The sequence below is a fragment of the Hypanus sabinus genome, chromosome X2, assembly GCF_030144855.1.
Source record: "Hypanus sabinus isolate sHypSab1 chromosome X2, sHypSab1.hap1, whole genome shotgun sequence".
Lineage (NCBI taxonomy): Eukaryota > Metazoa > Chordata > Chondrichthyes > Myliobatiformes > Dasyatidae > Hypanus > Hypanus sabinus.
In genome coordinates, this window is record NC_082739.1 from 42,364,333 (window position 1) to 42,508,511 (window position 144,179).

The window sequence follows — 144,179 nt, forward strand, 5'->3', positions numbered from 1 at the left end:
GAACTCTGAAGCTCAGACAGCATCAATGAAAATGAATAGATAATCAATGTTTCGGGCCAAGGCCATTCTTCAGGACTGAGAAGGAAGGGGCAAGACGCCAGAACGAAAAGGTGGGAGGAGGTGAAGGAAGCTAGCTGGAAGGTGATAGGTGAAGCCAGGTGGGTGGGAAGGTACAAGAGCTGGAAAAAAGGGAATCTGATAGGAGAGGAGAGTAGACCATAGAAGAATGGGAAGGAGGAGGGGTCCCAGAGAGATGTGATAAGCAGGTGAGAAGAGATGAAAAGAAAGATAGAAAGTCATGGTGGGGAATAGAGGAAGTGGGGGGGGGGTGGGTATGGAATTTGTTTACTAGAAGGAAAAATCGATACTCATGCCTTCAGGATGGAGGCTACCCAGATGGAACATAAGCTGTTGATGCTCCACCTTGAGGGTAGTCCCATCTTGGCACAAGAGGCGGCCATGGACCAACACATTAGAACAGGAGTAGGAATCAGAATTAAAATGTTTGGCCTCTGGGAAGTCCCACTTGTGGCAGATAGTGTGGAGAATATGACTATTCCACTACTGTATCTAAGTATGCAGCTGCAGTAATATTTTTTCTCTAGTTTACAATGTTTCATGCTAATATATATATATATATATATATATATATATATATAAAAAAAGTTCAAGGTACATTTTTTCAAACTTGAATAACATCCTGGTAGGGATTAAGAAGCCTGCAAGTTGTACTGGACAGAAGAAATCTGTGACAGAAATATTGTTGAATTTGGAAGGGCAGATGCAAAGCTTAGCCAATGAAGACAGTTTGGATAGGGAGGGGCATGGGTGAAAATTCAGTGTAGATGCAGGTGGCTATGAAGAACCACTAATCAGTGCCCTAAAAGAAATGAACAGAAGAATTAGTTCACCATATCTTCAGAAAATAGAAGCAACAATTATCTCAAAAAGGTTCATTTCAATTTAAATATTATTCAACATTTTTGCCACTAATGAAATAATTACTTGAAGCTGTCACACTTCTCGGTAATATTCTCACTGGTGCTTCCATTTATTTACTATACTCATACACTTGTTTAAAAATCAAATTGGGTTTTTAATTAACATTGCTCTTGTAGTATTTAAACAGCACGAAAGTGCATACATTGATGCCTTAAGAACTGCTCTGTGCATGCCCCTTTATTAAGTAAATGACTTGATCAAATCTGTTAATGACATCTCATTGGAGTCAGAACTGATTTCACTATGGCTGTAGTCACTTCTCTTGCTCAGAATGCAATTCTTCTTCTTTTTGTTTTTCACAAATTCCTTTGAGATACAGCCTAATCATCCAACCAGTCCAATTGCCTTCCAAATGCCTACCTTGATCCAAGACAGTTATTGGTAATAGCTTCTCAGAAGGCATCCTTTCGATGCTCTGTTGACATTGTTAGGATAAAAGGATTTTGATACTTATACAGAGATGTGCAAAACACATTTGACAGCCTAAGAAGAATCACGGTATCCCCAAGCAGAGAGGGTGTACGGTTGACAGTGAGTCTTATTGAAAAGTATAAACATAAATAGAAAAGACACTGAATGAATGGTTTGGGGTAAAACAGCCATCCAGACAAAGCAATTCGGCATTTCAGCTTCAGCAGGGGATCTGGTAATTTTCATTTAAGTGTGTTCTTGGATAAACTCTGTAATTGTTGCCAAACCAGTTTTTCACCTTGGGAGTCAGGAAAAGTCTGGAAAGCAATAAACATAAATAGAATTCGCAGAGACTTGGACACACGGATTGATTATAGAAGGCCAGCTTGGATTTGTTTAACATAATCCATGCTGAACTAGTTTGACAAAATTTTTCAATGAAGGACCGAGATGGTTGATTAGTCATGTATTGAAAGGCATTCAAAGGGCATTTCATAAGGAACCACATAATAGGGTTGGTCATTGCGATTGAAGTGGATGGAATGATGATAAAGATCAGCCAAGTCACAGGAAGGACTAGAAGGGTAAGATTATCCTTCTGACTGGAGGGAAGAGTACAGTGGATTTCCCTAGGATTGACACTAGAACTGTTGATTTTGTTGTCAGGATTTAGAAATTCAGGGCCCAATATGAAGAAAACACACAACTTGAAAACATCATGAACTAGGAAGAGAAAAGTGATAGACTTAAAGGTCACCATGATGTTTTGTGCTCTGTTGTCCGATGATGTGTTGAGTTCATTCCAATTTTGTTGGTTTCCTTCAGAACATTGATCAGTGATGGTTTGTAACCATCATCCTCCTCAAGAAATCTCCACCCAGCCACCTCACACCATCCAAACAAATAGAAGCATGTCTCCAATATCCATGTTTTGCATCTGCCCTTCCAAACTCAACTATTTTTGCAATGTTTTAGGAACAGCTTCTTCCCTTCCTCCAACAAATTTCTTAACGGTCCATAAACCCATGAACATTTCCACATTATCTTTTTTGTTGCACGATATATTTGTTTTGTAATTTATTGTCATTTTTGTTTGCTCTTTGCACTCTACTTCTGCTGTAAAACAGCGAATCTCACATCATTTCAAGTCAGTGATAATTAATCTGATTCTGATTCTGATGGTATAGGGATTGGTGGAATAGGCCGTTAATTAGCAGGTATAATTTAATATTGCAAAAAGCAATGTGTTAGTTTTTGATAAAAAGAATGAAAAGTACAAATATGGACTAAGTGGTGAAATTCTAAAAAGTACAAGAACAGGGAGGCTTGAGGGCAATGCAGTACTGTGCAAAGGTCTTAGACAAATACATATATAGCTAGGATGCCTAAAACTTTTCCACAGGACTGCATTTGTCACCATGGAGCAAAGATCATGTTTGTAAATCTGGCGGGAGCAAAGGATGTTGGGAAAGACAAGGGTGGAGCACTGTGGGAGGGGTGTAGGGTTGGTGGCAGAGAAGGAGTGCCAGGGCAAGAGTGCAGGCACACCCAGCTCTGAGATACCAGGCAAGGTCATTTGATTCCAAACAATTGGTTTATTGATTACAGAATGCCTCTCCGGTGCTCCCTCCCCTCTCCCTTCCCTTTTTCCCAACCACGATTCTTTATTCTCTGTCCCCTTCCCCCTCTCAGTCCACAATAGAGGCCCATATCAGAATCAGGTTTATCACCACTCACATTTGTCATGAAATCTGTTTTTTCTTTGCAGCAGCAGTACAGTGTAATACATAAAATTACTACAGTACAGTGCAAAACCCTTGGGCACCCTATCTATGTACTGTATATGTGCCTAAGACTTTTGCACAGTACTGTATATACCACAACACACCAGGAGCAGTACAGTAGTATAGCAGTTTGTATAATGCTATTATAGTGCCAGCAACCCTCGTTCAATTCCTCTGTTGCCTGGAAGAAGTAGTTTGTACGTTCTCTCCATGACCACATAGGTTTCTTCTGGGTTCTTTGGTTTCCACCCACATTCCAAAAACATATGGGGTAATGGGTTAATTGGGCGTTTGGTTGTAATTGGGCGGTGTTGGCTCATTGGGCTGTAAGGGCCTGTTACTGTGCTGTATCTTTAAAGATATTTGATATGGGCTGAAGAAGCTCAGCAGATCAGATCGCATCCATGGAGTAAAATGGACAGTTGACATTTTGGGTCAAGACCCTTCATCTGGAGAACATGGAGTTGTTCATTTGAAGGTGGCATGACAGAATAAAAAGATGATTAAATAACCCATGCAGGAGCTTGGGCTTTATACTTAGAGGAATGGAGTGCACGAACAAGAACATAAAGAGCTTTTGTAAGCACTGGTTTCACCACAACTAGAGTATTGCATCCAGTTCTGGTGCCATACTTTAACAAAGATATAAAGGTCATGGAGACTGTGCAGAAAAGATTCCACAAAAGAATTCTAGAGGTGAGAGGCTTAAATTGTGTGGATAGACTAGAAAAGTAGGAATCATTCTCCTTTGAATAGAAGATACAAGGGGATCTGATAGATTTGAACTTGTATAGACTGTCAAACAGATAGCTAGAAAGTGTTCCCATTTGTAGAAGAATACAAAGCCAGATGATATTGGATAAAATAATAAAGATTAACATGAAGGTTTTTTTTTTACACAGGGAGTGCTTAGGGTCTGGAATACAATCTCAGGACTATTAGTGGATATATATTTAGAAACATAGAAACATAGAAAATAGGTGCAGGAGTAGGCCATTCGGCCCTTTGAGCCTGCACCGCCATTCAGTATGATCATGGCTGATCATCCAACTCAGAACCCTGTACCTGCTTTCTCTCCATACCCCCTGATCCCTTTAGCCCCAAGGGCCATATCTAGGGGCTCTGGATCAGTTTTTTAAAGGGAAGAATATACGTGGTGAGGGAAGGACAGCCTGATATTGTCACACACTAGATTGCTCTTACAAAGAAACAGTAACATATCTGATAGGTTGAATGGCCTCATTACATGGAAGAATCATTCTGTAATAGTTGTAGTTCAGGAAAAGTAGATATCCAGACAACCACACGCTGAGAATATATCAGTGGATGTATTTCTGCAGAAGGGTTCTGACTTCCCAGATTGAAACTTAGAATGGAATATCTTTCTGTGCTCTGCACAGTTTAAAGTTCAGCAGACCCACCTCCAGGGGAAACAATAGCTTGTTTAATTGGCACCTGCATTGATCAAACTGCAGATTGAGGTGGACTGGAAGCTTAATCTTCAACTCTCTGTTCACCAAAAGGCCACAAAAAGAAGTAAGAGACACATGATAAGTCTTTTGGCAAGTTATTAGTGTCATATGTGAGGGAGGTTATTGAAAAGGGGCCAGTTGCAATGTTTATATTATTTATGAAGCAAGACTCAACACAAGTTGTAACAGAGAACTTTTCTGTGATGGTTACTCTCTATCTTGATTTGGAGAATGTAAGGCAAAACAGTTTAATGATTCATTTTTAGAACTCCTCACTGTTTTAGAACTGTTAATTGAACTTTCAGTGACTTCTAAATTCAGGTCTCTCTTATTAGTGAACTAATCAACAGCATCTGATAGGAGGAGGGTATACTATGGATCCAGACTGGAAGAGGAGTAATTGTTATGAACCTTCCTTCTGTGTTGTTGAGTTGATATTGAGTTTCAAAAGTAACTGTTTGATCAGAAATGACATGTAAACTGAGAGAATGTCTAAAGTAGTTGAGCCTTACAAGAAGAAAAACATGGATTGTTTCAGTCATAACTTGAATTTCAATAGCTCCCTCTTCATTTGAAGCCCTCTATTTATTCTTGAAATTACAGCCCATTTAACGAGGGATATATCGATTTTGCAATTACAAATTGGTGAGAAAGGAGATGGTAATAATGAGAAGAGACATTGGCAAGGGAAATCTGCTCTAATTGCAGGGATGACCATTGCTTCACCTTCCATTGTACCTTCAGGCCTGGAGTTCTGCTTTCTCACAATTAAAGAAAATATGTCTTCCAGTCATGGAACAAAACCTGAAGATTAGCTTGTGTAGTAACATCTTCACATACAACACCATCATGTATCGCTACTAATGTTAGAGACTTAGAATCTTTTGGCAAGTGATTATCTACAGAGCCTTTCCACCATCTACACCATGGTTGCAGTGCAAATCTTCTTCAAAACGTACTGTAGTTGCTCAGCTCACTTACTCTGATAGCACCTCCTACATTTGCAGCACTACCACCAGGGGCAGCTAACAAACTGGCACACCAACACTGCTGGTTCACCTCATACTCCAGCCCAACATGGTAATTTATTACTTCATTTTCACTGTGTCCAAACCTACAAATCCCTTTCCAACAGCATTTGGAGAGTAGCAGAACTGCAGAAGTTCAGGTGAATGGCTCACTGCCAACTTCTCAAGGGCAGGTAGGGAAGGACAATAAATACTGGCCTTGCTAACGATGCCTATATCCTGAGAAACAAAGTAATTAAGCACATTAGATACTTAATTTTGATCCTCGACCAATTTGATTTGTGCATATCCATGAAAATGCATGATTATTCATTGCACAGGATGTACTTTACTTAAATCCTTAACTTTTTGCAAATCCAAAGTTTAGGAGCATGTGATGTGTTTCCAATAAAGCTATTAAGCAGCAGTGAAGAAGCAAGGAATTATTAGCTGAAGAGTTAAGTTTTCATCTCTGTTAGATTCTTGCAATCTGCACTTCCCTCAGTCTGGAGAAGGTGGAATCTGGTTTCTCTGCATAATAGAGTATAATGTTTGCTGAAGTAGGTCACAGCTGTGTTGTCTAGCTCTGTATTATCTTAGGGAATCAACTACTTCAATGCTAAATACATCCATGTCGATTGTTTTTCATTTATACTGCAGCCAACAGGGGAGAATAAGTTATTTCAATTAAGAGCATGCTGTTTGCAGAGAAGCCAGAGGTATTTATGAGTGTATGGTAATGCAAAGGATTGTTTTTCTTCTCCATCTGGGTTATTTTGTTTTTTTTATTTTCCTGATTAGAATTTTCAAATGGCAGTATTCCTCCGATTGCTCAAAGTCCCAGAGAATTGCGTAAGGGAACATTAATTAATTCACCCTCTAATTAACCTGCTTGAAAATGTTTGCTTGGATTTTATAGTTAGTCACAAGCTTAATAAAAAAAAGCATGAGGCAAGTTTGATTTCTTTTAAAAAAGCACTTCCCATGAAGTTTGAGGAGATTTTGCTTTAATGTCATTTTGATTGCATTGGTCACGTTCTAGAGGGGTGGAAAACAAAAAGGATGATCAACCATCGGCACTGAATTAAAAATTAATTTAAGGCAAGGACAATGATGGAACTTTATGAGATTATGAGAGGCAAAGACAGGATAGATAGTCAATATCATTTTTTTTCTCCTGGTTGCAGAACCAAAAAGAAGAGTTTTAAGGTGAGAAGTAAGAAACTTAAAGGGGATTTTAGGGGTAAGATTTTTTTACACAGGATGGTTGTTGATATTCATGACACACTGCTAGAGTGTGTCATGAAATTGAATACAATTACGACATTAAGAGGCATTTAGATAGAGAGATAATGCAGATAAAGTTCTACAATGGGAAGTTTGAAATTTGGTCCACTGTGCAAATAGCATCAATTTAGTTGGACAAAGAGGTTGGCATGGAATTGGAGAACTAAAATGTCTGCTTCTGTTATATACAGATTTATTACTCTAAACTATAATTAACTAAGTGACTTGAAATGAAAATACAATATATTTTGTTTTTATTAAACATGAAGCTTAATTACTAATTTTAAACATCTGTGAAATTTAACTTGAAGAATGTGACTCCAGTCTTGTAAAGAGTTGAAGGCCACGGAAGATGTTGGCCAAAATTATAATTTAATAATAACTTAGTATAACTTGTTAGATTGTTCAATAAACACAATCTTTTCAGATTACTAACTTTTGTTTACCAGTTCTTACATTGAGAATAATGAACAGGAGTTGGAGTTTACTTCAGGAGCCAAAAGGTATCTATATATATCTATATATAGACTGCCGAGCGCATCATTGGAGCCTCCCTGCCCTCTATTGTGGACCTGTACTCTTCCAGGTTGAAGAAGAGGGCGGGGAACATCATAAAGGACTCCTTCCATCCTGCGCACGGACTGTTTGAACTGCTTCCGTCTGGTAGGCGCTTCAGATCCCTCCAGACTAAGACTAATAGGCACTGGAGAAGTTTTTTCCCTACTGCGGTCACTTTGCTGAACAGTTAACTGCCGGTTAACTGTCAGCTAACTATTACTTTGATTGCACTACTTGTATGTATAATCTATATTTTCATTTATATTTATCATTATTATTGTTATGAGCAGAGAGACACCCGCCGGAAGTAAATTCCTTGTATGTGCACAGGGACTTGGCGATTAAAGTCTGATTCTGATTCTGATATGCGTTCACAGCAGTGGGGCACTCACTCTGTACAGAATCAATGTGTTTCTCTGAGATTTAAATAGTAATCAATGATAGTCTTGTTGTTTCAACCTTCCTGAGGTCTGGATCAATGACTTTTGTTTACTCCTCAAATATATCCCTGTTCAACTTCTAAGGAATACAGTATATGTAATATATACCTGGAAATTCTGATTCATGGGCAAGTTTTTGCTTTGATGTTTATAAAGATTTTAAGACTGTTTAACAACGTCAAGTAGGTCAAATAAAACAGTTCAAATGGTTCAATTTAATATCAGACAATGTATACAGTGTACAACCTGAAATTCTTAATCTTCATAGACATCCACAAAACAAAAAACGCAATAGAATGGATGATAGAAACCTCAGAATCCCAAAGACACCCTCCCCCCTCCCACGTACAAGCAGCAACAGAAGCATTGTCCCCCCCATTTGCATCAGCGAAAGCACTGAACCTGCCCCCAACCCCTCACCACGCAAGCAACAGCAAAAGCCCCCTAGAGAGATTTTGATCTAGAGTCCATGAAATCTATAGTCCATAACCCAGAACTTTGGTATCCCAGACAGACTCTCTCTCTTCGTCTTGAGAGAGAGAGATCGTTCCTACAACAATGAGAGCAGAGACCAGCAACTTACTGTTCAGGTCTTACAGTTTTCCACATCACTTCTCCAAGCCTCCCATCTTGGGGTCCAACAGACTGTCACTCTCCATCGAAACAGAGACAGAGACAGGCATCACTCAAGTACAGAGACCTTCTTCCAAAAGCAGCACACACCGCCTGCTGTCTCAATGCTTCAGTCGGCGAAATATGCGAGGAACCAGGTCACCTATGGGGCTACTCCCCAAAGGCGCTCATCCTGCAGTCCATTCCTAGAAGTTGCGAAGTGCCAAGCGACACAGTCAGTCTGAAATTCACCACTTGCAAAGAACCGTGATTTGAACTGTAGATCATGGACTCTGACAGAACCCCAACCACCTTGAACAGAAAAGAAAGACATAAGAAAAGAATAAGCTGTTTCATGGATGAACTGGAAGAAGTCACCTGGGTCTGTAAAAACCACAGGTGCCATCTTTCCTAGCTCCTCCTCCTCAGTGTGAAAGATACAGAGTTAGTCATTCATTGTTATGGAAGAAGAGCTTAGTGCACATGGAGCCAACCTCCTTTATGGTTCAACTTCGCTGCAACATTAAGGTTGCAGCACACATTGCTTTCTAGCATGGCTGCAGGCTCTGTTCTGGGCTCCTTGCTGGCTCTATATGGTCCCAGTGTCAGCCCGAGCATAGATTATCCAAACAGAGTGACTATAGGCAAGTTTCTCCCAGTGTAAAAGCCAAAATTTTTGAGATCTTCATTTTCCTTGTAGCAGAAAAAAAACTGTGCTTTGACTCCCTCTGAGATTCTGAGTTGACCATAGTGAGAATTTTTGGCAGACACCTTGAGGTTTTCACTCCATGAATTTCATCCAATGAAGTCTGCAGCGTCTCATAGCCCCCAGACTGGTTCGCACAAGGATCTCACTCAGAGGATTTAGAATTCTCAGCTCTGAATGCATTAGAATACGTTATTACGTTATTTAGAATTCCACAGAAATATTAAAAGGTTGGTATGTTTTATTTAAGAGCATGTCAATGTGCCGAGCAATTAGGGTTTCTGTGAAGCAGCATTTTATTTTTATCTCACTTGTAATAAATACTATTACTGCTCAGTTGTGCTTTTTGTTAAATCAGCCAAACCAATCCAAAGGATTGTGGAATTTTCAGTGGAAATTATAGTTAGTACAATCAGAAATCTGTGTTCTTTTGTGTTAGTTTCTAAAGCATTGCTTTGGAAGATATCCCAATGCCAAGCAACAGATTAAACATTAAAAAAAATTGCATTGAAGATGTCGTTGGTTAATTGCAAGTTGAGTGATGTAGCCATTGAGGTATTTACAATAACTATTGAGAAAATTGATCTGTTTTTGTATTTACACAGGCATACGTGTTTATAGTCTTCTTCTGCCCCAATCTTTTCTATAACCAGAGGAACAGTAACTTGAATTATGTATCCCTGCCAATACTGAATCTCACCTTTTAGAACACTTCAAGGCATATTTTTCCCCAGAACGACCATAAACTGCATTTTCACTTAAACATGAAAAGTTGTGTGCAATATTATGATGGACCCTTCCATCAACCAGCAAAACATTCAAAAGCTTTTAACAGAAAATCTGTGAGAAGCATTACCTCTTCACACATCATTATTACTTTATCACTATTTTACATGTCTGTTTAGTTTGTTCTCAGATGCAATGCACTTTAGAAATACTTTCATTTGCACTTCTATTCAGTTGATGAATTTTGAATATTTACTCTCCGATCCATTTGAGAACTTTTAAAAAGAATGGATGTACCAACTTTAGGAAGTACATTTCAGATTCCCAATGTGGTGTTTTGTTTCCACCACTTGTTGATCTCTTATATTATTAAGCAGATGCACTTTTCAGGTGAAGTAGATAACATGTTCTACATACTAAAATCGCATCCTCTCTTCAGCAAATTGTGTATAGCCAACCATGTTTTTATGGTCTCATGGTCCAACTATTATACATCACTACATCCTGATGTCGATGTTATTTTATTTGTTTTGGGTATAGTTTGTGACAGTTGTCAATCAATGTCTGTATCATTTTGAAAAGAGTTGTCAGTCAGCACATTTTAAGAGTCAGGTACATTTTCTTCACTAGGTGACACAGGGAATGACAAGACTATATGTCCTCAGCATTATACTTATTTCCAAATTGATGGCATTAATTTCTAGGTTGATTCATACTGATACAGCACTTCCAACTCCAGATCACCCTTATGTTGAAAGTATGATTTGTGTGTCATTCAGGTAATGTCATTCTTCATGCATCACTGTTATTGAACTTTTCTCAGAAAATAAGGGTACATTTTCTGAGGCACATCCATCACTGGGCACTCAAAAACAAGTGAAATTGTAGAAGCATAACCTAAAGGGGCCCTATTGGTATAGATCATTGCCCTGTGCTGAGGACTGCCCCCTTTATTTTCATACCTTACATGATCTCCTTAGGCACACCATCTTACAGTGCTGTCCATATGAGCCCCTTCTATTGCACATGTCCTATTGGCTCCTTTATCAAGACTCCAAGCCTGATCTCTTAGTGTCCTTACTGCCTTTAGACACTGACCAGACCTAACCACATGCAAAATCAGTTTGCTGTTACCTCCCCACCAATTCTTGGTTCCTTTATGCCCCACCTCTAAATAAGGTATTACCTCAGCCCCAGGAGTGGCACAGTAGCATAGTGGTTAACACTAGTAACAATCCAGGTTCAATTCCCACTGTTGTCTATAAGGAGTTTGTACATTCTCTCTGTGACCACCTGGGTTTTTTCCGGGTGCTCAGGTTTCCACACACAGTCCAAAGACATACCAGTTGGTAGGTTAATTGGTCATTGTAAATTGTCCTGTGATTAGGCAAGGTTTAAATCAGAGGTTGCTGGGTGGCATGGCTCGAAGGGCTAGAAGGGCCTAGTCTGCATTGTATCTCAATAAATGAAAAACAAAAATACTTCAATTTTGCTTCCCTTTATCTTCCTAAGAATACAGTTCCCATTTCAGTGAATCTTTTAGCATGTTTTGTTATGTTAAGGTGGCTGTAAACTTCAAGCTCTTGATAACTTGCAAAGCTCTCCTTGTTAATGCTATCTGGTCAACTTCTGTTAACATTTCTTTAAGAAACCAAAGAAGATTTGCAAATCTTTTGTTTCAATACTACATTTTATCCTTCACTCTTCTCATTTTCTGGGTTATATTGATTTCCTTGACTCTTCCTTCGAGAAAGCTAATATCCAGTAAAAGGTGAATTGGCTAATGGAAAAGACACATGACTGTGAATCTGGAGTGATGGAGAAAAACAGGGAGGAGTTCAGTTGGTGAAGAAGCATCAGTAAAGGGAAATGAACAGTTGGCTGGTCTGATGAAAGGTCTTATCTGCAAGGCTAAAAGGACCCTTATGAGAGATATATACAGACCTCCAAATAGTACTTTGAACCTGAAATGTTGAATGTCTATTTCCGTCCACAGATGCTGCCTGACTTACTGAGTTCTTATGGCTTTTTGTGTGTTGATCATTGAAAGAATTAAAAGATTTAAAAGCTGCAGACAGTGAATAAGGAGTAATAACTGTTTGGCTCTGCAGTACATCACTATACAAACTATACATGAAAAAAAAATGGTTCAATCTTGTATATTATCATTCGATCATATGCATGTATACCGCCAAACAAAACAACATTCCTCCAAAGGAAGTTGCACAGCATATATAAATCACATATAACACATAAAGTAATATTATGACAAAGAAGTTAACAAATAAAATATATTCCAGAAGATTGACATTTAGCATAAGGTGCATTTACGACAGAAGTTAAGAGATCAGCAGTATAGCACTACTGGTGCTTCATACGTGTTGAGACCTGGGTGGTGGCAGGGAGTGCATTAGTCTCACAGCCTGAGGGAAGAAGCTGTTTCCCATCCTAACAATCCTCATCCTAATGTTAGGGGACCTCCTGCCCAATGGTAGGGGGTCAAAGAGATTCTGGGACAGATTCTATCAATTCTTTTATGCTTTGTCAAAGGAATTCAGCAGCCACCATATTAGTAAATATCTTGAAATTACACTTGGTGAAACTTGTGTTGTCACGAAACTGAAATTTAGGATATAAGTAGAAGTGGCAACTTGAATATGTATAAATAATTAAACTGTTCAGCCTCCCATGTTGCATTTTCCTAGTGAGCCTTTGCAAATTATCTCCCACGTCCTGTCAATTCAATATTTATTGAAGGCTTTCCAAAAATGAAAAAGAGAAGAGAAAAAAATGATGATAAAATTCACTCCCTCGGGTTTCCATCTGGTAAAAATGCAAAAACAAATATTTTATCCCAATAAAACCAGGACCAATTTGTGGTTTCAGTGTTTTTTAAAGAATGTACGTATTCATTTATTTGATTACTGGTCCTCACTGTCTCAGTGAACACTTATTACCTATCCTTAATTACCCTTTGTAGAATGGTGGTGAACCACTTTCTTGACTGGCAGCAGAACTCTCAGTGAAGATACTTCTAAAATGCCCCTGGGGAGAAAGTTCCAGGATTTAAACCGACATGAGTTTATATTTCCAAGTCAGTGGTATGTGTGACTTGGAGACCTAACATGTGGGTGGTTGTATTCTCATACGCTTGTTGCCCCTTGCCCTCCTCGGTGTTGACGTTTGCAGGTTTGGTTGTGTCATCCTCAGTAATTGTGGATGATAGACCAGCAGACACTATATAACAGTGGAGAAGAGAATCAATATTGAGGGTGCTGACTTTCAGGGTTATTTTGGAACTGTACTTACTCAGACAAGTGGAGAGTATTCCATCACACACTTAGCTGGTATCTTGGAGATGGTGGAAATACTTTTTGGTCTCAAGAGTTGAATCACTCACTGTTGGGCACCCAGCACCTGATTTATATTGTTTATTTGGCTGATACTATTGTGTTTTTATCCAAAAGCAACTTGATAGCGATAGTGCAGTTAAATGGTAAGGGTTCTCTTTGAGATGGCCACTGCCTGGGCTTTCCAAGGTGCAAACACTGTTGACTACCCATTAACACATTCTCAAACTTTGTCTAAGTCTTGCTGCATGCAGTCATGAATTGCTTAGTTTTTTGAGGAGCTGCAAATGAATGTTACACAATCATCAATGAACGTCCGCAATTTTGAACTTATGAGAAACATTGATGGAGCAGTTGGAGATGGCTGAGATATTGCCCAGAGGTCCTCTTGCAATGATGTCCTTGGATATCCCCTCACAACTACTGTCATCACACCAGTTGAAATGTTTTCCCCTTGTCTCATATAGACTTCAGTTTTAGCTGAGTTTCTTGAGTCTTTGCTTGATAAAATGCAGCCTTGAATTTCAGGGCATCACCTTCATATCAATATGTTCGGGCCAAGTTTGTGATGGGCTTCAGACTGAGTGTTCCAAGAAAAATCCAAAATTTGCATTGACAAGTGCATGCTACTTAATAATACTGCCTGAGGGACAGATTCAATGGAGGTGGGGGAATTACATTTGTATGTTTTAATGATTCTAGTTCTTGTGCAACTGAATGCCTAGTTTCAGTTCCAAATTCTAGCCTGCTTGGCTTCAAAATATATGTTTTCTTACAAAACAAATTGATTAGTTCCCAGCATTTTTCCCTCCTACTGTTAAAATTTCTCCAAGATCATTTGTTTCTGGTCTCAGAGAATAGATTAGATATTTCTACCAGTGTTCTGCAAATATCTGGAAAGAGAACTGTGACAGTGATTCTTCCCCAGGACAATTTTCCCTTTCTCTAGAAGGGTTTCTCTGGTTTCTGCTCAGTCATCCCAAAATGCCAACTATGTGTTCAGTAACATCAATCCACAGCACAATTCACCAAGACCTGTGCAAACTGTGTTATAGCTGCTCGACTACCTTTAAAATGTCCTTTTCAACTCTGTGAATATGAAGCTGCTTTTGCTACCTTGACTTTAAGGGATATCTGGTAAGCCTGCGGAAGTATTTGTCAGTCACGCACTACCTGCTGCAGGAACATTTTAGGCTGTGATATATTTAACAGGACCTCTGAGGGAATTGTTTCTTCAGAGAATGTTAACCATAAACTGATTTGCTTTTCACATGATTGTTAATTTGATTAATATCTAGAGTCAAGTTTCATGACAAATGGGATTTCTTTAGTGCAGCATGTTGGTTTCAAGTTCAAGGTGACATCAAAAAGAGACTTATTTAAAAAGATCTGCCTGACTTGAAAATTAGGGCTGAGAGTGAAATTATAAATCTTTCTTTCAGAAAAGGGTAGGGGAATCTGGAACTTTTACTCATAAAAGGCTGAGCATTGGGTCAGTGTCCAGGCTGAGTTAAACAGTTCCAGGAAGACAAAGGCATAAATGCAAATAGAACAAGGTAGGGTTTAATGAAGAGAAGGTATTGTTAGACACAGCCTAACTGAATGCTCAAGAGATTAAAGGAGTCATTGCTTTTAGTTAAATGTCCCAGCAGAGATTAGCATGGAAATACAGGCTAACACGACTGAGAGGGATTAATTGTCGGAAGTTTTATTCTTTAGATTTAGCATTGAACTTGGAGGATGTAAATGATGCCACAGTACAATTTAATGGAGCAGGAGTCAATGCTGATCAATATCTATACACAAAACATTACTAAGAAACAGATTAGTTGGTTATTTAACAAAGCTTCTAGAAGAAGCATACTGCGTACAAAATGCCTGTCTGCATTATATTTGTAGTGAAACTTCAAAAGTATTTCGTTGCTTATGCAGGCACCACGGTGGTGCCATAGTTAGCATGATGCTATTACAGCTTGGAGTGTTCCAGAGTTGTGAGTTCAGTTCCAGCGCCGTTCTGTAAGGAGTTTGTACATTCACCCCGTGGAATGTGTGGGTTCTTTTCAGGTGCTTTGGTTTCTTCTCACAGTCCAAAGGCATATCGATTGGTAGGTTAATTGGTCATTGTAAATTGTCACATGATTAGGTCAGGGTTAATCTGGTTTGTCGAGGTTTTGCAGGGGCTGCATGGCTCAAAGGGCTGGAAGGGCTTACTCCACGTTATATCACTAAATAAAATAAATTAATTATAACATGCTTAGGCTAATTCTGAAGAATATATAAAAGGCACAACATAAATACAAAGCTTTCTTAAATCCAATAAAAACAGTCATCTTGCTGGAGGAACTCAGCAGGTCAAGCAACATCTGTAGAGGGAAATGAGTAGTCCAGATGAAGGGTCTTGACCTGAAACATCAATTGTCCATTTCCCTCACTGAGGCAGCCTGACCGACTGAGTTCCTTCAGCAGCTCATATTTTGCTCCAGATTCCAGTACCTTAGGCCTCCTGTGTCTCCTTGCTTCTTTTTGTTACTGTACAGTATCTTCACGAGGCTTTCAAGTGCTCTGTTGGGTAGGAGAATTTGAAAGGAAGTCATTAACTCAAGAATTTCAGGTCAACACAGGGAAAGCATAATGGGTATTCCTTGACAGAGTAAATATACTGTTGCATCCTAGTATGTTCAATTGCCGCAAAATGGATAGAGTGAAAAATGGAGATGTCAGATGAGTGCAGTGAATGGAGCTTGTCTAAAGAAGGTTAAAGGCAAAGGCAGATCTACAAGCAAATGCTTGAAGTGTTTTCCCTACTTTGTACAGCAAAGAATGTGAGCGTTTCTTTGCAAATCATCAGTAATTTTGTTGTTTGGCCAGTTTGCTGTTTTTGCCCTTTTGTGTTAGAATAAGACTGAGCATTACGCCACATTAGAAAACCAAACTGGGTCAAGTATGTTAAGTTTGCTGTGCTCAGATCAATTCTGATTCCCATTTATTAGCCCACAGTTCTGTAATGTTCAAAAACCAAATCTATTATGAGTATTGGGGGATCTTGCAAAAACTGACTTGTTATTACTTCAGAAACATTTGCCATTTGTCAAATTTCTGTTTAGAGTAACAACTATATGAATTTGCCTCAAGCCAAACTAAATATCTGAAATTGCTTTTTACCATTTTTGTGTTAAGCTAAACATTAGTAAAACTTTATTCTGACCAGCATGAACAGATGTAAAATGTTGGATCAGTACAAATATGAAGTCATTACACTGTGCTTTGCTTCCCTAGTTATTGTTTGCTGTTCAGCCGAGGTGCCATATTCTTGGAGAAGTTGGTTTCCAGAATACCTCATTGACACGAGTATGACATACTGTTTTTGTATCTTTGTATTTATGTGTCAGAGAACCTTAAATCATAATATTTTCATTTAGTGGAGGTAATAATGTACTCTTTATTTATAGTTAAGGAGGAGATAACAATGTACACTCTAGTATGTTAGGTACATCAGCTCAGGGCTAACAACCCTGCCTGGTAAATCAAAATTGTTTTAGAATCCTTCTGCGGCTGAGTGCGATTGTGTTCCCCTGAGTCTCTACCCCGAACTTGCAAGACTAACAGTATTGAAAACCGCGAGGAAGCGACTGACACGATGAAGGAAACTCTGAACACCGCCAGAGATGGAGGACCTTCATTGCTGCCCTAAACGCCAGCAGCCTAACAGGAAGTACCTATATAGATACAAGTACTAACCCATTTCAGAACCTACCACATGGGGTGGGTCCAACAAGTAGAATTCAGTAGGGACAGGAGAGAAAGCTTACTTAGAATTTGTTGGATTTGGATTCAATTTAAAGCTAGAGAGAGACTTTGACCTATAATTACTGATGTTGGAAAATAATGCCTGCTACATTTTTCTCTATTCAAAGTCATAGATGGTATTTTGACATCACTTATCTGCAGAGTTCCTTTTTTTTAATTCCCAATAATTCCCAATATCCGAGGAGCACCACTTATTGCACTTATTTGACATGTTCATTGTATACACCATCCATTTTGTCTCACTCTCAGTAAGAGTGCCAATTAGTGTTGAATTATGGGGTAGTTTGTACGCTGGGCTCATGCCCCTAGGAGCTGGCAGCATTCCTAGATCTTGAAACACTGTTATTCATTCGGAATCCTATTAAATCCAGTTCCAGGCAAGATAATGACAAGACCTATTGATTTAATTTATTGTGCTGGAGAGATAAGCAGCTGTTGGAAAAGCCTTCTTCTCCAGAAAGTGGAAATAGGTTAGGAATATGCATTTGTTTCTTTGCTTATTGTTACTATAAATGCGGCCAAAAATGTTGATCACAAAGATATTAAAGTTTGCATGATTTTGGCATTTTATCAGTTCAGCAGGGCATATTATCAGTGAAGCAAACCAAGATAACCAGAAATGAATTGTGATGTTTAAAATAGGAGTTGGGATAAGATTAATAGTTCAAATGTTCATCCCTATCAGTACAAGTGCAGGGAGATGAATCATTTTATTCTGTATTAGGAAAGCTTGATTCTGTACTCTGTCAGAATCATCCCAATAAATGCATTCATTGAGAGCAATTATTCTTGGAATTTAAGGAATCCAAAGTCAAATAAATTTCAAATAGTTGGTCACATAAGAAAGCAAATAACTTACAGATGGCTGGTTTTGGTATCTTTAAGAGCTGCTTTTAAATTACTTCTGTTTAACGTTAGGGAAGGCTGGTTATTGTCTTCCAATACAGAACAGTCCACTATCCACAGTTGGAAGTCCCATAATAAAATTCCTTTGGAGTTGTTAAACAGATAGAGGTGCAGAATGGATGCTTCACACAAAGGGATCTTAAAGATGAAGTTCATTTTGAACAGAATGGCCATGGATGTGAAGGTGAGACAGAAAACAGCAAATCAGTGTAACCAGTGAAAAGAGTTAACATTTCCATTTGAAGATCCTTTCCTGGTTCTCTTTCCATAGTTGCTGTCTGATCTGCTGAATACTTGCAGTAGTTTCAGCTTTGATTTCAGATTTTCCACACCTGCACTGTTTTATTTCCTTTGACTGTGGAGCGGCCACTATGAGAATAAAATGTGGCATTACACTGTAGCTCTCTACAGACCACATACCACTGTACAAATGTGACCATTGTGGTGAGATTCTAGGGAAACTATATTTAAGAGAAATACATGGCAAAATTAGGTTATGTGTGTACTTGCAACTTAATATAAAATAATAGATTAGCATAATTCAAAGAAGTAAAAGATAAATACTGATGTTAAAGAAGCTCGGGCAAAAAAACCCATCAAACTGCTGCAGGAACTCAGTGAGTTGAGCAGCGACTGTGAGCGGAAAGGGATTGTTGACAACATCAGGACTGAGAGTGGAGAGGGGAGATGATATTTACTCCAGATTCCATCATATGTAGTCCCCTGGGCCTCTATTAAGGAAGCTGGGGTTGGGAAACCAGTGGCACGTCTTGCTTACGTCCATGCAAAACAAAGTGTTTAGCGAGTCAATGTGAGTGGAACATGTCATATAAAGGTTGTCAGTGAAATGGTACTCTGTCTCAGCACTGATTTTCTTGAGGTCTGACATTTCATTGCAGGCACAGTAGAGACATTTTGTACAAACAAGGTTTTGATTTTCGAATGGAATGACTCTGAAAAGGAAATTGGAACACGAAGTGAAACAAAAATTGCAAAGATTCAAGGGAAGAATCAGAGAAATATGACTAGTTGCTTCGTGCTTACAGAGTGCTGGAAAACACTTGGAAGGTCGGTGGCCTCTTTCTGTTGTCATTCTGAGTGTCCATGATAGAAGATAGAAATATAAAAAAAAGAAGCATCAGTGTCTAACAATAAAGCAATAATTTAGCAGGAGGCCAGTAGCAAACAAGATTTGTCACTAAACTGGGAGTCAGAAGTGACATATGTGGATAACAAATGGTATGAACGTGCTCGTCTTCAGCCAACTGTTCAAGTGAAAGTAGGAAAAATCATGAGCTTACATTATGAGGGATGGTCCAACCAACAGTGTTGTTACCAACGGAAACAACTGATATGGTTGCTGACAGAAAGAAGGATGAAAGAAGAAAGTAGAAACATTTCAGATGACATCAGAATAAAATAGAGCAAATTACTCTTTGGTGATCAGAATTAAAACATTTTGGATTAAGTATTACTTTTCCAGTTTATTGATGACATGTAATATATAATGGATATTCCTGACATTTGTTTTTGTTGGGGTGTACAATTTAACTCAGAAGGATTGGATTTACATGTCAATATCTGAATTCTTACAAATGCAGTGACACAGCATGACACCTCCTAACTAGTCTTGTTTAATTAGTGCCATTTTGGCCAGAACCACTTTGTTTCTGGTGAAGTACAGTCCAGATTGATGCTTGATGGAACCTATAGATGCTTCAGGTTAGCATATTAGTTAGTCATGTTGATTCAGCATCAAAATTCCTTGGGTGAAAAGACACTGTAAAGTTTTGGAGCAATCAGTACAGGAAGGCATCAAATCGCTCTCTTCTTGGGAGCAATGATGGATGAGTAATGTAAACACTGGCTTCGCAGGCAATGCCCACATCCTGCATTTAAAAAAAAGAAGAATCTTGAATCTGACAGTGTGAAGTGTTGTCATCAACACATGTGATACAGAATTCTAATACAGCACCAGTACAAGCAAATCTCTTGAAAATAATATTTCTTTCTGTTTTCACACATTACGTGCGGTGCTTAAGCACAATTTCACATATAGCTCAACTGTAATTACAGGGCAAAATGACAAAATGCACATACAAGTCTGTTAAACTGGTTTGTCAGTAACATGCAGGTGCAAATTGTCTTTTATATTGTAATTTCACCTGTCATCTGCAATACCAGAGCAGCACTTTGCAATTGCTTGGTAGAATCTGAAGAAACATTAAGGTAGATATTTGATGCAGCGTTAAATACCACACAGCTTTTCATCTTTCCACAGCAGTTCAGGACATTAAATGATACCGCCTCACTCTGGGTTTCTACAAAAAAGAAAGCATGAACTTCAGTCTTCAAATATTCAATTGCTATTAATGTTTTAAGAGGTTCAGTGCTTAATTTTTTAAATGGGGGAGGAGATTGTGCATTAGTTCTTCACTTCAGTAGTTTTCTATCCTGTGTTGTGGGTGATCAAAGAAAATGCTGAGCTTTGGTGTGTCCCTTGATATTTATTTTTATTTTATTTTATTTTAATTAAAAGAGATCCACCTCCACCATGCCAAGGAATTAGATGCACACAGCTCACTGTGAAGGAGCATTTAAGAAGCAGATGTCAACTGAAGGACATGGCCACAAGTAGCTGTTTTCAATTTTTCTCAGTGCGTATCGTTCCTTGCTATATAACAGGCAAAGGCCATTATTACCATTTTGTAATAATTTCAGTTGCTCTGTGCAAACTATTCTTCTTTTTCCACTTCCAAGAGAAGTCGATGCCCCTTCTTGACCAGAGCACAACTGGGAAATATTGCCCATGACCTGCTGAAGAGAGATTAAAAAACACAGAAGTATTCTGCAACAGGCCTGACTGAACTTGATTGGCTCTTCAGTATTTAGACTTTACTTTAAAACAGTGAAAAAGAAACAATTTCTCAATTTATATGTAAACAGTGATTTAAATGTTATTACAACAATTTAGTTACATACATGAGTATATTAATTAGAAAATGCATTTGCTGATTATTATTATAATGGGCAATCAATTGTGCATATCTCTAAGTCATGCTTCCAGATCTTCATTGTTGGCCTTGAATCATATCAGCAAATAATGAACATACGTGTTTTCTATATGTTCATTATTTGATGATGACTCAAGGCTATAATGCATTGAGAGATCCTGCATAGTATTTAGTATTTAGAGGTGTATGGAGGGATATGGGCCAGGTGCAGGTCAGTGGGACTTGGCAGAAAAATGGTTTGGCACAGCCAAGAAGGACCAAAAGGCCTGTTTCTGTGCTGTAATGTTCTATGGTTCTATTTCTGGTGTAAGTCAACTTCAAATTCGTTCATATTGTCCCAGGAAAATAAATTCTCAAAATCTGGGAATCAAGTCACACTGATATTTTTCATGGCACGACAAGATGCATGGTTCAATTTGCTCAGGTTGTTCATATCATAAACAATGTGTCCATAGAGCTCATTCTCTGCACACTTTCAACCCTTCTTCCTTGAAACAGTCATTAAAACCCACTTTGTCAGCCTTTGGTCATTTTTTTGCGTAGCGGGTCAATATTGCTGCACGGTGGGTTAAGGAAAGAGAAACACGAGAAAATCTGCAGATGCTGGAAATCCAAACCAACACACGCAAAATGCTGGAGGAACTCGGCAGGTCAGGCAGCATCCGTGGAAAAGAGTAAGCAGGCGAGGTTCTGGGCCCAGACACTTCATGAGGACTGGAAAGGAAGGGGAGAAGTCAGAGTGAGAAGGTTGGGGGTGTGGGATGGAAGGAAGAAGTACAAGTTGCCAAGTGATTGGTGAATCCAGGAAAGGGGGAGGGGGCAAAGTAAAGAGCTGGGAAGCTGACTGATGACAGAGATGAGGGGGTGGAGAGGGGGGAAACTAATAGGAGAGGACAGAAAACCATAGAAGAAAGGGAAGCAGGAGGAGCACCCAAAGGAGGTGGGTGATAAGTAGGTAAGGAAAATAAAGTGAGAAAGGGAAACAGGTGAAGGAGAGGGTGGGGAGGGGCAATTACCAGAAGTTTGAGAAATCAATGTTCATGCCATCAGATTGGAGGCTACCCAATAAGGTATTGCTCCACCAACCCGTGTGTGGCCTCATTGTGGCAGCAGATGAGGGAAATGCTTGTTACTAATTTCTCTGCACAATTAGAACACATATTATGAATAATATGTTATGCCCATTCATGGATAATCAGGTTAGTGGTGTCTAATGCCGTATTCTGCTGAAATATATGGGTACCATGGATAATTGTCCAAAATTGAACAAAAATTCACATTGTATTATCATCAATTTTTTTTTAAAAAGGAAACAAATTAGAAACCATCTTGGTTTAGATGTGATTTAGTAAATAAATAAGAGATTACTAAATGTATACTTGGATTGCATAATTTGGAAATGCTTTAATGTATGTAGATATTTGAAGTGAACTTGACAAACCTCATTATACAGTTACTGGTAATATAATGTTATTAGTAGAACAAAATTTGTATTTCTTGTGCTGAAGAGGACAGCAGAAGGTTCAAATTGAAAAATTGTTTTGAAGTGAACATGCCCATTCCTTTCTTCTGGTTATAGTTCAGGATGTTATGTAGGACATGTAACACATTAGGCAAGCACCTTGCCACAAGAGGTACCATACCATCATTTTAATTGCTTAACTTGATGCTGTTAATACTACAAATGCTAGCTTATCTTTTACCTCAGCACCTCACTCCTACACTATCCCATTTCTCTTTATTACCCCAATATATAGGAAAAAAACCCTCCATTTCTGCATTGTACATATGAAGCCTCTACAGCTCTGAGGCTCTGCAACACTTTGGGAAGCAATTTCATGTCACCAGATTTCTGAATGCAGACCTTTTATTCTGAACCCTGTTGTAGGCACTAGGCAGAAGATTTTTTATCCTTGTATCTATCCAGTGAAGCCACTTTTATACATTTCAATGAAGTCACCACATTCTTCTAAATTCCAGAGAATATAAACCCAGTTTGTTTAATCTCTCCCTGGGAATAATCAGGATTCAGTCTGGTGAATCTATGTTGCACTCCCACTTTTGCAAGTACTGTATGTGCTTCCTTAAGTATAAAGATCAAAACAATATTCTATATACTAGATGGGGTTTCATTCAGGGTCTACATAGCTGCAGTAAGACAAATCTGCACTTCTATATTAATACCCACACTCAACGGCTGAGAAACAACTTCCTTTCCTCCACTGTCAGCTTTCTGAAAGGTCCATAAACATGACCTCATTATTCTTTTTTGGCACTATTTATTTATTCTCAGTATTTATTATAATGTTGATGTCTTTGCTCTGTACCACTGCTGCAAAACCAACAGATTTCACAAAATATAGTGTCAGTGATGCACCATCAATAACTCACTCTGAGACATAAGGCGAGATATCGGCTTTTATTGACTGGAAGAAGGAACAAGCAGTGAGTAACCACCATACTACATCCTGGAGACTGAGAGGCCGGGCTCAGGCCTTGATCGCCTTTATACAGGGGTCTGTGGGAGGAGCTACAGGAGCAGTCAGCAGGGGGCGTGTCCAGACAGGTATATGTAGTTCACCACATTCACCCCCCCTTTGTTTTAAAAAGAGTCCCCATGTGGCGAATTTTTTTACAGGTTAAGTCTATCAGGTGGTCGAATCTGTCGCTGCGATCTACGTAGCACCGGCTATGATTGCACAGATGCCGGTGGTGGTGATTGCGCAGGATACGGAGGTTGTTCTGGTTCCGGCCTAACTTGAGGTGTCAGCCCACTAGGCGTCAGTGATCCCTCACGCATGTGCGAGGCGCCTGGTATATACGCATACGAAACGCCCGGTATATTTTGTTTGTTGTTGAACATCTGTAGTTCTGTTTTCTCTTTCCCTCATTTCACAAGTACTAGGATTACATTTTCTCCCTTTCAGTTTGTGGAAACTGTTCTCAAGTCTATGCAACTTTGGAAGATGACAGTTAATGCATCCACAGGTTCATCTTTTGTAACATTTGAAATTGAGAAAACTATTCATCTCAATATATGAAATCACACACAAAGCTGCAGAACCATGCTTGTTGCTTAAAGTTCACAGTGACTTAATATTTTTCTTGCCTGTTCACAATTCCCACACCACTTTAAATTGTTTTACACTTTGTTTGCCTGCGTGCTTTCAACTTCAAAGAAGCACTGAATCTCTCTGCAAAATATTTTATCCATCATTTGGATCCCCACTGCCAGCTTTCATATGTTTATCCATGTCTGAAGTCCAGGTCATGTATTCTGCCACATAACACTTTGATGTATTATGCAAAGCTTTCAACCTCCTCATCACTGAAAAATGTGGAACAAATTCATCCCTTATTTCATTTCTTCAAATGCAGGATGCTATTGTGTCTGTGCTGGTTCCCTGAAACTGGTGCCAGATGTAGTCATGCCTCCATTTTTTGTCCATAATCCATTGTCAAATAGCTGTCCAACTATCTTAAAATGATGACGTCTCTTCCTACTTCAAAAGTGGATCATTCCGGATTCTGACTCAGACTGAAGGTGCCATAGAGGCATAGTGGTTACCATGAAGCTAATGGAGTTTCGATTTAAATTCCGGCACCACCTGTAAGGATTTTGTATGTTCTCCCTGTGACGATGTGTGTTTCCTCCCACAATCCAAAGATGTACCTGTTAGTAGATCAATTGGTCATTGTAAATTGTCCTGTAATTAGGCTAGGGTTAAATAGGTGGGTCGTTGGGCCAGAAAGGCCTGTTCCGTGCTGTATCTCTAAATAAAAATTAAAATAATAGTTCTCCTTATGCCAACTGATTACTCAGAAAAGGTTAGTTTCCTCTTTGCAGATGCTTGACCAACTAAATCTTTTGTTGCATGCTTTGCTTTTGCACTTTTTAACTTCTTTCTATCAAAGTCTGTACCAGCTTGAAGACCTCCACTCACCTTCCAACTTTCCAATCGAAGGGGAATTGTCCTAACCTTAACAATCTTTTCTCAAATGGAGCTCCTCATCTCAAGTCAGTCAGTGTGTTGCTTTTTCACTAGGTCCTGTTGGAGTGACTTCAATAGCCATATGTTCCTCCGCTTGTCTGCAATGAACTTAGTCAGCAGGCAATCGTCAACAGTATGCCGTACCTCTTGCATTTTCAAACACTTGCAATGTGGGTTATCTTAAAGAATCACAGAGGTAGGGACTGTCTATTCACAAGCATTGCCTGATCCCGAACTCAATCAGCAAATCCCATTTACAAAGTCATAGGCTTATGTCGGGTGGGCAGTCTGAAGGACCTTTGACAATCACATTTGTTTGGTGGTCTTTCCTTCATACCAGAGGACCACCGATATGGCAGTGTTTTACATTGCGCTGGTCTTCATCCTCAGCACTTCTTGCCAGGCCTTACTTCCCTATGCAGTTACATTTTTATTGGATTACGATGGCCTAGATTGTCCACAAGGCTTCAGCTGATACCTAACCAGCATTTTGTAAAGATCTAGCCTGATTTCTTTGAATTTACAGCATATTATATGTTTGTTTTTATAATCCCAAACAATCCATCATGGGGAAGGTTTATACATGGTTTCCTTGCAGGAAATAAGCTATTCAGAGGAAATAGTGTGGAAATAATCACTGAATTCTATGAAGTATCACCTGCTAATCATGATATCAATGGAGCTAGATTTCTGAAAATGAATCTCATGTACAGCTTTGATGATATAAAGCATTTAGAAAATAAGTGTGAACTTCTAGGCAATGTTTTAAATGTTATTTATTTGGTCAGTTACGATGAGTAACCTTCTAAAGCTATACAGTCAGTGGGAGATTGTTATTAACTTGGTGAGTTATCATTGATGGAGTATAAATATTTTCAGTACTATGTACAGCACTGTTCTCTGGCACTTAATTCCAGATTCCACTGGTTCTGTTCTACCCCTTGAGGCACTTAAGAAACAATATGGATGAATAACTACTGAAATGTTTTCCTGTTAATCCACAATAATTGGAGTCTTATGTACACTTACAATAAACTAGTTACTGTGGTGAAAAAAACCCGAAGAAATCAATACCTCCGTTATGATTCTTGTGAACCCTTCTCTCAACATCTGATTAATGTTACTTGATGTACTTATATATCAAGGTAAAAGTTGTATGTTATGTAAAGTCAAACTCCACTGTGAACACAAACAAACTGTGCCTCTGATCCAAGTTTTCACATTTGCCGTGACAATACCCTTCAAATTAGTCCAGCCCAATCGTTTATAGAGATGAATATTTAGGTCTGAATCATTTACAATTTTAAGCCCAATGGCAATTAATCACTTAGACTTAATTAGTCAGAATGCATTAATTTAATGTTCCTGTTGTGAATGAAAATTTCATACTTCACTTGGGCAAGATTGACTCCAGGTTGGAAAAAAATGAAGGCATTGAGAGGGAAGAAAGAAAAAAAAACTGAAGACAAATTGAAGCAAAGACATTTTAGGGACTGAATAGAGAAATTCATTGTGACTGAACATTTAGACGCTTAGACTTGGAATGGAATGAAGAGTAAACTTGAATGGAGGACTTGTAATGAAGTAAATGATGAAAGAATATTGCTCCAGTGGTAGGAGTGGTCACAATCTTTACATTGACATATTGAGCATAGAGAGTGTTAATGAATTGGGGATAGAATGATGGGTATGTGTGACTTGCTGAAGATAAAGACTTGAGGTAACAATCTAGGATTAATTACTCTTTAATCATAAATGTTTGAAATCCAGTTTACATATATGAGCAATTAATACATAATAATGAAGGGAATGGGTAGCCCATGATAGGGAGCTCTAAGTGCATGGAAGGTTGCATTCTGGAAAATTGCAATGTCAGCCAGTTGAAATTAACTTGATTTTTTTTTCCCACTATTAAAAATAAGTCTCACAAGCTACCAAATGAATTATCGTTTCCTCACCATATCAACCAATAGGCCAGGCAATAAGGTTCCATGCTTTATTAATTACAAGCAGAATGAAGCTAACCACAAACTTTCCATGAATTAAATAGCTTCAAGTAGGCTTATTGCTATCTGAATGCTGAAATAACACAGGGATTACTGAAAATTCTCTGCCAGTTAGGCAGCATCTGTGGATGCTCTGTTTTTGGTCCACGTCTTTTCATCAGAGCTGCAGGTCATTTGATGATAGATCATTGAGCTGAAACACTGTGTTATTTCTCTCTCTACACAAATGCTTTCTGATTTTCTAGTTATTTCCTTTATTTTAATATTTCAGCTTTCCAGTATCTAAGGGCTTTAGTTTTAGCTGAAGTGCCCTGATGAAGTATCCTGGGAAGCTTTGCTTTGTCAAAGGTGCAAAACAACATGTGCTGCTAATCTCTTCGGAGTTTATTTTTAATATTCAAAATAAAATAGCTGCATTTTTGGGATTTCAGGGAAATCCTTGCAGTGTTTTCAATGCACATATATTGTAATTTTTTATTAAAATACCTAAAGTCAAATTTAGGTATTTGAGAGAAGTTTATCAAGAATTGGGATAGACTGCACCCATTAAAAGAGACACTCTCAAGAACTCTTCCATATAATTCCTAAACATAACTACTCTGAACTTCTTTCTACAGCAAACTCTTTGGCCCAGTCATGCACACCTAAGACCATAAGGCTAAATGTCATTTGAAAAACAGTAGGGTCTCAAGGGCAGATAGTATCCATACAGAAGCTCTAAGGCTTAGTGGAGAGGAATGTTGGACACAAATTTATAGAGCTTTGAAGGGCTATGGACATAATGCAGGCAGATGGAACTTGGTCTCTAGGCAACACAGTCAGCATAGACAATCACAAAAGTATGTTTCCATTGTGATTGACTCAAGTTCAAAGTAGACTTGTTTTGAATGGGTGACATTCAATGTACTTTTATGTTAAAGGAAGATAATGATTGACAGCTTTTTTATTTGTACATGGGAAGTGATGTCGCTGACAGGATTTTGTCACAACAAGACCAGAGGAACGATGATTATTTATCATGTTAGGATACCTGTCTTGGAGATGGTGGTATTAACTCATAATACAGGGACCATGTCAACCACCAAGTGAATGATGAAATATATTCATTCTAAATTTTATAAGTCAGGAATCCTTAAAACCTGCAAGAAACAGCATTTCTCAAAATGCCACAAGGAATAAAGAATCATTGATTATGTCATTTGAGTTGGATGCAGGTTGGTGTAAAGAATGCTTTATAAGGAGGTTCACAAAAAGAGATTAGCTTCAGGGTCATCTGATGAGGACAGATTGTATGAGTTGTATAATATTATGTATGTACCATTTCTGGATTACATGGTATGACCTCTTGCTCTTTGTACATTGCTTCAAATATTTCATTGTTCAATGAAGATAGTGGTAGAGAGGATATCTTCCTACATGGAAGTAAGTCATAACAAGAATGCTGTTCACCCACTCATAAGATTTTTTAAAAACTGTAATTTAATATTAATTTGAATCATTGGCCATCTTCCAATATCTGATTCTGAGATAAGATGTTGTGCAAAGCCTTGTCATTAGAGATGTGTGGATTGTAAGAAAAGAAAAAAATATGAGCAGTAGGCTTTGAAGCTTGCTTCACCATTTAGCAAGATCTCAATCTCAATCTCCAACAGAAATTTCATGCATAATTCCCATATCCCTTGTCATCCTTAATATCCACACTGTTCACCTTCTGTTTGGAATGCAACTGATCACTGAACCCCTGCTGCATTCTCTGGGAGAAAATTCCTATATTTATGTGAGGAAATCATTTTACATTTTACTTCAAAATGGCCTAACATTTATTTTCGAATCATATCCTTAGCCAGGGACAACGTTCTTCTGACAGCTACCTTGTCTATCCCTCTAAGCAAGTCCTCTCTGATTCTTCAAAATTCTCAGGAATGAGGAACAAGCCTACTCAGTTACTTCTCTTATGACAGAAAGGAACCATTCTGGTCTATCAGTAGTAAGTATAGTATATCCTTTTTTGGGATAAGGAGAACAAAATTATACATAAATGCGCTAGATGTGACATTGCTATATAATTGTTGTCAGGAATCCGTAATCTTGTATTCACTTGCAATGAAGACATTTACCTTCCAATTGCTTGCATCACCTGTATAAGGACACTGAAGCACTCACCCTTCAAAAAATACTCAGCATTTCTGTTTTGCCTTTTAAACTGGATATCATCATATTTTACAACATTATCTTTTCATTAGACTATAAATTATTTTGTTTAGATGAAAAAGGCAAGTGTTCGGCAGATGAAGTCACATTAATCATATTTTATTCAGAGAGCCACAGTCCACTTGAGGTTGACTGCTGCAGAATGGCCTTCTCTCTGTCCATACAGACTTCCACCCTGATACATTCTAGTTCTGTTTGTTTATTACTGATTTTGTTGGGTAAGAACTAAGGATGGTGGTTTTCATATATGAATGGTTCTTATAGTTTGACATTTGACCTTCAAAGTCTATTAGGCTGGCACAGATATGTCTTAATATATGTTTCACATAGACCCCTTAAAGGCCAACTTTTCTTAATTGCTGCTTTTTTTTCCGCAGTGGAAGCACTAGGGGTTTGTCAATTAAGAACATATAATTGCAGTTATTTTTAATTATTGATTTCCAGCAGAGTAATACACCTGTGAAGCCGCTGTGCTTGCAGTTCTTGCTATGAGTGGACTAACTACAGTTGGTTGTAGACTGCAGCTGCAATCCTGCTCCTTAAGGCAGATGTAATATTCCAAAATGGGCTGCAGCAAAAGCATTCCAGTTGATATTAGCTAAAAGTGCAAAGTGATAAAAAGGGTAGTTTTTCTGACCATTAAGATTATGCGAGGTTCACTCTATCAAGTTGAATAGTGCCTGCTTCAAAATTAATCAAATAAGTGGCAAACCATTTCAGCTTTAGGATGGCAATATAGCATTGTGTTTGGGGAATTCTTTGGAACAGGTGGGATTGCGATCAAAATTCACTTCCAAAAATACAGCAAATTTCCAATCTACAGTGACTCTTTGAGTAAAATGGGCCCCTGCAGATTAATGTAGAAGTGCATTATATCTCAAGAATGACTATCTCAAGAAAGAGGAATAGCTTCATTAATTGTTCCAATCTCTTGTGGAAAGGAATGATTAGTGAATTTGAGGAAGCTGACTATATTATTACTGATGAGGTTATTCTTATCATTGCAATAATGGATTGGGAAGACAGATTGCATCTCAAACCATCATTAACTCCTGTTCACTTTTGCCTGTTAAATGCCATTGAAACGATTGTCATCAATTTTAAAGGCATCATTTGGAAGATTAATTGACAAAGGTCCTCTGAAAGCTTATCTATTTAATCTTAGCAAATTTTTATTCTTCTCAAAATTCAAGGTTAAAGTATCTGATTAGCGTACTGAGGGCAGCCAAGGATGTGTAAATGCAGATTTTCCCAGCACGGCTCAGATGAATATCGGTTGTTTTCCTCTGAAGCTGAATACAGCTCTCCTCAGTGGATTGTGTTTGTGACAGTGATATTTCTCACGTCAGACATGCATCCAGTGAGATCACTCTCCATGCAGTGTGATTCCAGGTACATTCTTCCATGTCTGTCTGAAATACATCTGTCATTGGTCACTTTCAAGTCTTTAATGCCACTGGTAATTTGGAGGTGTTTAATTTAAAGGTGCCCTCTCTCAGCAGAACCCAGCCTGGTGATGTCAAATCAGGTGTGCTTCCTGCAAGTTATTTCATCTCCCAATCTCAGCACTCTTTGATCTCACAAGCCTGACCTCAACCCACACCACCCTTCTGAGCTGAATGACCTCCAAGGCCCCATTATACATCTTTGTTAAATTCCTGCATCCAGATTCAATGATCCAATCCCTGATCACTAGGCCTCTTTCCCCGAGACTCACTTTCCCCCAGGTGAGTTGTTATCTTCCTTCATGCATTCTCCAGTTTCACAGCACACAAAGGGAACTGTGCAGGTGCAACTGATTTTTTAAGCCATCAAGTCCACAACGGAGCAGATAAATTTCCAGGTCCAATAGCTTGAGGGTTTAAATTTAGGTAAGAGGAGCAGTGATAAAAAAATTTTGGCTGGCATGCATTTTCTAAATTCAAATAGTTTTTGAAGTAATTTGTACCAATTTTGCCCCATCTGATTTATCAATTTTAGTTTACATCTGAAGCCAAAGCATCTCAACTGTTGAGTATGGGAAAAGCTCTAACCTATCAGCGGAAGGCAAACTTAATTTCTGCTGTTTTTTATGCCTTGGAAATCCATTTAATCAGTTTCCTGTCCCTTTCCACAGTTTTACTTTGCATTCAGTCAGTCCAAGTTTCAAAGTTAGTTCAGATTTTTAGATGGTCTTTTTTCCTATGAATATCCATGGCTCATGGAAAAGCTGGGTGTGAAAAGTGTTCCTCAAAGCTTACTGAAAGCTCCCTTTGCCTTTTCTCTCCTCCTCTGGGCCATTATTGCTACCACATAACTCCCTGATCTAAACAGGTAGTCAAAGAAAGTACCACACTGTAGCGCCTCATTTCCTAGCGTATCCGAACCGACTCACAATTAGATAGCCTACGGGGGTTTGCGAGCACAGAGCTTTGGAGCCTCTTCGCCATGGGGGGCCGGTTGACAGAGGCTTAAAAGTGAGGCTGAAGTTTTCGAATAAAGTTTTTCCTTCGACTGCAGCTACCGACTCCGTGTCGTAATTTTAGCGCTGCTTGTAGCACGCCGCTACAATTGGTGACCCCGACGGTCCAAACGATTTTTGGACCAGAAATGACCGACGCCGCCTCTGTTCATGCGGTTTCGTTGAAACTGCCGGGTTTCTGGACACAGCGCCCGGACCTATGGTTCCAGCAAGCCGAAGCCCAATTCCACGTTCGCCGGATCACCTCAGAAGACACCCGCTACTACTACGTGGTGGGCTCCCTCGACCAGGACACAGCTGCCCAGGTCGCGGAGTTCGTACAGTCGCCCCCGGCAGACAGCAAGTACACGGAATTCAAAGCCCTGCTCCTCAGGACTTTCGGACTCTCACGGCGCGAGCGGGCTGCCCGTTTACTGCACCTGGACGGCTTGGGAGACAGACCTCCATCGGCTTTAATGAATGAGATGTTGTCTCTGGCCGAGGGACACACAGGCCTCATGTTTGAGCAGGCATTCCTGGAGCAGCTGCCCGAGGACATACGCCTGCTGCTGTCCGACGCGGATTTCAGTGACCCCCGGAAGGTGGCAGCCCGGGCGGACTTGCTGTGGAACGCCAAAAAGGTGAGCGGGGCGTCCGTCGCACAGATCTCCCAGCCACGCTCCCGGCAGCAAACCAGTCCAGGCCCGGCTGCAGAGCCCACTAACCCCCGGCCCAATGACCACTGGTGCTTCTACCACCAGCGGTGGGGCGCAGAAGCCCGCCGTTGCCGCCCGCCCTGCAAGTTCCCGGGAAACGCCAGGGCCAGCCGCCGCTGATGGCTACGGCGGCTGGCCATCGGGATAGCCTCCTGTATGTGTGGGATAGAAGGTCGGGACGCCGGTTTTTGGTCGATACTGGGGCTGAGATCAGCGTTTTACCTCCGACGAGTTACGACACCCGCAGCAGGGCACCGGGTCCCCCCCTGAGGGCCGCGAATGGCAGCACAGTAAGGACCTATGGCACCCGTCAGGTGCAGCTACTGTTCGGCCCCAGCCAGTTCACGTGGGACTTCACACTGGCCGCCGTAGCCCAACCGCTTCTGGGTGCGGATTTTTTGCGAGCTCACAGCCTGCTGGTTGACCTGCCCAGGAAGAGACTGGTACACGCCGAGACCTTTCAGACGTTCTCCCTGGGCGCGGCCCAGTTGCCAGCCCCTCACCTCGGCTCCCTCACGCTGTCCGACAACGACTTCACCAGGGTCCTGGCGGAGTTCCCATCGGTTCTGGCACCGCAGTTCACAGCAGCCATGCCCAGGCACGGCGTACAGCACCACATCCCGACACAGGGACCACCCCTCCATGCCCGTGCTCGGCGGCTTCCCCCGGACAAGCTCCGACTGGCGAAGGAGGAGTTCCAGAGAATGGAGGAATTGGGGATCATCCGGCGGTCCGACAGCCCCTGGGCTTCCCCCCTGCACATGGTGCCCAAAGCGACGGGGGGCTGGAGACCGTGCGGCGACTACCGCAGGCTGAACGAGGCTACCACACCGGACCGCTACCCTGTGCCGCACATTCAGGACTTTGCGGCAAACCTGCACGGCGCCCGGATCTTCTCCAAGGTCGACCTTGTCCGAGGGTACCATCAAATCCCGATGCATCCTGACGACGTCCCCAAAACGGCTCTCATCACCCCGTTTGGCCTCTTCGAGTTCCTCCGCATGCCGTTCGGCCTGAAGAATGCCGCACAGACGTTCCAGCGGTTAATGGACGCGGTGGGACGGGACCTGGACTTCGCGTTCATCTATTTGGATGACATCCTCATAGCCAGCGGCAGTCGTCAGGAGCATCTGTCCCACCTCCGTCAACTCTGCGCCCGACTGAGTGAGTACGGTCTTACAATCAACCCTGCCAAATGCCAGTTCGGACTTGATACCATTGACTTCCTGGGCCACAGGATTACTAAAGACGGGGCAGCCCCTCTGCCCGCTAAGGTAGATGCGGTCCGCCACTTCCCCCGACCCACCACGATCAAAGGCCTTCAGGAATTCGTAGGTATGGTCAATTTCTACCGCCGCTTCCTCCCTTCAGCTGCCCGGATCATGCGCCCCCTGTTCGCCCTGATGTCGGGTCCGAGCAAGGACATTACCTGGGACGAGGAGTCCGCCGCCGCTTTCGTTCAAACGAAGGAAGCTTTGGCTGACGCCGCAATGCTAGTACATCCCAGAATGGACACCCCTACCGCCCTCACAGTGGACGCATCAAACACGGCAGTCGGTGGGGTGCTGGAGCAGCTCATCGCAGGTCGCTGGCAACCCCTGGCGTTTTTCAGCAAACACCTGCGGCCACCCGAGCTCAAGTACAGTGCTTTTGACCGGGAACTGTTGGCGCTCTACCTGGCAATCCGGCATTTCAGGTACTTCCTAGAAGGTCGGCCCTTCACCGCGTTCACGGACCACAAACCGCTTACCTTTGCGTTTACGAAAGCATCCGACCCCTGGTCATCCCGCCAGCAACGCCACCTGTCCTACATCTCTGAATACACAACGGATGTCCGGCACGTCTCGGGTAAGGACAATGTCGTGGCGGATGCGCTCTCTCGCCCTACCGTTCATGCCCTTTCCCAAGGGGTAGACTTTGAGGCACTGGCAGAGGCACAGCAGGTAGATGAGGAGATTCCGAGTTACAGGACTGCAGTCTCTGGTTTGCAGCTCCAGGACCTCCCCGTGGGCCCAGGTGAGAGGACCCTACTCTGTGACGTCGCCACCGACCAGCCCCGTCCGGTCGTCCCCACAGCCTGGCGGCGACGTGTTTTCGACTCCATTCATAACTTGGCGCATCCCTCCATCCGGACAACTGTCCGGCTGGTTTCCAGCAGGTTCGTTTGGCACGGTCTCCGCAAACAGGTCAGTGAATGGGCCAGAACGTGCATGCACTGCCAGACGGCCAAGGTTCAGCGGCACACCAAAGCCCCACCGCAGCAGTTCCATCCCGCCCACCGGCGTTTTGACCACATTCATGTGGATATCGTGGGCCCCCTGCCAGTGTCGCGCGGAGCGCGTTACCTCCTGACTATCGTGGACCGGTTCACAAGATGGCCAGAGGCGGTCCCGCTCACCGACACCACCTCCGCATCTTGCGCCCGAGCCCTGCTCGCCACCTGGATATCCCGCTTTGGTGTACCAGCCCACATTACCTCCGACAGAGGCGCCCAGTTCACCTCCAGCCTGTGGTCAGCTATGGCCAGCCTTTTGGGGACTCAGCTGCACCACACCACTGCCTACCACCCACAGTCAAACGGGCTAGTGGAGCGTTTCCACCGTCACCTGAAGTCGGCCCTCATGGCCCGCCTGCGGGGAGCCAACTGGGCGGACGAGCTTCCCTGGGTCCTTCTCGGCATCCGCACAGCGCCCAAGGACGACCTGCACGCCTCGTCGGCCGAGTTGGTATACGGCGCGCCCCTGGCCGTCCCCGGGGAGTTCCTACCAGCCCCGAGGGGGCAAGAGGAAGAACCCGCTGCAGTCCTGGGCAGACTTCGCGAGAAGCTCGGTAACCTGGCCCCCATACCCACTTCACAGCATGGGCGGCACCCGACCTGCGTACCCAAAGACCTACGGAACTGTAAGTTTGTGTTTGTACGAAGGGGCGGGCATCGGCCACCGCTGCAGCGGCCATACGAGGGGCCGTTTACGGTGCTCCGGAACAACGGGTCCACGTTCGTGCTGGACGTTGGGGGGAAGGAGGAGGTTTTCACGGTGGACCGCCTCAAGCCGGCCCATGTGGACCTGGCGCAACCGGCCGAGTTTCCGGCGCCTCGGCGCAGAGGCCGACCTCCCAAGCAGGTTCTGGCCCAGGCTGTGGACATTGGGGGGTGTATCGCCGGTTCTGGGGGGGGGTTATGTAGCGCCTCATTTCCTAGCGTATCCGAACCGACTCACAATTAGATAGCCTACGGGGGTTTGCGAGCACAGAGCTTTGGAGCCTCTTCGCCATGGGGGGCCGGTTGACAGAGGCTTAAAAGTGAGGCTGAAGTTTTCAAATAAAGTTTTTCCTTCGACTGCAGCTACCGACTCCGTGTCGTAATTTTAGCGCTGCTTGTAGCACGCCGCTACAACACCTTCTATTCTGCAGCAATGGCGACATAATGACTGTAAACTATAATCCACCCTGACCTTATCTAAAAATCTATTTGTTTTACAGCCAGCACCTTTTATAAAGCCAAAACAACATTTTTGTTCATTAAAAAAGCAAATACTGAACCCCAAGTGTAATCAAAATGAAATATTAGTTGGATTAGTGGATGGAAGCAGTTGCATTTGTTTCAATTATTTTTCAGCTATTAAAATGGAAATGCCATTTTCAATGCACACCCTGAAAATGGCAGATAAGAGTTTCAGATTAATATAATGACCCTACTAATGTAACACACGTAGTTTTTTTGCACACTGGTTGTATGCCCAAGTTGTTGCAGTCTTTCATTGATTCTATTATGACTGTTATTCTATTATAGATTTATTGAGCATGCCCACAAGAAGATGAACCTCAGGGTTGTATATGTACTTTGATAATGAATTTACTTTGAATTTTGAACTTTGAAGTGCTTTAATTAACATGCGAGGGCCAATGCTCAGGAAAACAGGCCCTCAACAATCTCCAGAATTATGAGTCACAAGAAGATGTTTTTTCGCTCCGCATTTGCAGATCGCTTTCATTTTCCATCTCTGCTAGAAATGCAGTGCAAGTGGCCTTTTCCTGTTCCTATGGTTTTGTTGTTCTTATGCTCAGAATCAAAGTAGACAACTGTATTGCGTGCACCTCACACATACTGGCAGTCCTCGTCAGTGACTCCACACCATGTGTATTGTTGGTCCAACAAAAAAAAAGTGGAGAATTAACAACGAAAGTCAATGCTTTGCTGAACTTAAGCGTACATGTACTCTTGACAAGAATGACTGGCCTGCAGCCAGCTACAGATATAACTGGTGCTTTTTTTAATCTAGCCTGGACATGCTGATATTATTTATAGCATCCTATTACTGCCCAACAGAGCCTACTAGCGACAAAGGCCCTGCTCGTTTGTATGATTCTATGTCACTCCAGGTAGTTTCTTTACCACTAACCCATCAAGCAAACTAATTGTTACATTAAAATGGATTGAGTAATTGCTGAAGCGCAAGGGTTTGGGAAATTGTTCCACAGGCAGAAGTTTCTCTGCTGGTTATCAATAAAGACTTTATGAATTGATAGATAATGTGCAGCTGTAATAGGTCATGTGTTTCTGACAAAGAAATGACATGTTGGCTCAAGCACCAGAAATACATATGTTGCATCTCACTGGCTCCCATGTGACTATATATCGCCACCATATAAACTGATGATACTTCCTCCCTATCATTTGTGGTCTGTCTACATTGAGATTCATGAACAGTACGGTTAATGCTCAGAGAAGCTATATTATTATAGCATAAAGGCAAAGAAGTATATGGAATGAACATGATATGTATTGGATTTCGCTTGGAATTTTGTATTTTAGTCACTTCATTGTCAATAAATATTACTTATAATATCCATCACCAATTCGATGACATCAAGTGAAGCTTTGCCAGAGTTTTTCTTCTGGTTTCTTTCTTAAAGTGAAACACGTCAGAGCTGGAACTGATGAGCCTATGTGTTTTTTTTTGATGATCATGAGTGAGCGAGTCCTTCGTTGGTCAGGGTCAACCTTTGATGTTGCGTCCTAGCTGTCTAGATACAGCAGTGGTGGCCATGTAGCTACCCCTCTCCACACATCTGATGAACCCAAAGGAACAGCAAAGACCGATACAGTTTTGTACCAGCAGCATTGCAGGAGTTGCCAGTCTGCGTTGAACTCAACATAGGATTGCCTTAGGGACTCCAGCTCCAGGTTTCTTCCTGGGGGCTTACTCTTGAAGCCTTCCCCATGAGTGGGTATAGCCACAAGGCAGTGGAGGTTTGAGATCAGAGTTTTCCTTCTCCGAGATGAGCTGCTAACTACAGCTGATGAGCCCCGTCTACCCAAAGCGACTAGATTTAAGGCACCAGTAACTCACCTTTGCCCCTTCTCCTGTCAGCAGAAGTAGTTCTGCTGGGCTTAACAGCTAAGCCACATGTGAAGGCAGAGATTAGACTTGGTTGTCAGAGGCTATTTGAGGAGATTTAATAGGTAGTGGGAGCTTGTCCCCATTACCACCCCCAGCTATAACAACCTTAAGAAACTTCATGATTATTTTGAAGCTTCTTACATTGCATCTGTGTAATTTAAATTGATCTACCCAAGCTGATTCCTGATAGGCATGAAGAGATGAAGAGCTGATTCAGGCAAGTTCCCATTAAATTACTGTTGTACCAGCTATACTAAATGAATATATCTCACCAACAGCTCCCTCACATTTCACCCACAGTACTGCTCTGAGATGCCACTCCCATGCCTGATCCCTCCAGTCCATCATCTAACCTTTGCATTCATCAAACTATCAACTCCACCACTACACACAAACCTGTTTTATTGTGAATGTGAGTGTTCTAACACTCTATGCTTCAGGTGGTACCCACGCAATATTGCCACCCCTTCGCATTCCAATCACCTGGTGGTCCACCAATAGATAACTAAACTCCTCACTGCACCAGCAATGACATATTAACAATGCACCCATCATAAGCCAATGCCTAACCTCATATCCCACCATCCAATATTGAATCTCACTGGTGAATAGCAATCATCAGCATTCAGTCATTGCCCCGACCTCACCATCTCCTCACTCTTCCAATCTTGAACCCAGCATTTGCACTCCCAGCTACCCTCAGCTTCCATCCCATTGTATCGGCAACAGGGCTCACCTGTTTTCATTTAGGAAGTGGGATGGAGAAGAAGATCTTTTCCTGTTTTGAGGTCCAATAGCACTGGGCACTTTAGCCTTCGAATGTTCCTGAATTTCCCTACTTATGACCAAAACAATTGTTGATATATCACTAGCAGAAAATTATTGTATCTTTGGAGTTCCCAATAAATTTCATGACAAAATTCATTCAAACCTCTCAAGGGGATAAATCCACCAGAACTCTAGGAAGGATTCATTTATACCTAAACTGGTGTCCATTTATTTGTGACTCATTTACTATGGATTTTAAATTATCAACTTCTAAATCATCTCAATCCCATAGTGTCACTTTCCATTGTCTAATCCTGTTTATCATCAGTTAGAAAATGAAATGCAAAATCTTTTCTGTACATATGTATTTTCTGTATTCTGTGCCAAAGGAGTGAATGTTCCAAATAAAATCTTGGCAAACTTGTAGTGCCTGTCAGAACAAAATGTGACTGACTCATTTTACAAAGTAATGATCCCCAGCTTTTGATGATTGCAGTCAAATGAACACAGCTAAACTAATCATGGCTGGTCCCTGAATCTTATCTAGCCAACTGAGCAAACTCGATTTTCAGTTCCTTTTATAAATCATTCCAACATTTCGGAAGCAAAGCAGAGATGATTCTTCCATTTACAACACACTTTGTAATGCATAGCCAACAAATTTACTACGGGCAGTGTTCAAGATAGTTGCAGTACTGTTCGTCAATGTTTTGAAATGTGTGTGTGTATTTACCAAGGACGCTTTTTCATATTTTGCTTCAAATGATTATTTTAAATAAAGAAAAACTAAATTATTGGTGTTAAATGGGTTTATGGTCCATTAAATCCTAGTCATCATGTTTTAGTTTAAGAAAAGGAAACATGTATTCTTGTATACTTGATGTTTCCGTGTTCTTGTTAGAGAATGTGCTCAGTTGACCAGTTTGATAACTAGCAAGTAACAATCTCATTATTGGGATTGTTGGCAATGTGGTAACATTGATGTTAAATGGTGCAGTCCCAACAAAATTGCTTCTGTATGGAAATTGCATGATTTAATTGCCTCAGTTATGGTGGTGCTGTGAAGGTCCTGGTGGATTTAAAACATCAGTTGATTTGAGCATCTGTTTTTTTAGGAATTGATGCTATTTATAGCAGATATTATTTACCAATATGCCTGCAACAAATACTTGAAACAATTTATTAAAAGATCAATTTGTCTGATTGGAGTGTCATGTTTCTCTGTTTTTATTGAGTCATTCCTTATTGTTTAAGACACGAATACAATAGCTTAGTGGCCATGTAGAGCACAAGAGAGTTGAGAAAATCTGCTATAAAACAGAGGTGCAGATGTCCATTGGGATGTATAAACCTGTATTTGCACACTACCCAGCTTTACTAAATGCAAAATCCATAAATCTAATGGATTTTATTTGCTTCATATAGCAGAGCTAATAAAAGCAACGGTGAAAGATAGACAAGCTTTCACTGAAATATTTAGAATGGATGCCAATGCATTCTTCCTTGGCCTATCCTAATTGCAAACTAATTGAAGCAGGATGATGAAGCAAGTACAGACAGATCTGATTAATGACACTTATTTAAAGAAGCTGATGACATTATTGCTACAAATAATGCAAAGCAAAATTACATCAGCTAATTATCGATTGTGGAATTACTTTTAGGCAGTCAATGCTATTTATTATCAGAGAAATTGATTTCACTTAAAGGGGCTTTGCTTCCTTGCAAAATCAGATGGCATTGTCACACCGTTATGGCTCCATGCCACACATTGCTAAATTGATGGAACGGTGTTTCTCACAGGAACTGTGCTTTGAAAGCCAGTAAATTGCCCTGTTCCATTAACTCTGCATCACTCCCTCTGGGTCAGCTGCCAAACAAGAGGGAACTCTATGACTTGTGATTGCAGTTACAACATCTAGCAATCATGGCGGTGTGGACATTCCTGTGACCAATTCAATTGTTGTTGTGTTTTGGTTCAGGGGCACTTGGCAAAACTATAATGTCATCAAGTTGGTTAAACAGTGCACTACTTTGAAGAGCTTAGATCAAAATCATGTGGTAAGAAGGTTTAAGTTCTAAACTGATTTAACATTCTACAGAGCATGAAGAGTGAACATATACAGAAGATTGAAGCAGTTGCTGAAATATCACAAATAAATTAAACTTAAAATCATATTACATTTTAAAGCATTTGAGATATTTCAAACCAGACATTTAGCAAATAGGCTTTCAGTGCCACAGACTATGCTAAGTAGTAATTATCAATTACTACACCATTGAAAATTCACTTAAGCCTTATGCAACAAAGCATAAAACTTTCAAGGTACAGTACATTTCAGAGGGATTGATTTGTGAGAACAACCTGATATTCTCATCAATCCACTGATTTCTCACGGATACGCTCGACTAGGCTGCAAAGGAAGAGAGCCAATGAAGTCACGTTGAATCACTGACAGCAACTTTGGGATTTTCCTGTAGGACTGCACCAGCGCAGAAAACCACAAATTGCTGACAGTTTTACAATCATTATTACTGTAAAATCCCTAACAACTCTGCTGCTATTGTGCACTAGCTTACATTCCGTGGTTCTCAAAACCTTTCCACTTTAACACTGAGGCAAATATCCATGAAATGGAGGGCGTATCAATGTTTTAAATTGTCAACAGCACGTGTGGCAAATGCAGTTAAGAAATTGGAAGGTGCAAATAATCCTAATACTTGAGGTCCCAAATCTAAAAAAATGCCAGAAATAATAGATCAGGAATCTCTATAAATTGAGGTAGAATTTACATATCAAGTTGATGATCTTTTATCAGAACTAGGAAGCTATCATAGAGTACATTATAGGAAGAGGCTGTTAACCCACTGAATGCTCACCATCAAGCTCCCAGTTTAGCAATGATCCTAACCTAACCTATTTTATTTTTCTCATATCTGCGTCAACTACCCGCCCGCCCCATATTCTACCACTTATCTACGCAGAGGGGCAATTTACAGTGGGTAACTAACCTAGCAACTTGTCCTGCCCCTCTCTATGTAACACATTATAGGATGAACAAATATTATGTCTTCTCTCTACCAACCACCTATTATTTCATATTTCATGTTATATTTCCTTTCTTACTATGTCACAGAAGAAGACCATTTGGCCTGTCAACTGGTTCTAGTTGTTTACTGTCCCTGAGCAATGCCTTGTTTGTCCTACTCTGACAAACATGCTGTGTTACAAAACTCTCCGTATGTGTAGAGCTGAACTTCCACTATTCACCGGTGACAACAAGATCATAACCCGATTGCATAAGTTTCTTCAGATCTGAATCAATCCTTTCAAACTTGAAGAGAGTCATTTTGAAGATAATCGGGTAATAATTTGCTTCAGGCTATGAAACATAATGGATGGTATCAGATCTGAATGCAACTGTGCTGAATATTAGACTCTGTATATTTGCAGATACTTGCTCTGATAACATGTTTTTGTGCTACTAACAGAAGTATTCTGTTGCTGATTTTTTTCATAAGAGGCACTTTATTAATCTTAACTTTTTCTTGAAGGTACTGTGATGAAATATCAGAAACATACTCATGAACAAAAACATAAGGTGCTGAAAACAGCAGAAAGAGAAACAGAGTTAATGTCTCAGGTCAAAGACCTCTTGTCCAGCATTTTCTGTTTTTGTTTTCAGTAGGTCAGCATCTGTAATTTTTTCTTTTGTGGGGGTATTTTCCAGTGATTTCCATCCTGTTACTTTTTCCCCACTGACTTGCAGTCCTTTTTTCTTTCAAGTACTGAAATCCAATAACACGTAACAAGCCATGACTGTATCTTCACAACCCACACCTGAATGTTAACCATTGCAGTGTAAAAAAAAATTATGTTGTTTTTTGATTATTTTGCAAATCATCTTCATTCTCTATTTTTATCTTATTTAGGGATACAGCATGGAATAGGTCCTTCTTGCCCTTTGAGTCATGTCGCCCAGCAATCACCTGATTTAACCCTAGCCTTATCACAGGACAATTTGCGATGACCCATTAACCTACTAACCAGTCTAGCTTTGGACTGTGGGAGGAAACTGGAGCACCCAGTGAAAACCCACACATTCCACGGGGAGGACAAATAGATTCCTTACAGGGGATGTTGGAATTGAACTCTGAACTCTGACATCCCAAGCTGTAGTAGCGTCATGCTAACCACTACACTGCCCAGGCATTGTCCTCTGACTCTTGGTTAATAGAAATAGCTTGTCTGACTTAACACTTCAGCTATGCCATCTCAAGTCTTCGTAGTTGAAGTACAAAGGAGAAGAACTTTACCTTCTCCAGTATATCCACTGAACTTCTTTATCTCTGGAACCACTCTGGTAAATCACTTCTGCACTCTTACTAAAATCTCATACCTTTGCTTTAAGTGTGTTGCCAAAAACTTCACAGTACTTTTGTTGTAGCGCAATGATGCTTTATAAAGGTTTATCATGACTTGCTCTTGTACTCTATACATTCATTCGTAAAGCTCTGTGTGTATTTAAAATCCCAAGACACTTCCAGTGGTTCAAGCACATATATTCCCCCAACACTTGTTCTACCCATTCTGGAATTGTGCGCTCTCATTCATTTTCTCACTGTTCTTCTGACCAGAATCTAATTCCGCGTTTTCTTCAATAAATTTCGTCTGCCATGTGTGCAAACATTCCACTGCATGGTCTGTATCTTTTTAAATCTTCCAGGAATTCATGGCACTTCAGCATTAGTCATTCAAGTTTAGACCTTCCTATCTTGTCTGAAAATGAGTCACTCACCCAATGCCTGCATGAGATGCATCCTGGTTAAGCAAAAGCAATGAATGTACATTAGTTTGAGAAGCCATTAACAGTGTAGCCTATAAAGTTCCGCCTTGTTCTTCAGCTTGAAGACATTTTGCTCTGAGTTGAAAATGGGATGGCTGAGGCAATGGATAAGCTGGCATCGAAGCAAAGAATGAACCAAAAGTCTCTTTTGACAATGAAATTTAAGGAATCAGAATGAGATGAAAACCAACGGACAGATGTGTGAATTAGAGTTAAGAGGAAGAGGAAGGAAATGGAAAATATTGGAGAAGGAAAAATATAGAAAGAGAAATAAATGTTGCAAGTCTCTGAGAGCAATTTAATGAAGCGATGTAACTCTACACTTTACACAGTAACCTGACAGGACTGGAGAGGTTGAGTGGCACTGCAGCAACATAAATCTCTTAATTATAAAGGTGCTCATGGTTTTAATTACCAGTCCTAACTTTCTCCTGTGTTTAATTGGCCATGAATGCAGCAATTTCAGAACACTCATGGGGAAGTTGAGGCTGAACTGTTGCTTTAGGGAGAAAAAAAAATGGCAGAGCAAATGTCCTTGTAAATTTGTAATGATTCATAATTCATAGAACATTTCAGTCTCACCAATTAGGGATTACACATTATAATGGTGAGGATCGGAAACTCAACATTACATTATCACCAAGCATTAATCAAATATTTTAAAATACTGTTTTTATCAGTCCCATAGAACAATTGGTCTCACTCCCCCTTTCTTTATTTCCTTAGAAACATAGAAAACCTACAGCACAATACAGGCCCTTCGGCCCACAAAGTTGTGCCGAACATGTCCCTGCCTTAGAAATTACTAGACTTCCCCATAGCCCTCTATTTTTCTAAGCTCCATGTACCTATCTAAAAGTCTCTTAAAAGACCCTATCATTTCCGCCTCCACCACCGTTGCCGGCAGCCCATTCCACTCACTCACCACCCTCCAAGTGAATAAATTACCCCTGACATCTCCTCTGTACCTACTCCACAGTACATTAAGCCTGTGTCCTCTTGTGGCAACCATTTCAGCCCTGGGAAAAAGCCTCTTACTATCCACATGATCAATGCCTGTCATCATCTTATACACTTTGTACCCTGCCAATTTATTCTCCCTTGCACATACTCATCAACTCCCCCATCTATTCTTGCATTAATCTACCCTCAACAGTAATTCACAGGCAGCTCAAAAAGGTTTATGCTCTGACTTGCTGTTACAAAGTTTGAACAATTTGGGATTGAAAGGAGGAATGGAGACAGAAATTCAATGTCCTTTAGCCATGATAGGTAATGAAGAAGGTAGGAAGGAAATGAAGAAGCCATGGAGGAGATGTGTGAATGTAGGCAAGAAGAGTGACAAATTGTTACAGAGGTACTTCATATAAAGTTTTGACACTGGTGTTTCAGCTGATAATGCAATAAATATTATTTCAGCCTAAAGTGGACATGGGGGAATACTGCAGAAATTCATGTGCCCACTTTCCAAGTAGGTAGCACAGTCCAGGCAGCCCAGTGTGGATGTCAAAATACGAAATTTATTCACCACTTTAGCCTGAATAATGGAAACCTTCTACTTGTTTATTCACTGGGCCCAAATATGCCAAGCACGTTTGAGCTCTGAAACCACATGGAAGATGATGTTCTGTATTACATACAACATGTACCATGTTTGGTAATTGAAAAGGAAATTGATTATCTAAGGCTTAATAAGCTATGGAAGTTTTGACCAATGCATTTGTTATAGATGTCATCTGAAGAAAAAGACCCCATTATAACTTCGGTTTATAACAGAATCTGCAATAAAATGTACAGTGAAAAATTTAATATGTAGCAGCTCAGATAAAAAAAACCAGTAACTGTCATCCTTGTAGCTGATCCTCTATATTTAATGTCTTCTTTAAAGAAACACACACAGTGGGTAAACATTTGTAATTTTCTGTTAACTGTTTTCTTTATTAATCTTCAAACTGTGAGCGCTGCTGGCTATCATTGTTGGAATTAAATGGGTGGAGCTGCTGATCTGACCAGCTTGAAAGATTTCTACTGAGCACATAAAGTTGCTGTGCCAAGGTCAGTGAAGCACTCACAGCTAATGAGCATGAGTACTGATGTTAATACATTTTGTTACATTATAGGGTTCAACAATTATTCATAGTTAACTTGTACACCACCCACTCTCAGATAAATGAATAATTTTGATAATAAATATTCATAAATCAACAATAAAACACATTAAAACAGAGCATTAGTTTTATTCTGATTGCCAATTTCCTGTTAATTCCCTGGGATTCTTTCAGGAATACTTCCCCATTTAAGTACAGTATTAATTGCAACATCAACAAAAATTATCTAAAACAAAATGCATATTTTTCCCGCAGCTGAAATTAACAAAAAATAAAATGTTAGACAAGTATACAGTTAATCACTTATCCGAGCAATCTTAAAAGCTTGGTACCGACAAAAGGTCTTCAACCTGAAACATTAATTCTGTTTCTCATTCCATGGATGCTGCCCAATCTACCAAGTATTCGTTATTATTTCAGATTGCTGGAATGTGTTTGGGATTTTCATTAGCTGTTTGGTATCTTTAAATAATAGTGTCCTTTACAGCAACTGATTTATTATCTGAGTTGTGCTTAAGTTTTTTCAGTCTTACTTAAGCATCAGATGGAAAGCTGTGGTGGAAACCAGACAAGTGAAGGCAATAAGGAATTCGGCTCTCTGCGTTCAGACTTGTCAGTGGTATTGTCAGAGGCACATGGAGCTCTAAAGTAGAAAATCTAGACATCAAGTTCACAAGTAGAAATGTATTGAAAGATATTTGAATAATTAATGTTGACATCAATTGTAAAAATCCTTTTGTTTTACATTTGAGGAATGAATATTTAAGACAGATTTAATATGTTGGCAGTGGAGGCTGGGGGGAAAACTGACAGAAATTTATAAAATCATGAGCGGCATAGATAAAATTTGCAGCCATTATCTTTTCCCTAGGGTTGAAATGTTGAATACCAGATGGCATGTATTTAAGGTGAGAGAAGGAAAACTCAAGGGAGATGTACAAGAGAAATTACAGAGAGAGAGCTAGGTGCCTGGAATGAGCTGCCAGGAGTGGTTGTGGAGGCAGATATGATATAGGCATTTTAGGGGCTCTTAGAATGTTCAAAGGATGGAAGGATATGGACCATGTGCAGGCAAAAGGGATTAGGTATCATTCTCTTAAATAGTTCAGCACTTAATTAGTAGGCTGGAGGGCCTGTTCTTGCACAGTATTGTTCTAAATTCTATGTTTGTTCTATTAGAAAATAACATGATAAGGGCTGCTTACCATGGATCAAGTTTTACAAAGCCAAGCTCTATGCACCTCAAAGTTCAAGGTTCATTTCTCAGTTTGTTATAAATTTATTGATATTAGGAGAGGACTAAAGGGGATGTGGTATGAATTGTTAGCTAGGGCTTTCTGCTACAGTGTGCTCTTGTAGACATCAAGTAAGATCCTCCACTCTTTAACCAGTTATAATACTGGGATTAAACTGGATAACCTCACAACAGTTCTTGATAATTGTCTAAAAGCTCATCCATGTTCAGTAGCATTAATCATGCCCTATAGAAGCAACAACAGATTGTATTCTGACCTTGGGATATATTCCATTAATGTTGTGCACATACAAGAGTATTTTTAGAAGGAATATTGTACTTAACCTTTAGCACATCTTTTCTTGAAGTCAAGATCTTTTATCCCTGAGTATCCCTTGAAGCAAATTGTCAAGACATTACACCCCACCAGCAAATACAAAAGTGGAAAAGCAACATCCTTGCTATTTTCACTCAACTGTTCAGTTTGTTCCAAACTGCTCAATTGCAGCTTTCTGTTCCATGGCCAGAAGAGATCAAAGAAACTTAAGCATAAGTTAATTGCTAGTTGGGCCTCTTACACCCTTCCGTTGTTGAAGGAAATTTCCACCCAGTTTGGAGAGGGGATTGCAGCTTCTCCTTTGCTACTTCGGAGGGACTCTCATGAAGTGTATGTCATTATGATCTTCTTCAGGCTTCTCATTCTGCCTCGAATCTGTCTTGATCTTGCCTGGTCAGGTGCAAGCATGGCAGTCTCCCATTCACATGAAAAAGAGAAATAGCATTTTAATTTGGATTAGTTTAAATTATTTCAGTGCAGTTTTTATAGTTATAAATGTAAAAATAATTTTACCACAAGGTTTTCTTTTACATATCCTTTCAGGCTTGAGAATGTCAAGAGTGTTCACAAGCATTCCATAGCGATATAGCAGATGCAAGTAATAATTTTAAATAGGCAATAGGTGCAGAAGTAGAACATTCAGCCCTTCGAGCCTGCACCGCCATTCTGAGATCATGGCTGATCATCTACTATCAATACCCAGTTCCTGCCTTGTCCCTATATCCCTTGATTCCCCTATCCATAAGATACCTATCTAGCTCCTTCTTGAAAGCATCCAGAGAATTGGCCTCCACTACCTTCTGAGGCAGTGCATTCCACACCCCCACAACTCTCTGGGAGAAGAAGTTTTTCCTTAACTCTGTCCTAAATGACCTACCCCTTATTCTTAAACCATGCCCTCTGGTACTGGACTCTCCCAGCATCTGGAACATATTTCCTGCCTCTATCTTGTCCCATCCCTTAATAATCTTATATGTTGCAATCAGATCCCTTCTCAATCTCCTTAATTCCAGCGTGTACAAGCCCAGTCTCTCTAACCTTTCTGCGTAAGACACTCTGGACATCCCAGGAATTAACCTTGTGAATCTACGCTGCACTTCTTCTACAGCCAGGATGTCTTTCCTTAACCCTGGAGACCAAAACTGTACACAATACTCCAGGTGTGGTCTCACCAGGGCTCTGTACAAATGCAAAAGGATTTCCTTGCTCTTGTATTCAATTCCCTTTGTAATAAAGGCCAACATTCCATTAGCCTTCTTATCTGCCTGCTGCACTTGCTCATTCACCTTCAGTGACTGATGAACAAGGCCTCCTAAATCTCTTTGTATTTCTCCCTTACCTAACTCTACACCGTTCAGATAATAATCTGCCTTCCTGTTCTTACTCCCAAAGTGGATAACCTCAGACTTATTCACATTAAATGTCATCTGCCAAGTATCTGCCCACTCACCCAGCCTATCCAAGTCGCCCTGAATTCTCCTAACATCCTCATCACATGTCACACTGCCACCCAGCTTAGTATCATCAGCAAATTTGCTGATGCTATTCTCAATGCCTTCATCTAAATCATTAATGTAAATCGTAAACAGCTGTGGTCCCAATACCGAGCCCTATGGCACCCCACTAGTCACCACCTGCCATTCCAAGAAATACCCATTCACTGCTATCCTTTGCTTTCTATCTGCCAACCAGTTTTCTATCCATGTCAATATCTTCCCCCCAATGCCATGAGCTCTGATTTTACCCACCAATCTCCTATATGGGACCTTATCAAATGCCTTCTGAAAATCGAGGTACACTACATCCACTGGATCTCCCTTGTCTAACTTCCTGGTTACATCCTCGAAAAACTCCAATAGATTAGTCAAACATGATTTGCTCTTGGTAAATCCATGCTGGCTCGACCCAATCCTATCACTGCTATCTAGATATGCCACTATTTCACCTTTAATAATGGACTCTAGCATCTTCCCCACTACTGATGTTAGGCTGACTGGACAATAGTTCTCTGTTTTCTCCCTCCCTCCTTTCTTAAAAAGTGAGATAACATTAGCCATTTTCCAATCCTCAGGAACTGATCCTGAATCTAAGGAACATTGGAAAATGATTACCAATGCATCTGCAATTTCCTGAGCCACCTCCTTTAGTACCCTAGGATGCAGACCATCTGAACCTGGGGATTTCTTGGCCTTCAGTCCCATCAGTCTACTAATCACCATTTCCTTTCTAATGTTAATTAAAAGTAACAGGCTGAACTTTTATTTGTTTGTGTCTATAAATCAATTGACAGAGAGGAGGCTAATGAAGGAAAATAATATCTATTTTTGATGCTTTATTTCCTGGATTTTTTCTATCAGAGAGTAACAGATCACCATTCTTTGATATGTACACAATATAAATTGAAATATCTGAGTAACCTGGTTTGGAATTTCTCTCCCTCTACATTTTTTCCCTATCTTCGCTCTTAGAATAGTAAGAAGTTCTTTTTATATTTTGAAATATGAATATTGCTGGCATGGTGAGCATTTATTGCCCATGTTTATATGCCCTTGATTGGTGGTACTCACCCATGTTCTTGAACAAACATAGTCCTTTTGGTGAATGTGTTTCCATATCAGCTTGGTGTGTGTCCTGTAATGAAACATGTAGGCAGAAACATGTAGCACAATATTGTCCTTTCCTTCTTCAAGCTGGGTATTTGGAAGGTATTATCAGAGTGCCCCAAGATCATAATGTATGGAAACACCAATGCCTTTGAGCAGAAAATCCCACAAGTGGGACTGGATTTGGCACAATACATCATGGGTAAAGCCCTCCTAACCATTGAGCATATCTACATGTGTCAGCAAGTTCAGGATATGGCCGAAGTGCGGAGTGAGGGACATTGAAGCGGATCGATATTTCACAGACTTTAATGCGAACAGTGTTAAAAGGAAAAGAAAACAATAAACACTCGGGCAAACAGGGCCGTTAGCTAAAACTCTCAAGTGGTAAACAAAGCCTAAACTGTGGCTGAAAAGAACAACTAAGAATAAAACGAGGAGTGCTAGTCTTCAGAGTCAATTGACTCGACAGTCCAATTTCTCAGGAAAGTCCGAATGCAAACAGGCGATGAAGTGTTGCTGTGTCCAAGTTTCCACAAGCTCTACGACGACAAGTATGGAGTTAAATACTATCACGATTAAATAATAATTAGCTGAAGCGTGCATGTTCACAAGCGCAATTGCCGTATCTATTGCACTGCCGAATCTGTAGTTGTGGCGACATGAAATTGTCCTGGGAAAGAGCAGCATCCATTATCAGAGACCTCCACCACCCAGGTCATGCTGTCTTCTCACTGCTGCCATTAATTAGAAGGTACAAGAGTCTCAGGACACGCAACATCAAGTTCAAGAACAGTTTCCACCCTTCAACCTTCAAGGTCTTGAATAAAAGGGGATAACTGCACTCACTTGGCCCAACATTGAAATGTTCCCATGACCAATGATCTCACTTTAAAGGCTCTATCTCATTTCCTTATATTTTTATTATTTATTGCTATTTATTTATGTTTGCATTTGCACAGTTTGTTGTCTTCTGCACTCTGGTTGATCATTCATTGATCCTGTTCTAGTTACTATGCCATAGGTTTGCTGAGTGTGCCGAAAGGAAATGAATCTCCTGCTTGTATAAAGTGACATATATGCACTTTGATAATAAATTTACCTTGAACTTTGAACTTTGAACATGGTGTACCAGTGGTGAAGGAACTGAAGCTTTAGGATTTGCACTGTGTGATATGAAATGCTATGAAATCCACATGAATAATCACATTGCCAGCAAACCAGAATTGAGGAATGTGATGGTTGAGGCAGATTTTATTATCAATGTCTTCAAATGAAAGAAATGATAACTTGCAATTGTGCATACACAAACTGTTTTGCCCATTTCTGTCATTAGACATCTGAAAGGTCCGTGAACACTACTTCTGCACTATTTTATTTATTTTTGTAAATTATGGTCATTTACCTATCTTAGACCAGACTGCTGCCACAAAACAACAAATTTCATGACATATGTCGGTAAAAATAAACCTGATTTTGAATTTGATTCTGGGAATTGTTCATGTAATACACAAAAGCCTCTTCTTACACTTTATATCTAAATTCAAACATTTGTGTAAAATTAAGAGTTTATCCATCATTTCATTAAATATATCTGTGTTACTTGGCTCAATTGTTGCTTATGCTTGAGTTCCACATTCTCGTCATTCTTTTGGTGAAAAAATTTCTCCTGAATTCCCTTGTGGATTAGTGACTATCTTATATTTATGGTCCCTGGTTTTCGTCTGCCCACGAGGGATTATCTCTTCCCTGCTTTTCACAGTTAATGGGTTGGGAGGGGTGAAAAGTGAGTAAAATTACTTCAGCAGTTAACTTTATCACATGTACAAAGCAGTGGAAGATGCTTAAACAAAAAAAAAATGCGATCTTATCATGTGCTCCTTTGGGGGAAATACACAGACCTTCTATGTGAACTCACAGAAATTCTCTGTGAAGTCACACAACATACAAACTTCAAATCTCTTCAGAGCTGCTTGAATAATTAATGATGTGGTTCTACATTGCCATGAACAATTATGACAGGTTCTTGGAGAAAATTCTTCACAGAGCACAGACGCATCAGAATGACAGTTGAATAATGTTTTTAAGAAAAGAAACAAAGAATCATCAGGCTTTGAAGTGATTAGCTTTGACTTTGATTTAAAAAACTTAATTTCTCATAAAAATGCAGTGTTCATTGAATTTGGGTGCTTTTAATGCTCTCTGTAGGTCATAGATTGCACTTCAGTGGAAGCTGCATTTTTCTATGTTGCATATAAAATTACCTTTAATCCAGCTCTCTTTGTATTGTTGATATTTCAATCCCTATCCTTCCTGCCATTTGTTCTTGTTGCTCAAAAAACTCCATGTTCCACCTCCTCACCCTGTTTTTTCTACTAAAGGCTTCTTGCACTTTCCCCAGGTGCAATATGTAAAATTCCAGCAGCTGAAAATAAGGGGTCTCCTCACCTTATTCTGTCGCTCATTTCTCCTCAGATGTTACAGATGTGTCATTGCCTAATCATCAGTCTTTTCCAGAAACTTGGCAGGGCAATGCAGACAATTTTTCATGCAGTAACAGAAGTCACACCAGTTTGTGATCACAAAACTTGATAGTAAAATGCCCACTGTTTGGAGCAACAGGTGCCCTCAGTATGTTGTGCAACCTTGTGTAAGCTAGGCAATAATATAAAAAAGGGAAGAGGAAGTTTTTTTTCCTGATAAATATTGTAAGAAGTAAAAGAGAAACGAGAGTGGATATCAAAACACTGGAAAAAGACACCAGAGAGGTAGTAATGAGGGACAAAGAAATGGCAGAGGGACTTAATAAGTATCTTGCATCAGTCTTCACTGTAGAAGACATGAGGAGAATGCCAGAAGTGCAAGAGTGTCAGGGGTAGAAGTCAGCATCATTGTTATTATTAAGGAGAAAATGCTTGAGAGGGTGAAAAGTCTGAAGATAGATCAGTCACCTGGACCAGATGGATGACACCTCAGGGTTCTGAAATAGGTAGCTAATGAGATTGTAGAGGCATCAGCAATAACCTTTCAAGAATCACTAGGTTCTGGAATGGTTTCTGAAAACTCTAAAATTACAAATGTCACTCCCCTCTAAGAGGGAGGCAAAAGAAAGGAAATTATAGGCCAGTTAGCCTGAATTCAGTGATTTGAAAGATTCATTATTAAGAATGAGATTTTACTGTACTTGGAGGCACATGATAAAATAGGCCATAGTCTGCATGGTTTTCTAAAGGGGGAATCTTGTTTGACAAACCTGTTGGAATTTTTTGAGGAAACAGCAGGCAGGATAAAGAAAGGAGAGTCAGTGGTTGTTGTTTATTTGGATTTTCAGATGGTCTTTAACAAGGTGCTGCACATGAGGCTGCTAAACAAAAAAAAAGTCCATGGTATTATGGGAAAGATAAAAGATAGAAGATTAGTTGACCTGGCAGAAGGCAAAGATTGGGAATAAAAGGGTCCTTTCTAGTTGGCTGCAAGTGATTTGTGATGTGCCATGGGGTTGGTGTTAGGACCACTTCTTTTTACGTTTTTATGTCAATAATTTGGATGCCAATTGATGGCTTTTTGACCAAGTTTGCAAATAATACAAAGATAGGTAGAGCGTTGAGGAAGCAGGGAGCCTGCAGAAGGACTTAGTCAGATTGAAGGGATGGGCAAAGAAGTGGGAGATGGAATATAATGTTGGGAAGTATATGGTAATGTAGGTTTGCAGACGGAATTAAGGCATCGACTTTTCTAAATGGGGAGAAAATTAAAACAATCAGAGGTGCAAAGAGACTTGGGACTCCTCATGCAGGATCCACTAAAGGTTAACCTTAAAGTTGAGTCAGTGGTAAGGAAGGCAAATGCAATGTTAGCATTCATTTCGATAGGACTAGAATACAAATATAAGGATGTAATGCTGAGGCTTTAAAAGGCATTGGTCAGACTGCACCTGAAGTATTGTGAACGGTTTTAGGCTCCTTATCTCAGAAAAGTTGTGCTGTCATTGGAGGAAATTGAGAGGAAGTTCAGAAGAATGTTCCCAGGAATGAAAGGGTTAACATATGAGGATTGTTTGATGGCTCTGTGACCGTACTCACTTGAGTTTAGAAGAATGAGGGGGGATCTCATTGAAGCCTATCGAATGTTGAAAGGTCTTGATTGAGTGGATGTGGAAAGGATGTTTTCTATAGTGGTGGAGCTAGGACCAGAGGGTACAGCCTCAGATTTGAGGAACATCCATTTAGAACAGAGGTAAGGAAAATTTTCTTTAGCCAGAGGGTGGTGAATTTGTGGAAATTTTTGCCACAACCAGCCATGCAGGCCAAGTCATTGGGTATACTTAAGACAGAGGTTGATATAGTCTTGCATCAAAGGTTACAGGGAGAAGGCAGGAGAGTGGGGTTGAGAGGGATAATAAATCCACCATGATGGAATGGCAGAACAGACTTGATGAGCCAGATGGCCTAATTCTGCTCCTAGGTCTTATGGTCTTATTGATAGGGCAGGAAGAGGGGGAGAAAAAGGAACGAAGGAAATAATCTGGACATCCCCTTTCTCAAGCTCAGTGAACTGCATTGCTAATATATTCAATACTGGTTTTGCAATCAACCAGAGTTCCCATTCATCCATCTTGAGGTATAGCAGCAGATTTATGGTCCATGAAGCTACAGCCTCTCCTCTGGGCTGATGTTTCAGCAAGCTTGTAATCCTTGAATGTCAGGTTGTAGACTGCTGTGAGATTCAACAAGCCCTTCTTAATACCAGTGTCTTCAGCTAGGTAGTGTGACAACTCACTTCATGACCAGAGCACTTATTGCTTGTGTTGCAGATCACCTCTACAAGCATATTAATGGAATTGCCTAACACTTCAATGTTCTGTGCAAAGTCCTTTGAAACGGAACTCTTTAAGCTCCTTGATATTGCTGATTAGCTTTATGGTAGAGCTGTCAGTGCACAAAACATTCCAATTTGCATATCTGCCAATCACCTATATAAAAGACCATTGATGTTCCCTTTCAGCTCTAAAATGTCAAATTAATACATAGTTTGGCATTAGTGATTCCTTTTCGTCATGCGCCTGCTGTCGATCTTCTGTTCCCAATGGTTGCCACACATCTATTTGTATCAAAAGCTTACCTTTACAAGAAGCTATTCATTCAGAACAGATTATGGGATGAAGCGAAAGTGAGGCATGGAAAGGAGGAAGTGTTAGAAACATATCATACCCTCTATGGTCTAATATCTGCTATTGGCTATCAAAGCCATCTTCATTGCTTCACTGATGATGAGCAATCTCTCCTCTAATGGAATAGAGTAATACAAATGCACTTAATGCCCCACCGTTGACATGCCGTTGCTACAAGTGGATGTTGCCATGGTTTGCAAAAATGCTGGGGAGAGTTGGTTGAATATTGTGTCTTTGATAGTTGAATTGCTTTGACATGTGCAAACTCCTCAAATATGTATTCACAGAGTGTAAGAGTGCTAAGCAAGGGTACATCTTTTTGCATCAGTTAGGAGCCTGATCTGACCGTTAGGGATAATTGAAATGTAAGTTTTAGCTTCAAATGTGATGGTGGTGGACCTGGTGAAGATTTTCCTGCACTTGATCATGTTTGGTTGATCATTAAACTCTCTGCAGCACTGCATCCAGATCCTTGAGCCTTGGCTTCTCTTATTGAGCCACACAGCTTTCGCCTCTCACTGCCTTTTGAACAAAATCCGGAGAGTTTCCTAGTCGTCTCCTCCTCTTCGACCAGCCTCTCCAGTGTGGCATCTGAAAATGGAGCTCATTCTCTGCAGTCTGCCATGTATTTCCTGGCAAGTGCAACCTCTTCTGCCATCTTCTAGAGCTGGGGAGGACCACCTTCAAGAGGTCCTGCTCAGCTTTAACCTATCCTGCTGATCAGGTGGATCATTAGTTGATAAAAAAGTATAAGGAACCTTGTGGGCTACACCATTATAATGCGTCCATTTACAGAACCAACTTCATATACTGTCTAGACCAAAATGCACAGGTTTGGGTTAAGCACAACCTAATCCATACTCCTGTTTTCGGAGACAATCCATTGTATCTTTGTGCGCTTATCTGTAGGACATGTCTGACAACTGCTATCAACTAAAAAAAACAGGCACAGTCATCAGTGGAATGATGTATTGAATTTGGATCAAGCAAGTCTGCTTCTACTGAGTGGTGGGACATGCTTAATTTATCATGTTAATAAATTCCCAACCTCAACTTGTCACCATGGGGTGATACTAAAGAGTACCTCCTTATGGGGTGAGCACGGGAAGAAGTGGAGGAGTAATTCCCAGTCTGAAAGCAGTGCATTAACAAAAAAGTGACAAGCAACCTGTTTCCATTCTTGCAAGCATTTAGTGAAGGTTCAGTGCAATATACAAACCATAAACTGAGAAAAATCACACAGATAATTAACAAAATCTATTGTGAGAATAATGAATGCAATGTTTTATATTTGATGAAGCACTTTGTAAATTATACAAGAAAAATATATCTTTTATGGAATTCACTTGATTTGTTCAACAGTATAAACTGTGTGGGATCATTAAGAAAATGTGCAGTGACTGTGGACTGAAAAATACTTTTTTTCCACATATGTTTGTGGATTTTGTGCTCTCCCTTGCTTTCCTGTTGTGTTCACTCCAGTTTTCATTTCTTTTTGCCCGTGGCTCTCGATTACGTTCTGCTCTATTTATGGATTTTCTGCATAACGTCGCCTATACTAAACAAAAGAAGCTGAAACAATATGGCTGGTTCCATTTGGAGCTGTATGTTGATTGTCCCAACATGAAAGATTTTAGGAAATTTTCCAGCCACCAACTCTGTCTGAATTGAGTCCAGAGAAATCACTTCAAAATGAAAAAAAAAGCTTTATTTGGCATAAGTACATCGAAACATACAGTAAAATACCTTGTTTTTTTTTGCATCAACAACCAACATAGTCTGAGGATGTGCTGGGGGCAGCCTGCAAGTGTCACAACTCTTCCAGCACCAAAATAGCATGCACACAACTTACAAAACTGTCCCTCTTTGGAATGTGGAGCACCCAGAGGAAACTCACGAGGTCACGGGAGAGAATGTGCGAACTCCTTATAGACAGTTATAGGAATTGAACCCCAGTTGCTGGTGCTGTAAAGTTTTATGATGACCTCCAGGCTCAGACTGATTGGTAAAACTGAATTGGTAAACAACCCTGACTGGTAAAACTGAATTGATACAGAAGCATCCTTCTGCATCTGTATGCAATGGTATTCCTGAATCCCCACCCCATGCTTGCATGACTGACAGTACGCTGCTATGCCACCCTTAGTACATTAAACATGTGACATATTTTGTGCATTTTATACACTGCTTCAAAAACTTAGTTCACTTGACTTCATTGAAAAGGTGGAATGTAATGCAAATATTGTGTACTGATAAAGATGAAGTTCTTACTCCAGCTTGGGAAATTCTAAAATTTTCCTGTGATTTTAATTTTTAACTCCCTGGAAGGCTAGGTAGTTGACAGTTCTCATACACACTACAAATAAAACATGAGCTAAAATCCACATTACCTGAAATATCTACCTATCTACCGTGACAGCAAAACGTTATCCAAAATCAAAACAAAACAATTGCCACCTGTCTGAAACCCCAGACAGAGCTGTTATACTTGTGTGACAGGCCTGTAGCTCCAGTGATTGCTCCAAGGAGCTGAAGTCCTTATTTCAATCCTTTATTAGCAATTAGCAAACGTACAATTAAGCATTACTGCATGTCATCGCAGTGGTCAGCAAAGATATGACATCTGCAGGCCCTAATCTGAAAACTGACACAAAATAAGGAAGAATACGTAACTTTTACCCTTCACATTTACCCTTCACATTTACCATGCCTCTACTCATGAGACTAGTTACCATAATAAGCATGCAAGCCTGACCTGGTAGCATTGAACCCACAATATGACTGAGGCTTTCATTTCAGGAACGAGCAAACTCTCCTCCCCACACTCTTAATCTTACCATCTGCCCTCGTAACCCTGCATCCCTAAGATGGATGATCACCTGTAGTAAATTAACTGCAGTCTTCAATTGACTTTGATATCTTTTTCATTCATAGAATGTAAATGCAGCTAATTTCCTGTACTGGATTGGTTTTCTTATGAACGGTCTCAGGAATGTACACTCTCAGGAATACACACATGGGGAGACAGAAAGGCAGGTGCAGAATGAATTGCGATACCACCTGTAGCGAAATATGCAGTACCTCAATGCTTGAATGGCCCTTTGGTTGAGAATTGTTAGAGAGGAGTGAGAAGATATATTTGAAAACTACAATGATTGGTTTTTGGAGATTTTTCAAGTTAATAAGAGGCCAGCATCACATAGGGACAGTTCCAGAGCTGCAGCGTGGAACAGAGGCACAATTCTAATAATTTATGAAGTTTGTGTGGTTGCTATTATTTGTTTTGTTTTAAATTATCTTTAAAAATGGCAGCAGAAGGTAACAAGCACAGTCAATATCGATAGGGAATTTAAACAAGCATTACTGTAAATGTATGGGCACTGTGCCAGATTTGTAATAAAATAATGTTGGAGTATAAGCAGAGGACAGGCAGTGAATTCCCGTAACACAATCCATTAAAAAATTAACCTAATGTTCATATATTTTGCTTTGACATTCATCAGTTCCTCCTTTGAGGTTCTATGATTGTAGAACACTGAATGTCAATTATAGGATTGTGTGAATGCAAATGTTCATATGTTTGCTTTAATGTGGTCAACTCTTAAATGAGTCCTCAGATTTGGGTAATTAGGGATGGACAATGAGTGCATGCTTCATCAGTGATACCCTCATCCCCTAATACCCCACACCTGGGCTTCAGATCAAATTACTTATTTTAATGTCCATTAAAGAACAAAACTTGGGAATTACTGTCTTAGCATGTGACACCCATGTTTCGTGTTGTAAGTGAAATGCAAAAAAATGCAAATTCTGGGCATGAAAGAAAAATACAAAATGCAGGCCAGGTCAACTCTGTTGGAAGGGAGACAGAGCCAAATCCCCACATAATGTGGCGTGCATTTTTGAGTATTTCCAGCATTTTCTGTTTTTGTTTTGAGTGTCACATTGGTTTCTCTGTTATTTTAATAGAAACACTAACGCATTTAAAATAAACAATTCTAAGGCTCCATCAACTGCTGGGCCATGGAATTATTTGTGAATACAAGTGGACTAATTGCTAGATATTATTTTCATAGTAGACCTGTCAAAGCTTTCAATCAAAATCTGAAGGAAAATGCTTTTAGTCCATATTTCAAGTGCAACTTTCACTAAGAGTATTACTTTTTAATTAAGCAGAATTTTAAACCTTTGTTATAAATTTAGCAGCAGGATAAGCTACTTGAGGATTCATGCAGATAATGGATAATTAGATATTCCAATATTTTCTTCAATTAGTTAACTTATAACAAATTAAATGAAGCTATTCATGCTCTCTCAAACTGATTCCCAGACTAGCATCTTAAATGAAATTTAAATAGCTGCAGGCCATTTATATATTCTGTGCACAAGCATGGTTTGAGGAAACAAAGTTGTATGTACATAACAGACAAAACTAACTTTAATATTTCTACTTCTTAGAAGACATTGAGAAACAAAATCAGAAATATTATACCCGGGGACCTTTGACTGTATGCCCATGTTTGAACATGTGAAGATTTGGTCAATTTGGCTTTGAGCCACGTAGCAAGGCAAGTGTCTCTGTGCATGCATTGTTCAGTAACGAATGCTGGAAAGTACGTTGAAGCCCTCCCATGGTAGTTTTGAACCTTTGCTCACGACTTCCCTTCGCTACTTCAGGAAACTAGAGCTGACAATATTGCGGAGCAGAGTGAAGAAAAGATAGGAGTGAATTCAATCTGTTCAACACTACTCCATGACAGTGTACTTCAACATTCAGTTTGTTTTGGGAAGCAAGTAGTTTCCCTTCTAAACTTCTTTTGAAATAAATCAACTGAAGTGTTCTTGGAGTGTTTGCAAATGTTTTATTTCATTGAACCAAGACTGAGTTCAAATAAGAAAAATGATCCTGTTCAGAAAACTAAAGAATCGTTATGCAGTGAATGACTAATTCATTTCTTATTGTTTTGACAATGGTGGGAATGTTACATCGATCATATCAAGGAGAAAGGAAGAGCTTTTGCTTTGCTAGCAGTGGAGCACAACAAATTCATATCTCAATTATCTTACACTGGGGTCCAATGTGGCAGTGTGGAGGTATTAAACAAAGCAGTTTTAATACTATCAGGGAGAATAACAGTAATGTGCTATGTGGTGTAATGAATTACCAGTGTAGGGTCTATATTAATAAACTTATAATTATTACATTTTAGAGAAAGTTAAATTGGATATTCAAGAAACAATCACTTGAGTTTTCACCTTTATTCGGACTGTTCAAAACCAGAGTAACTGAGTACAAGCTGACTTGCAGGTGCCCCAATGTTCCATATTCAGAGTTGATGATTTATAATAAGGACCCATTAATAAATCATTCTCTTAAATTAAAATTCAGCTAAGTCCACAGAGGGTTTGGAATACTCCAAAGTAGATTTATAGACACACGGAGAGCATTTGCTCATAATTTCAGTTGCTGAACATTAATCATTATGCATGTAATGGGAGTTCTGATATGCCTCCATTTTCTGAATGTGCATTGTTCAACACACAAAGCCAGAATGTGAAAACTAATTACACCAGTGAACATTGGAGAGACAGGATTAATATCACCTTAATGTGCGCTACTGACCACCATGAAACAAGCTATTATGATGAGGTGATTACTTCCGAAATCAAAATAAAATCAAGAAATTGGACGATTTTGCAGAGATGAAGTTTTTCAAGCTGGAAAGGCTTCAGCTGTCTAAAAAAAAATGTTTGCTGATTAAAAGAACTCCCAAATTATTAAAAAAAAACAAAAATTAAATAATGTGTGGAGATTTGAGGGAAATATTCAATTAAAAGGGACATGCATGGTTGACAAAAATTGGAGTTATACTGAAAAAATAATTGAAAACTGCAGGATGTATACAATTTTTTATCCATCTCCCTCTTTCTTGCCCTTCCACCAAATGAAGCCAGGTATCCCTTGTGTATTTTTTGTTTCTAATTATATGCATTGTTCAGAGTAATCTGAATAAAACACTAAAGGCCATGTATTTGTACATGAAAGAACTGGGAAATGAAACAAGATGTTAATACCTAGTTAAAGGGCGACAAGAACAGTGGTGGGGTCACAATATGTCACTAGCTCTATATCCATTGCATTGTTTTACAGGTGAGGCATGCTAAATGTGAAAGGATATTAATACTACAATAACTATTCATTATAATGCCAGGTTTATATTGATATTTTGTAACTGAAGCCATTCCCTCCTTGAAGGTTTTTGAAAGGCCATTCTTCAAGTAACTCAAACATTGTTGACATGAAAATTCAATCCATTATACTACGTTGGGTTTCAGCAGAAAGAAAACCCACTGAGTTTAAATGAGCAGTGTTTGTATTATAACTTCACAATAAGAATGTTTTTATGTTACTATCAGAAATTGCTAACACGGTCGAAAGTGAGGTTAAAAGTAATATTACATCTTCGTCTCAATTGCAATAAGTGGAATTTTTCACATTAATTAAGATTAAGTGAGGTTGAGGATGGCATTAAACAGGAAATTAGAAATGCGTGCAATAAAGGAACAGTAGTTATAATGGGTGACTTCAATCTACAAACAGATTGGGTGAACCAAATTGGTAAAGGTGCTGAGGAAGAGGATTTCTTGGAATGTATACGGGATGGTTTTCTGAACCAACATGTCAAGGAACCAACAAGAGACCAGGCCATTCTAGATTGGGTATTGAGCAATGAGGAAGGGTTAGTTAGCAATCTTGTCGTGCGAGGCCCTTTGGGTAAGAGTGACCATAATATGGTGGAATTCTTCATTAAGATGGAAAGTGACATAGTTAATTCAGAAACAAACGTTCTGAACTTAAAGAAGAGTAACTTTGAAGGTATGAGACGTGAATTAGCTAAGATAGACTGGCAAATGATGCTTAAAGGGTTGATGGTGGATATGCAATGGCAAGCATTTAAAGATCGCATGGATGAACGACAACAATTGTTCATCCCAGTTTGGCAAAAGAATAAACCAGGGAAGGTAGTGCACCCATGGCTAACATGGGAAATTAGGGATAGTATCAAGTCCAAAGAAGAAACATATAAATTAGCAAAAAAAAAAGTGGCACACCAGAGGACTGGGAGAAATTCAGAGACCAGCAGAGGAGGACAAAGGGCTTAATTAGGAAAGGGAAAAAAGATTACGAGAGAAAGCTGGCAGGGAACATAAAAACTGACTGTAAAAGCTTTTATAGATACGTGAAAAGAAAAATATTGGTCAAGACAAATGTAGGTCCTTTACAGTCAGAAACAGTTGAATTGATCATAGGGAACAAAGACATGGCAGACCAATTGAATAACTATTTTGGTTCTGTCTTCACTAAGGAGGACATAAATAATCTTCCGGAAATAGTAAGGGACCGAGGGTCTAGTGAGATGGTGGAACTGAGGGAAATACATGTTAGTAGGGAAGTGGTGTTAGGTAAATTGAAGGGATTGAAGGCACATAAATCCCCAGGGCCAGATGGTCTGCATCCCAGAGTGCTTAAGGAAGTAGCCCAAGAAATAGTGGATGCATTAGTGATAATTTTTCAAAACTCCTTAGATTCTGGATTAGTTCCTGAGGATTGGAGGGTGGCTAATGTAACCCCACTTTTTAAAAAAGGAGGGAGACAGAAACCAGGGAATTATAGACCGGTTAGTCTGACATCGGTGGTGGGGAAAATGCTAGAGTTGGTTATCAAAGATGTGATAACAACACATTTGGAAAGAGGTGAAATCATCGGACAAAGTTAGCATGGATTTGTGAAAGGAAAATCATGTCTGAAATTATAGAATTTTTTGAAGATGTAACTAGTAGAGTGAATAGGGGCGAGCCAGTGGATGTGGTATATTTAGATTTTCAAAAGGCTTTTGACAAGGTCCCACACAGGAGATTAGTGTGCAAACTTAAAGCACACAGTATTGGGGGTATGGTATTGATGTGAATAGAGAATTGGTTGGCAGACAGGAAGCAAAGAGTGGGAGTAAACGGGACCTTTTCGGAATGGCAGGCAGTGACTAGTGGTGTACTGCAAGGCTCAGTGGTGGGACCCCAGTTGTTTACAATATATATTAATGATTTAGACGAGAGAATTAAATGCAGCATCTCCAAGTTTGCGGATGACACGAAGCTGGGTAGCAGTGTTAGCTGTGAGGAGGATGCTAAGAGGATGCAGGGTGACTTGGATAGGTTAGGTGAGTGGGCAAATTCATGGCAGATGCAATTTAATGTGGATAAATGTGAGGTTATCCACTTTGGTTGCAAGAACAGGGAAACAGATTATTATCTGAACAGTGGCTGATTAGGAAAAGGGGAGATGCAATGAGACCTGGGTGTCATTGTACACCAGTCTTTGAAGGTGGGCATGCAGGTACAGCAGGCGGGGTGAAAAAGGCAAATGGTATGTTGGCATTCATGGCAAAAGGATTTGAGTACAGGAGCAGGGAGGTTCTACTGCAGTTGTACAAGGCCTTGGTGAGACCGCACCTGGAATATTGTGTGCAGTTTTGGTCCCCTAATCTGTGGAAAGACATTCTTGCCATAGAGGGAATACAGAGAAGGTTCACCAGATTGATTCTTGGAATGGCAGGACTTTCACATGAAGAAAGATTGGATCGACTAGGCTTATACTCACTGGAATTTAGAAGATTGAGGGGGGATCTTATTGAAACATATAAAATTCTTAAGGGATTGGACAGACTAGATGCAGGAAGATTGTTCCCGATGTTGGGGAAGTCCAGGACGGGGGTCACAGTTTAAGGATAAAGGGGAAGCCTTTTAGGACTGAGATGAAGAAGAACTCCTTCACACAGAGAGTGGCGAATCTGTGGAATTCTCTGCCATAGGAAACAGTTGAGGCCGGTTCATCGGCTATATTTAAGAGGAAGTTAGATATGGCCCTTGTGGCTAAACGGATCAGAGAGTATGGAGAGAAAGCAGGTACAGGGTTCTGAGTTGGATGATCAGCCATGATCATACTGAATGGTGTTGCAGGCTCGAAGGGCTGAATGGCCTACTCCTGCACCTATTTTCTATGTTTCTATGTCCTTAATATTGTGATGAGGCCATTGATTCTTTAAGGTTTGAGGTTAATTCCACATGCACCTTAATAGAGATATAACTCAGTGAAAGGAAAGTATGCTTCCAAAGAGAAAGTTTACTTGATTTTGTGTTTGGAAGGTATATTGAGGAGCACTCTCAGAATTCTTCCCACTGCCCTAATATATGCTATTTTATAGTTCCGCCAGTATCTATTACAAACTCGTGTAGCTCATTAGGAATATTTGTTCCTTAATTCTATTCCATTAAACTGTGACCATCCAACCTCACTTTCACTCCCTGGCATTGTGAAAGTTTCCCACTTTGCAGGCATTTCCCCTTCCCTTCTAATACTGCTTTTATACCTGTACAACTTCCTGCTTTGCAAACTTCTACCTGTTGGAAGACTAATATAGAACTCATTGCTTGATAGTGAAAGGTCATCAAATAATATGTCGACTCAATTTCAGTTTCTCTCCATAGATGCTGCCTGATCAGAATATTATCAGAATTTCCCTGTTTTTCCCCCCAAATCAAATAATTTTGAGTTAGCACTGGCTGAACATGGGGCTTTCTGGAAAGAATAAATGATAATTACAATTTTGATTAGAAGAGTGATAATTCAAAAGTGTTTGATTTAAATTGATTTCAAGATATCTGTTTTACACTTGACTGGTAGCACAATTCCAGTAACTACAAACACATTCTTCATTAACTTTGGAGGTCTTAAGTTACATTTCTTTAACAGACATGTTCTTCCTGAAGTGGGTGAAATCCATACAATATTCAACATGACACACAGTGGCAATGCCTCAGTAAAGCTTACAGACAGGTCTGCTGTTAAATATTAGGAAAAGACATCAAGGTACAAATACCAAGATAGGAAAGATCTGTGACATCTTCAAAAGCTGAAAATGATAAAGATACAATGAAAATAGACAGGAAATATTAAGCGGGAAGAAATATAAACTGAGAAATGTTAATCCTGTGCTGAAGTGGTCTGCAAAATAAACCACCAAGTTATCTTGCTTCCAAATAGATTTGTTGTTGCAGCGAAGCATTATGTTAGGTATAAAATTAGAATAACATTAATACTAATAGCACCAGTACTCACAAGAGTAATCCTTACAGTGACTAATATCTGCATGATATTGCCTTCAATAAGCCTAGAAGACCATTAATACATAATGAGCTTTCCTTTTGTTCCCTGGAGGTTTCTCCCAGCAATGGTTTAAGGCAGCCAGTAATGAATTACAAATGTATCTTTATCTTATGCAGTATTTGTAGTGGAGCCATTAAATCGTTTAATGGATAGTCAATCAGGGCAGAATTGGCAGAATGTAGAGTTTGTGTTCATATTTATTGCTAACTAAATTTCATAGCATTGATTGTGAAAAATTGCAAACATGGCTGGATGCGTATTAACTGTTTGAACTTAGATATCTTTACAGCATGTTAAATAAATTTGTGCATTAAATAATTGGTGATTCCAAAGCATTTGGGTTTGTCTAGCTCTAAGCTTTTCAGTTTGAACTGCCCTCTTCAATTCCCTTTGGTATTAAGCAAATGCATCATTTGAATCAGGATGTGTCAAGCAAAGTAAATGTCAGCTTTCAGCAACAGGAACAGGCAGTCTGCAGACCCTACCCAGCTCTATGCACAAATTTAATCCAATTACAACCAGAGTTAGGTCAACAAAAATAGCCAATTTTTGAACTGACTGCTCTCAGTTGCTGTGACTAAAGATTCGTTAGGTGGTTTTACCAGTAGCAATTCAAGCTCGTTTATGAGACTGTGGAAATACTACTCTCAAAAGTCAAGGTGGTAAGTGTGTCTGCAAATTGGAGAGACACAAACAATGCTCAATATTTAACAGTGGAGTTGCAATTTTGTCCATTATATGAGAAAATCACAGATGATAACTATAAAATTTGAATTACTTTTATATTTGGACTATTAGTTAATTGCAAAGAAGTTGAGCTTTTTGGAAGAACATTTTCATTATGTGAGCTTCATGTCCATTCAGCTGCAATGCAAGCAGTGCCCTACTGATGTCGTAAGATAAGCAGTGCTTTGATGAAGTGACTGCATTGTTGGTCATGGAGCCAATGAAACATTAAATATAACTGAATAATATATTAAACATGTAAACACTGGAAAGAATTGCAATGCAGTAAAGATCCTGTCAACTTTCAGACTACAATCAATACTTTCAACCAATGCTCATATTTTTCAGGGTCAAATAAATTTACCATAGAGCTAAACACTGTCACTTAGACAAAACTACTAGTCCAATTAACTTATCTTGATGGGGAACACTAAAGGTTGACATCATTTAACCTCAAAAATAGAAACATAGCAATCTACAGCAGAGTTACAGACCATTTTGTCCATTTATCTCTGCCAAATGAGAAACAAGTTTTCAGACAGCTTGGCCTGCCTCCTCCCGACCCCTATTTATTTATTGGGATGCAGCGCAGAATAGGCCCATGCGTCCCTTCAAGAAGTGCCATCCAGCAACTCCAACGTAGCCCTAGCCTAATCATGGGACAATTGACAATGACCAATTTTCCTACCAACTGGTACATCTTTAGATTGTGGGAGAAAGCTGGAGCACCCAGAGGAAACCCACAAGGGAGACGTACAACTCCTTACATGCTGGTTACAACACATCAACTGTTTAGGAGATACATCTTAAATTGGACCACACTTTTTGCCTTCACCGCCTTGTCAAGCAATTCCAAACTACCAGAACTTTTTAAATCCTTCTTAAGTATTCTAACTCATTATTATGTGTTTAAACTCTCTTTGTTAACAAACAGCCCTTCTTTTCTTATACCACCTAAGTGATATATTTTTAATTAACTATCTGAATTGAGTTTTGAATGATTGGTGCTCAGACCCCTATTGTTCACAATATACCTCAATGACTCAGACAGAAGTAATGTATTCCAAGTTTGCTGTCATTACAAGGCCAGGTGAAAGTGTAGGTTATAGTGGTGAAGGAAAGGATATTGAGAAGCTTCAGGGGGATATGGAAAAGTTAAACAATTGTACAAGCACATAATGTGAAAAAATGTAAGGTCATCCACTTTGCTAGAAAATTTGAAAATCAGGGAATTTAATAACTATGAGAAATTGAATGATGTTGGTGTTCAGAGGTACCTGGCTGTTCTTGCATATCTATCACTGAAGTTTAATGCGTAGGTCCAGCAGGCATTTAGGATGACAATGGTCCATTGGCTTTTATTGCAAAAAAATTGAGTACACTGATAAAGACATCTTGTTCCAATTATGTAGAGGCATCACTAATCCATTCATAATATTGTGAATATTGTGTAAAGGTTTGGTCTCACTACCCAAGGAAGGAAGAACGCACTTAAGAAGGACAAAATGCAATGAAAAGGTTCACCACATTGATTCCTGGGGTGGTGAGCATTTGTACAATGAGAGACAAAATAAAATATGAATTCCAATCACTTAATTGACAGGGAAGATACAGGTTGATATTTCTGCAAGCTTGGATGTCAAGAACCAGAGTTTATTGTAAGGAGTAATTATTCAGGACAGAAGCATAAAAGAATGTTTTTCACCCAGAGAATGGAAACTCTTTGGAATTCCATATCTAAGAGGAATGTTGTGGTTCAGTCAGTATGTACAGTTTATTCAAGACAAAGAGCAGAAGACTTTTAGGTATTAAGGAAAGCATGCAGCATGTGGCTAATACATGGAAGTGTCCGTGATGTCAAAGGTCAGCCATGATTTTATTGAATGGAGCAGGCACATGAGGGCAAATGGCTTACCTCTGTTTCCAATAGTCTCCCTTCAGCCTCTTTTGTTTTGAAGAAAATATCCCCAATCAGCCAGCATCTTCATAACTAAATTCTTCAGCCATGACAACATCTTGAAGTCTTCCTCTCTGCTTTTACCATATTATTCATGCATTATGAAGCATTCGCTTGGCAGTGCAGTTGTGTAGAAATAATTTTCATTGATTACTTTGAGAATACAAAAACAATCATTGTCTTGAATCAGTGCAATTGTTATTTTGTCCCTAAATTGAATTGTCAAGAGTTTCATAAATGTTCATTGATTTAGCTTTGCAACCGTTCTCAATAGCTGAATCATATTTCAGCAACACTTTTGACTGTATGATGATTAAAAAGTCACAGTAACACTTGAGGTCAATGTGAGCAAGGCTTTCATTGGTTTGATAATATTCATTACTTTTTGAACTTAGTTTCAGGTTGTGATAAGGAAGATATTTTATGATTCTCTTATATTACTTCTTTCTTTCCTACCTGAACACTATGTAATTCTCCTTTCTGAGAAATATTACCCATTCCTCTATTAGCCTTTAATGATTTTGGCCTATAATATCACCTGGAGTATGCCATTCTGTGGCATGTATGTTCTTGGCTGCTTTGGATCCTGGTTTTGACCAAGATGGTGTCCAATTAGCACACATCCATTTGTCATGGTGTGCACTGAAGGACGACTAAACCAGGTGCAGAGGAATGACAAATTCCCGTGCTGAGACAGAAACAAGGACTTACTCATCGGAATTTCAACTGAATTTTGGTGGCCTGACCAAGCGATGTCGTAAGATGAACCATTTTTGAAACACACACACACACACACACAAGGACCCCGTGATAATTGGGAGTCCACTTTAAATAATCACGGTGTACTGAAAACCCATGCTAGTCAAAATAAACTTGACAAAATTAAACAGGAAACATAAGGGTTTAATGACGCTTGATAAGACAACAATTAGCAAATACAGCTGCAAGATCAGCAGGACTCATGACATCCATTAGTAGCATGAATTGTGGAGTGAGTGAGGTAGGCCTTACCTCAGGTCACAGAATGCCTTATGACCACTTGAAAGCTTTTGAAATATTGAGAATTTCTATGGATGGAGTGGTGTTGTGATGTCAGGAGGAAGGAAATGGGGTCCAGGCCCTCAGAGGTTTAGACAGAGTTTGGTTGAGGGAATAATTCAACTGACCGTAGAGAAGATGTGATCCAGTATAGTGGGGGATATTGTGATGGAGATGCAGCCATTGTCAAGTTGGCAGGGTTGATGACCCAAAAAGAAAGTAGCATTGAGGGTTCCGTTTTTAAATTTAAGGAGTTTAATCCCAGCGTCCTCAGTGAGGAGTCTGTGCGCATCCTCCCCGTGGAATGTGTGGATTTTCTCCAGGTCCTCCAGTTTGTTTCCACACTCCAAAGACTGTGGGAGGTTAATTGGTCATTGTAAATTGTCCCTGATTAGGTTAGGGTTAAATCAAGAATGTCATGGGTTTGCTGCACAGTGCAGCTTGAAGGGCCTATTCTGCACTGTATCTCTAACTAAATACATTTCCCCTGCAAGGATGGTTGAAGGTGACTTCACATACTTTGGTGTACTTCGTGTGAGTGACCCGTGGAATTCACAGGACATGTTTGAGTAACATCCAGATGTGCTTTCCATGCCTTTGAGCACATATTCCGGTGCCACAGAGTTTTAATAAACTGTATGGACAGAGTATCAAAAACTCAAATGATTATAGTTTGTTTCAAACCTGGTGAGAACCCAATCATATTTGGCAACCAATGTTCTGATAAAACTTTGTCACATATCTTTATGTGGTGTTAACCACTCACTGTATTGGGCATCAGCTGACTCTTGCAGCACATAAACATGAAAATTGGTACAGCAATTGTGCAAATGAAGAGCCAGGAGAAAGCTGGCAGGCTGCCTGCACTGGAAGCTGATTAATTGCTCTTCACAATCTCTATGGCTCTTCTTGATTGGGGCGTTGAGAGATAGGGAGGGAAGGAGAGACTGAACCTTCAAGAGTTTGTTCAGGGTGTTAATCAAAGTCAATAGTCTCTAACAAAGCTCCCTCCTGAATATCAAGAGAGTAAAAGCACTGGGAACCAAGAGGAAGTGGCAAGTTATATTAGAGGTTGTCTCAAGGGCAGGAAACAAACAGTGATGGTCAATAGGAACTTGACTAACTGGAGGAAAGCAGGTAGTGGGATTTGCAGGGCTCATCATTGTTTTATATGCATTTTAAATAAATTGGATTTGTATGTAGAGTTGATGGTGAAGAGGAAAGTTTCAGCTTGCAGGAAGGCATTAATGGATGAATAAAGTGGATTAAAAAAAATAGCAACTGGAATTCACTCCAGAGAAGTGTGGATAAACATTTGGGGAGGAGAGACAAGGCAAGTTCCTCAAATGACAAAGTGTAATGAAACAGAGGTATCTTGCAGTTAATGTTAATTGATCCTGAAGATAGACAAGCACAAGAAAATAAATTGGGAAAAAAGGTGTACCATTTGCTTACTTTTGTTTCCTAAGACTTGGAATACAAGAGCAGGCTTGTGATGCTGAAATTGCATCAAACATAAGATAGGGCACAGCAAGAACAATGCGCTCAGTTCTGGTCACCACGCTTCAGATAGAATAAGATCCCGTGAGAAATTGCGAGGAGGAGATATAAGAAGATCTTACAAGAGATAGAGAATTCTGGTGATGAGGAGAAATCATGTTGGTTATGGTTGAATTCCTTGGAACAAAGGAGGCTTAGGGGAGAGTTATCTGATGTGTACCAAGTTTATCTGATGAGAATCAAATAGAATGAAAATAACTGACCTAATTCATTCAGCAGAGAGAGCAGAAACCAGTTAGGAAAGAAGTAAGTTAAATGGTAAAAGGATGAATGAGCAGTTGAGGAAAAAACCTTACACTTGGTGGGGCACTGGAATTACTGCCAAAAAAGGTGTTGGAGGCAAAATTCTCCCTACACTTACTACACAATTGGATAAGAAACTTGGGAGATATGACTTGCTGGGCAAAGGATCTTGAGTTGCGAAGTGGGATAAATCTACACTGAATTTCTGTGCAGTGTGAATACAATAAGTTAAATGGCCTCCTGCTACACTATGATAGAAAAAACAATTTAAAGAATAGTGCCAAATATTCAGAGCAAAATGCAGTGTTTAGAAGACCAAATGGTCCAAGTGGTTCCGTTTATTTTCAGAGAATGTATACTGTATACAACCTGAAATGCTTGTCTCCACGGACATCCAAGAAAAACAGTAGAACCCCAAAAGAATAAATAACAGAAAAACATTAGAACACGAAAGCCCACTCTCCCCCTCCCCCTGCACAAATAGCAGCAAGCATCAAGGCATCATCCTTCCCCCTCCCCCTTGCCCGTTTCAGCAAAAACATCAACGTCCACCACCACCCAAAGCATGCAAAGAGAGACCATGATCTACAGACAACAAAAAAGTATTGTTTACCGGCAGATCGACATGCCATAGGCTCTTTCTCTCTGTCACTAACAAGGAACAGAGGGATATCATCCATTTTCACAGCGAAAGGGAAGACTGACAGTCGCTGTTACGATATTACAGTCTGCCGCATCGCTTTTTATTCCAAGATTCTCCGACTTGAGAATTGGCATCAAACTCTCCCACCACCGAGAGAAAGAGGAAGAGAGTGTTACCGCTCATCCTTCCGTACATCCACCTCTTTCTCTGACAGTCCACAACCAAAACAAAGTAAGTGAACTGGTGCTCTGTTCTGGTACTTTACTATGAGCATATCATGTACAGCCATCTGCTCAGTTTTGAGCTGTGTCATGTTGTATCTCAGAGGTACGATAACAATTTAACAGGGTCCTTGCCTAAGATTTCTTTCCAAAATCAATGGTCCCATATTTCAGTTTTGGGGATATTGGTTAGGTAGTGGATATGGAGGGCGGGTCTACATTGTGAAAATTGAAGTGACAAAGCAAACTGACAACAACAGTAAATCTTAAGAGTTTTTTTTAGGATTTAAACTTGCCAAAATAACAATATCATTGCCAGAGTTTATGTTTTTTTTCCAATTTTATCCAGCTGTGTCTTATGATCAACTTAAATAGCATGGCAGGTTGCCATTTCCCGAGGCGGCTTCAATTTTATATTAATTCCCTAATTTTTATCTCCTTGCCCGTCCCCACGTACTTGGCTTAAGATTCTATAGCTGAAATTGTCACATTTTCATTGCCTACTTTAAATATATGTTGCACTCTATTAGTTTCCTCTTTGTCCATTTGATCTTCTGCAGAAACATATGCAGGAGATAATTGTGGGATTTTCATGTCCCTCAAAGGTCCTGAAGCATCTGTTTATATACCAATATTGCTAACTAGAATATTTCCACATTAGTGGAATTTCACTCAGGATGCCAATGTTGATTTTTTTTACATCCATGTATTGATTTTCATGCTAACAGCTGCCTAATGTTTAATGTTAATTTGTAGTAAACTCAATTATTTTGTGGTAAAATATTCAAGCTGAATGAGTCTTGCATGAGTGGTTGAGTAGATTTAACATAACCTCTTGTCATAGCTGCTATATAGTGTGAGTCCAACAAGCTCAGAAAGACAGCCCTGCACTTCTCTCTTATCCTGCGCTGCAGTTAAAGCCTGATTAACAACATAAATACTCACATAGCTAGGCATTATTGTTTGGAATGAATCCTACTGTCAACAGCAAAGAAAATATTCCAAGTAATGTTGCTTTCTGTTTATCCCATTCAAACCTAGGTTATCTGATGTCTCCAGAGAGATATTGAGTGATACATCGGGTGAGACTTGATCTCAATGTTTTCTTTCTGGGAAAGCAGATTGATTGACACATTTGTTTCACCTTTTCCCCCTCCTTCATCCCACCCCTCTCCCCACCAAATGTAATCTCTATTGAAGACAACAGACAGTCACTTTGAGCACTGTGTAAAAGCTGATCTCAAGGGATTCCCACTTATTAGGTTAAAATTATCTTGTTCGACTGCTGTTCTTTTCTTTCAGGTTCGTGGTTTTAATCCAGTTTAGGATTAACCTGTCTCCTTGATAATGATTGACAGTGTTCTAAGTAAATTTGAACTTGGACAACAGTAGCCCAATTTCCAGTGACAATGACATCACAGCACAAAATTATCCATAATTTAGAACTAACTGAATAATAAGCAATCTCATCCAGAAAGTCATAAGAATTACTGGTGCATGAAATAGAAATCTTGCTGAATATGGAGCAGGTGTCTTATTGAAATAAATGTTCAAGTATGTAGCTGGGGCCAACAGAAGAAATGTTAAGTTAGTTCTGACCCAGGATATGCATCACTTGGGATGACTCAATATTCCTCAGAGAAAAGTGCTTTAGTCGCCATTAGTAATATCCCTGTTTTCCTTCTCACAAGACTAAGCTGAATAACAATGAAAAGCAAACCTTCAAATACTGGCAATCTGAAATAAAAATAGAAAAACTGGAAACAATCAGCTGATCAGGCAGCATCTATGGAAAAAGGCAGTGACTCAGGTTCAATTCCCAGTGTTGCCTGTAAGGAATTTGTAAGTTCGTCCCATGACAGCATGGGTTTTCTCCCACAGTCCAAAGACATACCAGTTGGTAGGTTAATTAGTCATTGTAAGTTGTCCTGTGATTAGGCTGCGATTAAATTGAGTGGCATGGCTCAAAGGGCCAGAAGGGTCTACTTCATGCTGTGACTCAATAAATTTAAAAAATTATTTAGGTTAGAGACCTGGTATCCAAACTGCTACATGACCTTCTGAGGTTCCAGTATTTTTATTTTTATTAACCTGAATATTCGTTACTGGTTTTAAACTAGTAATATTGGCAACAATAAAAGCATCCATTCAACTTAAACGGCCTTTCTGTACATGGCAACATAGAGTGTAAGCTTTGTTGCTGGTCTCAGTCATTAAGTCAACTCAGACGGAAGATGGGATAAACAGGCATTTACATCAGCTGCATTTTGTGTGTGAATTTGCCAATGCTGCATTATCAAATATGGTAGGAATTATTATTTGACCAAAGAAATGAATTGCACTATAACCTATCAGAAACAATGTGAAAGTAAATTGCACTCAATTGGTTGTATAGTTTTAGGACAAAACATTCTGGTCTTAAAAGAAATCTGCATATTGATATAGTCATTGATTCCAATAACTGCTATTGCTAAACCTGCTCCTGTATAAAGACAGTCTGAAGGCATGAAGCTTCAAAGTTCCTCTGCCATTACATTTTCTTATCTCAACAACTGTGGTGCTTTAGAATTTCTACTTGCAATTATTTCTTCCTGAAACCTATCAAAATTGGAAGAGAACGCTGATATTTCTATTTCTGCAGCAAATCGCTGATAAGCGCTGCCAAATTACTTATCTCCTGCTTAAGAATAGACACATCAGTTCCCATTTTATGCCAGTCTTGCAACCTGTCACTAAACAAGAACATCTGAAATGATGTCCCTTTTTCTGTGACTGTCCCGCACAATTATGTGTTGGTACATACAGTGAATCTGCTTCTGTAAAGTTTGTATAATTTCTGCATTCCTTTAGGAGCTTTCCAAAGGAGAAAAAGCTCAAAACTTAATCGCATTGAGCAAGCAGATGGAACTTTGCCCTGTGTGCATATTTCAACCACTTGCATTGTCCCACACAACTCAATTAAGTAAGATAAAAAGTGAATGCTTAAGCATGTTATTTTCTTCCTTCTGAATGATTTGGCAACCAGATTCAAAACAACAAGCACGTGAACTGTCACCCTTGGTCTATTCGGAATTCAACGCAGCAGTTTGGAATGATGGGAACACCATGTTGGGAAGAAATAAGCTGTTCAATTCCAGAAATGATGGCTGGAATTTAATTGGGCTTTCTCCTGATATCTCATCATAAATTTGGCGAACCAAAATAGTAACCCAAAATATTGAAACTGAATATATCCACCATCTTGGTCCCACACCACTCAGTTCAGAAACAGCTATTACCCTTTAACCATTGGGCTCCTAACCAGTGTGGATAATTTCACTCACCCCATCACTGAACTGATTTCACAAACTCCATTGATTTAACTATTCATGTTCTCAATATTATTTATTTGTTGGTTTATTCATTTTGTTTTGTATTTGCATAGTTTGTCTTCTTTTGCACATTGGTTGTTTGTCAGTCTTTGTGTGTAGTTTTTCATTGATCTATTGTATTTCTTTATATCTACTATGAGTACTTGCAGGAAATGAATCTCAAGGTTGTATATGGTGACATAGATGTACTTTGATAATAAATTTACTTTGAACTTTGAAGTTTGAACTTCTTCATGAGTTCTGCTTCCTCACTACAAGCAACTCCACTTTAATTACATCCATCTGTAAAGAGAATTAACTCCTGGGGCCATATGGTGCCTGCTCAGTTTGTCCCCTATTCTGTTTGGCACAGTATATATTTTCTGCAGTTAGGTAAGTTCCAAAAGCTTCGATGTACTTTGTATGGGTCTGTTGAACAGAGAGGAGGAAGAATTTTCGTTGTTCTCCTGGAGCTAAGAAGGGCACACTTTGTGATAAACTGCTGTGAAGTGTGGGAGGAAGGGCACGAGTAACCATTAGATACTGTTCTCTCTTTTACCAGACAGACTGCTTTAACTCTACAGCAGGAGCTGTCATTTCAGCAGCTTGTGTGTGCTCATAGCCTGCAGGCATTTTCATCCTTCACCTTTCGACCACCAGCACTTGGGTAAACTTTGAAACTCTGGCTCCCAGCGTGGTTGCTCTTTGAAGCGATTGTCATGTTTATGGCGATGTCATGAGAGTGTTTGAATTTTGCAAGAGTGTCATAGGGTCAAAGACAGGCTCATTCAATCATTTCCTGTTTAGTTTATAAAATGCTTCCATGAAAGGTTTTATTTTGATGTGATTTCTTTCTTCGATAAGAGCTGTCATATTCTCAGCAAAATTCAGAAAATACAGCTGAAAATGTTGCTCTGCTATATTAAATAGTCACTGATAAATTCAACAGGAATTTTAAGAGAACCCCAATGAGTGGAACTCACTATCATCAAGAGTAATTGAAGCAAACAACATGGAGGAAATTGTGAGACAGGCCAAAAAAAATGCTGATGTTGGGGGGGTGGGGAGGGAGAGGAAGAGATAACTAGAAGTTTGTGCTGAAAGGGTTCTATTAAAGAAAAGAGGTAGGAAGAAGTTCATATGGAACCGAGAGGTTGGCAGTATATTCTTATGAATACATAAGGGAAGAAAATTTAAGCAAAAGTAATTTTCACAGGAAATGTTCTCTTTCAAGCACAACAGCATTTTAATTTGGTGTGACCTATTATCCAAAAATGAATTAAGCTTTTGCATTGATTCAGGAACTTGAGACTACAGAGCTTAGAAATTCAATAGCATTGGAGTATATTTTTCAATATTGAGCAACTAAAATTGCTGTATTTTATCCAGAGCAACATACAATAATAACTATTTTATGTCGTTTCACTTCAGTCTGAAAATTTGACCAGTCACCTTTTGATGTCAGTCATCTTCCAATTCCTGATATGATTTCTTTGTACCTGATTGCTTCGGTATGACACTAGAGGATTATCTACAAAATGAACAATGTGCTTAATTAATACAAGGAACTAACAGAAGGGGAGGGCAGTATTTCGGTTCTGTGTGCTTGCTCAAGAGATCGGAACTTTTGACAAATTGCTACCAAAATATAGAACAATGCAGAGTAGTAGGTCACTTGCTGCAGTCAGAGTTGGGTTCCAAGCAATATTAAATATATCACAGCTTTCCTTTAATCATGAAAAATCAAGGGAAACACAAAGAAAGATTAAAACCATTTGCCCTACCGTTATGTCCTTTATGTAGGTCTTTGCATTACTTTGGTCAATGAACTTTCTTTCATGATTTGACTTGTAATGATAGTTTGTTCTCCAGCAGCTATATATTGGTGTTCTTGCTCCTCCAAAGTTTCCAGAATCTCAGAGTTGTATTCTGTATACTGTATATGTTTTGATAATAAATGTACTTTGAATCCTTGAAAGTTCATCTGACAAACAAGTTCCTGTGGTGGCCTTCCTGAGTTGGTGCGTTTTCCCCTGATATAAATATCCCCTCCTCTGTTTAGGATTTAGGATGTGGCATATGTCGTTACCATTGCCTCTGTCATAGGTTTGATTCAGGGCTTCACCCTCACTGTAACTCTTGCTCTGAGAAGTACCCTATCTACAGCATCATCACCATAATGCACCATGTCATATGACATGGGCAATCATGGTCTGATGACCATGATTGTTCTTGGCAAATTTTTCAGCAGAAGTGGTTTGCCCTTCTTCTGGGCAGCATCTTTACAGGACAGATGACCCCAGCCATGATCAATACTCTTCAGAGATTGTCTGCCTGGCGTCAGTGGTCACATAACCAGGACTTGTGATATGCACCAGCTGCTCATATGACAATCCAACACCTGCTTGCATGGCTTCATGTGACCCTAATCGGAGGGGGCTAAGCGGGTGCTACATCTTGCCCAAGGGTGACCTGCAGGCAAGTGGAGGGACTAGCACCTTACACTTCCTTTGGTAAAAATGTATCTCCACCCTACCACAGCATATCTGTTGATTTAGAACAAAGAACAGTACAGCACAGTGCCGGCATTTTGGCCCACAATGTTGTGCCTTCCCTTTAAACTACTCTAAGATCAATATAGCCCTTCCCTCCCACATAGCCTTCCATTTTTTTGTTCATCCATGTGCCTATCTGTCTCTTGAATGTCGCTAATGTATTGGCCTCTACCACCACTATGTACTTTCCACACTCTACGTACAAAAAAAACAATTTCTGACACTCCCCCTTCCTTTACTTTCCTCCAATCACCTTAAAAGTACAGTATTTCCTCTCATATTAACCATTGCTGTTCTGGGAAACAGGTGCTGGCTGTCTGCTCTATCTATGTCTCTTGTCATCTTGTTTATTTCTATCAAGTTTCCTCCAGAAAAAAGCCTTAACTTGCTCAAACTTTACTCATTATGGGGCATATTTCTATGTCTAAGACTCTCTCTGCTGTGATCCTTAATTTTCTAGGTTTGTTAAATATAGCATTCAATCTTCATTGAATTCCATGGTATTGTATTAATTCTAAACGGCATTTTTCTCCAGTGATATCTCCCAAATAGTGTTTTAAATATAATCTCTCCTCATTAACACATTCTTTTCATTCATTGCACTGAAGATCTTATCCTGTACTTAGATGTGATAAAATAAATATCACTTTCATTCTTCAGGTATTCAGATCTCCATTAAGGGGTCTTGGGTCCAGGTAGATTCTTAGCTTGCTACTTGACTCTTCATGCATTCCAGCAGGTCTCCACACTCTCGGAAGGATGTGATTACATTGCAGAGAGTGCAGAGTGTATTCAGCAGGATGCTTCCTGAGGTTTTGTGTGTTGCATTTGTGAGGAGAGAGCAAAGGGCTTGTTTTCCACAAGGCAGGGGAAAGTGAGGGAGGACATGATTGAGAAATGCAAAATTGTGAGGGGCATGGATAGGAAAACTCATCTAGCACTCTAATTTAGGGAAAAAGTCAGTTTGATGGGATTTTCAGGACAACAGGCCAAATGCAGGGTGATCAGGCACAATGTGTTATCTTAGTCTTTTGTACTCAGGTTTAAGAGAATGCTACTGGGCCAAAGTGATTGTGAAGATGGAGGTGAGTTTGTTTCCTGATACAGAGACATAGGATACTGCATATGCTGGATCTGGATCAAAAGAATGCTTCTGGAAAAACTCAATGTGTCAGGCAGCATCTTCAGAGGCCACGGGAAGGATGACCTTTTTTGGTGAAAGTTCTGCAGCAGACCCGATGCTGGGTCTCAACCTGAGATGTCGTGCATCCATTGTCTCTATAGATGATGCCTGACACATTGAGTTCCACCAGTGGTTTTTAGCTTCAGAGTATTGTTTGACAAGTAAGTTCTTTGATTATTCTGTGATGTTTAAAATGGTCTTGAAGCTCAACACTAAAAAAATGCCACAGACTTGAATCAGTAGTTTCTCTAAGTTGTAACGATGGCTGAATTACCCTTGATGTACTGTTTTAGAATTCTAACATCTGCAGTATAAACCAAAAACAAAGCTGAAAATATTCAGCAGGTCAGCATCATCGTGGGAGAGCGAGAAAGAGTTACAATTTCAAGTTAGTGACCTGAACGTTAATTCTGCCTGTCTCCCGACAGATGTTACCTGGCTTAGCAAGTGTGCTCAGCATTTTCTATTTAAATAGAGCAGATTGCTCATCCTTTCCTTCCACTACCAGGGAAACTCTCTAATGCCATCAATTTATCCAAACTTTCACAAAATGGTTTGCCATCCTTAATGAAGCACAGAAGAAAATTGTCAAAAATATGGAGAATTTTGATGATCTTATATCACTTTGTATCTATTTGAAATCAGTTTTTCACATTTGGTTACAAGTGAGCATTATGCTTCTTGGACAAGGATAATTTTATGCAGGTAGGTATTCTTACTGCAATGGGGTGTGACTCTGGGGGAGTGTTGCAGTATAAGTATGAAATGTCCTGAAGGTCACTTGATGGTGCACCCAAACTTCAGCACGACAGCAGGCTTCACCATTGACTCTAGCAGAAAATCATCAACATGCTTTCAGCTTCCAGTTCTCAGTCAAAGAGGACTGATATTCAAATAGAAACCCCATTGATTGAGTGGTGGAGGTTGGGGGGGGGGGGGGTTTCACTCGTGGTTTGGTGTAAGATTAGCGTTTAACTTATTCACTTCAAACCATTCATCAGGGCTCCGTGACGTTTACTCGACTCTACACTGCACCGAGGATGAAGGTGTGGCCTTCTCCGGCTGCTCTAGGCTTCGTGTCTATGGACTCACTTTTGCTCTGAATCCTATTTGCATACTTTTATTGTTTGCATGATTTGTTTTTTTCTCACTGCACACTGTATGTTTGAAGGGTTTCTTTTTTTAAAAAAATGGGTCCTTTCTGGTTTCTTTGTTTTGTGGCTGCCTGTGAGGAGATTAATCTCAAGGTTGTATAATGTAGACATACTTTGATAATAAAGGTACTTTGAATTTTGATCTTTATTTGAAGGGACTGTAAGTTGTTAATTTATTTCAAATTTTGAATCACTTATGTCTATTTGAATGATTTCTGGTCTCCAATCACCAGATATTTCTGACTCTGTTACCCCTCCAACTCTACACACCCTATGTTCATGAGAAGGCACTGATACCCTCCCCAACACTGTGTTAAGGGCAATAAGGCAATAATACCCTTTTAATTTGATACACCCCATGATGGTGGCATGAGTACTTGCAACCAGCAAGATGTCGAAGGCCGTCAGGACTTTTGGGGTCATGGCTTCTGCTTGAGGTTGCTCAGAGCCTGCTCTGTATTAACTGATACCCGTTAGCTACACTAAGTTAGCCCCCACAAGGGCATGTGGGGTGACAGGCAACAAGCCTGGACAACAGATCAGGTCCAGCAGAACTGGCAATTATTCCTGCTTTATTATGTTGGTTCAGACCTTGTGCTCTTGCCTCGAAGACCACATTTATGCTTGAGGATGTGAAAGACATATCTCCCTGGACCTCTACAGTCTGGAGCACAGGGGTATGGTTTAGATAGCATTAGTGCTTCAAATGGGGCAGAGGCCCAATCCAAAAAATGTCCCTGATCATTGGCAAAACTGGGAGTGATGATTGCCTGAGATTACCAATGCCAACAAAGAATGTGGTAACCTGCCTCAATGACTGTAATCCGGTAATACTGACATCCACTATGATGAAGTGCCTTGAGAAGTTGGTGATGAAACATATCAACTCCTGCCCGAGAAACAACTTGGATCCGCTCCAATTTGCCTACCGTCACAACAGGTCACCAGGCGCCATTTCATTGGCTCTTCACTCAACCCTGGAACATCTGGACAGAGAAGGTGCTTTCATTAGGATATTTTTTATTGAATACAACTCTGCATTCAATACTAACATCCCCTCAAAACAATCAATAAACTCCAAAGACCTGGATCCTCGATTTCCTTACCTCAGTCAGTTTGAATTGGCAACAACATCTACTCCAATATCTCATTCAGCACAGGTGCACCACAAGGCTGTGTGCTTAGCCTCCACCCCCCACCCCCCCCCCCCCCGCTCTACTCACTTTATGCCTATAACTGTGAGGTTAAATACGGCTCCAATACCATATTTAAGTTTGCTGACAACACCACAATTGTTAGCTGAATCAAAGGTGGTGACTAACTAGCAGGTCGGAGGGAGATTGAAAATCTGGCTGACTGGTGCCATAACAAGAATCTCTTACGCAATGTCAGCAAGATCAAGCGGCTGATTATTGACTTCAGGAGAAGGAAACCAAAGGATCATGAGCAAGTCCTCATCAAGAGATCAGAGATGGAGAGGGTCAGCAACTTTAAATTCCTTGGTGTTATCATTTCAGCGCATCAGTCCTGGGCGCAGCACATAATTGCCATTGCAAAGAAAGCACAGCAGAGTTTCTACTTTCTTAGGAGTGTGTGAAGATTAGGCATGTTATCTAAAACTTTGACAAACTTCTGTAGATGTGCAGTGGAAACACCAATGCCCTTGAACAGAAAATCAAATTAAAAGTAGTGGATACGTTCCAGTGAATCATGGGTAAAGCCCACCCTACCACTGAGCACATCCACGTGGAGCACTGTCGCAGGAGAAAAGCACCCATCATCTAGGCCATGCTCTCTTCTCACTGCTGCCATCAGGAATGAGGTAAAGGAGCCAGGTTCAAGAATATTTATTACCCCTCATCCATCAGGTTCTTGAACCAGAGAGGATAACTTCACTCACCCCAAAACTGAACTATTCCCACAACCTATGGACTCACTTCCAAGGACTCTTCATCTCATATTCTCGATATGTATTGCTTATTTATTGCTATTATAAAAATGTATAACATTTTTTCTCAGCTCAAGCTGGTAAAGCCAAACATGTTCATTTCTTATTATTATTATTATTGTTTTTTGTTGCATTTGACATGAATGCTTGCAAGAAAATGAATCTCAGGGTTGTACATGGTGATATATATGTACTTTGATAATAAATTTACTTTGATCTTTGAACTGTAAAACTGGAAACTGATTTTAATTATTTTAAATGACTTAAAATCACTTACAAATGTTTCATATTGAAATCAATAATATTAAGAAACATTAAAAATGACTTTTTCTTAAAGAATCGAAAACATTAACTAAAAACTCATGAATACATAAAATATGTAATTCATGGGAAGGTCAAGTCAGACCTCCATCAGTGGAGTTGAGCAATAGGTTCTGCCTTCCAATCTCTCAATAGGTCCTGGGTTTAACTGTAAGTGTGGAAATCTGGGGCTGACTGCTGTTTCAACAACTGAAGGTCAGCAAATTCCAGTCCCATATGGCACTTGTAATATACTTTAGAAAAAGAAATCCTTAGCCGAGTTATATAGAATAGAAACAAAATGGACTGTCAATGGAACAACATGAGAAATGTTCAGCATCTGTGGAGAGAGTAATAGAGTTCAAAGTTCAAAGCAAATTTACGCAATGTATACCATATACAACCTTGAGATTCATTTTCTTGCAGGCACCCACAGGAAAATAAAGAAGTACAATAGGATCCATGAAAAACCACACACAATAAAGACTGACAAGTATCCAATGTGCAAAAGAGGACAAATTGTGCGAATAATAAAGAAAAATTAATCAGTCATACTGGGAACATGAGCTGCAGAGTCAATGACCTATAATCATTTATAATTTTTGGAGTTTTTAATATATTTTCTTGAATACTTGTGCATCATTACAAATCTTTGTCTTAGATTATTTCAGATCAAGATCATTCTAGGATAAATCCTATAGAGTATCTGCCTCAATAGAATTCTCCTGGGTGTTTGCTCATGCACTAAGGGTGAAAGAAACAGAAAATCTCTTTGTTATTTAGTTACCTTTAATTGTAGCGTTCATGTAATGTCTCTATGAGCATAATTAGATGTGGTAACACCTTATATCTGACAACAGTTCAGTTTAAAATATCACAATGAATGCATTATCTACACTCATTTATTATAGTTATGTACTTATAGGAGACAATCTTCCACCTGACTCCTTGTCAATGAAAATAATCAACATATTTAACTCAAAGAACTGCTCACTGGTTGTAAATAACTTCAATAATGCACACGCTGATTATTTTTCCAGCATTAAATTAAAAATATTTTCCAGTATTTTAGTAAATATCTCATAATTTCAATGAGAAACGTCTTATCCTACATGTACAATGAATGATATAGATCAAATGAATGGGTTATTGTCTTGTTAGAATTCCTCTCACAACTTGTAATGTTATTACAAAATTCGCATGATATATTCATTTATGTGACTTGTTAAATTGTGCACATTCTGTGGAGAGATTTAAAGCAAATCAATATGGCTACAATACCATTTTTGACATTAATAACATAATCATGGCTAATCATCGGGTTGCAAGAAAGGAAAATGGTTGTTATGCTATTTCTGAAATTGCTAATTGTTCATTCAGCATCTTCAAAGAAACATACTTTTTTTCAGAATAACCTTAAGTCTATAAATGCATTTTAATTAATTTAGTTATTCCTTCTGCAAGAGTTTTGTGTGACATTTTGTCCAGAGAAGGTTAGAGTTCAATAGCCTTATGTTCTTTCCATTTTTTATTCTACTCAGCCTTTTGGTGTCTTTCAAAACTGCAAAGCAATATTCACGTATGATTATGGATAGAAAATACAAGAAATATACTGTACTTGTGGAATGAAGTTCATGAGAACCCTTGAATTACAATGCAGAATTGGAAATATTGCCTATTAACTTCCTCATGTGACCAAACATTCATTCAGAAACAGATACTGTTTTAAAACTAGTCAGGACCAGTTGCCTATTTACTTCAACTGCTGTGATGGATTACAGTTAATGCATGATTTTTCTTCAAATTCTCATCAACCTGCTATGCATTACTATTGCCTAATAATTTTATTTTAGATTTCTAATAAGCATTATCTCTGCATCTTATTTATATTCATGACTGAAAATAGATACAACTAAGGAAGTAGAAGTGACTATCTCTCCTTCATTTACTTGTTTGAAGATTGCAGCTTTACTGCAATATTTCTGTGAATGCAGGCACAAAAAGAGTAACCTGTTAACTCACAAGGCTATTTTTGGTATTAAAACAATTAGGTGTGACTCCCCAGTACTCCAGAAAAACTACCTTTCAACAATTTGAGTTTGCACTGAGTGCAGTACAACTACATGCCTTAGAGAAAGCAGTTAGTGGTGTTGAAGTTGTTCATGACTGCAAGTTTTTAAAAAAATTTGCAACATTTCTAATACAAATGATGCATTTGTGATTGCCCCGCACCATGCATTATTCCTTGTTCAGTGTATAAATACTTTGTAAATTTCCTTGCACTTGAAACCCATGTACAGGACAGTCAGCAATGTCCCAATGAAACAACAGTAACTGTATTCTTTCTGATTGGCAGCCCCTCAATTCCAAATGTTGGCAATATTGAAATCTAGGATATTGCTTAATGGTGGTGATGTACTACAGATAACCAATCCTGAATTAGTACAAAACTCACCATGGGAAGTTAAATTCAGTTCAATGACTCTGGGATTAATATAAAAAAAACAGTAATTAGGTAACAAGGAAGCTGTAGAATTGTTATAAAATGCAAACACTGACCAACATCCACCAGAGAGGTAGATCTACTCTCTTGGCTTGGTTTGGCCTAGATGTAACTGCCAGTGTTGTTGACTCTTATCTACCCTGAGACATAAAAATAAAAACACTCAGTGCCTTGATCAACTTGAAAATTCCTAAATATGCTTTGAGAATTTGGGTTACACTATTTGTATTGTACTTGTACTGGTTTTCTGGGAAAAACTATCAATTAGATCTATGCCTTTGCTCTTTCCCTAGGGACCTGTAAGCTTTTCCCCCATTTTTGGTTGTGACCCAAATTGCTTTTGGAAAATTGCTATGAGTTTTTAATGATCCTCTTGTGTGAATGTTAAAAGATTAATAGATGTAAATTTGAAAAAGATTGTCCTGAAGATGCAAGTGCAACCCTCTCACCGGAGCTCGTTAGCTAACTCTAACAGCCACGTGATTCAGTGGTGAGAAGGCCACCTTTCATATGCAACGCATATATAGGGTCGGTATGATTTGAGGTTCAACCAAATAGAAACGTAGAGATGTTCCAATGAAAGGAACCTCAGTTTGAGTGAATGCTGTATAAATACGGCTTACACACAATTATCGGTAGCCCAGAAATGACAGATCATACACCGGCATAAAATTATAAAGAAAGTATATTTACCAATTTTCAACTTTATCAAACAGTTAACAAAGAAAGAAAAAAAATATAAAAGGGCCCTATTACAGTCTAAATATGCACACAAACATTGGAGCTCATTTCTTAGCAGCTGGGAGTAGCTTTACTCACAGCGCTGAATTCTCCTCACCAACCACAGATAGAACTTCCCTTCTTTGAATCCGCTGCCTCATGGAGCACTCCTTGTAATAGGGCCTCCCCTTTGGATGGGATCCTCCAGGTATCTTCCCTGGTGCCTTTCTCTCCGCACATCCCACCAAAAGACCCCAAACCAGACTGCTGTCCTTGAGAAAATTATTCCCCTCAGCTCTTGAGAATGTTCGATGCCATCACACTCCCCACTGGCTGCTGCAACATTCCTAAGTTGGACAACATGTCTCTTTATCTTTAGTCAAAGCCAAAACACTCTTACCAAAACACTACTTTAACAGAAAACTGCTAAAATGAAATCCCTCACAGCATTGCAGTAGAAATCTTAACCAGGACCTTACTCAAGTTTTTCCAACAGGAAAATTGCAGAGATGCCAGTCCCTCACTCAGTGGGCACTACCATTCCAACCTTAAAATTTATGATGGGGTCATTTGATTTTCCTAACTTTGTTTGCATAACAGCTGAGTTCAATCAACACACTCCCAGAAACTGGACACTGAGCAAGAACATACTCTGTAACTCTTATATCTATTTAACAACTTAAGATTGAGACATTAAAAGAAATGCGGATGATATCAATTATGGCTCAAATCTTGCCATATCAATTGAGACCAATAATTAAACCTTAGGCTTTAAGAGCCTACAGAGCTCTCCAGCCATCAAGAATGCACCAGTCAATTTTTAAAATATATATTTTAAAGCTATCAGATGATTCAAATCTCCAGCAAATGTAGTTTTATTTTCAAGTAGGGAGATCTAAAAATATGATGTGTTGTTTCATCGGTCTTTGATTTCTTTCATATAATTGGGGAAACTGATATTATCTGTAACAGGTTTTTGGTACCACTAACTCCAAAATTTCTTCTTCAAAGTGCAGCAAGACCATATGGAATTTTGATGAAATTTTGTTGCATGTTTGAAATCAATAATCCTTTATTTGTATGCACGTTTCTGATGCAAAGCATCATGGATTGAATGGCGTATGAGAACCTTTCACTCCATTAATTGATAGAGTGATTTGATAGCAGATCTGGTGACACACAGCTGCCATTTAAACCAGAGATGAAGCATTCACCTGCTTAACCATCCAGATCACCATCTGTAATATGTTGATGTGTAAAATCAAATTTCACATTGGATAATCACACAGCTGAAGTCAGCAATCTGCAAAAGGAAAGACAAATTCTTTACATAAGTAATGGTTGTTTAGTTTTGGCATTGTGAGACGAAGCACTTTCAGCGTCGTTGGCAGAATATTAATGTTAAAATGAGAATGAATTAGCATAAAATACTGAGACACATTAAGCAGCATGTGTTGGAATGATAAGGGGATTAAGGAATTCTACAGGGAATTTTCCAAGAATATATCTTTAAGTGGATAAATGGAGGCAAGATTCTTTAGAAAATGCTTGAATGTCGAGCAAATAAGGCTCATAGGATTTTAGAGTAACATGAATAACTGCTTCACAATTCCAAATGGGTCAAAAGTATCCATGGACATAGAAAGCATGGCTGGTTTTCAAAGTTCTGATGCTATTTTTCTGAAATCACAGACAGGTAAACAATATGCGTCCCATTTCCTCACAGACCTGATCTAAAATCAAGTATCTGCAAACTGGGGCTCACTCAGGAATGTTGCTGCTGACATCAGTCACAAGGTGGACTGGATATAAGAAATTGAAATGTCGAATGTTGACTGTTTATTCCTTTCCATACATGCTGCCTAATTTGCTGAGTTCCGCCAGCATTTTGTGTTGTTATCCCTGATGAACCCCTCTTCATTCAAAGCAGTGGAAGAAAAATGACACCTTTTGCTGGCTAGCCATAATATTCAGCAGGACCAGTCAAACAACCCTATTCCTTGCCTTATTGATTCAGTAAGGGCCAAATCATTACTGTCTAGCACCAGGTAGAGATAATAAGGACTGCGACTATTCAAAGAAATAAAATACTGGTGATGATTCCAGAATTAAAACTGACCTTGGAGAAATTTAGTGATGGAATTACAAAAAGGATATAATTCTTTAACAATGCAATGAGGGCTATGAGTAAGGAACCAAGATTCAGACACACACTGTCTGGGAAGTGGAGAGAGATAGGTACAGGAGTCAAGCCTTGAAGACTTGAATTCATTATCACAGGAAGTTTAATGACTTTATGTCTGTTCAGCGTCAGATGTATTTCCGCAAGTGGACTCAGATTTGACTCAACCTGCCTCCCTTCTAACTTCTGACAGAAAATTTTCATTTTAATAACGCACCGCATCATTTAGCATTGCAGCAGTCTCAGACCTGCCTGAGACATCATGATACATATGGTTCAAGTTTCCTTCTCCTGCTCTTTTGAGCTCACTCCATTTTTGTTAGTTGTTTGAGATGGCTGAACCCATGTGACAGTGAGGCTGTGAAGGGTCCAGAGACCATGCACTTGAGTGTTGTGGAGGGCCACAGTCCATCTTAGAGCAGGCCACTTCAAAGGCACCAAATCCCAGCTGTGAATGGCCCTATGGAATTCATGCTATGCATGTTGCAAACACGTGTGAGTTTCATTGAAGAGTTGTGAACACAGCACATCATTGAAAGCAAACTCCCATCCATGGACTCTGACTATATTTGCTGCCTCAGTAAAGAGACATCATAACCTAAGAAGCCACTCATTTCAGTTACGCTTCATTCTGCATTCTGTTACTGTTTTACTTTGTACTATCTCAATGCACTGTGTAGTGATTCAATTTGTTTAAACAGGATTCAAGACACGTTTTTCATTGTACTTCAGTACACGTGACAGCAATAAACCAATTGCAATTCAGACATTACTTTCGGAGAGTCTTACAGAAGCAGAAACATTTAGGAAGAGAATTCTCAACTTGTGGATTTGCCAGTTCAAATAATGATGATGGGTGGATTAAAATCAGGGATGATAAAGTGACGAGAACAGAAAGGACACAAATAAGAAATAGGACTGATGAAAACTGAAAAATGCTGGGTTTAGTACATCTCAGAGTTGACACAAGGTCAACCTTGCTCATCAATTATAATGATCTCTTTTCTTGCATGCTTTTAACTAGTGTTAGCATTCTGCAACCTAATGTCCTTACCAGTGTTACTCATGCTACAGTAGCAGAATGAAGGGGCTGAATGGCCTCCTATTGCTCTATGGCTTCTGTAAAATAAGCCTTCTCTTATTCCTATGCATCAAGTGTTAAGGACCTAAACCTGTTGCATGTGTGACCTTCAGAGCCAGCTCTTGCAAAGAACATCTGTGTCTTGTACCTTTGCTAAGGAATCTCACACAGAGTCAGACTATCAAATTTGTAAAGATGAGGAGAGATGATAAGGTAAATTAAAAGCTCATTTAATAGCAAGATGGTGTTTTTAAAGCATGTCAATCCTTTCTGGGGGGCGGGGGGTACGGAAAGATTATAAGGATTTGAATAGTTTATGAATAGTAAAGTGGTATTGCAAGTTAATGATGTTACATAGAGAAAGGAGGCACATGGGATTTCAATTTTTTATCATTTCCTCAGGCAAGTTATTACATAAATATTACCAAAAGTTGAATTATTCTTTATAACTGACAGAAACAGAAATAGCATTAAATAATCTTGTATGACAGAATATTTACAGTGTGCACGATGAATCAAGAATGAACTGGATTGAAAAGGGTTAATCTACATATTGAGAACCCTCTAAATTTTCTGCTCTTTGGAAGATTTTAGTGACGTAAGAAAGCTAATTAATGGTATCCAGGCACAAATACCTGATGCCCAAGTTGCTATGGATACTCTGCAAGGTTTTTTGCCTCTCTATAGTTTCATTCATTCACATGGATTATAATTTTCATTGAATTGTGAGAGGCATTTATTAAAATTTTCTGGGAGGTTTATGTTCCTTTAAAACAAAAACAAACTCTGAATGCCTCGGGTATAACATTAACAGTGGGATGTACACAGCTGATCTGATAAGGGAAAGCAGCCATAAATGGTTTGATCACTTATTCTTCATAAGACTACATGAGAATCTAAGTGAGTTATCACAGTAAAACTATAAAATTTAAATGGTTTGGGGTCAAAAACTAATCTGGGTGGAGAGAATGGGAGAGTGAAGGAAATTTTTGAAAAATATTCGTGTTTTTCCGATTCTTCAGGTCAAGCAGATATTTAAGCATTACCTCCATAGAATGGTGAGAGCAGGAGGATTCCAGACAGAGTTAATCACGGATAATCATTAGAAGAACAAATTTATATGAAGGTAACAAAATCAAGACATTTGAGAAAGATTCACAAAAAAAAACTCCTCAAGCAATCAGAGACATGACGATGATGGCTAGGTGGTAAAATTCAGATCAGCAGAAAATGGGTGTTAAGGTGTACAAAACAAAAGATAGAGACCTATGAAGTTAATAAGAGGAAACATTCAACTGATAAGCCAGAAGTTCAACAAAGTGGTTGCCTACCCTGTGCTTGATCTCCTTGCAGAGGGCAGATTACCAGGATCATTGAACTAAACATAAAAATAAAGAAACCAAAGCAGGTGAAAGCAACCCAGCTATTGCACTTACAAAAAGATCCATGTTGATTTTTTTTAACTCAGCATCACTTTATTGCACTTTACTGCAAATACAAAATAAGAATTCAGGAAATCCCTTGATCTCTTTAAGTTTACCAATCTATCAGTCTCTTCCAAATTACTCTTATCTATCCAAACAAATTCTGTTAACGTTTAATTACATAAATCAGATCATCTTAAAAACTCAGTGAATACTTGCTCATTTATAAAACTTATTCTCAGTATTTAATAATGCAATCTCTTATAACATTCAGATACGAACCCAAAATCACAAATGTAAGATATAGGTAGAAGGAAAATAGTCACATACTGTACATAAAATGTGTGCATATTAAGCAAGTGGCAGAATAGTTATGAAATACTGGGAAGCCACTAAATTGGAGGTAATGGAATGGAAAGATGAAAGTGTTGATAGCCCAAGAAATTATAATTTCCTTTCTGTTCCTGCGCTCATGATCTTATTTGTTGCGTGATTTTATCAGAAGGTTTGCAGGGAAAATAATCAATTTGTTGGAAGATGATGGTCTAAAAACCTTGATGTGGAGTGCAATACTTTTCTTTGACATGCATTCCAAATTTTGTATCATCATAGTAACTAAATAAGGTCAAGTACCTAGTTTGTGGATGAAGTGCAGCTTCTCCAACCTAAAAAATATTTGGGATAATTTGTATCTTCAATGAGACACATAGGATAGGTAAAGAGCATGGGTTTTGCGAACAAGACCAAATCTTAACAAAATATTGATCCTATTCCTGAGTAGGTTAAAAGCCCCTTTTATCAGTAAGCTGCTATCAGTAAGAATTCATCCAGTTTTCCTTCACATATATTTCTGTTTTATCTATGTCCAGAGGGACTTCTTCCATCCATTTTCTTTGATTTATGTTTGGTTCCTTCCTTGTATCCTTTGTCCTTTGATTTTTGCTTGAGTCCCCTGACCCATCTGATTATCTGCTTGACACCTTATGATCTCCTCCCCAGTCACTGATCATCTATCTGACACCAACACCCTCTATTTTCTTTCAGTTCACTCAACCTTCCAACTCCCTAGATCTCTTCCCAGCCTCTTTTAGATGCTTGACTGTCTCCTCTTAGTTATGTCTGAGCCACTTTGATCTTCTCCTTAGCCCAATCAATCATCTCCCACTTTCCTTGATCATCTCTTCCATTTATCTGCCCCATCCACAGACACTTCCACCGCAATATTTTTAACTGGACTGGGCTTGAAAAGATATAAATTAATACATGTTTTATATCTAATAACACTGCATGTTCAGAGAGAGGGAGAGAGAGAGAGGCAGATTTAGCTGAAAATCTTCTTGATACTCACTTTCCTTCTTGTCTCTCTCACTCTCTCTGCAAGCTGTAAGAGGTGGTCAGAGATGGGATCTAAGGTGCTTTTAACAAGCTCAGATGCAAAATGTAGATTACACAGCACTGTTATCTCCAAGGGAAGGGTAGACCTCTGTATGTTCTCCACAATGTACTTACTGTAGTATTTGCAGTACTTTAGTTGCTTAATGCGGGAAATAGTATTTTCCACCTAAATCTGTGCTCCATAGTTTTGATGTCTTTTAGCTTTGTCCTGTATCTTTTGCTAGAATTAGCTGAAAACTGTGCTCACCAATATAAATTACATTACCTAGGTATTAATTATAAGATGGTCATTTTACTTAAACAGTGATAGCCTAGAGTAATGCTTTGATATCACATGAGTTGGATTTTCATTCCAGAATAGATTCTGAACCGTGCTGTGTCCCTTTTAACATCAGATCAACTTGCTAATGGCTGCCCGAGTGGGAGAATTAACAAGAGCAAAAATAGCTTTTTGCAAAGGGATATGTCAAAGTAACTGTTAACCCATTTTGGATTTTACTTGTATATCTAAATATTTTGTTTATTTTGCTCAGAGGTTTACCCATTTCCTGGCAGACTGTGATGTACAGCCAGACAAAAACAACTTCAGCAAATGTTGACATGTCAGTACTTTGACACCAGTGACTCCAGGGAGCACTGGAAGATTTTGCAAAATCATTGAATTTTGCAAGAGAATTTAGACAAACACAGATTGCTGCCTTGTACAAATATATTAAGAATAAATCTGTATTTAAATTTCAATAAATATGAGAAAAAATTTCAGGTAGCAAGCGAGGTGTGAGTTCTACGGCATTCTGTACAAACATTTAGGGCTAAGATAGAATACTGAGGTGTATCAATGAAGTACATTGGTCCTAATGGATAGTTACGTTACCTCATATCTTTAAGATCTTTCTACAGCTAAGCTGAAATCTGCCTGGTAAATTGTATGTGGCATCAAATATAGCCAGCTTTTGGTGTTTGATCATGTTTGCATTGAAACAATCCAATATAAGCATACTTCTATCAAGCAAACACAAGGCAAACTGCAGATGCTGGAAATTCAAACAACACACACAAAATGCTGGTAGAACACAGCAGGCTAGGCAGCATCTATCGGGAGAAGCGCTATCGATGTTTCGGGCCGAGATGTCGACAGCGCTTCTCCCTATAGATGCTGACTAGCCTGCATACTTCTGTCAAACCCGTTTTCCTTGTCTTCTGATTATACATTACCATAAATGTCCTAGTGTGTTTGAGTAAGAGAATTTAGTTACAAATCATTAATAATTATGTTTGTATTCTCTGCAATCCACCAATGCATAGTCGGATACAAAACACTGGCTATGAATTTCTCAATGCAGAAATTATTATATTTAAGAGGTAAATATAATGGTTATTACTACATATATACATTAGATATTCTGGATGTCTTCTTTTCATTCAATTTGATATACATTGGTAGGTTAGTCAGTATCCTCAGTAAATCTACTTTCATACCTTGATGCAGTTTTTATCATAATGAAGGTCAGAGTAAATTGTTAGCAACTTGTGGAATGAGCTGCCATAATATGATGGGGATGGAAGACTTCAAAGTTCAAAGTAAATGTATTATTGAAATATATATATATATATATATATATATATATACAGTATGCCACCATATGCTACCTTGAGAGTCATTTTCTTGTAGGCATACACAATAGATACAAACAAACACAATCAAATCAATGAAAACTGCACACAACGAAGACGCTCGAGCAACAAATGTACAAAAGACAACAAATTGTGCAAATATGAAAAAAGATTTGTTTTTTGCCTGAAAACTTTTCCCTGAAATTGACCGTGCTTTTCTAATCCATTAATCCGTCCCGTTTCAGACTGCCTCAAATCCTAGAAATTTTATTTGTGACAGACAAATGATGTTGTACCAGACCAAAGCAATTTTTGGTCTTGTTAATTCTCCCCCTCGGGCAGCCATTAGCAAGTTGGTCTGATGTTAAAAGACATAGCACGATTCAGAATCTATTCTGGAATGAAAATCCAACCCCTAATATCAAAGCATTACTCTAGACTACTACTGTTTAAATAAAAGTTTCCACTTCAAAAACAGTGGAATAATATAATTAATAATTCAGGAATTTACTGTACATTAGTGAGGTTACACTTAGAAAAATCTGGGTGTGGTTGTGCATGAATCACAAAATGTTGAATGTTGAGAAGGCCAATGGCATGTTGACCTTTATTGCAAAGGGTTGGAGGTTATGAATAGAGCTGTTTTACATGGAATTTGTGAAGTCAGTCCTGGAATATTGTGCACAGTTTTAGTCCCAGTATCTACAAAAACAATATAGCAGCACTAGAAGCAGTTCATGTTAATTCTCGGATGAACAACAATCTGCTGAAAGAAACAGCAACAAATCCTTTCCTCCCACAGATGTCGCTTGACCCACTGAGATATTTTAGCAGATTGCCATTGCTCTAGATTTCAGCAGCTGCATTCTGGGATGAGAGAGTTGTCCTACAAAGAGAGGCTGGATGTTTGGTTGTATATTCCTTGGAGTTTAAAAGAGTGAGAGGTGAATTTATCCCAACACATAAGATCTTATGGAGGATTCACAGGGAAGATGTGAGTGTTTACTTTAGTGGAAGGGGCACAAACAACGGGACATAGAGACCAGTTTTTTAAAATTGAGATGGTTTTGAAAGCTGTCTTCTCAGAGAGTAGTGAATCTCAAGTCAGTGGTGAAAGTCAGATCATTAAATATATTTAAGGTAGTCTTAGATAAACATTTGAAAGATCAACAAATGGTTGATCATGGGAAATGACACAGAAGAGGTAATAAGGCCAGCACAGATCAGCTGTGATTGTATTGAATGGGGGGGGGGGGGCAGACCTGAAAGATCTTTTGATCTACTCCAGCTCCTTTTTTTTGTGTTCGGGTGTTCTTGCATCAGAAGAGACTGCTAATCAACATAGAATTAGGCTATGGACATATGGATATCTGCCAACGGTGCCACTATTTCGCCATGGTGCAGCTTGCAGTTCATTAGGGCCAGCCCTGAGTTGGGTGGTAGTACCTGGCATGACTTCCAAGCACACCTGGATATAATGGCCAGAAGCAAGTGGAAGTGCACGTGGTAATGTAGAGGCTGCCACGCGTTTTGAGATTGACACTGAGCATGGAGGGTCATATCTTTGCATGGTGCGGCTGTCAGCCATCAGCTTTTTCCAAAAGCTTTGGCATACAGACACTATAGTTGGTCCACTCCCGGCATTAACTGCAGGCTGCAATTCAGGTACCTGCTCCCCCAGACTCAGGGCTGGTAAATCAGCTCCTCACTGTAACAATTGCCTATGGATGGATACCCAATAAATCATGAAAAATGCTACGAAAGCGGAAGTTTGGGAACCTCAAGATTGCTACGGTGCACCGCCTTTTTCATTCATCTCTCAGTTTGAAATTCATTGTGAGTTCAAAGATATTTGCAATTCGAGAGAGTTGCCACCCTTATCATGCAGAGATGAGTGAGAAATGCTGTACTAAGCCTTTCATAAATAAGCTGTTAGGTAGTCCATCTCAGTTCTGCAGATAACATGGTATCCAATTCAATCCATTTCAGTTAGAACCAATTTACTCCCATTTATCTTTGGGATATGTAGTTCATTAGCCCAGCCAGCAGAACTACACATCACTTTGATGATGTTGAATGGGTAATGATGTAAGCAAGCAATGAAATGGGCCAAACAATCCTCAGAGAAATTCTGCATTGGTGTTGCAGTAACACATTTATTAGGTCATTTACATTAACCAGCCTTTGGTGCACGATTAGGCATTACTCATTTAGGAGATATACTAAATTTACTATGTCAGCTCATATGATTACAAGCTGTGCAGCAAGAATCTGACAAAGTGCAGTTTATTTGAACTGCTATCTCTAAAGTTGCAAAAATGACTGTTATGAAACATATTTTTCTTATCATTTATGTCCAACTTATTTGTATGCGGTTTGTTTGCTGAATATCCATCCACAGTAACATTGGTCAGGTCACCACCTTTAAGATTTGTTTCATATTCTGACCTAGTAACATTGTCGAATAACTTGCAGCCTTGTTTCTCTCTACAAAGACTGCTTCAGTGAAGAAGGCAGTTCTGCAGACATGGTATGACCTGATTGCATAGAAAGGATTTGTATGAGGGACATTCCATGCTGGAAGCAAAATTGCTAAAGTTGAAGAGAATGTTACACAAAAAGAGAAAGTGGCTGCAGGCAGGTGACAAGAAGTTTGTTGGAAATGTACATATTTTGGTTCCATGAATGAGCTGGAGCAGTCAGGAAATCAGAGAACAGAATTGAAGACTGGATGTTTGTACACCTTTAATAAAAATCCATGGTGTTAACCTGCTAAAATACTTTATAGGTGAAAACTAGTGAACTAAATGATAAAATATCAATTCCAGAACAAGTAAGATCAGAAATAGAAGAATGCACATCAGCACTTCAGCTGAATGCCATTAAATGGGAGGAATTGATAGTTTATTAATTATTCATATATGTTCCTACACAGTGCATGTTGACCTTGTACTCAAGTGATAGCTCCTACCTATTACATGCACACTTGACTCCGACATCATTTCTCTCCAGTAATTGTGAAAATTATCCACAGTGACTCTGTTACTGAAAACGCATACCCTTGATGTAACTATTGCCAGAGTATGGAAAAACTGAAGAGAGCAAATTAAAAGCACAGAAGCTAGAGAATGCATTTTTAATTGAATGTGTGCAAAGATTGAATCAATTTATCAGGTGACACACACGTTAACTTCTATGTCACTTTTAAAATATTTGTAAAGAGAGAAGGGAAGAAGCCAATTATTTCCAGTCTTTCTTGAAGGCATTGCCAGCAAAAGAAAAAAAACATAACTTCAGGAAGGAAACCAGCCAGAATTTTAACTCATCGAGGAATGAGGTAACAGTAGTTTCCTAGAAATTTATTGTTTGGTAACCCTACTCTGTGGTAACATTAGCCTGTTGTATTTAGATTTCAAACTTCATTCCTCAGACTATCTGGCTGAAATAGCACCTCTAACCCGAACAAATTTCTGTCAAATGTGTTTCTAATTCTCAAACTTTGCTTAACTGGGGTACATTTCCTTGCCTCAGTATGTCTTGGGCTCATGACTCACTATAGAGATCTCAGGCCATATTCAATAAATATTTCACTGAAATATTTCAGCAATTTTTTCAAAGTATGTATACCTTGTCATCTCTCAGATAAAATAATAATCCATTTTGATGAAAACAAAATACTCTATGGTATTTATTGATGAAGAGCAGAATTATTTTTCTCAACACTCTAGATCATAATTATCATAGATAAAACAGATTACCAGATCATTTGACTATTGCGACAGGGTTCTGGTGTTTGCCCGTTGTCTGTTACAGTTCCTTATGCTGCAATAATAATAATGATTCAATAGAACTCTGGCTCTGTTGACAATACAGGTTTCTATGCCAGAACCTTATGTATTCAAGCTACACAGGGGTCTAGCCTTAAAGATCTATATGACAGTGAGGAAGTGTTGCTCTGGTATGATCTTTCAGGTGTAACATTCGTCCAAGCTCCAAATAACTTCCTCAGTTAGTTGTAATAGATTTATGGCATCCTTGCTAAAATGTATCTCTAACTGAAATACATTATCTTGTTATTATCTCATTGTTTTCTGGGCTCTTGCTGTGCATAACCACGTAATCGTGTTCCCATGACTTCAACCACTTGGTGTGCTCTGGTGTGGAGAGAATGCACAAACCAAATTCTCTGAAGGATCCTTCATCACCAAAAGTTGCTCTCTTCCAGCAGAATAACATATGATGCACTCCCCAGAGTAAACAACTATTTTTAAAGCCTTATATACACTTGCATAACTTTGTTAGGTGCCATTATAAAAGCCAATCATCTGTTTTTCTCCATTGTCTCCTATTGTCTGTAAGTCAAATTACTCTTCATGGTAGGTCCCTCATTTTGCCTCTTAAATCAGACAATTACTGATGACTTGCAAAAGGACAACCTTGGAATACAAAGATAATTTTGGATTTTCATTGTAACAAAGCACCATTTTAAACCTCCCTCCTGTGCCTTGTCCCTCTCACCTTGAATAACAAATGAAAGGAGCTTTTTGTTTCCCTCAGGGCTTGTGATTATTTATTCAGCTGCCCCTGCCCTTACTCATTCTTGCCAACCCTCCCATCTCCCATCTCAGACAAATCCTCCCTCATTTTCCTTGCTGCCCTCACCCTGAATGTCAAAATGCCTCTAGATTTTATCCCATCTCCTACTGTCATCCTTTCCAGTATGTCTTGGCATTGATACCTACTTTCTCATCCCTCAATTCCTCTCACATAACACCAACTTGTTTGGCCCAAGTTAACAGTTTGCTTTCATTCAAAAACCCACTTGATTCTGATGTATAATTCACTCTTTTACTCACCCTTCTCTCATATCCATAATCCCATCGATTACCTCCAAAGCTTTCTGCTCCCTCCACAGTAGTGAATTTCTGAATCTTTTTTTTCAAATCCGTGTATGGCCCTGCCCCTCAATAGCTCTTTCACCTACTCCATAATTTTACTTGTAACCATCGTAAACTCTGGGACCATCAGTGTAGTACACCATACCATAATTCCCCAGTATCATTCTACTTTTGCCTTGTTGTATTCTTATCGACTAAAATGTAGTCACAGAGACACCTGCGACCGTAACTTCTTCTTCATCTGCACCATTAGTTCCTGAGTTTCTTTGCTTTTGTGGAGTTTACATGATCTCCTCTGTTGCACCTTCTCCCTCACCATGCACTCACACTCACTTTCAAAGGAGAAAGTTTCAAAAGTTGAGGCAAGTATTGGGTAGGTCATGGCAGCTGAGATCGGCCCCGTGGTTTGTTCATCCTGCAGCTTGTGGGAAATCAGGGATACTTCCAGTGTCCCTGACGACTACGTGTGCAGGAAGTGTGTCCAACTGCAGCTTCTGGCAGACCGCATTGAGCGTCTGGAGCTGCGATTGGATTCATATTGGAGCATCTGTGATGCTGAGAAACTCGTGAATAGAACGTTCAGTGAGTTGGCCACACCGCAGGTAAAGGCTACACAGGCAGAAAGGGAAGGGGTGGCCACTGGACAGTGTAGCAATAGGCAGGTAGTGCAGGAGTCCCTTGAGGTCATCTCCCTCCTAAACAGATATACTGTTTTGGATACTGTTGGGGGAGATGTCTCATCAGGGGAAGGCAGCAGCAGCCGAGTTCATTGCACCATGGGTGGCTCTGCGGCACAGGAGCAAAGGAAAAGGAGTGGGAGAGCTATAGTGATAGGGGATTCGATTGTAAGGGAATAGATAGACGTTTCTGCGGCCGCAAACGAGACTGCAGGATGGTATGTTGCCTCCCTGGTGCAAGGGTCAAGGATGTCTCTGAGCGGCTGCAGGACATTCTGGAATGGGAGGGTGAACAGCCAGTGGTCTTGGTGCACATAGGTACCAATGATTCAGATAAAAAACGGGATGAGGTCCTACAAGATGAATTTAGGGAGTTAGGAAATAAACTAAAAAGTAGGACCACAAAGGTAATAATCTCTGGATTATAACCAGTGCCATGTGCTAGTCAGAGTAGAAATAGGAGGATATTTCAGATGAATACGTGGCTTGAAAAATGGTGCAAGGGGGAGGGATTCAAATTTCTGGGGCATTGGAACCAGTTCTGGGGGAGGTGGGACTGGTATAAACAGGACGGTCTGCACCTAGGCTGGACTGGAACCAATGTCCTAGGGGGAGCGTTTGCTACTGCTGTTCAGGAGGCTTTAAACTAATGTGGCAGGGGGATGGGAACAAGTGCAGAGAGACAGAGGGGTGTAAAATGAGGGTAGAAGCAAAAAGTAGTAAGGTGAAAAGCAAAAGTGGCAGGCAGGCAAATCCAGGGCAAAAAGCAAAAAGGGCCTCTTTTCAACATAATTGTATAAGGGCTAAGAATATTGTAAAAACAAGCCTGAAGGCTCTGTGTGTCAATGCGAGGAGCATTCGTAACAAGGTGGATGAATTGAATGTGCAGATAGTTATTAATGAATATGATATAGTTGGGATCACAGAGACATGGCTCCAGGGTGACCAAGGATAGGATCTCAACATCCAGGGATATTCAATATTCAGGAAGGATAGACAGGGAAGAAAAGGAGGTGGGGTAGCATTGCTGGTTAGAGAGGAGATTAACGCAATAGAAAGGAAGGACATTAGCCTGGAGGATGTGGAATCGATATGGGTAGAGCTGCATAACACTAAGGGGCAGAAAACGCTGGTGGGAGTTGTGTACAGGCCACCTAACAGTAGTAGTGATGTTGGAGATGGCATTAAACAGGAAATTAGAAATGCGTGCAATAAAGGAACAGTAGTGATAATGGGTGACTTCAATCTACAAACAGATTGGGTGAACCAAATTGGTAAGGATGCTGAGGAAGAGGATTTCTTGGAATGTATGCGGGATGGTTTTCTGAACCAACATGTCGAGGAACCAACTAGAGAGCAGGCCATTCTAGATTGGGTACTGAGCAATGAGGAAGCGTCAGTTAGCAATCTTGTCGTACGAGGCCCCTTGGGTAAGAGTGACCATAATATGGTGGAATTCTTCATTAAGATGGAGGGTGACATAGTTAATTCAGAAACAAAGGCACTGAACTTAAAGAAGGGTAACTTTGAAGGTATGAGACGTGAATTAGCTAAGATACACTGGCAAATGATACTTAAAGGGTTGACGGTGGATATGCAATGGCAAGCATTTAAAGATCGCATGGATGAACTACAACAATCATTTATCCCAGTTTGGCAAAAGAATAAACCAGGGAAGGTAGGCTGACAAGGGAAATTAGGGATAGTATCAAGTCCAAAGAAGAAACATATAAATTAGCAAAAAAAAAGCGGCACACCTGAGGACTGGGAGAAATTCAGAGACCAGCAGAGGAGGACAAAGGGCTTAATTAGGAAAGGGAAAAAAAGATTATGAGAGAAAACTGGCAGGGAACATAAAAACTGACTGTAAAAGCTTTTATAGATACGTGAAAAGAAAAATATTGGTCAAGACAAATGTAGGTCCTTTACAGTCAGAAACAGTTGAATTGATCATAGGGAACAAAGACATGGCAGACCAATTGAATAACTACTTTGGTTCTGTCTTCACAAAGGAGGACATAAATAATCTTCTGGAAATAGTAAGGGACCGAGGGTCTAGTGAGATGGAGGAACTGAGGGAAATACATGTTAGTAGGGAAGTGGTGTTAGGTAAATTGAAGGGATTAAAGGCAAATAAATCCCCAGGGCCAGATGGTCTGTATCCCAGAGTGCTTAAGGACGTAGCCCAAGAAATAGTGGATGCATTAGTGATAATTTTTCAAAACTCCTTAGATTCTGGATTAGTTCCTGAGGATTGGAGGGTGGCTAATGTAACCCCACTTTTTAAAAAAGGAGGGAGAGAAACCAGGGAATTATAGACCGGTGAGTCTGACATCGGTGGTGAGGAAATTGCTAGAGTCGGTTATCAAAGATGTGATAACAGCACACTTGAAAAGAGGTGAAATCATCGGACAAAGTCAACATGGATTTGTGAAAGGAAAATCATGTCTGACAAATCTTATAGAATTTTTTGAAGGTGTAACTAGTAGAGTGGATAGGGGAGAGCCAGTAGATGTGGTATATTTAGATTTTCAAAAGGCTTTTGACAAGGTCCCACACAGGAGATTAGTGTGCAAACTTAAAGCACACAGTATTGGGGTTTGGTATTGATGTGGATAGAGAATTGGTTGGTAGACAGGAAGCAAAGAGTGGGTGTAAACGGGACCTTTTCAGAATGGCAGGCAGTGACTAGTGGGGTACCGCAAGGCTCAGTGGTGGGACCCCAGTTGTTTACAATATATATTAATGATTTAGATGAGGGAATTAAATGCAGCATCTCCAAGTTTGTGGATGACACAAAGCTGGGCGGTGGTGTTAGCTGTGAATAGGATGCTAAGAGGATGCAGGGTGACTTGGATAGGTTAGGTGAGTGGGCAAATTCATGGCAGATGCAATTTAATGTGGATAAATGTGAGGTTATCCACTTTGGTTGCAAGAACAGGGAAACAGATTATTATCTGAACAGTGGCTGATTAGGAAAAGGGGAGATGCAATGAGACCTGGGTGTCATTGTACACCAGTCTTTGAAGGTGGGCATGCAGGTACAGCAGGCGGGGTGAAAAAGGCAAATGGTATGTTGGCATTCATGGCAAAAGGATTTGAGTACAGGAGCAGGGAGGTTCTACTGCAGTTGTACAAGGCCTTGGTGAGACCGCACCTGGAATATTGTGTGCAGTTTTGGTCCCCTAATCTGAGGAAAGACATGCTTGCCATAGAGGGAATACAGAGAAGGTTCACCAGATTGATTCCTGGGATGGCAGAACTTTCATATGAAGAAAGACTGGATCAACTAGGCTTATACTCACTAGAATTTAGAAGATTGAGGGAGGATCTTATTGAAACATATAAAATTCTAAAGGGATTGGACAGGCTAGATGCAGGAAGATTATTTCCAATGTTGGGGAAGTCCAGAACGAGGGGTCACAGCTTAAGGATAAAAGGGAAGCCTTTTAGGACTGAGATGAGGAAAAACTTCTTCACACAGAGAGTGGTGAATCTGTGGAATTCTCTGCCACAGGAAACAGTTGAGGCCAGTTCATTGGCTATATTTAAGAGGAAGTTAGATATGGCCCTTGGGGCTAAAGGGATCAAGGAGTATGGAGAGAAAGCAGGCACAGGGTTCTGAGTTGGATGATCAGCCATGATCATACTGAATGGTGGTGCAGGTTCGAAGGGCCGAATGGCCTACTCCTGCACCTATTTTCTATGTTTCTATGTTTCACAAAAACACTTTTATTTGCTCACTTTGCTTGCCTGACAACAGATATAACTAAAAATTGCAAAAGCTGAGTGAGCAATACACACAAAATGCTGGTGGAACACAGCAGGCCAGGTAGCATCTACAGAAAGAAGTACAGTCGACGTTTCGGGCCGAGACCCCTCGTCAGGACTAACTGAAAGAAGAGATAGTAAGAGATTTGAAAGTGGGAGGGGGAGGGGGAGATCTGAAATGATAGGAGAAGACAGGAGGGGGAGAAATGAAGCTAAGAGCTGGAATTTTTGATTGGCAGAAGGGATACAGAGCTGGAGAAGGGAGAGGATCATGGGATGGGAGGCCTAGGGAGAAAGAAAGGGGGAGGGGAACACCAGAGGGAGATGGAGAGCAGGCAATGAGTGATTGTGAGAGGGAAAGAGAGAGAGAAAAGAAATAAGAGGACGGAAGGAATGAATGAATAAATAAATAAAGGATGGGGTAAGAAGGGGAGGAGGGGCATTAACAGAAGTTAGAGAAATCAATGTTCATGACATCAGGTTGGAGGCTACCCAGACGGAATATAAGGTGTTGTTCCTCCAACGTGAATGTTAACAGTAGAGGAGGCCATGGATTGACGTATCAGAATGGGAATGGGATGTGGAATTAAAATGTGTGGCCACTGGGAGATCCTGCTTTCTCTGGCAGACAAAGTGTAGGCATTCAGCAAAATGGTCTCCCAGTCTGCGTTGGGTCTCACCAATATATAGAAGGCTGCACTGGGAGCACTGGAAGCAGTATATCACACCAGCCGACTCACACGTGAAGTGTCGCCTCACCTGGAAGGACTGTCTGGGGCCCTGAATGGTGGTGAGGGAGGAAGTGTAAGGGCAGGTGGAGCACTTGTTCTGTTTACAAGTGTAACCCCCCCGGGTCGCCTCAGGCTCGCTCAGCTCGTTTTCGTCTAGGGGGAGCAGCCTTCAGCCCCGCCAAACTGGGTAATCAGCTGGTGTGGATGCTGTGTGATGTACCCGCCTCGCCCAAAAACAGACAGTACACCATAAGCGATTAAATGAGTACGATTTATAAGGGTTACTATAACTAAGTGATTAATAACGATACAGTATATATGAAGAGAAAAAAATAAAGAAAAGGCGCCAAACTTATCAAAGTCCAAACCACTTCGTGCACAACCGTTGGAGCTCAATTTCTGAAGTCTTCTGGCCACCGTTCGATCCCCTCCGAACTCCTCGACTCGCAGCTGAGGACCCTCCGAGTGTCAACCAAGCACATCTAGCTTCATCCCCCCCTCCTCAGAGTACCTCCTGGCCTCGGACCCCCGCTTGGGGTCCGTTCCTCGCCCGGCTTACAGCATTGTGTCCTCTCTCTCGACCCCCTCACGCCGATCTGCCCAAAAGCCCAAAAGCAACAAAAGCTTACAGACTCAGAAGAAAGAACATTAATCCCCATTTGGTTTACAAAGGAATACAATTCTCCCAGCACTCTCTCGCAACAAAGAACATTCCTGCTTTTAACAAAACAAAGAAACCCTTTCCCAACAGTAACAAAGAAAAAAAAGAAGAAACCCCCTTTACACAAGGATAAGTGCCAGGAGGGAGATCAGTGAGAAGGGATGGGGGGAGAACGAATGGACAAGGGAGTGCACGTAGGGAGCGATCCCTGCGGAAAGCAGAAAGAGGATGGGAGGGAAAGATGTGCTTGGTGGTGGGATCCCGTTGGAGATGGCGGAAATTATGGAGAATTATATGTTGAACCTGGAGGCTGGTGGAGTGGTAGGTGAGGACAAGGGAAACCCTATCCCAAGTGGAGTGGCGGGAGGATGGGGTGAGAACAGGTGTGCATGAAATGGGAGAGATGAAAATCTGAGTAAGTTGGTTTGCTACCAATATCTCCAGCTCTGGGCAATTGCATCATCTGTGTACTGTATGTGCCCAAGATGATATTCTAACAATATATCCACTGCTTCAAACAGATTGTTAACTGCTTCCTAATATACCCTGTCTTTGACCCTGATTCACCTTTTCAGTTGACAAGGTCTCAGCCACCTCATTAGAATGACAGGATAGTGGAATATTTGTACACACCCCTTTGAAGCAGAGTTATCGTCTAATCTTGCCTTCCAATATTAATTTCCCATGGCCCTGCAGTTCATGGCTCTTGAAGGACTCATCCTGTTAATTTTAAACGTTAAGCTTTCTTTCTGTAAGGAGTTCCACATCCTGACCTTCCTCTCCGAGAAAAGAAAATTCTTCAGGTCCTCCTCAACCATCAACCAATTACTTTGAATACATACCTCATATATAATTGCATTCAGATTTGATTGGTCCAAAACTCTCTGATTGGCCATGTGTTTTTATTTTGTTACCCCAGATGATCTCGTGCTCCTCAAAATGCCAACTACTTGAATTTAAGTCACCAGGAGGTCCCATTCAACTATCACACCGTACTTCTTGACAAACTTTGACTCTTGGTCTTGCCGGCTTTGTGTTTAAAATTGTTGTCTTTATTGTCAAATCTTTCCATGGCATCATCCTTCCTTATTCCCATAACCTCCACCTACCCTACAGGCTTTCGTGATGCTGGACTTCACCAATTCAACAGCTGTATTCATGACAGCTTTCATTTCATATCTTGGCCATGAGCACTAGACCTTCCTGCCCAAAACTTTCTGCTTCTCCACTTCTCACTCCTTCTATAAAATGCTTCTTAAAACATTTTCTTCCTTATTTCCTGATGTAGTTCACTGTCAATTTTTGCTTCATAATCTTGTGTAGCATATTGGGATACTTTGTGTAATATTTGCAAATTTTCTTAGCTGAATCTGGACAGACAAAGTCTTTACTGAAGGGTTTCTAAAGCAATGATATGGTGTAGGTTGTAGGTAGTCTACTATGACTGTATTTTCAGAGCTCTACATATATTCTGCACAGCTCACTTTTTTTAATGCTGCTGTATAGTGAAGGGATCAAAGTATAATATTGTGGGATACTCTGTGGTTCATGTAAATGTTTACACAGGTGCTAAGATGGTTTTACAGTAGATCTTAAAAGGATGCATGCACTTTACTGTCACTTTCCATTTTGGTGGGAGAAATCTGTGCAATAACGTTAGCCAAATGATTGCAGTAAGAATATATTTTCTGCTGAACCCAGCCAGTAAGCTGCACTGAAGATGTGGAGATTGATATAACACTGATTACATCATGACATAAAGTCCATTAGTGAACTTTATGAACCAGTAAAGAAGATAGTCAAAGCTGACCACTATGCCCTTATAAAGGTCATTTGAGAAAATTGCATGTGGGAATAAATAAAATCAGAAGAAAATCTATGAAATGTCAGCTCCCAGCATGCGACTATGAGAAGTTGTTCTCAGTCTGTTGGAGACCTTTGAATTGAAAGTTTTGCTTAGTCATCCAGAATGCAGCATCCTTCGAAGGGCATGGGTTAAAATCACCACCTAGGACATGATGTCCTGTTACTGAGCCACAACAATAAGCTGAATGAGTTTGTGTGAATGGCAGCAAATATTTGTGCAAAAACATAAATGAATAATGGTGTGGGAAATGGATGGACTGTGTTGAAGAGTGGATTCATTAGTTACAGGGCTCTACTGGAGTATTTTGAGTGCAGTTAAAGCCTGCAAATGGATTTTGAATAAAAATGCATTTCAGGAGAAGGAAGAAAAACAAAGAACTTAAGAAACAAAACACTATAGAATGAAGTCAAGAATCTCTACATTGTTGCATTTGTACTTCCAATTTTACTTGAAGGAATGTAAAATAACTCTTCATGATTCTATTTATGTCGACACTAAAAACAAGGAGAGCTGCATCATCAAAGAGCTTGGGAGGGAAAAAATAAGTTGTTCAATACAATGGCTCCAAGTTTGATGGAAAATTAACAGTTTTTTTTTCAAAGCAGCAGTTTGTGATTGGGGGTTAAAAAGAGGTGAATCCTACTGGGCCTAGCCTGCTGCCCAGATCACTGCCTGCACTTCTTTCCCTCCTGCTCCTTGATACATAGCTGAGCTGATATTGCACAGTATCTCATGTAGCAGGACTGTCAAAGACTTTTCAACTGTTCTTGATCGTTCCTGCTAGTCAGGGGCATTTGAAAAACTCTTCAAGTTGATTTAATTCATTAGATAATATAAACATTATTTTAAGAATTAAGAACACTGCAAAACACTCATAAATAATTGAAATTAATAAGCACTTACCTTTTCCCGGAGGATTGGGGAAAGCCATTGAGATTAATGGGGTCATCATCCATATGCAGCCCTCCCTGGCTTAAAGTGCTTTTGCGTCCTCCCTCAACACTTCAGTACTCCACCACTCTTTTGTGGCTGAAGTGAGATTGGGAAAAGCCATGCAGAGTGGCTCGTGCTGCCTGCTGAACCTTTGCTGACATTGTCTCACTCACAGTCAGGCAGCATAACTGAGAAAATGAAAATTCAAACTTGTGCAATATATTGCATGGTCTCATAATTAAGCATTGGAAAACTTGAAAAAAAACACCTAACTGAATATACAGTGGATTCCAGTTAATTGGGACACATCAGGTCCTGTACATTTTGACCCAAGTAAGAGGCTACCCCAATTAGCTGAACTTTCATGGAAATACTTTAAATAAGACCAACTATGTTTAACTGAGTAACAAATTATGTACTTAAATAAAATACAGAACAAATTAGACCACTACTAATCTTACTACAGAACTATAAAACTGGGTATTAGTTCCTAATCGTTATCAATGGAGGAATTCATACAGCGCAGACACCTCATGCAGATAATGGACTATCTTTACCTTCCTGCATGTAGTGTCAAAAATCACTGCTTTTTAATTTGGTGTGGGTCGATCCAAATGAAGACCATAACACAAGCCTACATACAGTAACTGACACTACTTAAAGAAACCGGCATCTCCAAGCCTGAATGCTTGAAACCACAGTGAACAAAACAAAGTTCAAAGTAAGTTTGTTATCAAAGTACATATACAGTGCCTATATAGGTATATAAGTATTCACCCCTCACTTTGACATTTTATATTTGTAATTAATTTAGATCACTTTGTAGAGGTATGTTTTCACTTTGACACCAAGGAGTTTTTTTCTGTTGATTAGTGTCAAAAAAGCCAAATTAAATCCAATGTTGTAAAACAATAAAACATGAAAACTTCTAAGGGGTGGTGGTGGTGAATACTTTTTATAGGCACTGTATCCACATAGACTCAAGGCACATCTGGGCAAGGTGCATCTACTAAATACTGACTTGAAGGAGGTGAATACTTACGCAATAAGTTAGTTTGTGTTTATATTTGTAATTAATTTAGATCATTTTGTAGAGATCCATTTTGACTTTGACATGAAAGAGTCTTTTTCTGTTGATTAGACTCAAAAAAGCCAAATTAAGTCCACTGGGATTCAATGCTGTAAAACAATAAAACATGATAACTTCCAAGGGAGGTAAATATTTTTTGTAGGCACTGTATATGAATATATACAACCCAGAGATTCATTTTCTTGCGAGCATACTCAATAAATCTACTAACCATAACAGAAATCAATGAAAGACCACATCAATAGGGCGAACAACCAGTGTGCAAAAGACAACAAATTGTGCAAGAAAAAAAATTAATAAACAATAAATATTGAGATTATGAGAAGGAGTCCTTGAAAAACAGACCTTAATTGTCTTACTGCTTATTTCTTACCAGCTATCAGTGACAAAAGTCACTGCTTTTTGAACACAAATGCACGCAACTGACACAATTTAAAAACTTGTTTGTTCTAAGCACAGTGCAAACGTCTGACACTAGATAGAAGCTGTTTGACAACAGTCGCCTTCCCCAATTAAGTGGCATAGTGTTCCAAATAAATAAAGGGCATCCCAGCTATTTTCTCAATTACTTTCTGTTCTTTAAGAGTTGTCCTATGTAAGTGGCTGCCCCGATGAACTGATGGTCCAATTAACCGGAATTCACTGTATATTATTTGTTTCATCTTCTCTGCAAAGCACTCCAAGTACTTTATCACCATCTTTCAGAAGTTAGCCACTGAGATATATACTAAATGTGGCTCAGAGTGTTCCATCTCTCTCTGAGAGGGATGCAAGGGTTGATGTAGAATGCAAATGGACATTAATGAGTTTTCTGTCCAACCAGATGTTGATGCTCCTTTGTGTGATGCAGTTGCATCAAACTGTGTCATCTTCCTTTTGTGAATATCACCTTGGGAATTCCCAAAACTTAACACACAATGTTGCTGTAAATTTCATTGTTCCTAGTCAGTGTCTGAAGTCTTATGAAGGAGATTCTTATTTGGCTCAAATAATAATTACATTACATATTGTCCAGGAGGTTTTGTTATTATTTGCTCCACAAGGAAATAAAATCTTTTAGTTTTGGACCAGTACCTCCTCCCCAACATATCTTGCTGAACAGGACACCTGTCACAGACTTTTAGATGAATACACTGTTGAAGTGCATGGGCTGCTACTGGTGGAATTAAGGAAGGCATGGGTCATGGTGATGTGGAGAAAGGGCATGGAGTGTAGTAATGTTCTCATTCAGGAAGGATGGGAGACATTGGGATGGTGCAGGATAGAATGGTGATACAGGAATTGATGGCAGAGGAAGTTGGGCATTAGATGAGGTAGGAAGAATGTTCATTTTATCTTTCAACCCAGACAAATCAACACTTATTTCTGTCTAAATAAAGAATGTGGCCAATTCTATCCAAGGAAAGCTACATATAAATGCTTGTAATTGATATAGATATGGAGGAAATCACTGTAGGAATGAGAAGCAACCTAGTCTTTTAATGATTGTTCTATGGATGTTAACTCTATTTTCTATCAACAAAATTGCATTTTTATCTCATAACATGGAATCCTGAAAGTTCTCTCTGACAAACTCCAAACATTTTTCTTCTCCGGCCCGACCTCTTTTTGGGGATCGTTCCAACATCCCACATATACCTCATACACCATATCTTTCATTCTCATTGAATTATAACACAGATCCACATTCTCAGAATGTCCTACATTTAACAATACTGCCATTCCTGTAAGTATTAGTAAATGCAGTACAACACAAATTTAAGTTCCTCAGTGGATCTGTCCTGGGTCCAACATATAAGTGTCATTACAAAGAAAGCATAGCAGTGCCACTACTATTTTTTTTAGAAGTTTGTGAAGATTCAGTATGTCTTCTAAAAATTTGACAAACTTCTATAGATGTGTGGTGGAGAATATATTGTCTGGTTGCATCAAGGCCTACAAAAGGTAATGGATACAGCCCAGTTCATCACAGGTAATGCCCTCCCCACCTTTGAATGCACCTACCTGGAGTGCTGTTGCTGGAACCCCACCACCCAGATCATGCTGTCTTCTCACTGCTGCCATCAGGAAGAAGGTACATGAGCCTCAGGATCCACACCACTAGGTTCAGGAACTGTTATTACCCCTCAACCATCAGGCTTTCAAACCAGAGGAGATAACTTCATTCACCCAACACAACCTTTGGACTCACTTTTAAGAACTCTTCGTTTCATGTTACAGTATCATAGCAGTTAGTTCTTCATCTATGTTTTTGATTAGGTTTTCTATCATAGAACATAAACATAGAAACATAGGTTTTCTATGTTTCTTTGTTTCTATCTCACAGTAGCATAGTGGTTTGCACAGTGCTATTACAGTTCAGACCACTGGAGCTTGGAGTTCAATCCCAGTGTCCTCTCTAAGCAAGTGTGCATATGGGTTTCCTCTGGGTGCTCCAGTTTCCTACCACAGTCCAAAGACACACTGGTTAGTAGGTTAATTGGTTATTGTCAATTGTCCTGTGATTAGGCTAGGGTTAAATCGATGTGTTGCTAGGTGGCGTGGCTTGAAGGACTGGAAGGGCTTATTTTCATGCTCTATCTTTAAATTTAAAAAATCTGTCTTTTAAAAATCAATGTAGTAATTGAACCTGTCTGATACTCTAGAGATCTTAGCCATCACATCATTGCCTCAAGGGATCATGGGTAGTGTGTCTCATCATTAAGGTGCACTCCTGATGGTAGTTGTAGCAACTGTAGTAAAGAGTGCCATGGAGGGAAAGGAAATGAGAGGGTGAGTGGAGGATACTCTACACTGCAGTCCTGCCCATACTTTCATTCCCTTGCTAAAAACCACTGAGATTCATCCTTATGTAATGGAGGCAAAGGTCAGTATTGAATTCTGCAGCGGGCACTCAAACTCACAGAACTGAAATGTCGCTTAAGCTGATGAGTGATGAATCAAGCAATCACAATGAGCAAGCAAAAGGTCAAAGTCCCTTTTGAAAAATCTCAATTCACACATAGTTTGGGACTTGGTGCAGAGCGTGGCTTGTCTTAGACTGAGTAAAAATACAGAGACTGTAGGTTGCACATTTTTGCATCTCTTCCATGGTTATTGTGAAACTGAGAATATTGTATATTAATGATATTATCACATATAGGAACGAACCTAAGGATAGGAAACATATGTTGCTGTGAACTGTGTCTGGAAATATGCTGTCTAATTTCCATATCAGTGGGACTTAGACTGAAAATAGGAACAATTATATTAAAACACGTTGAAATGGCTCTGTCACCTGCTTGCAAAAAAAGATCTCCAGTCATTTCTGTTTTGTATATTATACTGCAAATGTAATTGGACTACAGCTTTCTGTTATTTACAGCGGATTAGTTGAAATACCAAAAAACAGGTCATAAGTTATACTTACAGCTGAATCTGTTAATTATTAAATACACTTTGAGCTTAGAATTTTAAATATTCCTGTTAAACTCTTGTTATTTCTCCGTCACTTTCATGTTCCTTTGCTTCTTGGTGGTATTCTATAATGTGCCTGCTCCCTCATTAATTTCAGCCTTTAGTCAAGTCAGAGACTCTTGCCTGCTGATTATAATCGCAAATGGCTCCCTTTTAAATATGAAAAGATGAGGTTTGTTACTGCACAAGAATATTAAATCAAGAGCCACTTGTCTTCAAGAATTTGGCACCTTGTCAGTTTAAACATTATTTGACCATTTCATCATACAATGTCTTATTTTGTTTATCTTATTTATACAATGATTCCTTTTGTTAATAATGTTTTAAAGTTATTTATGTATCAGATTGAAATAATTGACTTTCCAAAAGGCTTATCATATGAGGAGCATTTGATGGCTTTGGGTCTCTATTCACTGGAATTCAGCTGAATGAGGGGCAACATCATGGAAACCTGTCGAATGGTGAGAGGCTTCAATAGAGTGGATGTGGAGAGGATGCTTCCTATGGTGAAGGAGTCTAAAACTAGAGGGCACAGCCTTAGAATAGAGGGATGTCCATTTAGAACAGAGATGATGAAGAATTATTTAGCCAGAGAGTGATGAATCTGTGGAATTCTTTGCCACAGGTGGCTATGGAGGCCAAGTCATTGGGTATATTTATATTTAATTCAGAGGTTGGTAGATATTATTGATTAGTCAGGACATGAAGAGATATGGGAAGAAGACACAAAATGGTGAAGCAGACTCGATGGGCCAAATGACTGAGTTCTATTCTTATATCTTATGGTCTTACAGTCAAATAATCACATGGCCCTAAGATTCAAAGTGAAAGTATTCTGACTTTTGTAATTGTCTTCAGAGTCTAATGAACATTTCAGACCTAGGTGACAGTCAGAGAAAGAAATTATTTCCAGAATCTTAAACACAAGAGATTCTGCAGGTGCTTGAAATTTTGAGCAACACACACAAATTGCTAGAAGAACTCAGAGAGTCAGGCAGCATCTATGGAAGGGAATAAACAGTTGGCATTTTGGGTCGAGACCCATCATCAGGACTTGAAAGGAAGGAGACAGAAGCCAGAATAACTGGGTAGGAGGGCAGGTGGGTGGGAAGGGATAGAGTATAAGCTCAGAATCAGAATCTGGTTTATTGTCACTGACAATTTGTTGTTTTGCAGCAGCAGTATACAGTAGTGCAATACTTTAAAAAAAACAATGTTACAATAAAAATATATAAAATATGCTGTAAATAAATAGTGCAAAAAAGAGCAAGGTAATGAGATGGTGTTCATGGGCTCATGGAGGGGAAATCTAATGGCAGAGAAGAAGCTGCTCCTAAAATGTTAAGTGTGTGTGCTCAGGCTCCTGTCCCTCCTCACTGATGGCAGCAATGAGAAGAGGGCATCTCCTGGATGGTGAGGGCCCTTAATGATAGATGCCACCTTCTTGCAGCAACACCTTTTGAACATGTCCTTGATGGGCTAGCAGGTGATAGGTGAGACCACATGAGGGGAAATGTGGGTGGGTGGAGGAAGACCACAAGGAAATCCTGCCTTTTGTGGCAGACAAAGCGAAGGTATTCAACGAAGCAGTCCCCCAACCTGTGTCATGTCTTACTGATATAGATGAGGCCACACTGGGAGCATGGACACAACGGATGATGACAACAGACTTTTAGATGAGGTGTCACCTCACGTGGAAAGACTGTTTAGGGCCCTGAGTGGTGGTGAGGGAGGAAGTGTAGGGGGAGGCGTAGCATTTGTCAGACTTGCAGGTTTAGATGTCAGGAGGGAGATCAGTCAGAAGGGATGAATAGATAACGGGATCATGTGGAGAGCTATCCTCATGGAAAGCGGAGAGGGGGTAAAGGAAAGATGTACATTGTGGTAGTATCCCTTTGGAGTTAGTGGAAGTTATGGAGAATGTGCTGGATATGGAGGCTTGTGGGGTGATAGGTAAAGGCAAGGAGAATCTTATCACTGTTATGACAGCAGGAGGATGAGGTGAAAGAAATGAGGAGGTGTATGTGATGGCAGCATTAATGATGGTAGAAGAGAAACCCTGTTTCTTTGGAAGAAGAGAACATTAAGATGTTCTAGAAGGGAAAGCCTCTTTCTGAGAACAGATGTGGCAGAAACAAAAGAAATGAGAGAAGAGAGTAGTATTTTTGGAAGTGACAAGGTGGGAAGAGATTAAGATAACTGTGAGAGTTAGTAAGTTTGAAATATATGCCAGTCTCTCTCCAGAGACAAAACAGGGTGATCAAGAAAGGGGAGAGAAGTGTTAGAGATGGACCAAGTACATTTGAGGGCAGGGTGAAAGTTAGAAGCACAGTTGATGAAATTGATGAGCAGGAAGCAGCAGGAGCCCATGCGAGTGCCCGTGGTTACACCATTAACTTGGAGAATGTAGGAGGAACTGAAAGAGAAATTGTTGAGGGTAAGAAAAAGTTCTGCCAGATGGACGAGGGTGGTGGTGGAGGGAAACTCATTAGGTCTGGTGTCCAGAAAGTAGCAGAGTCTTCCTGATTGGGGATGGAAATGTATAGGAATTGGACATCAATAGTGAAAATAAGGCAATCTGGGCCAGGGAACTGTACATTATTGAAGTAATAGAGAGCATGTGAAGTGTCTTGGATGTAGGTAGGAATGGAATGGACTGGACCAAGGGGGACAAAATGGAAGTGAGGTACACATTCACGAGTTCAGTGGGCCAAGGAGCAGGCGCAGACAATTTAAATGGGACAGAATTTGGCATGACTTTTCAGGTACGAATAGACGTTCATACATTCAAGTATATTGTGATTTATTTCAAAAGGATTGATTTAGTCAAGCATGGTGCTTCATGGAGTTTGTGAAGAGGGACAGAAGAGAACCATAATCTATCCCTTTAGAAAACAACTCAAAAAATGAAGCAAAGGAGGCAAAATTTTTGTAGTTCGTTTAATCAGAAATATCTTATAGATTATGAATCATGGTCATTCTTTTGTTGTACATTTAATCTTGCAAGGCTAGAGAGATGATGATGAGGAGGGAAGGAAGGTAGGATGCAGAATGATATTGGAACTGTGATAAGCCTCACTTTTACAGAATTTCTCTTTCAGTACCTTAAGTTGTGATCTTCTATTACAGCTGGAAAGGCAGAATGGGAGATTTGAATGTATTAGAGCGTAAGTTGGGGGATGAAGAAATTGAAATATTTTGTGCATTGAATGAGAGATGGCAATTGGTTGTCCAAATGAGCACTAGAGATGCTGTTACAACAGCTTTATGGACCAAGAGGTGGGAAGTGGGATCAACTGAAAGACATTTTTTGATTTTCTTGAATGCAATTAGCTGAATGCTATTTCTGTGTTACATATCCAATGATCCTATCATGTCTGTTTGGAGATGTGTCTCCAAGCATAATGTGTCAAAAAAAGTACAATTTGATTTGAACTTATTTTGTGTTGATTTTAGTGCGTCATCCAGGGTCTTTTTCATTAGTAGCGAATTCCTTTCTGACACTGTAATTTTTGACTGTTATGAACTGATATTTAATGTTGGAAGCAATGAAAATCTCCGCTGACTGGGCTGAATTTTGGTGGCAAGTGGATAGATGGTTATCCGCAGTGCAGAGGTTGCAGAAATAGTTTGGTGGGAAAGGTATGCAGATGCGAGAAATAAGACGTGTACAGATTTTTGAAAATCTGCTTACCTTATCAAAATCCTGGATCCATGCACTGTTGAGAAAGTCAATTGGAATGCAAGCCATTCAGCATGATACAAGCTTGACTTCCACATTGTCAGACAGTACAGAAATAGGCCCTTTAGGCCATGCTATCTATTCTAACCATCAAGTAGCAATCCATACTAATCCCATTCTGCAGCCATCTATGCCTTTGCACTTCAAGCACTTTATTTATTTAGAGATACAGTATGCAACAGGCCCTCCCAGCCCTTTGAACCATGTCGCCAGCAACCCCTGATTTAACCCTTGCCAAGTTATGGGACAATTTACAATGGCCAATTTGCCTATTAATCAGTACATCTTTGGACTGCAGGAGGAAATCAAAGCACCTGAAGGAAACCCATGCATTCCACAGCGAGGACTACAAACTCCTTACAGAGGATGCCAGGGTTGAACTCCAAACTCCAATGTCCCGACTGGTGATAGTGTCATCCAATCTAATCATTGTCATTTTGAAACTTATTTTCTGAACTTGTAAATGAAGGATGGTCATACACAAAAGACACCAACCAGCATAAATTCTTGTGTGGTCCCTGGGGTAGTGTCTTTTTGGGTAGGAAGAGGAGAAAACAACTTGCTGATTCAGGCATACATAGTTATGGATGAATGGAATGACAAACTCACTGCATGCCATAGTATGCATGAAATATTGGTAAAATTGCATTTTATGAAATATAAAATTGAACAATTATATCAGCCTTTATCTGAAATGAAATGGGAGATAAAAACATCTATAAAGGTAGAATGGCAGTGGTTAGTGTTGGATTATATAAGGTGTTTGCTATGGTTCTATTATTTGGCAAATTCTGAGAAAAACAGTTGAGCACAATGTGATATATTTCCCTCAATGGAGTGACCTTGACCTCATCAGCCATACTTAATCTGTCTTCAGTTTATCAAAATCTGATACAAAAGATCAAAATAATCCCTTGATTAAATTGACTTGTGGAAGTACTTTTTCTCTGTAAAAGTCAATTACATTTAATATTTTACATGGTCCTATGAAATATGGCATGAGTCTAGGAGACTCTACCCTTCATTTAGATAGCCCATAAAACTGTGCAAACATTCAATGAAAAAAACATCATCTTCATTTTACACCTCATTGAATATCTTACTTACATATATTTTATTTGAAATTAATGTGATTTAATTCCTTTAAAGTCAATTGAAGTTTGTATAAACTTACTAAAGATTCCAAGAGACATGGTCCATTAGGAAAGTTCAATAATATCCACCTAGAATGATGCTAATATCATAATTACAAATATGGAACCAAATGCATGTTCTATCATTAGTCCTAAAGGACTGTACTTTATTTACAGGTTGATCCTAAATGATTTACTGCTTTCCGAATAATTTGTCGTAATGCTTCTACACAAGGCATTTGCTACGATATTTTTAGATGAATGCATTCACATAACCTTAGAAACAGAATCATGTTTATTATTGCTGACATATATTTTGAAATATGTTGTTTTGCAGTAGCAGGACAGTGCAATACATAAAAATCTACAGAAAGTCACAATTAAAAAATGTAAAAAAAAAGAAATAAATTGTGCAAATAGAGCAAAATAGTTTGGTATTGTTCATGGACCATTCAGAAATCTGATGGTGCAGGGGAAGAAGCAGTTCCTAAAACAATGAATATGCATCCTTAGGCTTCTTACCTTCTCCCTGCTGGTACTAATGAGAAGAGGGCATGCCACCTTCTTGAGGTATGGCCTTTTGAAGATGTCCTCAATGGTGGAGGGTTGTGACTGTGATAGAGATGGCTGAGTCTCAAGCCTCTGCAGGCTCTTTCGAATTTGCATCTTTAGTCTCCATACCAGGCACTGAGGCAACCAGTCAGAATGCTTTGGAATTGTATTCTGTAGAAATTTGTAATCTGTAGAAATATGCGAGAATCTTTGCTGACCTGCCAAATCTTCTCAAAGTCCTAATGAATTCTAGTCTCTGGCTGCATGATTGCAACAAAATGTTGGGCCCAGGATAGATTCTCTAAGATGATGACGCCAAGGAACATGAAGCTGCTCACTCTTTTCACTGACCCTTCGATAAGGACTTGTGTGTGTTCTCCCGACTTTCCATTCCTAAAGTCCACAATCAATTCCTTTCTCTTACTGATGTTGACCGCAAGGTTGTTGTTGTGACACTTCTGAACCAGCTGATTTATCTCACTCCTGTACGCCTCTTCGTCACCATCTGAGATTCAGCCAATAATAGTGCATCATCAACAAATTTATGGATGGTGTTGTGAGTGCAGAGGGAATAGATCAGTGGGCTAAGCACACATCCTTAACGTGCTAATTGTCAGCGAGAAGGAGATGTTACTTCCTATCCACATTGACTATGGTCTCCTAATATCCTTCTGGAATATTTGAAGTCTGGCTTCAAATTTGACATCAGAGAATGCAGAATTTCAGTTCTCAAATGCCTCACTAGGAGGCTACATTAAACAACTTAAGCTGCCCTTATTAGTGAAATTATCCTTATGAAGCAACAGCACAGGGGTGGAAGGACAAGTAAACACCTACTGTTAGTACTTTGCACTCCAGTCTCCTTACAGCTTCAAATGAATTCACACATTAACCAAAAGTCTTTCCATAGTTCAATACTTCTCTGTCCTGTAAGGACCTTCTCCAATATGCTGTGGAACAAAAGAGAAGAAATTTGATCTTTGCTTTGCCCATCACCTTACTATCTTCTGACGTTATATCACAACATTTAGTTGAAGTGTGAAGCTGCTGTGGCATGTGTAAGGAGGGAAGCAGTTCAATTCCAAGTCATCAGATCAATTAGGATAAATAATCTTGGGGATACCTTCACAAATAACGTGATCCTCCTTGGACTTAGAGTCATTCCTGAGCTTTGCAATATTAGAAGAAGAACATTTACTCAAAAGCAACTATAATAAATTTGGACTCTGCTGAATTCACTTTATTCTGAAATAAATTAGATGTACTTTCACAATTATTCAATTTTGCATAATTGAAATTATTTTTAATATCATGCCAGCCTCAGGGAAACCTTGGAATCTTTCCAATGGCATTATTAATAAGTCAGCAGAAATAGTTTGTTCGTATGTTATTTTATTTTTGTTATTCATTGTAATGCTCATCATTATTTGTGTCCAAATATATCGACATTCTGTCGTTACAGACATAAGAGCCTTTACAGCCTGCTTTTTCCTTGTTACAATATAATTACTTACTAGCACAGCTTCTTAGATCAAAATCAATGCAACTGGGCACAATAGGTCTTATTAATCTATATTCGTTAGTATAGCTTGATGGTTTAATCATGGAAGAGTTCACACCCCACTTTGCATGCTTTTAACTGAAAATTTCTTCACTGTTCTGATACTTTGTTGAGAAACCTTTAACTCTTCTGTCATTGATTTTCTGAAAAAAAAGTGTCATAATTAAAAAATCAAGATGAAATCAATTTGCAGACAGAATTATGCATTTTAATTGTTTCCACTGCTTTTGCAGTATCTTAACACTGGATTCTCATTGTTCTTCTCTTCTTGTTGCCAACTTTTGTACACAGTTTCTTTTGGGTACTTTTCCTGATCATACAGAGCCATTTTCAAGTTTATCATTAAAAGGTAGTGTACAAAGGCTGTTGAAGATCTAGTCAAGAAGAAAAGAAAAGCTACAAAAGTTCAAACAACTAGGTAATGATAGAGATCTAGAAGATTATAAGGCTAGTAGGAAGGAGTCTAAGAATGAAATTAGGAGAGCCAGATGGGGCCATGAGAAGTCCTTGGTGAGCAGGATTAAAGAAAACACCAAGGCATTCTACAAGTATGTGAACAGCAAGAGGATAAGACGTGAGAGAATAGGACCAATCAAGTGTGACAGTGGAAAAGTGTGTATGGAACCAGAGGAGATAGCTGAGGTACTTAATGAATACTTTGCTTCAGTATTCACTATGGAAAAGGATCTTGGCGATTGCAGGGATGACTTACAGTGGATTGAAAATCTTGAGCATATAGACACTAAGAAAGAGGATGTACTGGAGCCTTTGGAAAACATCCAGTTGGATAAGTCTCCAGGACAGAATGAGATGTAACCCAGGCTACTGTGGGAGGTGAGGGAGGAGATTGCTGAGCCTTTGGCAACGATCTTTGCATCATCAGTGAGGACAGGAGAGTTTCTGGAGGATTGGAGGGTTGCAGAAGTTGTTCCCTTATTCAAGAAAGGGAGTAGAGATAGCCCAGGAAGTTATAGGCCAGTGAGTCTTACTTCAATGGTTGGTAAATTGATGGAAAAGATCCTGAGAGGCAGGATTTATGAACATTTGGAGAGGCAAAATATGATTAGGAAAAGTCAGCATGGCTTTATCAAAGGCAGGTCGTGCCTTATGAGCCTGATTGAATTTTTTGAGGATGTGACTAAACACATTGATGAAGGAAGAGCAGTAGATGTAGTGTATATGGATTTCAGCAAGGCAATTGATAAGGTACACCATGCAAGGCTTATTGAGAAAGTAAGGAGGCATGGGATCCAAGGGGACATTGCTTTGTGGATCCAGAATTGGCTTGCCCACAGAAGGCAAAGAGTGGTTGTAGACGGGTCATATTCTGCATGGAGGTTGGCACCAAGTGGTGTGCCTCAGGGATCTGTTCTGGGACCCCTTCTCTTCATGATTTTTATAAATGACCTGGATGAAGAAGTGGAGGGATGGGTTAATAAATTTGCTGATGACACAAAGGTTGGGTGTGTTGTGAGTAGTGTGGAGGGCTATCAGAGGTTACAGCTGGACATTGATAGGATGCAAAACTGGGCTGAGAAGTGGCAGATGGAGTTCAACCCAGATAAGTGTGCTGTGGTTCATTTTGGTAGGTCAAATATGATGTTAGAATATAGTATTAATGGTAAGACTCTTGGTAGTGTGGAGGGATCTTGGAGTCTGAGTCCATTGGACACTCAAAGCTGCTGCGCAGGTTGACTTTGTGGTTAAGAATGCATACGGTGCATTGGCTTTTCATCAACGTGGGATTGAGTTTAAGAGCCAAGAGGTAATGTTGCCGCTATATAGGACCCTGGTCAGACCCAACTTGGAGTAAACTTGGCCTTTTCTCCTTGGAGTGATGGGCGATGAGAGGTGACCTGATAGAGGTGTATAAGATGATGAGAGGCATTGATCATGTGGATAACCAGAGTCTTTTTCCCAGGACTGAAATGGTTATCGTGAGAGGGTACAGTTTTAAGATGCTTGGAAGTAAATACAGAGGAGATGTCAGGGGTAGGTGTTTTACACGGAGAGTGATGAGTGCATGGAATGGGCTACCGGCGATGCTGGTGGAGTTGAATACGATAGGGCCTTTAAAGAGACTCCTGGATAGGTACATGGAGCTTAGAAAAATAGAGCGCTATGGGTAACCCTAAGTAATTTCTAAGGTAGGGACATGTTCAGCACAGCAGTGTGGGCCAAAGGGCCTGTATTGTGCTGTAGGTTTTCTCCATTTCTATGTTTCTAAGTAACTGACAGCAGCACAAAATTTAGTTTTCAGATGGTGTGACTTGAATGAAGCATTCACCTTGGAGAGGATGGAAGAATGTTTAAACTGCTTTGAGCTCTACCTCTTAAATCTTGCCTTTTGGTTACATCAAGGTCAGATGGTTGAGATGGGTTGCTGTTGACATTCACCTGCCTGTTCAGCATATTTTTTTAGCAAATGCCCTGGGGGAGGGAATCAGATTGCAACTACAAGATTGATTTTCTGCAGTCTCTCTGAAGAAGGAGCTGTAAATGTAGGAGAGGGAAATCCCACCAAACTAAATGTATCCTGGTTCTGATGTCCAGATTTATTGTCCATAACTTAGGAAAGGTTCAGTGAGACCAATGATGAAAGTTATGGGGAGATATTGACAATTCTACAAAACCCGGTTTATAATCATTGACTTATGTTGTGAAATTTGTCATTTTGTGGCAGCAGTACAAGGCAAGACATAAAAATTACTATATGTTACAATAAAAAAATAAATAAATAGTGCAAAAGAGAAATAGTGAGGTAGTATTCATGGGTTAATGAACCATTCAGAAATCTGATGGCAGAGGGGAGAAAATGGTTCCTAAAGCATTGAATATAGGTCTTCAAGCTCCTGTACCTCCTCCCTGATGATAGTAATGAGAAGAGGCATATTCTGGATGGTGATGGCCTTTAATGACAGATGCTACCTTCTTGAATCACCACCTTTCGAAAGTGTCCTTGATGGCAGGGAGGGTTCTTCTTGTAGCTAGCTGAGTCTACACCTCTCTGCAGCCTCTTTCAATCCTGTACATTGAAGGCTCCATACCAGGTTGTGATGCAACCAGTTGGAATGCTCCCCACCGTACATCTGTAGAAATTTGCTCGAGTCATTGGTGACATACTGAATCTCCTCTATGTCTTAATAAAGTATAGCTGCTGGCATGCCTGCTTTGTGATTGCATCAATATATTGGGCCCAGCATAGATCCTCTGAGACGTTGGTGCCCAGGAATTTGAAATTGCTCTGAGTTTAAGAACAGAGCTGATACATTCAAAATGATGAGTTTCTTTTTGTGTGGGGTGAATGTCTCTTGAAGGTCAGAAACCAGAGGCCTTAAAGGAAAGTTCACACAAAGAAAATGAATAGACAGTCTGGGAGCACAGATTGCTCAGCCAGTGACAGATGCAGATTTCTTTATTCTAAAAAGATAAAGACCAAGTTCAAGTAACTTTCAGACTGCCAGTACCACACCAATAATAACAGGGCAATGAACAACTCACCTGAGCGATGATTCACCTCCTCTTTTTCAAACCAGTCAGAAAACAAACACTGCATTAAAGAGAAGTGGTTTCATATTTGCAACAATTCAAATTGTGCACTGCTAGTTAACAACAGAGCACTGGAATTATACTTAGGAAAGCAGATTGAGTCTCCGATATTATCCATTCAGTCCTTCATTCTCTTTCTCCATTGATCTCTTTCTGCACATGTTAGAGATTTTATGTCTGTTTTTATGACTTTGTTTTCTCTGTAATAGTTACAAGGTGCAGTTAACTACTCCATATACATGACTGATTACGTTCATGAAATAGACAACAAAGCAATGCCATTCAAATGTTTTAAATTTAATTTTTAAGTTCTCTGGTAAATGCCTCCCACTTTCTCTGCTCTCAGTTTATATCCGTTCTTGCCTGTATCCTCCTTTGAACCATGTTCTCTTAGCCTCTACCCATCTCCATCCCCAGTGCTCAATTCCTTTTCCATTTTTCTCTCTCTCAAGCTCCTTCTCTCTTCGCCACTTCTCACTTTCACTCCCCATCTCTCATGCATGCTGCCCAGTCCTAAGAACCTCTTGTAAATCTTTTACCCATGCAAACCCCTCATCTCTGCCACCCTTTTTAACAACCCCAGTACTCTCATTTCCCTCTCAAACCTCACCACATCCTATTTCTCCACCTACTACATACCTCAGCTACAATTGTTGTCTCTCCTCCACAATCTTTATTTGGATTGCTCATTCAGTGATCTCTTGTAGTGTATTTTACTTCCTTCCAACTTTATCCTATTCTGAAATCTCTAACTTCACTTTGAGTCTTTCTAGGCTTCACTATACCAAGTGCTATCCTTTTGCTCTTTTATCTCTTCTTCACAAAAATCACGGCACCTCCAAATTTATGCTTCCTCAGTCAACAATTTGTATACCCTGCTTTAACTGCCTATTTCAACTGACCCATCTCAAATCCACCTTTCAGACCATTACTGTGGTGAACTACATATACCTGTCTGGACACGCCCCCCTGCTGAATGCTCCTGTGTCTCCTCCCACTGACCCCGGTATAAAGGTGATTGATGGTGAGCTACATATACCTGTCTGGACACCCCTGCCCCCCTGCTGAATGCTCCTGTGTCTCCTCCCACTGACCCCGGTATAAAGGTGATTGATGGTGAGCTACATATACCTGTATGGACACCCCCTCCCCACTGACTACTCCTGTGGCTCCTCCCACTGATCCCGGTATAAAGGTGATTGATGGTGAGCTACATATACCTGTCTGGACACGCCCCCCTGCTGAATGCTCCTGTGGCTCCTCCCACGGACCCCGGTATAAAGGCAATTGGAGACACAGCCCCGGCCTCAGTCTCCAGGATGTAGTGTGGTGGTCAATTGCTGCTTGGTCTTTCTGCCAACCAATAAAAGCCTATATCTCACCTCACGTCTCCAAGAGTTATTGATGGTGCATCAATTACTAAACCAAAATTCCTATCCCAGGAATTTCCTCTTTCTCATATACTGTACATCAGCATTTTCTGTGCCAACAGTTTCTCTTTCGGTCCTTCCTACAGCTCCTTTTTATTTGCGCTCCTCCTTCTATACACAGATCCTTCTAATCTCATTTTCCTCTGAGTCACTCTACGTTTCCTCTCTCTCTTCTCCCTTCTCTGTACCAACCAAGCTTAACTCACACTGTTAAGATGCCTCTCTCTTCCCTTTTCTCATTAAATAAACCTCTTCTTCAATTTCCGTAAGATCTTCTGTCTCTTTTTCAACCTCTGTAAGTCTCCCACTTTGTCACATCCTTCAGTGTTCTCTTAAAGTCTCCATTCTATCTCAGTCAGTGAGGATGCAAATAAGTTGCAGGGAAGGTTTAGTCCTGTTAATTCTGTTCCCCAGACAACCTCCCATTCATTGTTAATTAATTCTCTCACCAGCTCAGAAGTCCAGCATAAATAATGCACTCAAGTTTTCTTCCATTGTTCAGCAAGATAAACATTCTTGAAGCAAGAAAACAAGGAAAGATATTAATGGGATGAAAACATAATCCAATTAATGAGAATAAGTAATTTGTGCTCAAAATGGTAACACAAAGTGTGTAAATTCAAAAAGAAGCATTTGTTCTAACAATATATCAGCACAGACTTCAAAAAATTCAATTTGTATTCCAGACAAATTTTCATTCGGCAAAAACACCCCAATTAGAATAAAAACTGAATTTGTTTCATTTGGATGGTCTTGCATATTTACACATGACTGATGTAGAAGACTGGGTCATCTCCACAGAAGCCAGTAATAATTGCACAGCTACTGACTGACCATGCAGTTGCAGCACACTCAAATTTAATAAAATAAGTTCATTATTTGTCTTTCAATTAAATTGAGAAAATAAGGATTATAGTAGTATTGTTAGATCGTTGAAAGGTCTGAGTGGCAGAAATCTGATCAATCAAAATCAAAAAAATTGATACAATAAAATTAAAATATTTCCATGACAAATGACTCCCACTTCATAAGGACAGGATGGCAACGCTGGAGTAGTAATCCAGATGCCTAAGTTGCTAACTCAGTGATTCCAAATTGCAATTGCACTTTAACAACTTCTGCATTTGCAGTTCAATTGATCAGAAAATTGGAAGGAAGGAGAATCTTTTAGTCACGTACAGATTTCAGGAAGTTTTTAGATTGTTATAAAACTTCCTGGTCTCTGGACTTGGTATTATGTAATTGGACCTATACTTGGTTCTATTTAGTGTGTATATGATAAATGGTTATTCGTGCTTTGAATTATTTCAAAAATAAATAGACTTCAACTGCATATTCTTGCTCTTTGACTTCTTATTTCTCCATTTCATTTCTCTCAGAACTGTTTCCTTTTATCGCCATGACTACTACCTCACACTCTTCACTTTAATTCCATATTAACACCACAAAATTAGTTAATAAATGAAAATCTTTTCCTATAGATTTTTTTAACAATTTGTATAATATTTTTTCAATGCCTAAAATGTTTTCTAAATAAATGCCCTTCTACAAAGTCTATCTTTTTTCTTCACTGGCCACTGAAGATTTCTTTGTGTCTCAGTGAATGATCTCTGCCTCGCTGTCGCACAAGGTGATTGACCAAAGCACATCAGAAGAATATTGATATCCCATGAGTACTTGTTGTCAGAAGCTGAAGGAATATTATAAAGGAGATTTGCTTGATGTATTCTTTTATTCATGTAATCCCTAAAATGTACATATTGAAACAAATCTCAACTGTTAGAAAACACTTAAAAAACGTTGTCTGAGACTTCATATCTCTCAGTAGATCACAGTGAGTCCATTGATTACAGTGTGTGGAAACGCAAATAGTCTTGAGGGAAGGCTGAGAACATATAGTTCAGTTCTCCTCTGTCACACCTCAATACACTGAATGCTTCAATCATCTTAGAAAGACAGGAGAAGTCTCATTTAATGCATCTTTAAAAAATGTAGCCTTCATCCCAATAATATTTTGTGCTGCAAACTTTTGCTTGACAATAAGTTGATCCTTGCATTGCCCTCAAGTGTTCTAAGGACAGTCACTAGACTTGTGAGCAACTAAAATGGTTTCATCCTCAATTCAATACTTATGAATCTCACCAATCTTTTGGTGTGCTAAACTGCTGCTATATTTTTTCTGATGTCACATTGGGGGCTACCAAAAAAAGCACAGAGTTAGGATATCCTTACTTTATCGAATCATTACTATAACAATAACGAGTGATAAATCCCAACATTTGATCTCTTTTGTAAATCAAGAAATGATATGTATTTAGAGACCTCGCACAGTAACAGGCCTTTCTGCCAGTGAGTCCATGCAACCCAATTCAGTTGCTCGTTCATTATGTGTCATGCCATATGACGTGGGGGATCATGGTCTTTCCGCGACCATGATTATTCTTGACAAATTTTGCCATTGCCTTCTTTTGGTCAGTGTCTTTACAAGATGAGTAACCCCAGCTGTCATTTATACTCTTCAGAGATTGTCTGCCTGGCGCCTGTGGTCGCATAACCAGGACTTGTGATATGCACCTATCCACCACCGGCTCCCATGGCACCACGTGACTCTACACCTTGCCCAAGGGTGACCTGCAGGCTACCAGAGGGAAGGAGCATCTTACACCTCCTTTGGTCAAGATGTATCTCCACTCCGCTACATTTTAGCCTGATGTTAGATTGAGGGCCACAAAAAAAAAGCCATATAATTGGGATACCCTTGCTTTATGGAATAGTTACTATAACAATAGGGAGTGATTATTGCCACCCCATTCCACCCCACAATTAACATACTAACCCATCTGTCTTTAGAATATGGGAGAAAACCAGAGCACCCCAGAGGAAATCCACATGGATATGTGGAGAACGTACAAACTCTGTCAGACAGTGGCGGGAATTCAACACTGATTGCTGGTGCTGTAGTAGTGTTATGGAGGTTGGAGGAAGATATAAATTGGAGCAGAGGAGGGAGATAGAGGAGGAGAAATCAATGCAAGGGAGAGGTTTAATAGTGTCCCTCATATCATCCCATTGACTCAATGTCATGGCCAGGCTACTCTATGACAATCATTGGGCCCACAGTGCTGGAAGGTGGGATGGCAATGCAGCAGATGCCTTGGACACAGGAAACAAGGAGTTGGTTAGTCTTATGCTCTGTCATGGATTTCCCCAAACCCTCTCCAGGGCTATAGTTGGAGGCAATTGTGACCTGAAGATATTAACCTAAGATGCATTGATCTGAATTCCAGGCTATACCAATGAGATTTTCAATGTATTAAACTGATAGACTTAGGTTTATAAAATGGAAAACTGGAGACCCAGCCTAGTTCCATTAATTCATGCATGATTCACAACCTTCAGCAAATAGACTTGTTCAAATGTGAACTGATAATGACGACTGCTACCTTTTCATTTAATTTATATGATAAGTAACCAGAGGGCTCCAAGTGTGGTAAGGACATTTCACATGCGGGAAAAATGACAGGGTAATTACATTAAAGTTGAGGTAATTCATGACAGAAGTTGTGTTGATTCCTCAGATTCAAAAGGATGAGAGAGCCATTTGAACAAAGTTTTCAAGTTGTTAAAATGAGTTGCAATGATAGAATGTTACAAACTGCTTTCACTGGTTGGTCAGGCCAAGGGAACAGAGCATACATGTTCAAGCGAGGAATGAAAATAGAAACACTTATAAATGCAGAGAAGCAGCTTAGAAGGGAGTCAATGATGAATGATTTATTAATTCTAAATCAATTCCCAAAGATTTCTGCCAAAAAGGAGGTAGAGTCATAGAGGTACAGAAACTAGCCTAAATGAAGTAAGGGCAATTTCAGCCAGACAATTAAGCTACCAATCAGTAGCTCTTTGGGAGTTGGGAAGAAACAGGAACGCTCAGGGGAAAAGCCAAGCATTCACAAAGAGAACATGCAAACTCTAAATGCAAGCAGCGAAAGTCAGGATCAACATTGGATCTTCGGAGCCAAGTGCTGCACAGCTTTGATACCCATAAGACAAAGTCAAGTATCCAGAATAAGGTAAAAGGTTAGTCGTGGTCTTAGCGAGTGGGGATTAATTGGCCCATTCCTACTCCCATGCCCTTTCAGCGAGAATGCGACACAGTTAGAGCTGCATTTTCTTCCGAAGAAAAGCTAAGGTCTGCCTATTGGACTCAAGCAAGGAGAGAGAGGAAACCAAAGGTGCAGCTTTTAAAATTGGGCTTGGCAGCAGCTCCCCCTTCAATATACATTTCCAAGAGCTATCTCCATATGAAATATTGATTAAATGTGGCAGCTGAATAAATCTATCTTACGTTTTGTGACCCGTCAATGTAGGAATCACTGTGGTGATTGGGGCACACTAATTCACATTGTGCTCTCTGCTGGAGCACAAGTCATTCCAGTGGATTGTCTGCCTGCTATTCCGTTACAAACCTCAAGATGTAGAACTGACATCCAGTCAGCCAGTTTGAAGCCACAGGGGGACAAAAATCACATAGCATTAAGGAGATTAGAAACTTGAACCAGGCTTGATCAACCTCCACCTCGAAAAACAAAACCCAGTCAATTTGTCACTAGTTGTATGTGGCAACTTCTCAGGGACAAATTTGCTGCCACTTTGCTTACATTAGAAGTGATTGAATTTCATGCGTTTCATCAGTCATACATCATTGGGCAAAATGAAATGTGCTGTGGCTCTATATATTGTACATGTGGATTCCTTCTTTCACCAGGCCATGTGAAAATTTATCCATGATGTATAATTTCATTTCTAAAGAAAGCTTTATGGAAAGTAACATGCAGGAATAATTGTTATGAAACTATAAGTTCTCAACAATCTAGCTTTTTTTCTCTGCTTATAGTAGCTAGTGCAGCTGACGAAAGAGGTGCCATTAAATACTTGCATAAAGCATCTCCACTAAAGTCAGAGACCTTGGCAGAATATTTTTCTCCATATTTTGCAAAAGCACAGCGTGAGATATGGTCATGATGCTCATTCGTCATTGGGAGGGATTGCAATTATCCACATTTGAAATTCATGGGATTTAAAAGTTCTCACTAGTGCATATTCTTGGAAAATTACAGAAATTTAAGGGCTGTCTGGGGCAGTGTAAGCTGAATGATCTCCAGTGATCTGGCACTTTCAGGACTAATACTTTTAGGCATCTTAACAAAGCATTTAAAATAGGGTAGAATTCAGAAGGATATTCTCACAGTTCTACTTTCCACACGATACTAGTTTTATAGTTTATAGTTTTTAAAAATTGAAATATTTATACTGCTTGCAGTAAATTGCAGAATACATTTTATAACAATAGAGGTGTTATTAAATGGCCAATTCATAAACTGTTCTACAACTAAAAGCAAGTAAAGCGGAACACTAGCTTAGATATCTTTCCAATCAAAACTATTGGTAGTCATGATGAATGAGCTGTAGGAATTTTGCTTCTGTTCAATATGGAAAGCACAAAGGTTTGTTGCATTGAAGGTACTACACCAGCACAATGATGCTACTGCAATATACGACACTTGCTGGTACGAGGGCGCTACTGCACAGGACCGAAAGAAGTTGCAGGAGGTTGTAAATTTATTCAGCTCCATCTTGGGGACTAGCCTACAAAGTACCCAGGAAATCTTCAAGGAGAGGTGTCTCAGAAAAGCAGTGTCCATTATTAAGGACCTCCAGCACCCAGGGCATGCCCTTTTCTCACTGTTACCATCAGGTAGGAGGTACAGAAGCCTGAAGGCACACACTCAACGATTCAGGAACAGCTTCTTCCCATCTGCCATCCGATTCCTAAATGGACATTGAACCTATGAACACTACCTCACTTTATTAATATATACGATTTCTGGTTTTGCATGATTTTTAATCTATTCAATATACGTATATGGTAATTTATCTACTTATTTGTTTTTTCCTCTATATTATGTATTGCATTGAACTGCTGCTGCTAAGTTAACAAATTTCACGACACATGCCGGTGATAATAAACCTGATTCTGATTCTGATTCTGATACCTGGAAGAATATTATTAAACAAGACTTTATTGAATAGTTAATCAGCCTCCAATAAAGTCTGAGGACGGATGATCTCTCATATGTAAGTACATGTAACATAAAGTACTATACAAAAGTCTCAGGTACATATACATATAGCTAGAGTCCCTAAGAATTTTGCACAGTACTGTATACTGGTTAAAATAGAAAGGTGGTTGGGAAACAGAAAGAGGAGTACTTAGCTTTGTATTAGCTCCGTAGTATTAAGTGTTATTTGGTAATGGGAAATACATAATATACAGTACCGTGCAAGAGTCTTGGACACCATAGCAAGAAAATCAAATAAACTAGCCGCAGTGGTGATTAGAGAGCAGTGGCTGGAGAGGGTGAAATTCAATCAGCAGGTTTTGTGTTCATCAGACGAGCCTCAGGATGTTGAAAGAAAGGCAGTTAGTTGAGAGGTGTCTCAGCTTTCTGACAATGGAACAGGCCAGTATCTGATAGCATAGCAAGCCTCAACACACTGCTTAGGGCGTGCATCCATTGAAGCCCATAGAGTCTCTCAGAGGCACGCAATAACTTTGTGTTTGACATCACTGTGTATGCCTGGTGGTTATGAGCTTAATACTCACAGCTCAACAAGCTTAAAATACCAAAAATACACCACATTCACGTGTTTGATAAAATTCCAACACAGAACCTTTGGTTGTGTAATGGCTGAGGTATATATTTTTTTGGATTTATGCATCAGTTTTTTTCCCATATTCCATATTAATATGTGTAACACATTTAAAAAAAGAAAAGAGAAACAAATGAACTCAACTCAGTGATGTAATTTCCCCAGCAACAGAAAACTGGACCAATTAGTCTCTGTTTGTATTGCAATGACTTTGTAAGTCGATGACTGCTAATTGAGAAGAGGCCGTGCTCAGCAGTTTTGAGCTTGCAGCCCTACAGGGAATATACATTTATGGTGCTTCCCTGCCACTTTATCTAAAATAAGAAATAACTACCAAGTACATGCCCAGCTAGATCTCCTTGTGATCTTCTTTTCTCATTTAAGGTCCTTACAGTTGAATGCATCTTCATATCATTAACAAACTAGTAGGCAGGTCTCCTAATGCCTTCATTTAGATGAGAGAGATCCATGCTTCTAACTCTCCCAGCTACTGGTTCACCCACAGAGTTACATCTGTTAACAATAATTTTATCTTTTTGAGAACGTAAACAATTCATTACGCAGTCTGCATTGCCTATTACTCAAATGATTGGCACCATTGTTCAGAAGTGTACTATCGTCAAACCATTAGCATTAACAAAGTATCGAAAAGAAGTTTCAAATATTGTTTATCAATAAGTTGTGAGAGATTGTTGAACCACTTGGAAAATGTATGACACAGCAACAGAAATTCATGAAATCCAAGGAAAGGATGAGGAAACATTTAACACAGGAGCATTACTGAATAGGGTTAAGGCAGATCAAGGACCTTAAGTCTTTTACTTCCTCAGGAAGCTAAAAAAAAAGTTGCCATGTCCCTGTCAACCCTTGCAAATTTTTATTGATCCACCATAGAAACAATTCTATTTGGACGTATCATGGCTTGATATGGCAATTGCTCTTCACATAATCTCAAGAAACTAAGAACATTAGATCAGATATTCAAATACCTTTGGGCAATTTTCTCAAGAGTTAAGGGTTTGTATGAGTGACAACTCAGCATGAAAATAATGCCCAATTAATGTTTTCAGATGTGGTGCCCTCTCACCTGAAACTGGCAGGGCCCGATGTATCAAGGTGTCAAATTATATGGCATGGATTGCAATGTAACTTTAATTTATATTACCATTGTTTAATCTATTTCCAATTCCCTCTTATTATCCATGAATGACAAAAATAAGGAGACAAGTAATTTTCATAAGAATAGCTCTACAGTAACGTGGCTATGTCTAGACGGTTACAACATTCTGAAAGATCATGGGTGATTCAATCTAGGTTGGAATTTTATGTTCTTTCCTATTCCTCATAAAGCCTTAACTCCACAAGGCTGTGTCCTCAGCCCCCTACCCTACTCCCTGTACATTCAGAACTGTGTGGTCAGATTCTGCTCAAACTCCATCTACAAGCTTGCAGATAATACCACCATAGTGGGAGGTATCTCCGACAGCGATGAGTCAGAGTACAGGAAGGAGACAGGGAGCTTACTGACATTGAGTCATGATAACAACAAAGCAAAAGAGCTGGTCATTGACTTCAGAAAGGTGGTGGTGGTGCATACACTGCTGCTTACATCAATGGTGTTGAGGTTGAGAGCTTCAAGTACCGAGAAGTGAACATCACCAATAGCCTGTCTTGGTTCAATTGCATTGATGTCACAGACAAGAGAGCTTACCAATGCCTCTACTTCCTCAGAGGCTAAAGAAATTGAGCATGTCTCCGTTGACCCTTATTAGTTTTTATTTATGCTCCATAGAAACCATTCTATCTGGATGCATTATGGCTTGCTATGGCAACTGCTCCTCGTATGACTACAAGAAATTGCAACGAGTTGCGAAGACTTGGCTCAGCTGGTCACTGAAACCAGCCTCCCCTCTGTGGACTCTGTCTATACTTGTCACTGCCTCAATAAAACATGATTAAAGACCCATTCGATCCTCCCTCCCCTCTCCTATCAATCAGCAGATACAAAAGCCCGAAAACATGTTCTACCAGGCTCAAAGATAGTTTCTATCCCACTATTATCAGACTCATGAATGGACCTCTTTTACAATAAGATGGACACCTTACCTGTCATCTACCTTGCTATAATGTTGCACTTTATTGTTTACCAGCACTGCATTTTCTCTGTAGATGTTACGCTTTATTTTGCATTGTTATTGTTTTACCTTGTTCTATCACAATGCACTCTGTAATGATTTAGACTTTTATGAACAACATACAAGCTTTTCACTGTATCGTACATGTCAGAATAATAAACCAACACATATACCACTACTAATACTCTATTATAGTCCTTGCTGTAGTAAACCATTACTATTTTGGGAGATAGTTATTTCTTGGATGAGCCTGTGGGCCTTTTCATCTTAGTAGACAAATTGAGTATCTTTGTATTTACACCCTCCAGCCAATGAGCTCGTGGCTGTATTTTTCTTTCATCCTGTGGGTCCTTCTGGCAATCTCACTTTAGGGAGATGAGGAGGCGAAGGAGTAAGATAAAGAAGCCATCATCATTGGGAGAGGAAAGAGAAGACAAGCTTAGAATTTTTCCTATACTCTTGTTATCCTAAGACAACTTACCTCTATTCTCAGATGCGGTGCATAAGCTGGCTTCATTTCTCTAATGATACTGTGGCTGGTTGGTTTGAATGTAACCAGCTGCCAGAACTAGCACTTGTCAGTTAGAACTTTGTTCTTACACACAAGGATGCTACGTTTTCCTTTGACACTGTTTCCCAGAAATCTCCAGGGGATATTAGCATCACCAGGCAGCCAGATGATATGGTTTATTTTATGTTTTTCCTGGGCAGATATATATTTTTTTGATCAAATAGAAACAGGAGGTCAGATCTAACCACCACAATGTTGCCTGACAAGTTCCAGAAATCCTTCATGAATCATGGGGACTTTCACTCTATTAAAGTGGTGACTAGAATTAAGTGTATCTTTCCTGGGAGACATGCTCATAGTCTTAGATTCCATCAATACTCCAACCTCCACTCTTCTCTTCAGTACAGCACTAAAAAGGGTGATGTTTGAAGCAAGGACTATTCCCAAAGCACAGTGCTTATGATACCTATTGTTTGCCAATGGACCTCCTGTACAATCAAGCTCATGAGGAATCTGAAGAATGTGAAAAGACTATTGAAATCTCAAAATTTCAGGTGCCTAATCATGTCTCGTAGATCCCAGTTGTAAAGTTCAGTAAGAACATCCGTGTAAATAATATCCTATGTACTGTGTTTATTCTAATACTGAAGACAGCAATAACTTTCAATGTTATATACAGAGTAGTTTCAGGATGGAAGGCAGCCATTCAGCCCATCATGTACATACCTGCTCTATTTAAGAGCAACCCAAGTTGTCTTGCTCCCAGTCTTCTCTCCGTAGCCCTGAAAATTCTTTCCTTCTAACAACCATCTGACTTCCTTTTGAACATTATTGTTGAATCTACTTCCATGGCTGCACCAGCCGTATATTCCAGACACTAAATGTTTGTTTTTGTAAAAAAAAATGTTTTCCCCTTGTTAGTGCCGGTCATTTTGCCAAATCACCTTCTCGATTATGCTTTCACACCACGCCTCATACCTGGACTGACACATTCACTGCCCTACTGTGATGTCATATGCCCTGCTGCTACCTAGAAGAGTTCCTCTTGACAAGAGTCACTTTGTCACTTTATCAGTTCCTGTCAGAGTCACCTTATACACAGATACTCCTGCACCTAGCGCACATACAGTCAATATCTATATATAAGCTAATCTTAAACATATAGAGCCACACTCAGTTACTTGCACATAGGATTGCTTTTATGTCAATACTTATTATGTTTTTAATTGTGTTCTTTATGTTTATTGTAGTTTTTTATGCTGCATCAGATCCAGAATAACGATAAATTCATTCTTCATTGCACTCATGTCCTTAAGAATGACAATAAAAAAATCTTAAGTCTTCACTCTTGATGTTGATGCGAGTAGTTTCTTCTATCTATTCTGTCATTACCCATCACACATTGAACTTCCACTCTCGCAGGGGTTCCCACCTTTTCTAATGCCCTGGATCAATACCATTAAGCAAAGGGCCTATGGACCCCAGGCTGGGAACCTCTGCACTATCAGATCATTAGACAAAGTAATTTCCAGCCTTTCCACCTAACCAAGGTCACCGATTATTGGTAACATGTGTGGCTTGTTACCGCACTCTGCTGAAGCTTAGCACAGAATTCTAGAGGTGGTGGTCCTAGTATTTTCTAATGATTCACTGCAACTACCTTGCTCTTGTGCCCTTTTGGAGAAGTGTTTTTAACGTTGTAAAGACGGTGACATTGGGGCAATATGTATGGGAAGAAATAATGTAGGTTTCAAGACAAGAGGCAAGGCCTTTTTTGTCTGCAGCCAGAGCTCTTTCGGAGCTAATTGAAGTGCACTTCAAGTGAATGACCCCTGTCTCACTGTTTTCATCACCAAATTTTTTTCCACTTCTTGTTTTCCTGAGTGCCTGCCCCAGCTGATTACAATTAAGTTGATTTCCTTTCTTCAGAGTTCTCCCAATAATATTTGCAAGGCCAAGTGTTGGTTTAACATGTTCCAAATTGTGACAAATGTGAAAAACCAAAAAGTCGAGAAATGTTCAGTAAATTAGCTAATTCGCACATTGGGAAAACAGTGATTCGAGTTGCAGATTAGATGACCTGTTTTCACAACAGGGACATTTAATGGTTTATTAAGTGGAGAGCAAGGGAAAGGGAATGTGTGATGAATGGTATAATCTAAATGAGGGAGCAAGGTTGATTAAACGACTAAAAGGAAAATGGAACAAGTCAAGAGAGGGTGGGGTGATGGGCATGAAACAAAAGGTTGCCCTTAAAGAAATGTACTTGATAACATCAGAACCATTCCAAGCATCTGCTGTCAAAAAATGCAGCATAGTTATTACCTGGTTGATCAAGTCATCTTTGAGAGCAGAGGATTATAAAGTGCATAATCAATAGATTAGGTGCCATTCCTCAAGCTTGCATTTGATCTTCATTGGAACATTGAAAGCCTTTCTTTTTGTAGCTTTGCTCTTCCCCTTTCCCCTGTTGCAAATTATATTCATTAACCTTCATTATGTGCTGCATTTGATGTTACAGGTTTATATTGGACTGGTTGAAATGCCCTTTATCACTTAACCTTACAGCTTGTACAGAGTTCCATTACTGTCTCGCAGCTTTCATATTTACTTTGACCTGGTCCTCTATAACAAATCAATAAAATTCCTTTTGCTCCTTTACATCAGGTGCTAATTTCAACAGATCATTTACAGAGCATTCACTTAATATTTATCCATAAATGCCATTGCTTTTTGCACCATCACATCTATAACCTTGACATCATAATAAACAGTCAGTGATAGCTTTAAATAACAGCTCATAATTTATTTATTGAAGTATTTAAAGCTGTTTTCACTGTAATTTCAGCAGGAAAAAATTAAATGTTAGCACATCTGCCATGGTGACATGTCTTCTCCCATGGAGTACTGACTTCCTTCTGGGAACCATATGTGTAGTCAGAAATTAGCTAGAGATGAGGGCCTAGGAAACTGAAGAGAAAATCTGCACCATATTACAGTGGTTGAGTTCTATTGTACATACTCATCAGAGGTGCTGCAATGAAATGTTTCATACACAATCACTGTTTGTCTTCAGTAATCTTTTGAGTGGTGATTATAATTATTCTCTGTGTTCCTTTCTTGGTTGACCATATGGCCTCACAGGCTTAGGAGAATAAATGTATTGCATGCAATTGTTTAAGCACCCCATGAAGATAGAGTTGAATTTCCATTTTGAAATAACATGACCATCTGTACTTTCATCTCAATGAGATGTTTTTAACTCTTTAAGAGCCAAAATGGAATTAGTTGTTAATCGTTGCTGGAATTGCTTTCAACCAGTTAACAAGTAATAAGTATTCATTAAAACTTTAAACAAATAAAAATACTGCTTTTTTGATTTTACTGACATAGTGCTAGAAAGTTATTGTGGCTAAGGATGGGTAAGAACAATATAGAGAACAGAATGGATTTTTTCTGAGTTCAATATATCAGAATCAGAATCAAAATCAGATTTAATATCACTGATATAAGTCATGAAATTTGTTGTTTTGCAGCAGCAGTGCAGTGCTATATATAAAATACCATAAATTGCAAGAAAGAAATAAAAGATATTTAATTATAAATATAAATTATTTACTTATTTAAATAGTGCAAAAAGAGAGCAGAATCAGTGAGATGGTGTTCATGGGGTGGTTCATTGTCCATTCAGAAATCTGATGTCGGAGGGGAAGACACTGTTCCTAAAATGTTGAGTGTGTGTCTTTTCGCTCCTCTACCTCCTCCCTTATGGTAACAATAATAAGAGAGCATGTCCTGGGTGTCCTTAATGATAGATGCTACCTATTTGAGACATTGTCTTCTGAAGATGGATTTGAAGCCGGGGAGTCTAGTGCCCATGATGTAGCTGGCTGACTTTACAACCTTCTGCAACTGTTTCCAGTGCTGTTCAGAAGCCCCTCCATACCAGGCATTGATACAACCAGTTAGGATGCTCTCCATGGTGCATCTGTAGAAATACGTTATATGACTTTGAGATCTTGTGTTCTACCTTGCATCAATGCCAATAATTTGGGTAGGGTTAATTTGTCACGTACATGGCATCCTTTGTGTAGCATTGTGTTACCTTGAGCCATAAGGATTTGTTGGGAATGAGAATTCATTTTCCTATGTGTCTCCAATATCCTCTTGTAAAATAGGAAAGCATTACTGCTGCGTGATACCTGGTAATAGCATTGGTGTGCTCATGATGACAGCCCCTTGTGCTTTCATGTCTCATGGAAACTTTGCATACTTGAATGCAACAATATGCAAGGTTAATCTCTTGTGAGATGATATAGTGAGACAGATAACAAAAACAGTCATTACCCTCCCACATCTCCATCATTCTTTATGGCACACTGGAATTTCTAATCTAATAAATTTAATGTGGGCATAGAACATAGAAATCTACGGCACATTACAGACCCTTTGGCCCACAATGTTGTGCCGACCATGTAACCTACTCGAGAAGCTACCTAGAATTATCCTGCCACATAGCCCTCTATTTTTCTAAGCTCTATGTACCTATCAAAGAGTCTCTTAAAAGACCCTATTGTATCCATCCCTACCACTGTCATTGGCAGTGCATTCCATGCACCTACCACTCTCTGTGTGAAAAACCTAACTCTGACATCCTCTCTGTACCGACCACCCAGCACCTGAAAATTATGCTCCTTTGCATTAGCCATTTCAGCCCTGGGGAAAAGCCTTCGGCTATCCACACAATCAATGCCTCTCATCATCTTATATATCTTTATCAGGTCACCTCTCTCGCTCCAAAGAGAAAAGGCCAAGTTCACTCAACTTATTCTCATAAGGCACACTCTCCAGTTGAGGCAACATCCTTGTACATCCCCTCTGCACTCTCTCTATAGTGTCCACATCCTTCCTGTAGTGAGGTGACCAGAACTGAACACAGTACACCAAGTGGGGTCTGACCAAGGTCTTATATAGCTGTAACCTAGGCGTGACTCGAGTAGCAGCAGTACTCTCAATTAATACAATCAAATATTCCCATTTCAACCTGATACAGCTAAAAAAAGCACAACTGCTTCCAAGGTTAGTACAGTCAGCAAAGGTGTCTTAATGCGTTGAAATGAACTATCGCTGCTTAAAACCAACAGAAACAATAGCAATTGTGGTCGGAAGCACCCACAAAGGACACCTCGGAGGAAGCACGGGTGTAGATCGGGGTTACAAGAGTGTTTAAGAAAATGGGATGTTAAACTCCCTATACCAACCATCTTGCTAGCGAACGTGCAGTCTCTGGTGAATAAAATCGATGATCTCAGAGCTAGGGTGCTGAGTCGGAGGGACATTAAGAATGTGTGTGTCCTTTGTTTCGCGGAATCCTGGTTAACGCCTTCTGTACCGGATGCAGCGATCCAGATCAACGGGTTTACTATACTCCGTCAGGATAGACCTATAGAGTCTCTCAAAAGGAGAGGTGGAGGAGTATGCCTCATGATCAACTCTTCTTGGTGCACAAATATATCAGTGCTGTCCCAATTCTGCTCACCAGACCTGGAATATCTAGCAGCAAAGTGCGGTCCTTTTTACCTACCACAGGGCTCATTTTGGTAGCAGTTTATATTCCACCTCAGGCCAATGTCAATCAGGCTTTAGATGATCTGAGCAATGGGATCAACATGCACAAAATAGCACACCCCAACGCCTTCACCATCGTTTTGGGAGATCTTAATCAGGCCAGTCTGAAAAAAATCACGAAGCAATTAATATCAACAGATCACTTGCACTGCCAGAGGAAACAACACACCGGACCATTGCTACACCACCATCAAGAATGCCTACCGTGCTATTCCACACCCTCTCTTCAGGAAGTTTGATCACCTGGCTGTACTTCTACTCCCTGAGTATAGGCAGAGACCGAAGACTGCAGCACCAGCAGTGAGGACCAAGAAAGTATCTACAGGACTGCTTTGAATTGGTGGACTGGACTGTATTCAGGGATTTATCTTTGAATCTGGACGAGTATGCTGCAGTTGTTACCGACTTCATTAAAACCTATGTGGATGAGTGTGTGCCTACAAGGACTTACTGCACATTCCCAAACCAAAAGCCGTGGATGAACCAGGAGGTACGTCATCTGCTGAGGGCTAGATCTGTGGCATTCAAGTCCGGCAATCCAGGCCTGTACCAGAAAACCAGTTATGATTTGCAGAGGGCTATTTCAAGGGCGAAGAGACAATTTCAAATGAGGTTAGAGGCAACATCGGATGCACAGCAACTCTGGCAGGGTCTGCAAGACATTACTATCTACAAAGCAAAACCTAATTGCATGACTGGCTGCCACGCTTCACTACCAGATGAACTCAACACCTTCTATGCCCGCTTTGAAAGGGAGAACACAACTACAGCTGTGAAGATCCCTGCTGCACCTGATGACCCTGTGATCTCTGTCTCAGAGGCCGATGTTAGACTGTCTTTAAAGAGAATGAACCCTCACAAGGCAGAAGGTCCCGATGGAGTACCTGGTAAGGCTCGGAAAACCAGTATTTCTGTTTTTGCACATTTTAAAAAATCTATTCAATATACGTAATTGATTTACTTGTTTATTTCTTATTCTTCTTTTATTTTATTCTCTCTGCTATGTATTGCATTGACCTGCTGCTTCTAAGTAAACAAATTTCACGTCACAGGCCAGTGATATTAAACCTGATTCTGATTCTGACTCTGAACATTACCTCATGGCTCTTGAACCCAGTCCCATGGCTGATGAATGCCAAACACACCATACGTCTTCTTAACAACACTGGCATCTCTCACATCAGCTTCTCTGAAGGGGATTGTTTGAATAAACCCTGTGGGCTAACACACTTATTTGCCACATGCAATGAGGTGCTCTTTTTTAATGTTACAGTCACCTGTGCTTAAATATTTCGAACAGAAGCCATCCATCCCGCTCTTTCCGAAACAACCCACCCTTAGCCCCATGTATTTGCTCACTTGTGTGAGGCTGTTGACAGGTGCTGTATCCTAACCAGGCATTGTAAAGTGGACACTGCAGAACCATAATGCAACATACATCCCATGAGACCCTTCCCATGATTTTATTTTGAAAGTAGAAAAGCAAAGTACAGTAATTTAAAATAATGATGCCTAAGTGGAACTATAGAATTGGTTGCAAGCCATTCTGTCCGTTAATGTAAAGAAGAATTGTTCAGAATCTAGTCTAAAATTGGAGCTGGCAGAGGAAGAGGCATTCAGTAAAATCTTGGGGGAGAAATTGTTGCATTCTGGGGTCCAGAACCATCTCGCTAGCGTTTTCCATTGATTTTTCTTCTTCAGCTGGTTTTGATTGTAGGCTTGGAATAATGTTTATTTATATGAATTTTATGATACTTGCAAGAGATACTTATCTTCCTTTAGAATGTCTTCTGGTTGATTCTGTTATTCATTGTAATGCTAATGTGCAGGTTACTCTGAGACTTACAATACAAGAGCAAAGACTCTGAAATCTAACAAAAGATGCATTCACACATCAATGTTGTAAACATTTGATAAATAATAATATGGTTATGATATCTAGATTAAGTAATGTGCAAACACATTAATACGTGAATTTGCATATTTCCAGTAAATCTGAAGCGATGAATCTCATTTAAGATTGAATAACTGTGAGCAAAGGGCTAGCATGTCAACATGTCCAGACTCTTTGATCATGCTGATAACATCACAACTAATTGCATCATAAGGTGACTATTCACCCATTTTACGATTTAGCAGGATAATAAGTGACGAGGGTCATCTGGAACAGGAAGAAAGCAAGCTCGGTGGTTGATTTTGACCCAAGGGCAGTAGTTTTAATACAGAAGAAAACTCATGCATTTGCTTCCTACAAATTTCACCAGCAATACACTGTCATGGCTAAAGGCACTCGTCAAATCATTTTCTTAGCATATTTAATCTGCTTGCAGTACCTTTTGGGGATGTTCAATGCAGTTTTAGTGTCATCCAGCCAAATGGATACCTTTTTTTTTCCAATTTAATGTTTCACCAGAATTTAAGCTAAGTGCCTGTGCATGTGTATTTTTTACAAACTTAAAATACATTGTTTATTCATATATTTAAGCAAAAAGACACTGGAGAGTAACAGGTTAAATTATTTTATGAATTAAAATAAGTTCTAAGAAGAAAATGCACCCTGAAAGGTTCAGTTACATTTGAAGATGCTTCTTCCTGAAACCTTTCTTCCATTAATGGTGGAAGCAATTGAAGTCCATTGCGACCATCAATATACAGAGTCTACTCTGCACTCTGTATACTACGCTCTACGTACAGTGTATCTTGTTCATCTCATGATCTTCAATACCTGCCATCAAGCACCTTTCATTCTCATTCACATTATCTCACTGTTTATTGCCTGGCCTGGGTTCAATTAAATTTTTGCTTTAAAATTCATTTGACAAAGAAGAGATCCAAACCTTCAGATTTATTTCATCAGCAAGTCCGGTTAATTCAACTTTTCTAATGATGCTTGCATCAGTCACACATTAATCCAAACTCTGTGCTGTTCCTTTTCATCTTAAGAAGCAAGTGACACAATAATCTTCATACTGGAATCCTATTTTTAAAGTAACACTCACTTATTAAACTCAAGTTGTATAAAAGGCAGGCATTCAAGAGGAAAAGTAATTACTCAGTTTAAAGCCCGTTCTTGTCATGCAGCATTGACCTTCTATCCTTAAATTTTATTTCTGTAAAATTCGTATCCTTATCTTCCATTGGTTGAGTTCCACTTTTTACACAATCTTCCAAATGACAACTACCATCTATCTTTCTCAGCCTTCTCCCACACCCTTATCTACATGAACCTTGGCATTCTGTTCATATCTCCTCTTTTTTATCACATTTGTTAGTGGATGTGGACAGTGCTGTCAAGGCCACATTTATCATTCATCTGGATGACAAGTGGGATTTTCAGCACAACCCTGTAAGGAACCTTGGGGTCGGGATTAACATACAATGCACCCAATCTCTGACTTATTCCAATAAGTGACCACACCCAAGATGTTAATGACCAGAGGATATGTTAATGTTGACTGTTGTAGTTCAAGGGATAGGTTTAAAGCTGGCATTTTTTTATTATCTGTTATTATTTACTACTTTCCATGTAGCTGGCATGGACTGTGTATCAAATAACAAGTCAGAAAGGAGATGGGGTATATTGTAACATGTTGTCATGACAACAGCCTTTCCCTCCCTGTCAGGAAAACAATACAGCTAGCCATTAACTTCATAAAGGGGCCATGCTCTTGTTTAGATCAATGATGCTGAGGTTGAGAGGGTTGAGAACTTTAGGTGCCTTGAAGTAAACATCACTAATAACCTGTCCTGATCCAACCATGTAGATACCACAGCCTTGAAAGCTCATCAATGCCCCTCCTTTCTCAGGATGCGATGGAAATTTGACATGCCCCCTTTGATCCTCACCAATTTTTATTGATACACCACAAAAAGCGTTCAATCTGGATGTATCATGGCTCAGTATGGCAACTGGTCCACCTGGGATTGCAGGAAACTACAAAGAGTTGTGGACACAGCTCAGGGCATCATGGAAATCAGGCCTCTCTCATGGGCACTTTATATATCTTGCTGCCTTAGTAAAGCAGCCAGCATTGCATAGCCAGATCAAAGACCCCACCCGAGACGTTCTCTCTTCTCCCTTCTCCTATTTGGCAGATTATAGAAAAAGCCTGAAAGCATATGCCAACAGGCTCAAGCACAGCTTCTGTTCCTCTGTTATAGGACTATTGAATGGTTCCTGGTAGGATAAGACTCACTCTTGACCTCACAATCTACCTTGCTATGATCTTGCACCTTGTTGGCAATCTACCTGTAATTTATAGCTGTTACATTTTATTCTACATTCTGTTTTTTTTTGTCTGGTCATGTACCTCCTCATCGTACTGTGTAATGAATTGATCTGTATGAACAGCATGCAAGATCTTAGTACATGTAACAGTAGCAAACCAGTTCCAATTCAATTTCCAATTCAAATTGATCTTCTCTTTAGGCAGAATGTTTAATGAGCCTACAGCTTCTACTGAGCCATCTTGACTGGTTACTGACATCTTTGGTGGAGACAGATGGCCAAGTCAAATGGTATTTTTAAGCCTTGACTCACACATCTAATCCCTACCATGTTCAACAAGTGGAATGATTATCAAGCTTCCCAGTTCATTCACTTTATTTGGGGTCCAGTGTCTTTGCTAATGGAATACAATAGGATCAACAGAGCTGTGCTTGTTGAGGGCCTGCTCTACAGTATCCCATTCTCCTGACAGTGAATGAGATCTCCTCTTGTACCACAATGAGACCAGCCTCAGGTTGGAGGAGCAACACCTTATATTCTGTCTGGGTAGCCTCCAACCTGATGGCATGAATATCAATTTCTCCTTCTGATAAAGCATTCCACCCCCCTCTCTTCTTCTATTCCCCACTGGCCTCTTACTTATTCTCTACCTGCTTATCACCTTCCCCTGGGTCCAAACCTTTACCTTTTCCAATCACCTGGCTTCATCTATCACCTTCTTGCTATCCTCCTTCCCTCCCCCCATCTTTTTATTCTGGTGTCTTCCCCCTTCCTTTCCAGTCCTGAAGAAGGGTCTCTGCCCAAAACGTCAAAATGTTCATTTCCATGGATGTTGCCTGACCTGCTGAGTTCCTCCAGCAGTTTATGTGTTTTGCTTTGGATTTCCAGCATCTGCAGAATCTTTTGTATCTATTCAAAAGGCCTTTGTTTCCATGTGTTAACATTTTGTTTTTTTTTATATTCTCTATGAGAAACAGTTATGTTTCTGTTAAAAGATGACAATGTCAAATTACTGTGTGAACGAGTAGTTTTAAGTCTGTGTCTTCATAGATTATTTGCTGCACACTTGAGTGCTCGGTGGAGGGTGCTAATGCTTTTTTGCTGGTGGGGGGGTATTTGCCTTGCTGCTGTTTGTGTGTGGGAGGGGGAGTTAGGGGGTGCATTGGGGTTCTAACGTTTAACCGTCATTCATTCTTTGGGACACTCCTCTGTTTTCGTGGATGTTTGCGAAGAAAACAGAATTTCAGGATGTATATTGTATACATTTCTCTGACATTAAATGTACCTACTGAAACTCATTGTTTCTCACCTGAATTGTAGCAGTTTAGTGTTTATTTGCCTCTATCTTATTGGGTTTAATTTAATTTTCAAAGTTAACTTTTTACAGACAGCGATGATTGAGTTAAACCCAAAAATTTGAAGGCGCATTTTAACAGAGTATTTCCTATCACTTGCATAATTGATGCTTTGTCAATAAAATCATTTGAAAAAAAAATGGATAGAAAGGAGACATTTTTTACAATTCAAGAATATGCTGTAACAAAAAGCATCCTTGGAACATTCAGCTTCGGAACACTCCTTCCTTTTGTAAAGCATTACCTCCTTTCCACAGATTCTTTTGAGCACAACAGTCAGCAAATGTGATATTGGGTATTGTTTGTCACAAAGCCACTCCAGAGTCAGCCAGATGGACCATAATCAAGCTTTGCCATTGTGCAGAGTTCTGTTGTTTTATGACTACTTCAAAGGGTTTGATTTCTAAAAAATTTGGATTTCTTAATCTTTCTTTGGTTGGGTGATGGCCAAATCAAGAATTATTCTCACCTGGCTCTCACAAAGCATCCACAACTATTCCTGCTTTATTCCATTTCCACTGACTGAAAGACTCACAGCTGCTCCACAACTTCATTCTGGTTTAATAGCAAAAAAACATAATCTGTTAGAAATAATAGTTAAGTCAGGAAGCAACTGCAA